The sequence below is a fragment of the Oryza glaberrima genome, chromosome 5, assembly GCF_000147395.1.
Source record: "Oryza glaberrima chromosome 5, OglaRS2, whole genome shotgun sequence".
Lineage (NCBI taxonomy): Eukaryota > Viridiplantae > Streptophyta > Magnoliopsida > Poales > Poaceae > Oryza > Oryza glaberrima.
Window position 1 is genome coordinate 24,070,605 of NC_068330.1, and position 137,106 is coordinate 24,207,710.

Consider the following 137,106-nt stretch of genomic DNA (forward strand, 5'->3'; position numbering starts at 1 on the left):
GATTTGGAATTTTGTTGGGTGATTTTGCAGGTGGCAAACGTCAAAGCTTCTGTCTTCTATCTATTGTGCCTCTTTGTGTTAGGTGGGGAGGTTGTGATACGTTTGTATTTTCTTCTTTTTATACCCCGTGTATTCTTCCATATTATCCTCCAGGGCCACCTACGCTTGCATAAGCTAAGCCTGCCCTGTGTAAGATCGTTTGAGGTAATATATTCAGGTGGGCATTTCACCCCCGGTGACCATTCTTAAAAGAAAAGTGTCTAGACCGAAACAGATATTCATGATTTCATCCGACTTTACTGCCCCTATAACACGTGAGCTCTGGACATTGGTTCCTTAAAACTCTATAGTGAAGCAGCAAACATTCCGACAAGCTTGCTGGTGAGATGCAGAGATGGTACGATGATAATGATACTGTACCAAAGCTGAGCAGAAAACCAGAATTCAAGCAACGGCGAGGAATCAACAAAGGAAAGTTACTTACTCCATATCATATCGTTTTTTTTTAAAAAAAAGTTACTACATCATAAAGTGTTCACTATTAGTACATGGTCAGTTGATCACCTTGTTGTACATTACTATTCAGAAAACATAAACAGTGCCATTAACTTGGCAGATTAGTCAGGCTAGCGTAAAAAACAACACAGAATTCATGGAGATGACAAACGCATATCAATCAGATCTAGAATGCACAAACATAACACAAGAAACCACTCAACCTACATGAGAGGAACACACGAACGCCATAGAATTACCTTACCAATCAACCCTCTCGCGTCCTGCAACTTCTAGTTGTAACCAGAATTGGCGCAGAAGAATCTGAAACGAGACGACCACTCCTCTCCACGTCTCCAACCTCTTCCTACTGAAACCACCAATCAAAGGAAGCAATTAAGAAGAAAAATACATGAACAACCAGGATAAATACAAAGATCTCAGGCGCAATTCCCGCTCCAAAATTCAAAACCGACCGCCCGATCCGCACCTCGCCGCGCGCGCGCGACGGATCAAAACACCGGCGCCGCCTCCGTCGTCTCCTCCTCCTCCCACGGCAGCAGCAAGCTCATGATCGCCAGCATCCTCCACCTCCCCAGGAGGCAGGAGCGAATAAATAATACTAGTACCACGCCTCACCGCACGCGCGCGCGCGCCAACCACCACCGCGCGCGCGTACGTACGTGAGCTCTGTAGCGAGCAGGTAGAGGCCAGCTAGGGTCTACGTACGCGCCGCCCACGCGGGTGGAGCAGTGGATGAGTCGTTGACGCTTGAGAGGGCTTGTCCCCGGAGGCATTAAAGCCGGCGGCGGGAGCGGGTGGTGGGTGAGGGCGGCGAGGTCAGGAGGAGGAGGAGAGGAGAGACGTGTGGAGAAGAAACCGGAGCCGAGGGGGGAAGAAAAGCGGAGTCGAGGCCACGTACGGCGGGGTGGGGGAGGTGGGAGCCGTCGGATCGGCAGCGTACGGCCGGGAGAGAGTGTCTGTGTGGCGGATGGAGACGAGCGGAGGGGGGTGGTGCTAACTTTGTTGCTACTAGGCTTGAAACAAAAGCAACCCTGGGGGTCTCATTTTCACCTAAACAGTACCCCCTAGCACTTGAGATCACCGGCACAAAATTAGTTTGACAATTTGCACAATATCGTGGGTTTAGGAGAAAAGAAATTACACACACAAGTCGTACTCCTAAAATCAATTTGAGAGAGGCAAAGGATCGCACCGCACATGGCGTGTCACCCATAATTCGCGGAGTAATTCTCTTCTGGCTGTTCGTGCAGAAACATGAGCGCGACTAGCTCTAATTGGTTTCTCCGTATCATCCGGTGTTTTTGGCCATCACAACGTATGGTCCCGAGGCGCTCCGCGAGTCGCATGCGGCAGCGGATCGGATAGCGGTTGCCATTCAACTCGAGACAGCGGCGCCCGAGCAGATGCCGATCAGATCACTTCTTCCTTCGCCCCCATCTCATCTGCTCGCCGACCCGACGGCGGCGACGACGGATTCTTGTGGCCTCTGTCTGTCTCGGCAGCCAGCGGCATCATTCGTCCATACCCATCATCGCATTGGGTGGTGTCCCGTTTGTTGCTAGCTTAGCTAGGCTGGAACAGTGACGTGACGACTTGATTAACTCTGGATGTTGGATGTTTGACGCTTGCTGCAATATCGGGCTTTGTTTTGTTGGGCTGTATACATCGTCGTGTGAGGCCTCATTGCGTCTTTACAGACGTTGGGCTCAATGTACGGCCCATGCAGATTGGCTGCTAACGGATTGTGGCTAGAAACTATCTGGATCCCTCGAGGGGATATTCCCTCGTTTACTTAAAAAAAACTATCTAAATGTTTATAAAAAATTCTAAAAAAAATTTAAGAACACTCATACAATATATCTATACAACTCCACAAAATCTCAAGTCCAAAATTATCGAAGAGTGATTCCCTCCAGCGGGGGACTAAGAGCCCCCCCCCCCCCCTTTTTTTTAAGTTCGGCGGGGGACACAGGTGAATTCTTGAGGAGTTTTTAGGATGCGAGTGCGGTGGATTAGTCGGAGACTAGGTCCCTTGGCGAAAGCGAGAACCCAGAGAATTATACAGGTTCGGCCCGCTATGAAGCGTAATACCCTACTCCTGTGTGCATGATGATTCTTTTGTGCTTATAAAGTATCTGAATCTCTGGTCTACAAGCTTCGGTTTTTTCATCCCCCATCCCCGCTAGGTGTGGTCCTCCTTTTATAGTTCAAGGGGATACTACACACGCCGCCCCCCACTTCCTCGGGGAGAGAGCGGATACTGTTTATATTCAGCACATGTCTTGCGCCTTGGTCCGGAGGCGATCCGTACGCCAGCCGTCATGCGGGTCCCATCAAACCTCTCCGGTTGACACGAGGGACAGCCCCCCGTCACTCGGTATTTAATGCTCGGCGACTCCATAGGCACACACACACCGGGTCATTGGACCCGGTCACGTCCCTTTCGGTCAAGCCTACTGCCGACCGGACGGGGGACGTAGGGCTCCTCATTATCCACGATGGGACAGGGCATACCTGCCCCCACGCCGCCTAACAGGAGCTTGAGGCGTGGGTGCGTCTGCCGCTATCCCATCTGTCCATCGCCTGGTCATAGACCGGTCACAGACGGGTTACAGGCGCACCCACTACGCTCCCTACGTCGTATTAAATGCGATGGGAGGTGGCTGCTCAGCTAACCATGAATGTGGTTAGGTGAACGGCGCTCACGCCCCCCAACGCTCCCGTCATGCGGCGCCCGGGTAAGAGCCTCGGGGTGGCTCAACCCCTCGGGCTCAACGCTCTGAGCGTTCCCCCCCCCCCCCCACCGGGGGGGAGGGGGGGATGGCCGCTCCTAACGCATGGACGTGACTCCTTCAGGAGTCTTATGACACGCGTGATACGGGGAGGGCCTTATCTCCTGAGCTTAGTACCCTAGGCCCATATCAACGATAAAACTCAACTCACACGTTCAGATATACAAAAGACAAATTCACCATATTAATAGTAGCGCATTGTTCATATGATAATATCTGAAGTTGTCTTTTTTTTTCTTGATGTGTAGGTAGAATTTTAATTTGATTTTTGGTGGACCAATAGATATCACTATACTCTACATTATAATTTTTTTTCAGAATTTTTCATAATCATTTATATAGAATTTGAAAGAAAAAATGGTACCCGAAGGGACATCCCCTCGAGATTAGAATCCAATCCCGATTGTGGCGAAACCATTGTTCGTTCTATCCATACCGTGTGTCATTCTCTATCAGACGTGATTTTCCTCTGAAGATGTCACACACCTGTTATTTTTTCTCTCGCTGCAAACGTCAGCGTAATAATCATACTTGGTTTATCAAAGAACACGTAAGCACTAACGAACAAATATCCATATCATATCTATTTTAAACTCGAGAAATTTGGAACAAATCAGCTAGGAACACAGGGGCAATCCACCGTGCTTTCGCGCAACAACTACCCGCCACCAACCAACAACCGCCAAATTCAACGGGAATCCGTCACGAAAACGATCGAGAGAGAGAAGGCGCGAAGAAGAAGAACACGGTTCAGAGGTGGGATGGCCGGAGCGCGGCGGTGGCGTTGAAGTAGCGGAGCGTCTCGGCCCAGCGGGCGGCGTCCTTGAGCATGTGGACGGCGATGGTGTCCGGGGCGAAGTCGCGGCGGAAGCAGCTCGGCGGCGAGGCGCCCCGGTAGTTGTACATCCGCGGCGACATGTCGTACCGGTTCTTGGCCTTGCCGGCGAGGTTGAGCCACCGCCCCGTCCACATGTCCTCCGGCCCGACGTGGTCGCGCCGGCTCTCCTCCGCCGTCGCCACCCACTGGACGAGGTCCCACGACAGCGCGTACCCCATCCCGGACATGAACGGCGGGAACGGGTAGAAGTTCTCGCGGTCGCACGGCATCTGGAGTCCGTAGTACGCGTCGCGCCGCGCCGCGCCGCGCAGGGACTCCACCAGCGCCGCCAGCCGGAGGTACGTGTCGTCGTCGGCCTTCATCACGTAGTCGTACCGCGGCGGCGCCGGCGAGCCCGAGCCCGAGCCCGAGCCCGAGCCGTCGCTGGAGTTGAAGGCGCGCGCCACGGTGGAGAAGAAGGTGTACGTCTTGCCGTTGTCCATGTTCTCGGCGCAGTCGAGGACGATGATGTCGCCGTGGCGGATGGCCTCCAGCGACACCAGCACCGCGTCGACGGGGGACGTCACGTTGCAGAAGACGAACCGGACGTCGACGCTGCCGGCGAGGGACGGCTGCTCCCTGGCCTGGAGCGAGTAGATGGTCCGCAGCAGGTTGCGCCGCTCGTACTTGCTCGGCAGCGTCTGGATGCCGATGAGCACCCTCACGTCGTCGTCCGGCGACCGCGCCGCCGTGGTCGCGGCAGCAGCATCACTTGCGCCGCCGCTGACATTCTTGACCGGCGAGGCAGCAACGGCGGCGGTGGCGGCGTCCGTGCCAGGACGGCCGCAGCCGCCGGAGAAGAAAGACTGGATGCGGAACTCGTTGGGGTGGACGACGAAGACGGTGAGCGCGAGGAAGCCGGCGCCGAGGACGAGCAGAAGCAGGTGAGAGGCGGAGACGGGAGAGCCGGCTCCGAGGCCGAGCTGCTTGTACAATGAGGAAGACGACGACATGGCGGCAACAATGATAGAATGAATTGGTGCAAGTTTAGACGAGTTAAGAGAGTTGCTAATACATGGTGATTTCTGAATCTGAAGAAGAATAATTGACCAAGTTCGGGTCGACGACTTCGTCGTGAAACTGGATTGGTCGAGGACGCAGTTTGCGTGAAGGATTGCATAACCATGTGTTTGAGATTAAATAAGTAATTAATCATCGAGAAAAATTCCAATCATAGATTTAATAAGAAACTAAGCATTGAGAAAATTTCAATCATAGATGACGATGAAATTAAAAAATGATAAGGTTAGGCACGATATGACGACGATGGTCACAGTTGAAAACAGAAGGCAGGTGACAGTTGATTATCCAACTGAAGAACACTGTGGTTGATTATGAAATGCAGATAATACGGTCAATGCTTACGCTAGATGACAGCCACACCAGGTGATTCGGTCTGTCGTAGTTATACCACATACTATTTCTTAACTGAAGAGGCTTTTAGGGGCTAAATAAACATCACATATTACAAACGCAATAACATCCAATGTACATGTCCAGGACAAACTAACCTGATGGTGACGGTAAAAACCACAGAATGAAAGATAATAAAAAATAAGGCAAACAAATGGAAGATTTAAGGTATCAGCGGCAGATGAAAAGCTAATTAGCACCATCAAAATCATCAGAAAATAGCAATTGATGAAGCATTATTTACATCTAGGCAATGAGGCTCCGAAAGTTGCATAACTAATATCTTTTCAACTTAGCCAAAAACAAAAAACATGCATAAGGATCCTCTTCCATAGTTCCAGAGTACCGATAAGCTCATTGGCAAATCTAATCATTAATTAATGAAAATGAAGTAGAAAGTACCAGGCAAATGTTATGCCTCAGAACTGTCAAAAACTTGATAGGCATCACGATGTTTAAATTAAGATTCCTAAGCCTTTCAACAAATTCACCACCTAGATTGCATAGCCGCCAAACCCTGAGACCTTCCAAACCCTGATAGTTCCATCAGTGTAGCCAGCGAAGAGGGTGCTGCCATCAGCGCTCCAGCTCAAACTTGTGCAGTACAGCATCTAAGCAAATGTAACGGCAGGTGTCAGTACACATTCTTTTTAAGGAAAATAAATGCGTAATCAAGTTCAGTTAAAGAATTGAATACATATTAATACAAGGTGCACAGTAGAATATAACAGTCTAGGGGGAAACAGCCAAAGTGCACAATAGAACAATTTAAGGACTATTGAGATTTCAAGGAGAATGCACATCCTCTATAACAAATTGCATGTGCTCAATCAAAAGGGGTATGAGAACTGTAACAGAAAAGGTTTCCGTGGTAGAAAATAAACAAAACATAACATTAAGAAAAGTTTGCAAAACTAACACAAAATTCAAGGTGTAAAGATCAACTTTGTCAAAACTGTACCATTCTAGTGAGAAGGTGCGGTCAAATTATAGTTTGAAGTTAAATTGAATTACTTATAGCAGAGACTAATATTGCTACAGCTCTACAAGGATATGCAGAGGTATACCGAAATGCTGGTTTCCAAATAGTTACACAGGCACATGAGGGACCAATCAGCACCATGGTTGATGAAACTAACATGTAAACAAATAAAATGCAGCATTTTATATCTACTTAGTATATAGTAATATAAATACATGTATACAATTCAGTGGAGAAGGGATGAGCATGAACATCAACAGCATCATTGATGAGTACGTATTACTGAGAACAGATCATAAAACTGATTAGATCATTAGATCAACACAGAACAGAGGATTCGGTACCTAGAAATATAAATCAGCGGGACTTATTATGTATATGACCTGCTGATAACATACGTACATGTGATGCTTGACCACATGACCTAACCACATGAACATGATGCTGTGAGTTAAATTGGATAACCTGCTCGCAATGAGCTTAATAAGCATCAAAACTACCCTATCCTACTACAGAGGATCCTGATAAATTGAAGGGCGTAACAATAATAGCACCAGGAATCCAAAATGCAACACGCGAGAACCACGATGGAACGAATCACACAATACATCCTAATCAGACAGAACGACAGAACATGTATCACGCGGTACATCCTATTCAGATTCAGGCAGCAACGAATGCACGATACATGTGACAAGCAAGGCTAACGAGAGAGGCAAAGTGCAAAAGGTATACCTGGCTCTTGAAGGCCTGGACTTCTGGCTTGAGGTCCTGCATGACGAGCTTGGACTCGAGGTCCCAGATCTTGACGGAGTCCTCTGTCGCGGCGCAGAGCCAGTAGCGGTTGGGCGAGAAGCAGAGGGAGTGGATGATGGCGCCGGCGTCGAGCTTGTACAGCATCTTCCCCTCGGTGAGATCCCAGAGCAGGGTGGTTCCGTCCTTCCCACCGGAGGCACACAGGGAGCCGTCTGGGCTCACGGCGACGGCGTTGACGTAGCCGTTGTGGCCCTCGAGCTTGGTGCGCAGCTTGCAGTTCGTGAGGTTCCAGACCTTGACGCTGCGATCCCACGAGCCGGAGACGATGGTGGGGGCCATGGGGTTGGGGGAGAATCTGACGCAGGAGACCCACCCGGTGTGGCCCTCGCCGGCGCCATGGTCGCCGCCGATGGTGTACTTGCACTCGCCGAGGGTGTTCCAGAGCTTGATGGTGTTGTCGCGCGCCGCGGAGACGATCTGGCGGTTGTCGACGGAGAAGGCGACGGAGAGGACGTCCTTGGTGTGGCCGACGAAGCGGCGGGTGGTGCGGCCGGTGGCTAGGTCCCAGAGGCGGAGCTCGCCGTCCCAGGATCCCGAGAGCGCGAACTGGCCGTCGGAGCTGAGGACGACGTCCTGGACGAAGTGGGAGTGGCCGGTGAGGCGGCGGTACGAGACGCCGTACTCCGGCGGGGCCGCCTCGGGATCCGTGGCCACGGCGGAGGACGGGTTGGTGATGTCCCACACCAGCAGCGACTTGTCGCGGGAGGAGGAGACGATGAAGGGCGAGTTGTCGATCGGCGCCGCGATCGCCGTCACCATGTCGTTGTGTCCGCGCAGGACGCCCGCCAGGGTGAGCGACTCCTGGCCCGCCATCGTCGCCGCGGGGGTGGGCAACCGGGGCTCTCGACGGCAGATGGCGGCGGCGGCGGAGGGGAAGGCTAGGGGAGGAGGCGGCGAAGGGGAGAAGCCGAGGAATTTATAGTCGGGAGGAGTGGGGGGGTAGGGTTTATCTGGGCTAGAGATGTGGACGGGATATCCTGACCGTCGGATGGGATCGAACGGCCAAGAGTGTATGTCTTTTTTTTTTCTTTCGTCCACCTGTGAACTCTAAAAAATCGGGTATTTCGTTGAATAAGTTATACTGCGCCCGTTCAATTTAGATATTTTTTTTCAGTAGTTTTATCATAGTTTTATTGTGTTAATGGATTACTAGAATATGTCATATCTAGTTCTAAATTCGTTTTTTCAGGACGAAGGGAGTATTTGTAAAAAATACAGTGTGGATCAAACTATGAAAACATTGAAAACAAGGTGCACCATTCAACTCAGAATTTCAAGTGATGCTGTGTCCGTTCAATTTTTTTTTTTAGGATAGGACTGTTCAATTTGGATGTGAGCTGTGAGAGATAGTGTGAATTGAAATTTGAAAAATACGATGCAGGCTTGCAGTATCTTAATTTTCTTTCCGAAATATCGAAGACTTTGGTGGACCAATGAGTTCTTCTGCTTGGGCTCATTGGGCCGGATTGGTGAAGAGCGCTATGTTTCGCCGTGAAACTTTTTTTTTTTGCGGGGTTCTCACTCTGACCGTCTGACGTCACTCTGGAGCTTCAATTACGATCCGGTGCAACACGTGTGGAATAATACACCTAGATAAACACTGTGAAATCATACTAGCAGTAGAAGCTGCAAGAGAATCCTCGCTTTTGGGATTAGATATACGTAAATAATAATAAATTCCTAAAAGCCATAGAGAGGCCTAATCCACCATTGAATATCTGCACTTGTCAACTTCTCCACTATCCAAACCAGCAAATCACATTGCAAAAGTGATGTCAAAATTCAGAAAGAAAGGCAACCGAAAGATGTCTCAGAATCAACGAGTTTTTTTTTTATTCTTTTAACTCTGCAGTTGTAAGATAGGTTTGCGTTGGTAGAGGGTAATCCTGAGCCTTAGGCAAATGGCAATATAGTATGACTTGATGATGCAAACCTTCCCCTGCAATTGTGGTCAAGTGCCTTCATTCCTTGAGTTTTGCTCGAAAAGAATAACTTTCTTGAGTCAATAAGCATCATTCCGTTTTTGCTGTCAAATTTCTCTAATGCTTTTGGTTCCCTTTCTGCATGAACAACTAAAGCATATCAGAAGCTAAAGCATAATCAGAAAAAAAAGAAGTCTCAGAAGCAAGCAAAGAGGCAATAATAATACAGGCAACTACTCCATCTCTTGCTTCTCTCTATACAATCTCCCAATGTTTCAGTCTTCAGATATCCAAATCCCCCATTGCAAGCCTCCTCTTGTAGCTGCTATTTCCTCCTGGCCTTTCTTGGCCTCTGCATTTGCTCACCTCCTCGAATTGTCGAGGAAGCTCATGCCTTGATTTTTCTCTGTTTTGAACTGCAATTGCAGGTAATGATCGTTTGCTATGCTCAATTGCTCACTTCTTCGTGAAATGGAAAAGAATCATCTTGAGCCGTCAGATAAACATGTTCAGATACACAATTTGCTTTTTTTTTCCTTGCAAATTACATTCATATTTGTATTTGTAAACGATGTGTTCTGATTTGATCTTTATTGTGCTTGGATTTTCTTAACTTTCTCAGGGATGGCGGACCACTTTGCAGTAATGGCCGGCCGGTTGCTAACGGAATCGACTGTTCAGTCTGCCATTGATGAGGCCTCTGCTGCTGCCATGCCTTCTTCAGTGATTGCTTCTGAACATAATGATGTTCAAGATGAGAGGGAGAAGAGTGGTGTTCTTGTAGAATGTAGAATTTGCCAGGAAGAGGATGATCAGACCTACATGGAGACCCCTTGCTCCTGCAGGGGCAGCTTGAAGGTAAAATTCAGTATCAAACTAATTAAATTCCGTTTCTGCAATTCGGGGTATGCCAGATTTAGTTGTTAAACAACTTTATTGGTCAAGGAAATCTATTTAGGCCATCAACGTATTTTGCTTCTGCACAGGATATTGTTAGGCTTATGATAAATTTTGTTCCTGTATTTCAGACCTCTTAATCTGTAGTAGTGCTGCGAAATAAATTTTGTAACAGTGCTATATACATGTTTCTTTCAGTATGCTCATCGCAAATGCATTCAGAGGTGGTGTGATGAGAAGGGAGACACCATATGTGAGATATGCTTACAGGTGAAATTTTCACCGAACACCTAGTACTCATGGCCATCTCAAAACAAGTTGCTCCTACAAAGAAATTAACATATAGTAGCCTGTATTTCTGTGGATACAGCAATACACACCAAACTACACAGCACCTGCAAAGTTGTTTCAACATGGAAGAAACTCAATTTTCTTCAGGTAATTGATGTATCATCACAAAAGAAGCACGATTCTGAGCTTCTGATTAGACATGGATCATCTCAAGCTTTATCATTTGCAGAACTCCTGGTTACATTCAAGCACAGGTCATGCAAAACACAGACCGAAGTGCTGCTGCCTCAACAAGCTACGATCCTGAACTCCCCAACCCAAAAGGTGTAATCTATTGTCGCATAGTTGCTCTAACTGTAAGTGCCTGAAAAAAAAAAAGAATCATCATTTCGTGCCACCACCAAAAATTAACATTCAGAAACACTCAAATTCATCAGCTGATGGTACTCTTGCTACTCCACGATGCAATCTCGGTTTTCCTCGGTGACCACGATGCTTACACCGTCGCAATGATCACTGTAATTCTCTGAATTCTCAGATAATAGCACACATTGATATTACCCTACTACTTTGATGATTGATTATTTGAGCCAAAATCATGCTTCTGAACCAGCTGCTGATGCTTAGAACGGCTGGAATCGTTATACCTGTGTACATCATCTTGCTGTCCTTAACTGAACTGCTTCATCGACGCAACCAGCGGCAGGTTCACCAACCTCATTCTGAATTCTTGATATAAATGTACACAATCTGCAGTTCAATGCTGCTGAACAATCCATGCAGCTTGTTTCACACTGCAATCTAACCGTCAGAAAATGCAATTGCCAGATTTCAGACGCTGCTGCTGCGGTGAACATCAACCAGCAGGCGCCACAGTCACCGCGGCGACAGCATGTCATCAGCATCCAATAAGTTCAGAGATGGAACATGTGTACGTGTATATACAAAGGCATGTCACTTGGATGAGGTTTTGGGCTCAAGATGTGCGATCAAGATACGAAGATATGCAAGACATTGGTGTGATGTGTGAGTAGTTGCTCTTTGTAAATATTGTGAAAAAAAAAGTGCATGCGTAAGCGGCCACTCGCTTCTTATGTAAATCAAGATGAAGTGAGATTACTGTACATAAGAAGAATACAGACAATACACGATGAAAATGGGTACAGCTGATGTACCTGCTTAAGTTGAAAGTAACATGAGATTTTTTTTTAGGGTAAAGAGAGAGCTTTATTAATGCTTAAATAAAGGGTTACACTCCTGATTTAATAAATCTAGAATTCTTGCGGGAGCACACAACCTCCACTCCGCGCAGGACCTAGAACACATTGCTATTTGTGCTAAAACAGGTGCTACCCTATTTGCTTCTCTCTTTATCTTGTGCACTTGCACTTGCTGAAGGCATTGCATCACTCCTTTAATCTCTTCAATCGTCGTCGCCCAGGCCAATTTCAACTGATCATGCCTCATTAAATCTCTAACAATTTCTGCATTGTCCATCTCCAGCACAATGGGCATGTGAATCAAGTCAACCGCCGCTCTGATCCCCTCCAGACATGCTAGCGCCTCTGCCTGGGCAGCTGAACCACATTGATGCAGGGTTCTATGGGCTGCCAGTAGCACCAAACCCCTGCAATCTCTGAATATAAACCCGACACTAGCATCCCCGGTTTCTTCCCTAAACCCTGCATCAACATTCAGCTTAGCGAAGCGCTCCAGCGGTGGACACCATTTGTCAGTCAGTTTGTTGATACTTGTAGATAGAGATATCTGGTTCGGTTCCCTGTACATAGGGCCCTTTCCTTTCTTGTCATCTTCTCGTTGTCGGATTGGCAACAGTTGGCCTTCATAACTAACCAAGAAACTGACTGATTTAGCAATTGATGCACTTCCTTTGCCATGGATCATGTCGTTTCGCAGGTGCCAGACTCTCCAGAGTATCAACAAACATGCTCCTTTTCTGAACTCTGTAGACTATCCAGCAGCACTAATAGCCAGTCCGGCCCTGTATATGCAAAACTCCTTTCAGCCGGCAACACCCAATGTGCTCTCATTGCCTCCCGTAAGCCTCTAGCTAGAGTGCACTCCACCGTAGCATGAAAACCGTTCTCTTCAGTCATCCCGCAAATCGGGCATATGCCACTCTGTTCTATCTCTCTCTTTCTCTTATTTCTCCAAGTGGGCAATCTGTCCTGGGCAAGCTTCCAGGCAAAAATTCTCACTTTTGGTTGAACATTTGTTTGCCATATATTCTTCCAGATCTTCCTTTCACCATTTGTCGCCGTACTAGATGAAGCTTCCACACGAACCTTCCCTGATTGATTCCATGCTAACCTGTAGGCGCTCCTGACAGTGAAAATTCCTGTCTTCTCAAGGTGCCATGCTGGAAAGTCCGTCATCTCCCTTCCAGGTATTTTGATCTTCAGAATTTCAGATGCATCATTTTCCTGGACTATATGTCTGATTAAAGGCTCATTCCACGTTTTGGTTTCCGGCAACATGAGCTCATGTACATACTTGAGACGATTCCAGGCTTTCTTCTGCAGAATCACTGGGTTTTCCCCATGTGCAACCCATTGACTCCTCCAGATTTTAATTTGACGCCCATCTCCTATTCTCCAAATCAAGCCTTTCTTCAGTAACTCTAGTCCATACTCGATGCCCTTCCAAGTCGGTGATGAACCTGAAGGGAAGGCCGTATCAATTAGTGATCCATTTGGATAGTACTTCGCCTTTAGCACCCGAGCACACAAACTATCTGGACTGTCGAGCAGTCTCCATGCCTACCTTGCTAGTAAGGCTTGGTTAAAGCATCTAATGTCTCGGAAACCAAGTCCTCCGAATAGTTTGGGACTCATTAACTTTTCCCATCCAATCCAGTGTACCTTTCGTTCTCCTTTATCATGTCCCCACCAAAAGTTCCTCACCATCTGTTCATACTCCTCGCAAAATCTTTCCGGCATTTTAAACACACCCATTGTGTATGTTGGCAGGGCTTGGGCCACACTTTTTATCAAGGCTTCTTTTCCAGCCGCAGACAGAAACCTTTCACTCCAATCTGTTAGTCGCTTTGCAAATCGTTCTTTTATTGGTTGAAATTGCTCTGCCTTCATTCTCCCTTCCGGCATTGGTAAGCCCAAGTATTTCTCCTCGAAACTGGATCTTTCGACTTGAAGCACAATTTTAATTTCCTCCTGTGCAATCTGTGGACAAAATTCAGAGAACAGAAGGGAGCACTTACTTGGGTTGATTAACTGTACTGTGCTTCTCTCAAATAGATCCAAAGCCTCCTTTATTCTTGTTGCTTGATCAATATTAGCTTTAAAGAAAAGAAAGCTATCATCAGCAAAAAGAAGGTGACTCACACCTGGGGCAGCACGACAGACCTTCAAAGGCTGTATAAGTCCTTCCACCTTTCTTCTCTCTAAAATTTTGGACAAGCCATCCGCAATGAATAGAAACAGATATGGGCTCAGGGGATCCCCTTGCCTTAACCCTCTTGTTGGGCAGAAAGGCTCTGTCATATTACCATTTAGCCGGACACTGTAACGAACAGATGTCACACAGGCCATTATCCACTTCCTCCAAACATCTCCAAAACCCATCCTTTATATCACCCCATTTAAAAAACCCCAGTCTACTCTGTCATATGCTTTTGACAGGTCAAGTTTAAGTGCACAGAAATTCTGATTCTCCCTGGTACACTTATGTATGGCGTGGAAGCATTCGAACGCAATAAGAGCATTATCCGTAATCAACCGCCCCGGTACAAAAGCACTCTGAGATTCAGAGATAATGTCCTGCAATAATGGTCGGAGCCTGCTGACCAAGCATTTTGCGACCACTTTATATATGACATTACATAGACTTATGGGTCTGAAATCCTTCATCTCCTCCGCCGAATTCTTCTTTGGAATCATAACAATGACTGTGTCATTCACTCCTTCCTGCATCTCACCATTCTCGAAGAACTTCTTAACGGCTTCACATACATCCTTTTTCATGACCGCCCAATTCTTCTGAAAAAATCGGGCCGGAAAACAGTCTGATCCTGGCGCCTTGAGAGGACCTATCTGGAACAGAGCATCTCCAATCTCCTCGTCAGTGAATGGACGAGTTAAGTTGTCATTCATTTCTCCTGTGATCTTTGGCTCAAACATATTTAAAAGCTCCGTCGGCCTGATACTCTCATCCTTCGTGTACAGCTCCTGGAAAAAACTGCGAGCAATTTCCCCCATCTCATCAGCCTTTTGGATGAGTAACATGAGATTTTGGATGAGTAACTAAATTTACCATAGGGCGCGAGAGGAGTGTGAGTAAGCGAAGGCGAAGACTGCTTTGACTTTTCACCGGAAGTAGATGACAGTGCGTTGACAGGCCACCTTTGATCAGATTCATCAGGAGGGTCGGAGTTTTGTTCTCCGAACTCCCATCTTTCCGAATTTGACTCACGAAATCACCTTGAAAAATTCTCAAAAGAAGTAAGGATGCGCGGAATATGGCTTTCTATCATCCTACTAAAATTGGACTAAAAATTCGAAGTCAAACACATTCAGAAGATTCAGAAATAAAATAGGAAATTTCACCGTTGCCAATGCTTGCTTAAGTTCAGGTTTGCATTGCTTAACTAGAAACTGGAATTAAAGTTTTGAGGCCAAAGTTTTCAGATAAAAGTTTCCCATACAAAAATTTTTTTAGATTAAAGTTATTCTTTTAAAAGAGGTGTGTTTTGACGGCAACATATCCTATGCACACAGGCCCTCACGTGTACACACGTGCACACCAACTAAAAAATGTCACCAAAAAATCTAGAAAAAATCATACACATACTTTCAATTGTATTACACCTAGGGTTAAAATCTTAACGTCAAATTCATTATATTTTAGCCGTAACAAAAAAAACAAAAAATCTGACAGTTTTAAGGTTGCAATTTTGTTAAAATTTTATCTTTTTTTTATTCTCTATGTAGAATGAATTTGAAGATGCGACTTTGCACGTAGATGTAATACTATTGAAAGTACATGTATGAATTTTCCTAGAATTTTTTATGATAATTTTTAGTTGGTGTACACGGTGTGTACACGCGAGGGCACGTGTTTTGACACCACGGCTGCCGCTAATTAGCTATCCCGGTGCCGCGACGGACAGATGCTCACTCGCTGAGGCGCTGACGCAACGGGCCGTGAAACAGTTTGGCGTCAGTAGTACTAGTACTCCACTTCATAATTCGATCACAAAGCATTTAATTGCAGGTAAATATCTGAGAACGATAAAGGTTAGTAGAAAGCAACGAACTGAATTCAAAATTTCACTCGTTAAATGGATAGTAACATCCGAACGTATACACCAATCATCCGAAATCTATATGTCAAACTATTACACGTTGATCTATGACATGATGCAACAAAGCTCACATCGTTGCACAAAAAATACACTTGAGTTAATCATCGTACTTCTGTGAGTTTTTCATCTGTAACTGACTGCCCGACCATTTCCTTTCCCACACTGTTTGGAGCACTTACCAAGATTTTAATCCGTCCAGAAAAATACACATTCATTGATGAGCCCCTCTGATGAAGTGCAGGGTGAGCAACTGGTAGGCTATTTTTCAGTTCCAGTTCTTTCTTTGCCTGTAAAAAAATTGACAAATAGAACCTAATCACTTCTCTGTGATATGAAATTCCACGTAGTCACGCGGTAACAATGGTACCCTACCAACCTAAAATGTTTTTTCCTAATCATATTTTCTTTAAAGAGCGTAAATGGTGTGAGTACTTTCTGTTCTTCTGCTGGGCCCTCCAGAAGCAAGCCAGCGCCCCAAATGTACAGCTGGCAATCGCAACACCCAGGGCAGCTCCAATTGGGACGCTTGCAGCATTAGAAATCGATGAATCCTCTGAAACTATCTTCTTCTCTTGTTGCTGAAGAGACTCCATGTAGGTCTCCTTGTAGGATGATACAAGCTTCTTTCCATAGTAGTTAACCAAGAATTGATACACTGCATCCTCGTTCCAGTCCACAGCTCCATCGGTGACCTTGCTTGAGCGGTAGCAAGATGGGCAGAGCTGATTTGGAGGCCAGGTAACCTTCGGAAACAAGGGATCACCAGTTCCCATATCCTTTTCTTCTTTCATCAATCTCATATTGACTTTGTTATGTGTGCTCCATAGCCAGAGACTGAGCTCACGAGCAGTTCTGAAGGGGGCTGACACGCTACAGGTAAATGGCTACAGTCAGGCATGTCGTAGATATATTTTTTGAATGATGGTACAACACAAAGTTAGTTTTCCAAACCTTGAACACATTTCATAAAAGTGATAGCGGCATTCCTCACAGATGAAGAAGTTGTGAATAAAATCACATATTGATGTAAAGGTTGACTGGCTCTCTCCATCCCCAATTCGGACGGTTAGTGAATGCATCAAAACCCATAGACCACAGCTGATACAATAAAAAAAGATGTATGTGTGTTATAGTTTATCAACTCCTATGGCCTTTCAGTAAAGGTGCTGTAAAGATATATGTTCGAAGCATTTGCAGAGAGAGAGAGGCGTCACCTAAATCCTCTTGTTTCACTTTTACTGCCACGGCAGAACAGCTGCAACATTGGCACACAGAAATAAGAAGAGAAAATTCAAGGGAATAACTATTGCTAGGTACAGATATTACTTGTGATAAGATCAAGATACGTAAATAAATATGGGCTGTGGGATCTAAAATATGTGGATCACGTGTGTCGACTAAACAATTCTACAGTGGTTAAGGATCCTCTGTCTGCAATGAAACTAGATTAACTCAGTACTAAAGAAGCTACATGCAAATAATGCTGCTGTTGAAGTAAACTATGTCAAAAGATACAAGATGTTGCTTGCTCCTAATGCTATCATTCATATAACGGATTTACTGCAACATTTAATGAGAATATCTCAAAATCAAAATTAAGAATGATTCATATGAAGTTGCATTTTCTAGTTTAGTATAAAAGAATGCCTAATGAAGAATTCATTGCCAACCGCTAGGCCTAGCATTAGACAACATACCCAATATCCACGTGGCACCTCTTTTCCACAGATCCAGTGGTTCTCTTCCGCAACACTTTCCAACAATTTAGAACCCTCTTGTGAACTTAACGACAGATTCGATGACCAGCGATCATCGAAGTTAATAAGTAGCTCAGCAGATCCCCTTCGGCACCTAAAGAATCAACCAAATGCACAAAGAAAGTTATATGCATTTTCTCTACTAGGAATTTAAAGGTTCACTCGTACCTCTTGGATGGGTGATGAGCCACCAAAATTTGTAAAAATCTGATGAGCGAATCACGATTCTTTGGTTTGATCGTCTACAGTTTGCAAGTAACATTATTAGGCCATAGTCAGAAAAAGAAGAGCAAACATCACATCTGCTGTGAAATTTCATCGTTAACTCACCTTGCGCTCCAAAATTATCTGTAACGCTTGAGCTGTTGCTTCCTCAACATCGTAAATTGCTTGAACAATCTAAAACAAAAGATTGAATTAAGTCAACAAACGTTAAAGAAAATTGAAACATAGTGCACATAGCAGTATCTCATGCAAATTGTTTCAAAGAAATATCTGATAATTGAACCTGTTCAGGATCCGAAGCATTCTTTGGAAGCATATTTTCATTCTCGTACTTTTTGTCTTCTAAACTGAAAGAGCTGCAGATACCATAAATAAACAATGCATCAATAAAATACCAACATGCCTATAATGGTCAAACAAACCAAAAAGGTAACAGTCAATAGAGAGAGGCATGAGCATAGTACAGGTAGCTCCTGTTTCCATATCTACTGAACTTTTAGGTAGAGCAGGAAAGACTAGGATAATAACTTGCCTTTTCATCTGATTATTTATCCACTTCAGTAAACGTTCTGCTGTTCTTCCATCATCAATTAACTTTATTTCATTATTCTCTTGCTTGGGATCCCACTTAGCAGAAGCAAATTTTGTTGGTGGACCCCAAAGTAGGAAAGGGTAATGGTCAACTGAGAATCTATTGCAAAGATCGATGTTCACCTGTGCTGTCAAACAATCAAAAGAAATAAAGTATTACTCCATTGAAATTACCAAATTATTGGACATTTTGACAAAACATGGAAGCTAAAATCAGTCAAAATAAGAGGTGCCAAAGCTTCATTGCAATATAGCTTTCAGTTTGGTAATGAAAAACAGATATCAAAGGATTGAAGATATACTCCTGTGGATAATCTCATCATCCAGTTAAGGATTTAACTGGACCATTCCATCAAACCTAATCCCTTTTGTAAGTGCTTTAGTTGTCTACATTTAGGAGACTGACGAAAGTTATCACTCTTCACCAGAGCTACTGTACCTTTGATGCACAATCAACCCTAGCCATCAGTATTAACCCTGGATGTGCAGCGTCCCGACCATTGAATAGTTTTGCAACCTTCTCATAATGAGGCTGGATGTAAGGAAGGAATTTAGCAAGAGTCAATTTGCTGTTCATAAATACACTGTGCACCACTGTTTTTTAAATTAAGTACACAGCTACCACAATAAGCTTCATACCTTGTAGTTTCTGCAAGCTGGACACCTGAGCAAACACGGTACGTATTTCAATTAGCATCAATTCAACAATAAAACAAATGCCATCTAGGCAGCCTCAAAAGAAAAAAAAAAGAATACCGATATGACCAATAGAAGTTCATTCCAATTAAAATTATCTCGAGTAAGTGAAAACTTGAGGCTCTGGAGAAACTATACGCCACTTCATAGTTCATATCTAATGCATATGGACTAACCTATTCTGAATAGTGACGACTTATAATGATTAACCAATGGAATATAATATCAAAATAACTTGACATGGAATATTTGGAAGACCAGAACATGGACATTAGAGTGAAAAGGATAACAAAAGGATGCTAATCATTCATGTCCTTGATTCCCCATAAACAGGTTCATGTGTATTAATCAAATCGTCAAGTTCCATTAAATCATGTGAGGTACAGTATCAATGCTCATATAAGTGTATTATTTTTCCTGTTAACATCCAAAAGAAGCATTTAAATATAACTCAATCTCATGAAGCTAAAATTTCAAAAAGAGATGATCTCTGCAAATTAGAATTAAACGGCATGGCATTTATAGCCCAATGTGGGGAACAGTGGAACTTACATAGAGCAAAAATGACCTTACTTATGCTTTTGAGAAAGTTCCGCACACCCCAAATCACACGAGAAATATCGCATCGAAGCAATACTCTGAGTAAGTGGCAACACTGAGAAACTATATAGTGATAAACTTACAACCCAGTCAATTCCTCTATAATCATTACAGTAAATGCTCCACTGATTTTCCCATAATTAACTGCTGGCCTACATCCGATTTAGTCCTACATATAACAAATTTCCAAGCTTCGGGGCTCATTCATGTCTGCACCTTTCTTCTCGCTCACAACTTCACAGGTCACAGTACTACAACACGGACAACACTCCCCAGGGTCGCATCCTCACATGACATTTCAAGGTAGTACGAGCGAAGCATTTATTGGTTACTCTCATCGAGTTTTGAACAACACGTATCCTTACTCCTTCTCTATTCAATGAAATTGGCAGCTTGCCAATTCGTTCAAAAAAAAAAAAAACAACACGCATCCATCCCACCAATCAGACCTTGCAACACCTACACAACCCTACATGCTTGAAACCCCAAAAATTGTGGATTATATTCGCATTCACTTGCTCACAGACGACGAAACGAGTAAATCATTTCGATTCTATAAACCATACATCGGGGAAGACGACGAAACCCCGCAGTCGCATCTCACGCCATCGGACTACCACGATTCTCATCCACTTATCGATTCTACCAAGTACTACAACTAACGCCTCAGTCACGAATCGGGGGGAAAAAACGAGTCAAAGGCGAGAGTCGAACCAGTGGGCGAAGAACTCGACGACGGCCCAGGGCTCCAGCGAGGCCTTGAGGAAGGCGTCGAAGTTGGTGGCGTTGAGGTCGACGGCGGCGTCGGCGTCGACCTCCCCGGGGCCCTCCCTGCCGCCGAGCGAGCGAGCGGCCGCCCCGCGCGGCGCCGCGGCGAGGGAGGCGGCGGCGAGGACGAGCACCAGGACGACGCGGCGCGCCACCGCCGCCGCAGCCATGGATCGGGCCACCGGATCTCTCTCCCGCCGCCGTGATCCGCTTCGGACACCTGCCCCCCTTCTCGTTGAGTCCTAGTGGTGGGACTAGGCTAGAGGGGGGGTTTAGATTTTTCCTTTTTTTTTCCCTCTCTTTAATAAGAAATTGCTTTTTCGCGCAAATAGCTATGCGATTTCGAGAGGCGCGCTCTGATTGGGCGTGGGGTTATGCTTGTCGTGGAAGCTAACGATGCTAAAGTGAGACTTTCCGTCGCTGACAGGTGGGGTCCATACGGGTTGGAGGGAGGTAGGGCCCACATGCAGTTTCTGTAGTTGGGCTGAGTGGCTGGCTGACCCTAGTATGTGTTGCTGGGTTGGGTGGTATGCTACGTTGTGCTTTTTGAGAGTCAAACAGGGTGAACATAAGAGTTCTTTGGAAATAATACTTCTAGTCTTGTTTTTTTTTCCTTACCTAATTTCGAGTTTAACATTTAGAGCAGGAATCTTGTTTGCTATATCAAAATTTGGTAGGAGCTTTCACTTTAATTATATTTCTTGGAACTTTTTGGAAATATTGGTGGACAAATTTAGAATCAAGACAAATGCGACGATTTGATACATAAGTCAACTGTAGTATGCAGCGTTAACATGTTAGGTTTGCGTGAGTTACAACTTACTTGTCAAATAACTGTTGCAACAGATTATTCAAAATAGCAAATAATTGAAGTCCTTGTTAAAAAAAATGGATTCTACTTGGTTGAAACAAGATTATTCATCATAAAAAACAAAAAGAAATAAATACCATAGTTAATTTTTAGTGACATATACACAAGTACCGACATGTGTTACACAAGTACCAACTACTATCTTTTAAAGTAATATAAATATAGATAATTTTATCGTTAAATCAAAAGAGAATACCACTGCTAGAGAACACAGTCATGTTTTTCGCGGATATTTTACACGGTCTATAGTGCGTATTCAATACTTATCTGTGAAAGGAAAGACATTTGTCCTGCAAGAGAGAACGTCTCTTCAATTATTTTTTTTCTCATCTTAATTGTCTATACTAATATAAAAGATGGCAATGGTGGTCACCACCACCAGGCAACTACCATGCGAGACCCATGAATTGTAAGTTGCTTGTCTCTTAGCCTCCACATGCTATAGATCCTGTCGACATGAAAATATGACAATAGAATATTATGAAATTTTCATCTTTATAAAATGACAGCAAGATTAGCATAATGATAAAATATTAAACAATTAAAAAAAGTCATTGCAACGCACGGACATTATACTAGTTATTGAAAAATTGATAGAGTAGACCAACATGTGATATGCCAACAAGTATAAATTTAACCATGTGCTATAAATTTTCCCATGTTAGGGCCTGCTCACTTTGATCCCATTTTCAACCATACCATTTTTTTTGGTAAATTTATTAAAAAAATGTCTGCGTTTAATTTTTTTGCCAAATTTGGTAAATATATAAGAAATCCTGTCCAAATTTTAGCAAGATGGTTTTTAGCAATATTGCCATTTTGCCGAAATTTGGTAAGGTTTATTTTGGCTATAATCTGAACGGGCCCTTAATTTTCTTAATTTTTTTCCATAGCTTTGAATGGCATGTCAAGAAACAAGTGGCATCACCGATAGAGAAAAAAACCACCTTGGTCTGTCAAGTTGTGTATGGTTAATCACCACTGCAGTCTATGCTGCGTATTCAACTCACATCTATCAAGTTGTGTATGGTTAATTACCACTACAACCTTATGCTGTTCTCCAAGTATTTATTCCCATTTGCTCATATATTTTTGACTTGTGACAATTGGTAAAAATATATGAAAAAATCCCCGCATTGATTCCAGTGAGGTCGTCAACTCACCAATAACATACGCTTTATGTGGTGGACTGGTGGTATATATCTGTTAGTATGAACTTCCTAGAATCAGGCTCTCAGTGCACAGTAAACAAAAGAACTGAACATCCACCAGTAATCTCTCATGATCAATGCATGTTTTTATTGACTCAACCATAGATGTTTCATGTTTGTAGTTAAACCCTCTATGATCTGGCCATATGCACTGGCACTGCAATGCACTTCTAATCCAACAAAATCCTGCCATTTCGTCCGTGTTCTCTGCTTTTATCTTGTATCTCTACCACCAAATCACCAATCCATCTATGACAATATTCAACCAAGTGAAGACATGGTGTACCAGATGCTTGTCACAACGATGCACAAACAAGTGATCTGTCAGATTTTGAATTCATTCTGAAGCATGCATGCATCTTGTGCAGGTTTTTGAAAACTGTTCTGATTACAAATGAAGGTAGGAGTACTATACTATCTTTCCGCTCAAATTCAACGAGCACGCGTGCACGCCAACGAGGCTTCCCCTAATTGGCTGATCTGTCGCACTTCGCGCCACCGATTCATCCATCTCTGAATGACTGAATCTGATCTGTCAGATTGCCTGATGGTTCTTGAGCAACCTCGAAGCTATGCCATTTGGACCAACATAAAAGAGTGATTCATAGAGGCCATCTGGACCATCCCTATATGGCTAGATACCATGGCTTCAGTTTGCTTGCCCAATATCTGGGCTTTTGGCTGCAGAAAAGAAAAGGGATTTTACTAATCATGTCAACTGCTGAACAGTTATAAACAGTAGAAGCAGACTGAACAAGATGGCAACTGCATATATGAACATTCTATGGCATGACGTGAATTCGTAGCCTGCACGTGATGCACAGCGTGCTGAAGATTTTCCTCTCTTGAATAAGACATGTACCAGCGATGAAGCGATCGATCTCATGATATAGCTAAGTTCTTATGCGAGTATTTCAACGGAACGCATGCAAGTATGTACGTGGTCGTTTCAGTCGTCATTGTGAAAATTTCGATCACTGTAAAACCAACATCGATGAACAAGGAAGAACAGCAAAATTCAGACAAACACTGCTCTGAACATGCTTTGTTATTCTCTTCTGTGCCTGCTCTGTCCACGCATCCAGCAGCTTAGTTTCAGAAACTCAGAGACAAAACACAATCCAGACATATCCATAAATCAAAAGAGCACAATTATGGTGGCGATTAGCTGTTCTAATCTAATCGCCATGAAGCCAAGCAAAGGTGGCTTTCCATTCCTGCCGGCGACGGGAACATGCTGCAATTGGACATGTGAGTGCAGCAGAGTCAATCCCCTGACCGGTCTCAGCTTCATCGTGCATGCGGGTATTGCAAATCCTGCACTATAAATCGGCGAAGCCACGCAGCACCCAGCAGAGCAGCGCAGAGCACACACCAGCATCCACTCAGCAATGGCGGGGCCAGCAAGATGGGCTCTCCTCCTCCTCCTCGCCGTTGCCCTCCTGGTGCCCGCTGCGCTCGCCGCCGGCGGCGGCGGCAATGGTGGCGCGTCGGCATCGACTCCGAACAATGGTAACGGTGGGAACAACGGTAACAATGGCAACAACGGCAACAAAGGCAACAGCGGTAACAATGGCAACAATGGTGGTGGGAATGAGAAGCACGAGAAGTCCCCGCCGCCGCCGTACCACGACTCGCCACCGCCGCCACGTGCTTCACCGCCCCCGCCCGTTTACTCGCCGCCGCCACCACCGCCGCGCTCATCGCCTCCACCACCGCCTGTTTACTCGCCGCCGCCACCGGTGTCATCGCCTCCTCCACCCGTACCCTCGCCGCCACCACCGGTGTCATCGCCTCCTCCACCCGTACCATCGCCGCCGCCAACGGTGTCGTCGCCTCCTCCACCAGTATCCTCGCCACCACCACCGGTGTCATCGCCACCTCCACCCGTATCATCGCCGCCACCACCGGTGTCATCGCCTCCTCCACCCGTACACTCGCCGCCCCCACCGGTGTCATCGCCTCCTCCACCGGCCAGCGACGTGGTCTACTGCACGAACACGACGAGGTACCCCACCTGCACCTCGCCGGCGTACTGCCCCAGCAGGTGCCCCAAATCCTGCCACATGGACTGCGCCACCTGCAAGACCGTATGCGGTAAGTGCATATCTGTGCACGTTAACCAGCTAGCTAGTGTTCATGCACGGTTGATTAATGGTTTTGTGTCGTGTCGTACGTGTCGCGTACGTGCGTTGCAGACTGCAACCTGCCGGGCGCGGTGTGCCAGGACCCGCGGTTCATCGGCGGCGACGGCAACACGTTCTACTTCCACGGCCGCCGAGACCGCGACTTCTGCCTGCTCTCCGACGCAAACCTGCACATCAACGGCCACTTCATCGGCAACCACGTCCCGGGCCTCAAGAGGGACCCGACCTGGGTGCAGGCGATCGCCGTGCAGTTCTCCGGCGGCCACCGCCTCTACGTCGGCGCGCGCAGGACGGCCGTGTGGGACGACGACTCCGACCGCCTCGCCGTCGTCTTCGACGGCGAGACCGTGCAGCTGCAGCGCGTCGCGCACGCCAGGTGGGAGTCGGGTTCCGGCCTGTCCGTGACGCGGACCAAGGCGGCCAACGGCGTCCTCGTGGAGCTCGACGGCGTGTTCAAGATCACGGCGAACGTGGTGCCCATCACCAAGGAGGACTCGAGGATCCACAGGTACGGGGTCACCGACGACGACTGCCTGGCGCACCTCGACCTGGCGTTCAAGTTCTACGCCCTCACCGACGACGTCCACGGCGTGCTGGGCCAGACGTACAGGAGCAGCTACGTGAACCGGCTCGACGTGTCGGCGAAGATGCCCGTCATGGGAGGCGAGAAGCAGTTCACCTCGTCGGGTCTTTTCGCCGCTGACTGCGCCGTCGCGCGGTTCGGGCGCGCCGGCGATGCCGGCGCCGTTGCCATTGCCTCCGATGAGCTGGTCGACGTCAAGTGCTCCACCGGCCTCGACGGCGTCGGGGTGGTGTGCAAGAAGTAGAACAATTTGCTCTCTTGCAGCGTTCAAGTTCTCCAGAAATAATTAGTGCCTACGTCCACATCTGCATGATCCAGATGGACCCTGATCATCGATCTGTACTCCATGTGTCAGCATGTAACCGTGTCAAATTATATGTAACTCCTGTTATATATCGCATTATATATTCACAAGTACTATATAAAAGTGCTGTGCATATTCGCATGGGCTAGTTTATCATATACTACTCCATGCTTTATAACCGTTAAGTCCATATTATTTCAAAAAATTTATCCTGAATACTAGGGGACGGTATCCCGTCCACGGCATCGGCACGGGATCATCCACTCCCCTTTCCCATTGTGTCGATCGTTCGCACGCGCAGCATAGACGCGCACATGTTGGCAAAGGTAGAGCAGGACACCGAGTCATAGCTAGAGCCGGGGCTTGCAGCCGCCGTTGCTGCCCCACTGCCTTCAGAGGTGGACGTCGGCAACCAGATGGACGGGAGCTGGGGATCTAGAGCGGCATTGGAGGAGGAAGAGGTGCAGGGGCGGATGGTTGTACCGTGCACGTCGTTGAACCTCCTATTGATGTTGAGCCCAAACCATCCTATGTTGTTGTCGGGTCTAACAGCGAGAACTTGAGCTTGAACTCTTGCACCACTGCACGAGCTACCTACACCTAGCTGCTCGCCCTCTTCTCTCATACATCCCTCCTCCTCTCTCCTAGGCTCGAGCTCGAGGTGGAGCTCTCTTCCAGCGGCGCCACAACCCTTGCGAGTAGCTCCACGATGCGGAGATCTAATTCTATAGATGGTCAAATGTACCGCTCGGCCCAGGCATGACCAGGCATGGCCTGAGATCAATCTAGTAGGCACTGTCCAACCGACACGCCTAGTCGTGTTGTGCCCGCCCACGGGCTACACCAACGGCTAAGGCACGACTCAATAAGACTCGAAACGTGCCGGGTCAGTCCGAAGGCACGGCAACCTCACTATGCTCCACCTTGTAATAAGTCTACTTGCCCTCCCCCTCCCCCCCCCCCCCCCCCCCCGCCCGCCCTATCTCTTTGGGCCATGTCTTATATGGTTCAATCAAGTCTATTTTACATCCCTTATCTCTTTGAGTTGCGCTTATATGGCTGGAATAAGTCTATTTTGCCTTCCTCTTGTTGGACTGGGCCATGCAAGAACAGCACGTCGTGCCAAGGAAGAGGCCCAGGCACGACCCAATAGGCGGGCCATGCTGCGCTTAGGCTGGGCCAAATCTCCGTGCCGTGGGCCGGGCCATCGGGTTGCAGGCTTTTTGGCCAACTATATCTAGTTCCGTGACTTGCTCCGCATGGTGAGGTTGTCCTTGAATGCGGTCCAGCTAGCACCTAGCACCGATAGCTTCGAATGGACTATGATGCTAGCCATATCCCACTCACGGCACTTCTCAAGGAGCTATCCGCATCCTACCGGTGCGTCATCGTCCTGCACACTGTGTGTGTATCTACACTGACATCAGTAAGAAGATCAGAGGTAGGCTACACATCGTCTCCTTATTCTTTCTGCCACGGTTTGTTTTGTCTCAAGCTTTGTCCTCTCTGATATTATGAGTTTCCGAAGAAGGAGGGAGAGAAGGAGGCTTGCCGGTGAAGGGATACACGCTCCTTCGTCGTGCCATCAAGAAGCCTCGCGCTAGTATTGAGGTAACAATTGATATTGATGGGGTACCCAAGTCTCGTCTTGAGTATTGTCCTAGTATCGATAGGTATTGATAGGTACCAACGGGTATTAGTTAGTACCTGTTGGATATCAAGTGGTACTAATAGGGTACAAGTTCTGATATCGATAGGTCTCAAAATCTGCTTGGTATCATCTCACCGGACGCGATCTTGTGGTATAGCGACCTCCCAATTTTTATATGATCTATTGTGATTTACGAAATTGAATTCGTATAATACGATGTAATCGTGTTTGACTTGGAGTGTTCAAACTTACATATTTTTACACCATTTTTTTATGAAAGCCTTGGAATCCTATAATAACATAGATTACACTCGACAGCAGCTTAATGGAGGAGTAGATAGATTAACACACGTCATAGCGTCAAGCCCCCACATGACCGTATATGGGCTGTGCTGATTTAGACAAATCAGCTACCACTAGCTGTATAGTCACGTCTATTTTTTAAACTAGGACCGGATTGACCGGCCCATTCTTAATCTGGATGTCTTGAGCTAATCGAGCTAGCTCCTTCGGTGCTTTGGACCGTCGTACATGGTCGACAAAATCCTGGAGGCTCCGATCCGACGAACCGCCGTCGGCAACCGCCGCCGCCGCTTCGTGCTTCCAATGCATCGCCCTCTTCCGGATCACCGCCGCCTCCGGCCCGCTCATCACGCGGTCGACGCACGCACGGAGCTCGCCGCCTGTCACCGGCGCCGGTAGCCGGACGCCGACCTTGTAGTCCTCCACCAAGAACTTGGCGTTGGCGAACTGGTCGGACCACCACGGGTACCCGACCACCGGCACGCCCGCGGCGAGCGCCTCCATGATGGAGTTCCAGCCGCAGTGCGTCACGAAGCACCCGACGGCGCCGTGGGCGAGCACGCGCCCCTGAGGGCACCACGCCGTGATCTTGCCGGCCTTGTCGCCGCCGGCGCCGCGGCACGCCGCGAGGACGGCCTCCGGCACGAGGTCGCGGCTGTCGTCGCGCACCACCCACAGGAACGGCCTGCCGGTGGCGACGAGCCCCTCCGCCACCGCCGCCGTCTCGTCGCGGCCGATGTTCACGAGGCTGCCGAACGCCACGTACACCACGGAGCGCGGCGGCTGCGCGTCGAGCCACGCCACGCAGCGGTCGTTGTCCTCGGCCCCTAGCGCCGGCGCCGGCGCGTCGTCGTCGCCGCCGCCGTTGTCATGGCCATGCTCCAGGAGAGGGCCGATGGGCGCGAGCTTGACCGTCGTGTGCACGCGGAGCGCGTCGACGGCCGAGCGCTCGAGCTCGTAGAACGAGTTGACGAGCACCCAGGACACCGTCCTCTTGATCGCCCCGACCTGCGCCCGGAGCGTGTCGCCCCACAGGCACTGCGCGTACTCGGGACGAACCATGAAAGGCAGCTCGTCCATGGCCATCACCGGCAAGCCGGGGAGCTCGACCGGCACGTCGGGGTCGGCGGCGGTAGGGAACGCCTCGGGCGACTCGTAGAAGTGGTAGTATATCGACAGCACGGAGCACGGCTGGATCCACAGCATGGCGCACGGGATGCCCATCCCGGCGGCGACGTCGAGCGCCCACGGCACGAAGATGTTGTTCACGACGTACGTCACCGGCCGGCCGGCGTCGGCCTGGCCGTCGATGAACTCGGCGAGCGCCGATGGCCCCACGGCCGTGACGTGCGACAGCATGTCGTTGGGCGACAGCTCGTCGCCGTCGCCGTCGTCGTCGTCGTCGCGCAGGTACTCGAAGCGCAGTCGGCCGAGCCCGACGTCGGCGCACGCGCCGTCCTCCGGCACGTCGCGGAGGCGGCCGGCGGCGGCGGCGAGGCGGACGGTGGTGAAGGTGACGAGGAGGCCCGTGGCGGCGAGGCGGCGGCCGAGGCGGAGGAGCGGGTTGACGTGGCCCTGCATAGGGAAGGACACGAGGAGGACGTGAGGCTCCATGGACGTGCGACTCGTGTCGTGTGTCCCCTCTGAAACCTAAGGTTTGTAGCGTTGTGTTGGAAACACCGCAGGTTTACTTGCTAGTTCAGCTGCTTGTTTGCGTTCGGTCGATATATATATAGGGAAAGAGGCATCTTTGTGTGAATAGCGGCGCACTGTGCCCACACTTGCAACAGTGTTTGAAATACCGGCGTCGTCTAATTATTGGATTTGTTTAATATCTTGCCAATTTATCATATAAAAAATTAAGCCATAATTTAAAATTTTAAGAGTTGCCAGGATAGTTAATTAATTAAAGGGCATGTTTGGGAGAGTTTCTAACACTGCAGCTTCTCCTGCTAGAAATTCCTTCAAACAATATTTTATCCTAGATTTTGAGAATATGTAATTGTAGAGTTTAAAAAAGAATCAAAAACTAGAAGCTGGGAAACCATTTTTTTTAGATTCTCATCAGGTGCTTTTCAGAATCTTAAGCTATCCCAAATACAGCCAAATACTATAAAAACCTGTCGAAACAAATATAGTAATTTTTAAGTTTGAATGTGTACATATTCTTCAAATTCATATGCTTCCGCCCGGCCGGCCGGTCCCTGCTCTGGACGGTTAATAGGCCGGTGGTTGTCTTGCATGCATGCAACACGTTAGTTGCAACACTGCCTCAGTGCCACTGTTCTTGCCGAATTTTCCACGTGAGTGTACTGGATCGGAGCATTGTTTTTCAATAAAACAACAGTATTCCTTTGCGAGAATTATGCGCATTTAATTTATCATATTGTTTGTAGGCTACTCTCTCTCCATTTTAAAATAAAATATAAAATATTTAAGGTTTATCTCCACGTTGAACATTTTCAAGTTTGAATAGATTTATAGAAAAAACCGCAACACAATTTTCAACATAAATTAAACAAAGTTTGTCTTAAATAAAACGTTTTTTAGTTTGATTAAATTTATAAAAAAAACATAAAACCATCTCCTACATATTAAAAAAAACATCCGATACATTAATAATTAACCTGTATCTAGGCCAACTCAAGTTACATCAGTGACATTAATTTCCTGATATACTTTCGACAATCTTATTATCCAAATAATTAGTCTACACAAATGCATGTCGCATTTCTCTATAGTTGATGAGTACGTATCAACTACCCTGTTTTATAAGTCGTTTAATTAGGACAGCGACATGGTCTCCAAAATACAACTTTGACTTCTTATTTTTATAAAAATATTTATTGAAAAGTGATATATGTATATTTTTATAAAATTATTTTTCAAGACAAGTCTATTCATATATTTTTTATATTTTTAAACTCAATACTTAAGAGTTGTCGACGTTTGATGTCACGATTCCGGTATTTGCATAGTATGGGGATCGTTGGTACTAGGGTATATGCGAGACTGAGGTAAAAGAGATGGAGACAGATATTTTTATACAGGTTCGGGCCCCTAAATTGTCAGGTAATAACCGTACATCCTGTTGGCCGAAGCCGGTATTGCTCTTATTCACCATAATCACACCAGTACAATATTTGGGGTAGCCTATCTAACTATTGTCGATATGGCAGTCTGAAGGTCTGACTCGTAGTGGGTAGTCTTCCTCCTCGAGTTCATGCCCGACGATATCAGAGACAGCGCTAAATCCCTACGGCCGGCCTCTGTAGGTACCAGATAGGGCTGATCCAGACATATCTCTGATGTCGATATCCAACGTCTTGTCTTGGCGTATGTTGGCTTGTATGTTGATCTTCTGTTTTGATCTATTGTTCCGTGTCGTCTATGGTGAGTGTTTATTGTCCCCTCTCCTCCTAGGGGGCCTTGTATTTATACCCATAGGTGTCCCCTTGTCCAAGTAGAACTAGGGAAACCAATATGGATACAATCCGAGTAGTTCTTTGTCGTTTCCATGTAGAACGCTGGTTGTCTTTCCTTATCCAGAACTCCTCCTATATCTGCAGGTTGCTTCCGTATAAGACATGGTATGTGGTGGGTCCTGCCGAGATTTAGTCAACTACTATTAGGTATGTGGTATCCATAACCCTGACAAGAGTTATTTATGATTTATATCAATGTTTGACTTAAATATTATCCTAAACAACTTTCTTTACGAGTACGGAGGGAGTATGCAGTTCATGCTGAGTCAGTGGCAGAACTGACGGGAGGCTGGCAGGGGCCATGGCCCCTCCCAATAAAAACAAAATTTTTTATTACCCCCATATATCATAGCAGATTCAGTGAACAAGCAACAGAGCTTCTCACTTTGTGTACATCTTTGGATCCAAGTGATTCATTCAGTTCATTCAACATTGATAAAGTGTGCTCTCTAGCTTCAAAGTTCTATCCTGATGATTTTTTAGAACAAGAGAGAGCCAATTTGAGATGTCAATTACGTCACTATGAACTTGATGTACCCACCAATCCTAAATTTCAAAATTTGACATATATAGCTGATCTTTGTCGTCGACTTTTACAAACTATTCGCTTTTATGTATTACCAATGCATGAAAAAAAAGATAAATTGCTAATTTTTTGAAATGTCAAAAGCCTACTGGCCCCCCTTTGATTTTCTGTCCAGCTCCGCCACTGTGCTGAGCGTGATTATTGACCACGTGGACAACAATAAGTACCTTGCGGATGTCCAATCAATAGCGCGAAAACAAATATTTAAATCATCGTGAATCATTTCTCTTTCTACGCACACTCGCACCAAAAACAATCGGTGCTCTTCGCGAGCACGTAAATGTGTGTTACGTATATGGTAGATTTCTGTTTTATCTTATTTTTATACATGCAGATCGAGGAGAGTTTTCCACGCACATATATAATCGCGAAGTCCTCAGTTCCTAACTATACCTTAAGTTTATTATTCTTTTATGCATGCAGACCAAGGAAAAGAGGTGTTAGCTCTTACTCCCTCCTTCTCAAGATATAATCATTTTTAGATAGTGTTAAGTCAAATCTTTTTAACTTTGACTATTAATAGTAAAACATTTTTAAAAAATCAAATCATGTAAAATTGATGTTACTAGATTTATCATTAAACAAACTATAATAATATGTAAAACATTTTATTAAAAACATATTATTTTTATACATGTTGTTGGTCAAATTAAGTAGCATTTTGAAGACTGTGTTGAAATAAAAAAATGATTATATTTTAGAACGGGGGAGTAGGTAACATAAAACTTATTTTTTCCGATTATATGGAAGATATATATACACACACGGATCATCATCACATATGTACACATATAACATGACTCTTTAACACAAAGCTCCATATACGAAGAATCTAGAGTAAATTGGTGAACCCTACTATGGGCCTGTTTGGGGAGCTTCTAGCTGCTGCAGCTTCTCCCAGAATCAGAAGCTGCCCCAAACAGTCTAGCTTTTGGTCAAAATTATGAGAAGTTGTATATGTAGAATCCAGAAAACAAAATAGAAGCCAGAAGCTGAAAAACCCAGCTTTTTCAGATTCTCGTAAGCTGGCTATCAACTAGCTACTTCTCAGAATTTTAAGCTCCACTAAACATGACCTATATTCTTAATGAAAGGGCACTTGTGTGTATATAATTGTAGGCATCAGGATTCAAATAATAGCATATAGTGTTATGTGTCAATGACTTCACCATTATAACTCTATTGCTTTTTCATATAAAAGAAAACTTTATACACGCTCAATTATATATAGAAAGGATAAATAAACAAGTCAAAGAAAAAAAGAAAATGGGTAAAAGGGAAGAAAATGTATATCTGGTATATCATCTCTGAATAACATGTGGATAGTATAACTTACAGCTAGCTTTGCTGGCCAAATGGCTATATGATAGTTTAGAGATAGAGAGAGAAGAAAAAAAAAGCTTACAAAAATATTTTTCAAAAAGAGAATCATTTGTACAGTTTTTTTAATACAAACTTTAATTTTATGAAACTTGTGTTGGTTAGAGAAAAACCAGTTTAACCTAACGTAGTACTTGATCTAGCCTAAAACGTACTGGAATATTTTTCACAACAGAATCATTCGCATAGTTATTGTGCAAGTTCCACGAATCCAAACTTCAATTTGTATCAGCTGAAAGACATCCCCCATTTAAGATAGTACTACATCCATCTTTTAATAAAGAGATAAATAGTACCGTTAACTCTTCTGACCATTCGTCTTATTAAAAATTAAAGTACATCTGGTAAAAGATTCTTTAATTGTGAAACATATCGTAACGAAAAAACTAATACTTATCTTTTCAGTAGAATAAATGGTCAAACATCATTCAAAAGTAACGGTGTTTGTTTATTACAAGAAGAACAGGAGTACTCCGTGGTAGTTTAGCCTCCACATGTTTGCTGTCGACAGTGAGATCGAGGGCGGCCGGACACCATGCACGAGCTTATCGTTCCATGCAAGGATCGGATCAAACTTGGTGAGGCTGAGGCCTGGGCGAGCCCTCAGAAGTCAGAACCATGCATGCACAGATCAGATCGATCAGCCTCTGTACTCTCTCTGTCCTAAGAAAAACTAATTGTTTAGATTTATAGTACTAAGAGAGATCATATTTTTTTTAGGTTGGCTTTTTTAAAGACGGAGGGAGTACGTACTGATCCTGTTGCCGCATTGAAGCGTACTCATGTGTACCATGTGGCATGCAGTCAGTACTCAGTACGTACTGTGTCTGAATCGAGCCTGTACACATGCTCACCTCTGTGGTTGTCCACTTGGCCATTTCCAATGGCGCATGTGCTGCGGTATTGCTGCCCAATTCAACCCGGACCAAAACTTGAATTTCAAATTTTAACTTTACAGTTGATTTTGTTTCGTTCATCGTGTTTTGTTTTTCATATTGACTTTTAGCATGTGTTTAGTTAGAGGGACGCAATGGTTAGGGTCAAAAAAAAAATTGGCGGACTAATCCAACCATCTTGCTCTCTTTCACTGACATGTAGACTGTATCATGCTACAATTCCTTAAAAAAAAAGGAAGTTTTTGGGTTTTTATGTTTTCGAGACCATTTCATTTCTCATGCCAAACATATAGATGGAATTATCCCATTGAAAAAAAAGAAAGATGAGGCTAACCCATCCCATCTCATCTCTTAGCATGTGGGTTTTGTTTGGAGATGAATTGGAATGGGTCTAAATCCCTTTTTTTTATAGATAGGATGATCCTATTATCCGTTTGGTACGAGGGATTGAGTGGACCTGTTTTTTAGATAGGAGGGTGTAGCTCATGTGTCAGTGAGAAAAAGGAAGTAGATTGGTCTACCATTTTTTGAAGTTTGAAGCTGGCAGATCTTTGAAAAATATTCCTTTTCGAGACGCTCCAACCCAACAATCTCAAAAAATGGTTTGACCCAACCCAACCCAGCTCATCCATTGAACCAAATATATGCTTAATCCTTAAGAATATATACATAAAAGTTTCACCTATAATTTTTTTATGTATCAATAATAATATATGGTTTATAATCAGCAAGTTGTACCGATAATGGCCAAACAGCAAGGTTAGTGCACATTCTAGAGTCTAGATTGCAGATCGAGCTGGGACTCTGGGAGAGGATGACACAAGTGAGTGCAAGTGTGCAACATTGGCCGCACTGCCGAGTCCTGCATGTTTTGGACCAAGGAACCGCGAGGGCGGAGGCACGGCGACAACGCACGGGGACAGCGACACGGGACTCGTCACGGACAGATGGAGCCCGTTCGCCATCTGCGCGCATCTGATCTGCTTCAAAAGTTCCAAAGCATTGGTCGGATGTCCTTTGACTTGTAGTTTCCCGCCAAAGCAGAGCCGTCTTGTCATCTTTGCAGTGATCTTATCTCACGATCAGCTGAAAGCTACTGTCGTCATGCAAAGCTTTGTGTCAATGTGTGGACTGTGGAGCATACCAAATGGCCCAAGGGAGACAAACTGACAAAGCAACTTTCTAATCTCTTAGAGGTGCTAGCGTTTGAAGTATAGCATAGTACTACCTCTATTTCAAAATGTAGTTATCTACTCTCTCCGTCCCAAAATAAGTTATCTACTCCCTCCGTCCGAAAATAAGTGCGGTTTTGCACTATTCACGTTCAACGTTTGACTGTCCGTCTTATTTGAAATTTTTTTATGATTAGTATTTTTATTGCTATTAGATGATAAAACATAAATAGTACTTTATGTGTGACTAATTTTTTCATTAATTTTTCAAATAAGACGGACGGTTAAACGTTGGACACGGATATCCACGGCTGCACTTATTTTAGGACGGAGGTAGTAGTATAAATGATTGGATGCCTTCTAATATTATGAAACCAGACATGCGTCCTGTTCAGATTCGTAGTATAGGTTGTATCCAATCGTATAGTAGGTAGCTACATTTTAAGACGAAGATAGTATGAAACAACCATTAGTTATGTAATGTTATCGTCCACTAGCATCCTAACGCGATTGGCTATAACATAGTAGAGAAGATTGTTATGCCAAGTGTCTTTCCGCACCACCATATATTCTACACACTTTCTTCGTCGAAAAAGAAATAAATTTCAGGCTGTGAATCTGAGCAGTTGTGCTTATATTCGTTATTTACACACAATTTTTTGCTGGAATGGATTTTTTTTTACAATATCCAAGCAAACAGAGTTTGGAAGAGACTTTTATTTCCCCATAAAGATGTCCAACACAATAGCTATACTATCTAACCAGTTCTCTTTCTGAATTTAACAGAGCGCTACAAACTCTCATAATGCCTAGCACAAGAATCGGATTATCCTGTTGAGCTTAAAGAAATACTCCTATTTAGGACAATCCCATTATCTACGTACAGAAAATAAAAACTTCCAAATTAATAATCCATTTCAGAAGAAGCATCTATCAATAAGTTGGGTAACATTATGTGGTGGGCGAGATTCTATGGCGTGGACAGTAGTCGGAGCATCCAATCCCTTAAAAATCGATCGGTTGTCATCTCATCCCGTCAGAGTATCTTCTCCATTCCCAAATCAGACGGATGATTAATTAAACTGACGGGTCCGCGAGCCTCGAGCAGCCGCTATCAACTGTGCAGTTGACGTAACATGTTCCAGTTCCAGTCTTCCAGATAGCTAACGGGGCCGAAAGCCCGAAACGCCCTGGGCCGTCACACCGAGGTGGCCGCTGCACCGGCTGTAACGTGTTAGAATAAGTTCATTTGAGGTTTTTTAACTTGTCAACAAATCCGATTTTCATTCTTCAACCGAAAAACTAGATACAACGGGTCCCTCAACTATTAAAACCGGTGCAGATGAGGTCCCTCGGAGGTTTTCACTGACGTGGCACTTACGTGGCTAATTTAACTCGGTCTTCATCTGACGTAGCATTGACGTGGTACTTACGTGGCAATTCGATCTAGAAAAATAATAAAACCCATGGGACCCACATGTTAGTTTCACACACAAAATAATAAAAAATAGTGGGACCCACGTGAGCCCCACATGTCATCCTCACTACTCTCCTCTTATCTCTGTCCTCTCTCTCTCTAGCCGGTTGAGCGGGACGGGCGGCCGACAGAGCAGGTTGGTGGCAAGAATAGACTGAGCACGTACGCACCCTGCTCCTCTCCCATCAGAGAGATTGAGAGAGAGGATAGAGATAAAGGGGAGAAAGAGGATGACATGTGGGGCCCATATGGGTTCCACTATTTTTTATTATTTTGTGTGTGAAACTGACATGTGGGTCCTATGGGTTTTATTATTTTTCCATATCGAATTGTCACGTAAGCGTCATGTCAATGCCACGTTAGATGAAGACCGATTCAAATTAGCCACGTAGGATTTACGTAAGCCAAAACTGCCATCTAAACCGCCGAGGAATCTCATCTACTCCGATTTTAATAGTTGAGGGACCTGTTGTATTTGGTTTAATTTTTTGGTTAAAGGACGGAAATCAGATTCGTCGACAAAGTTAAGGAACCACCGATGAATTTATTCCTAACGAGTTTCGTTGCAAAGCAGACACGACAACCGCACGTACGGCCCGCGCAAAAATCACGGGCCGAGAGCCTAACAAAACCGCGCGCGACGCGCTCCCCGCAAATCTGCCAGCGCGCGTGCCCCCGGCCCGTTCATCTGCTGCGGATGGAGGCCGCGAAATTGTGCGCACCCTACGCTACGCACGCACGGGATAATCCCCGCGCGTCGTCGGCGTGCGTACTGCTCGTCCGCGACGCGCGTGCAGGCTTCTGACTCGAAACCTGCTGCACGCGGCCCGTGCAGCGATGCGTACCGCATAGGCGCATAGCCACGCAGACCGGCACACGGGCCACGCACGTACCTAGACGAAATCCAACTCGCCCCGTGGCCTGGCCGTGCACGAGCGCGGCTGACTAGCCGCCTACTCCGAGTCGAAACACGGTTCGGCGCAGCGTGAATATTTCGCGACACGTTTTTGCGCCTCAGCGGTAAAACGTAAAAGAGCCAAGGTATGCACGTAGCGTAGCTGCTACGACGACCCCGGATCAGCACGAGGACCATCGCGCGGTTTGCTTGCCGATTTCGTGCTGATTAATGCCGGGGTTTTTTTTGCCTATTTCGTGCGGACAAGAATGCTTTTCTTCGCCTTGTACACGAGACATTCTGTCCGCCGAGAGAAAACCATCTGTCTGCGTTGCTTCAGGTACCTGTTTGATCACCCCTCCTTTGCTTTCATCGATCAATCTTCACCTCCTTGCCCTGTTTTCAGGCGCACTACATTTTTTTTCTACAAAGAAATGCTCATTCATATATCAAATTAGACAGCAAATGGCTTTTATGTTACTCCGTACTGCTGATCGAATTGTCTGAATTTTATAATCGCCTGGTCTAGGTATAGGGTAAACGAAAACGCGGCAGCAGTTCAATAATTACAATAAAAAATAAAAAATATATATAGGACAAAGAAGTTATTTTTACGTTGGAAAGAAAGTCTATGAAATCGACACATCGATGCTTTTCTTCCTAAGGTGAAAAAACAAGACAGTTTCCTACTAGGATGTTATTTGAAGTATTCACACCGTTTTTCGAATGTCCTTTTCGTAGTTCGTACTAAATTTGTAAGCAACGAGCAACGATCGGTAGGTTTCATTTTCTCTTTCCCGACAGTACAATATGCTATCTTCTCGGCCCTATTCGATTATACATTATTGAGCGAACTACTACCGTGAATTATTTATTTTTGAAATAAACTTAATAATAACTAAAATAAAGTGGTCTAAGACTCTAATTAATTTAGTACAATATAGTTTTTTTTATATAAAACTTAGTTTCGTTTCAATAATCATGAATATATATTTTCGTTTCAATAATCATGAATATATATTTTCTTAAAAAAGAACTCTAATCAAAACTGATGTTTGGTTTATAAATTTACATAACAGAGATAGACGAACAGTACTTCTGTAAGAAACATTATTGTGTGTTTTTTTTCTTTTTCTTGCACATGAGAACTATTGCCACACTTTAAAGTGCAATATTGCACTCTTTTCAAATGTTGGGATCAGATTTTAGTAAATCATCATTAAAAATATTTAAAATAGACAGAAATGGTACAAACTCTATCTATCGTACCACTAAAAAATCAAATCAAGATTGAAGAGCAAAAGATAAAAATAAAAAAGAAATCTTTTATTGTGATGCTCAATTATATTCACGGTCCATTCATTTTTCTCAAAAGCTTTTATATAGTGTTCCAATTTGGGATGCATGGAAATAAGCAGTAAAATGGATAACTCGCTTGTGCTTGCACCCAATCATTTTTTTTAAAAAAGACAATCCTGATCTACGTGTTCTTGATTTCTTTACAAAAATTCACTGTACATGTTTCTCTGTTTCATTACATATCTTTTCCAATTCAGATCTCAGAAAAGATAATAGAAACAATATCGCACATAAAAGAGAAAATAAAAAAAAAGGTGAGCTGCTGGATAAGCTGTATAATTTTAGTTTGTCGACATGTAGTTCTCCTCTTGGATGGTCTCCAATGTTGGCCTCCGTGAGCGCGCGCTGCTCAGCCGGTGCTTGTACACGTTCATGTCGGCGGCGACCGCCTCGTCGTCGACCATCTCATCCAGCCGCAGCCTCGGCGCCGCGTCCTCCGCCTGCAGCGGCGTCGGCGGCGGCGCCACGACCGCGGCGGCCACCTTGGCCGAGCGCCGGGCCTCCCTGGTGGCCACGGCGGCGAGGCGCGCCATGTCCGCGGGCGCCAGCGGCGTGCCGAGGCGCTTCATCGGGAACGTGGCGTACACCGCGCCGAGCTCCAGCTCCTCGTCGGCCGACAGCGCGGCGAGGCGGGCGCCCACCCGCGCCGCGCGCGCGTCCGCCAGGAAGTGGCCCGGCGCGTCCATCATCAGCTCCGCCGCCGTCGCCGGCAGCGCCACCTGCCTCACCCCGCCGTCGTCCGGCAGTATCACCCTCGCCCCCTTCCCTCCTGGCACCTTCGCCATCGTGCACGACAAGTAGTTGCCCATGTCAAGAAACCAGCAACGGCAAGGCCACGAGCTCACAAGCAAGCAAGCCAAGAAAACGAAGACGTCGTCGTTGAGCTGCGAGAAGAAGAAGAAGTGGTAGTTTTAGTTGGCTGGATTCGGGTGAAGCCGCGGATTATATAGGAGGCGCGCGGGCTTGGGAACGCGTGTGGGGGAAGGTGACGGTGATGGGAAGCGAGAGGAGAGGAGACCACCGGGAGAGTGGTTTGTTGGGTTGGCGATGGATCGTGTGGCGCGGGTGTGTTCGTCCGTGAGCGCGTGTGTGTGGCGTGGGATGATAGCGCGGGCGGGTGCGGTGAATTGCGCGTGGCGGCGAGAGCTGGCTGAGCCGCGAACGCGGTGGTGGCTTTTGGGTTTTGCCGTGGCTTGGGTTGGAGTCGGAGAAAGTGGTTCCGTTCCATTACCATTCCGAGGTGGCTTTATCCTTCTCCACGCCGCTCGCGAGGGGCGGCTGGGGGGCTGCAGGTAATGTAAGGGGCTAACCCGCGAAATCCACTTATAGACTAAAATAAGCTGTAAATCCGCTTACTTTGATCTATAAGTGAGTTCGTGGCTGACCCACCTACACCCCCTGCACCTATTTGTGCAAGTAAATTGCACATGTATAAACTACGTACACCGAGTGGTGTGGTGCGTATGCAAATCTAGGCGATAACCACTGAGGGATGAAAACGGTCATGGAAATTCCTGATCGACCGAGCTCCTTTTTTATAAGGGGTACCGTTTTTGACCGTATCGTTTTTTTCTATATATAAATTTTGTTTTTCTAATTTCTTTCTGTATCGTATTAATGTCGGCAGTGAGTAGTTTAATTGATAAATATGATCAATTACCATGTCAATTGAGCATCATTTTTTAAGAGATGCTAACGATTCTGATCATTTCCGAATTCCGACCGTTTTCACTCCCAGTCCTTTAAAAATAACAAATTAGTATAGAATGTGATATATTTTATTACTATGAATCTTAACTAAATTAAAATATATATGCATTAGGTTAGTTAATTTTTGAAACGGATTAAGTACCGAACCACTAACCGGTATCATTTGTTAAACATTGTGTCAATATATACTCTTAGTAATGTTTTTAGTTCAGAACGTTCCAATTTTGTTTGGCCGGCACGAGTCCGGTCGTCGACATTTCATCTTTGATTAGTTCCTCTGTTGGACTGGGAGAGTAGGAGTACTCTACCTTCTATCTCTTGTTTTTATTGGAGTTGGAGGTCATTTTCTGTGGACTGCTCTATCATCAAGAGTTCGGCTGGTCAGTCGACATCTCAACGCTGGCCTTTTACTCCACAATTTAAACGTGTGTCCAGACTTCCAGTACTCGCTGCTGCCATTAGCCCATTTACCTACTGCTGCTGCCACTAGTTTACAATCTGTTAGTCGCTAAGATGGAGAGAGTGTTAGGTGATGGATATATGTGTGTGCAGTGGTGGCGCCCAGTGTACTGCTCTATCAACAACAGCTTGGTTGGTGCTTTGAGGTGTCTACTCCGTGTTCAGTGTTCTTAACCATTTCCGGTTAAAGCTAGATGCCCTTTCCTTTGTTACTTTACTGATCTACTAATAGCTAGAGAGAGACAGTGAACACAAGATGTTTTTTTTTTTCTTTTCAACCATGGCCACCTGTCCTCCCAAAGTTGCCTTGCTCAATTAGCGCATATCCAATTAATTAGTGCGTCACTGACACGGGATCATCATCTACCTACCAAGATGAGGTAAAACCCCGTGTAAGTTCGCTGAAACCTACCAAACTATCAACCTGGATAAATAATTAATCGACTGGGTAAAAAAATGAGATCAGTCGATCCAATATGACCAGTTCTACCAAGCAAAGTCTTCACTAATTAAGCGTAAAACTAGTTTATGGCGCCTGGGAGATCCAGAAGAAGCCTGAACCAATGAACTGACAGAGCGGGTCTTCTTGCGAAATAAACAGTACTTAGTTTGATTTGATCATCAGTTTGAGAAAAGGATAAGTGCAGGTTGACCTGGGAAACAGGACGAACTTTTCGTAGTATTAGGCCGAGTTTAGTTCCAAACTTTTTCTTCAAACTTTCAACTTTTCTATCACATCAAAACTTTTCTACACACATAAATTTTTAATTTTTCCATCGCATCGTTCCAATTTCAACCAAGTTTTCAATTTTAACATGAACTAAGCACACCCTTAGCTGACATTGATCCTTTGGCTCAAGAACATCGCCGGCGAAGCTGCCCAGAACCTGCAGGAGTGAAGTGACGGCGATGGCGTGAAAGGAATAATGAATAATTCAGGCTGAGCTAGCACACGCTGTGTGGCCGTGTGGACTGTGGAATCAAACAAATCACGTTCTCGAGCGACGAACCCTAATGTGGTTTTGTGTGGTGTTAGATCACTGCAACCAGATGGCAAACGACCAGTGACTTTTCTATGCATGTTGGCTTTGTGAAAGCTGTTTGATAAAAAAAATATATAGATGCTGCACCGTCATTTGGAACAGAAGTGTGATCTGTTCAGGGATAGTTGACTTGAGGTTAGTCAACGATGTGCCTTTAAATGATGTTTCTGCACTTGGAAATAAGGAATTATTGTGTGGTATCTGCTTGTTTATTAGTATATGCTCCATGTTAGTCACGAACAAAATGTATTGTTTATTTTTTTTGAAATCAGATCAAATATATTGACCCGACTTTTGGAGAAAGCCCAAAACACCAAACAGAGTCTTTTACATCTTAAAGGAAACTAAACTGGTTGGGAATTCTAGCTTACAGATATTCTGCACAGCAAAACATCAGACAGCCATCAACATCAAAACCGCACCCACTGGCTAAAATTGGAACTACATGGATGCTGGTAAATCTCTGATTCTAAGATGATTAAGCTTCTTCAGGATCGCCTCACACCAATCACCCAGCACTGCTTGTTCCTCCTTTCCTAGCAGAATGCCCCATTTCTGTGCAAAAGACAAAGCTTTGTAAACAGTTTGCAGAGGAGAGGAAACCAAATTATTTTCAAACACCCAATCATTCCTAATTATCCAGAGAGCCCAACAGACACACCCTAACAGGAAAATCCAGAGTCTATGTTCTTTCTTTTTATCCCAAACCCTAACCCAATCCTAGAATTGGCAGGATGAAACTGAATATTCAGGGCCTCTTTGATAACACACCAAACAAAAACTGCCAAAGGGCAACAGAAGAGAACATGGCTGGTAGTTTCAACATTACCACACAATTTACAGAATTTATCACCCCCCTTCCAGTTCCTCTTAACTAGTTGTTCAGCACAAGGTAACCTCCCTTTCCCAACCAGAAAAAGGAAATGCTTGATCTTGAGAGGGAGCTTGCATTTCCAAATCTCCCATAAATCTACATCCCTTATACCCCCAAAAGTCAAGATCCTATACATAGATTTAGTAGAAAAAACTTTTTTTCTTATTATGAGGCCAGACAATTTGGTCATCTCCTTCATCCAAACAAAACCCCTGAATGAGTTGCTTCAATTGGGAAAGTTCAGTTTCTCTTTGAGAGTTCAGATTTCTTCTAAATTCTAGATCCCAGTCTCTCCCATTGAACACTTCACTCACAAGAGCCCCTTACTGGTAGCTGATCTCAAAAAGGTCAGGGAACCTAATTTTGAGAGGAATATCACCACACCACACATCTTTCCAGAAAAATACATGATTTCCCTTATGAACATGTTTCTCCACAAGTCTTTCAACCCAAGTCTTGCAATGATGCAGCCCTTTCCAAAATTGAGAGCCTCCCATAGCAGAACTGCTAAAGAAACTAGCATTGTTCAAATACTTCTTTCTGAGAATCTCTATAACATTGAACAATGTATTGTTTATTTGAGCATGAACACAGGAATTTCAGGGAAGTATTTTTTAGAGTGAAATTTCAGGGAAGTTTTAACAGCTAAGCTTGCGTTTATTTCCATCCAAAGGTGCGCAGGGAACTCTTCCCGGCACATAAAACGAAGCAGGGGATTAACACATGATTAATTCAATGTTAGTTAATTTTTTTTAAAAAATAGATTGATATGTTTTTTTAGAATTTTTTTAAAAAATACAGTATTTAACAATTTAAGAAATGTATGCGCAGAAAATGAAAGAGGTTAGCAAAGAGTACTCATTTAAGCCTTTAACTCGAAGACAAATTTTAGCTCAACTTTTGGCCTATACGGAATTTCAGGTTTATAGTATTCTGACTTGCAAACCAATGTCCCGGATCCCTGACCTCTTTTGCAGGAAAATCCAGGTGAATTACGATATGAACAAATTGACAGCTGCTTGTATTATAGCCATAAATTATCTGTCTAGCTTTCTTATTGCTTTCAGACATGAAGTGTGTCATCTGAACGCGATGCAAATATCAGCATCAGTGCATCACCAGGAACTGGCCTGCCTTTCATTTACTTGAAATGATTATTGACTGAACTCCAAGGGAAGTTACCTGGTTGCTTTGTGAAACTCTAGTTCACCGGCCGCATCTTAGCTTTCTTACCACAACGGTAAAAACCTCTTTTCCAAATAACAAACCACATCACCTGCACGGCTGCACCTGCCAGTTCAATTCATTGTCTCAGCCACCTAATGATAACCATCAACATAGCGAAGAAAGGTAATGGTTCACATCATCAGGTGACAAGTGCCAGCAGTAACAAGGTAACTACTTTAACAATGGGATGAAAACGTAAAGTATGGTTATGAATAAGGCCGACTGCTGTCGACCTACACAAGTCTCTGTAACATGAGAAATGCTATCAAAGGTTCAGACTTTCAGCTACACAATGGATGTATCAGCATCCTTGACAGTCAAGCCACTTGTGCGGCAAGATAGACTGCAAGACGCTTCTCTTCAAATGAGTACTCGGTGTCCTCTTGTGAAGTCAGCTCCGGTTCGTCATAAGAGAGTACAGAAACAGCTTTTGCGGTAAGAACAGGCGTCACTGCCATTTGCATATGAGGGCTCACTGTCATCGGAGTCGTAGGAACTGGTGCAAATGTCTTGGGAGTCCTGTTCTCTTCAGTACCACCAGTGGAGATTGGACGCACAGGAGATGAGGATATGTTTCCAGGTGTAATCTGAGAGAAGGGCTTCCGGGGTGTCTCCATCTCAAGAAGACTGCTCGAGTTGGAAGATGGAAATAACTTCCTGATAGGGAGACCAACAGTGTCTAAACCTTTATGACCTGAGTTTATTTTTGAGATCAGAGATAGTCAGATCGTACTACATACTAAGTAAAAATTTAGAAATATTGCTTCAGATATATTTAAGTCGAAGTTACCAGGGGAAGGAGTGTTGATATCTTCCGTTTTCTTGGCTGCACGAATAGTCTTTGAATGAAGTATCTCTGATTTAGGAGGTTGAACTCCAGGTGTGGAGTTTCTGGGTACCTTCTTAGTGCTGTGAGATTTTGAAGAGCTTGGCTTTGATCCATAAAGTGCCTCCTGCTCAGCTTTGCGTTGATCTTGAAGCTTCTTTTGATCCTACAATTACTCAGATTTCAGATCTCACCCACGTTACCACGTAAGAAGATGGTAACAAAAGCACACAAATTAGGATACAGCTAGTACCCTTTGCCTCTTCCTTTCCTGCTCTTTCTCTTGACGAACAACCATGTATTCTTCAAGCATCAATATAAGTCGGACCTGCAAACATTGTACGACACGAGTTTTGGCAATTCTCAAAACTGGCTTTGTAAATAATACATAAAATAAACGGCATGAATAGAGAAATATACGCCATCATATGTGAACTCATTGCCTCTTTCAGTTTCCCAAGCTCTGGTTTTTGTTTCAAGAACATCTACCATTCCTGTCCACAACACAATAGCAGCAAATCAGGAGCAGAAATGATAAGAAATTAAGAATGAAAGCATAACATTGTGTTTAATAATTGATTGTCACCTGGAATCTTGCTAACCAGAACACGCGCTTTTTCAGCCCTCTTAAGCATAATGTGTGCACCTCTCCCAGCATTATACCGGTTGTCATCCTGATCATGTCATGCGGACACCGCAATCAGCAGCAGGTGCGGAAAAAAAATCTTTTCATATAAATTGTTCTGATAGGACAGTACTTTGTTGTAATCTTCCAACCAAGCCTCTTCCTCACGTGCATTTAGCCACTTCTCAACTCGCTCGAGAATGTCCTTCCTGCTAAAAGCTTCCTCTTTCACTGTTGAAATATAAGCCTCAATTTGCTCGAGCAACAAAGAGGGATCAATAGCCCCTGAAATGGAAAGAGTGAAGACATATTTTGGGCAATAAAACATTTTACTAAATAAACAGCATTAACAGCTTAACACACATGACACATCCTCTCAACGGAAAAAGGAGGTAGGAGGATCAATTAACTGAAACTACCTTCAAGAACTTGCACAGAAATCTAAGGGTGTGTTCCCGGATGCCCCTTTTCCCAACTCCTCTCTTTCTCGTTTTCCGCGCGCACGCTTTTCAAACTGCTAAACGGTATGTTTTTTGCAAAAAAAAGGTTCTATATGAAAGTTGCTTAAAAAATCAAATTAATCCATTTTTTTTAAAAAAAATAGCTAATACTTAATTAATCACGCGCTAATGAACCGCTCCATTTTCCGTGCAGAGGGATCCGGTTGGGATCTAGGAAAAGCGAACACACCCAGGGAATCATTCCATAACATATTACCTGCTTCAATGGCCTCAATTGTGAACTGAGTTGCATAACCTTCCTCTCCAACTAAATGTGCCCGTCGTCGATGTTCTTCTAGTTCTGTTTTCTTCTTGAGAACAAGCTCCTTCATTTTGCTTGCTTTGTGCTGTTCAAGCCTTAATACCTCAGCTTCCACCTGGATCAAAGAATATCATGTCCTCTGACTCTAGTATCATTATCTCAGTAGAAAACAGAAAATGACAACCACAAGACTCACGAAAGCAAGTTCTCCAAAAGATCATTAACTCACATAGTTGAGGAACTCAATGGAAAGGGTGTTCTGTTCTGTTAATTCAGCCTCTGAAGCAGCAATATTACATGTTATATTCTGGTATGCCTGCTGCTCTTCAAATGGCGTATCCATTAGATTCCATAGTTCTAGCAAGGTAGATGCAAGATCTTGAAGCTGGCAGAGCTAATACAGTTAGTTGAAAGCAGATATATACCATTTGGACATTCCCTGAATTGAAATAGTAAGATGCAGACCTTCTGCATCCTCTGCATTTTTGTTTCACGAAGTCTCTGAATCGCCAATGCTAGCATCTCAATTGTAGTGTTGCTTATATTCCTTGGCCCTTCAGCTTCATCAAGACTAGGGTGTATTTCAGATATTGTTTTCTTGAAGTCGACACCAAGTACTACACATAAAGAATGTAAAGTCTTCAAATATTCCATAACTTGCTTTACCATCTCACCCTATCAGAATTCAGAAATTTAATAACTGAATCAGAATACATTAGAAAATAGAAATTGAAAAGGAATTCAAATAATACATAGAGCTAAAGGCTTCAAGAAGAACCTTCTCCTTTTCAAGGGACTTCAGCTCCACCCTTAACTCTTCAAGCTTTCTTAATGATAGATCAGATTGATCCACAGACACTTTAAAAGGGTCAAAATTTGCTGGCCTTATCTCAGATGAGATCTTCTTTATCCTTCCTACGACATCAAGAAACTGGTTCCATCTTTCAACCTTCTTCCTCTTCATCTCTTCTAGGTATGGTAATATTGCACCGAGCTCATCCCGTAATCCACATGCTTTCTGATTAGACTGATAAAACAATCAAAAACAAAGAACTAATTACTGCCTTACTGGTAGATCCTATTTCGCTACAGCATACTTCTACCTTTCAAGTTGGATAACTAAATAATACACATTAAATGAGCCCATCTGTGACTGTAATCATATACTACCTCCGTCTCAAGATATAGCAACCAGTACTAGATGGGATATAATCTAGAGGGTTGTGCTCCTTCCGGCTATTGGGTGTGGCAACTCCGTGGCATGCACAACAATATAAGTCATTAGTGCATGATTAATTAAGAATTAATTATTATAAACTCAAAAATTGGGTTTATTTGTTTTTTAGAATAAATTTGTATGCAAAAAGTTTTTGCAAAACACACACTGCTTACCAGTTCGGAAAATATGCTAACGGAAAATGATGAAGTTACCATGCTTGAATACAGGCGAAAGGTAGTATACGAAGAACATATGAATTCATAGCCTAATAATACTTCGATAATATCACAATACAATGGTGGGTAGTGTTTTTGAATCGGAGAAACGGCTAAATTCTGATGCGCCCCAAACCATTATAGTACCATAACACAGTAAATCGTATCAACCATCAAAACATAAGCTCTTAAACGACAGAAAACAGAAGCAAAAGTGACAGACCTGCCTGACGTGGACCGTCGTCTCGCCCATGGCGGAGCAGATGGCGGCGAGTTCAGCTTCAGATTGAGCGATCGCCTGCCGCAGCTGGGCGCGGGAGCGGTTCGCCTGGTCCACCTTCCTCCTGTACACCTCCAGGCACTCCTGCTCGAGCTCCAGCAGCATCCTGTCCCTCGCGGCCTCGGGCTCCCCGATCTCGTCCCAGATGACCTGCAACCACGAGCGATCTGAATCAGCGAGAGACCAACAAAACCTGTCACCGCCATCGCGGCAACAGCAGATCAGTCGACAGCGAGGCGCACCTGGAGCTCGTGCATGAGGGATCCGCATATGGTCTTCATCGGGAGGAGGCGCTCCTTCGGATTGCCGCTCCTCGTGAGGACGATACCACGCAGCCTGCAGGGGAATCAAACGGGGAGAGATTGATCGGCGTCAGAATTAGGGTTGGCACGATCAACCAGCAGTAACGCCTACGGCCTCGAGTTCACTCACCAGTCTCGGTGGCTCGGCTCGACGGAGGGCGATACGGGAGGCCGAAACGAGGGCACCGCTGCGTCGTCCTCGGCGGCGGCGGCGTGGATTTGGCCGGAGACGGCCGCGCGATTTTGGGGGAAATGATGAGGGATTGAAGAGAATTGTTCGAAACAACTTGAAAATGGGAGGGAGAGGGGGAAACGATTTTGGATCACCGGATTTGGGCAGCACAGGCTGATAGATATACTGGGCCGGGCTAGTCACTCTTGGGCCTTTTATTTTGAATTGGGCTGGAGATGGAAAGTTTTACTGATATGGGCCTAGGCTAAACAACTCATAAAGCTGTTGCAGATTATGCTGAGTAGTGAGTAGTGAGAACCAAACTAGAAGTAGAAGTACATAGTGGGGCAGTAAAAAGAGTTAATGAAACAATTAAAAATAATTTATAGGTAAAAATTTTGTATCTGTATTACGGTTTAAAAGCTAAGGTTGAGAAGTTGACTATAATGAAAAATCCTAAAATCAATTTTACAATTAAGCACAATCATTCTGATTGCAAATTCTTCCGCCGGAGAAGCGAATAGCCACAACCAAAGCATGGATATGGAAATAATAAAGAAAGAATTACCAACTAAAAACAAGAACTCAATGATCCTATGCTTCATGGATCTGCATTATAAAGGACACATGCTTTCGAAGTTCCGAGTACTTTTGTGCAGCACAATACAATGTCACTGCGGTTCCTTATTAGGGGTAAAAGGAGAAAAAGAAGACAAAAAAACATCGCTCATCAGAAGATGTCACCCCTGCTTGTAATCACGTCCTGGCTACAGAACGGGCATATAGAAACCAGAATCCAAAAATTTAACTTGTACAGAACTTAACAATGAAGAGATCTTATGAAGCCGACTCCTTGGCGATCTTCTCAGCTTTAGCAATGACTTCCTCAATGCCTCCCACCATGTAGAATGACTGCTCGGGAAGGTCATCATATTTCCCATCCAAAACACCCTGCACATCAGCAGAAACTTTAGCAAAGAGCACACAAGCAAACATGAATATACATTACTAATAAGCATAATGAAGTTCTGTAATATCGCGTGTCTACAACTACAGATCTAGCAAAATGTGTTACTGAACAAAGGATTAAAAAAGTGTAGATGGATTGTACTGTCTGGTAAAACTAGTGTATTCTTGCAGGCACATACTGATTCATCAATTATAACCCCAAAAATTGCAAAATACTGTAACCGTAGTGGTACTGAACTCCAAAAACTACTATGCATATTCAATTCTGACCTGGAAACTGTTGACGCTCTCCTTCAGCTCCACGTACTTCCCAGGAGCACCCGTGAAAACTTCAGCCACATGGAAGGGCTGGCTCAAGAAACGCTGGATCTTCCTTGCGCGAGCGACGGTCAACTTGTCATCTTCACTGAGCTCGTCCATACCCAAAATTGCAATAATATCCTGAAGATTCTTGTAGTTCTGAAGAACCTTTTGGACACCACGAGCAGTGTTGTAGTGATCCTCACCCAACACATGGGGGGAGAGCATTCTGGATGTGGAGTCCAGAGGATCGACAGCAGGGTAAATACCAAGCTCAGAGATCTGCACAGATAGCAAATTCAAGTCATAATGAGGACATTATTAACACGATGTATTAGGTCAGTTGGACAAACCTGTCGTGACAACACAGTAGTAGCATCAAGATGTGCAAAAGTAGTAGCAGGAGCAGGATCCGTCAAGTCATCAGCAGGCACATAAATAGCTTGGACAGATGTAATGGAACCCTTCTTTGTAGTTGTAATTCGCTCTTGAAGTCCTCCAAGATCAGTAGCAAGAGTTGGTTGATATCCCACAGCAGATGGAATACGTCCAAGAAGAGCAGACACCTCAGAGTTCGCCTGACATCAAGATTCAAGATTAATCAAAACCATAACAATGGGACTTAGTAGAAACACCTACGCTACGTATACTACTAGTAATTCTTTTTTATGCAGAGTAGAAATACCAAAAGAAGAGATGTCTTGCATAAATTACCTGAGTGAAACGGAAAATGTTGTCAATGAACAAAAGCACATCTTGTCCTTCGGCATCACGGAAATGTTCCGCAACAGTCAAACCGGTCAACCCAACACGAGCACGAGCACCCGGGGGCTCATTCATTTGCCCGTAGACAAGAGCACACTTGCTTTCACTCTGCAACCAAAATTGATATATAAGTAGCTTGCACATGTGTGCGTCCCACAGAAAATAAGATATCAACTAAAATTACCTGTTTGTCACCTAGCTTGATGACACCACTTTCAATCATTTCCCTGTAAAGATCATTACCTTCACGGGTACGTTCACCAACACCAGCAAACACAGAGAAACCACCTGGCAAACAAATCATCATCAGTCAAATAGAACAAGTGACTGAAATTTGAACAATATCACACATGAGACTATGTATAGATGCATACCATGGGCCTTAGCAACATTGTTGATCAACTCCATAATAAGGACAGTTTTGCCGACTCCTGCACCACCAAAAAGACCGATCTTTCCACCTCTTTGGTAGGGCGCAAGCAGATCCACAACCTATAAAATTAAACCAATGTACAGCAATTAGGACTCTAAATCATGGTTGCAACTATTTACCATTCAAATACTTCAGATAACCACAGGATCAGACAAGGGTGGGACAATTATACCTTAATTCCAGTAACAAGAATTTGCTGTTCTGTGGCTTGCTCAACAAAAGCAGGCGCCTCACGATGGATGGGAAGGAAGTGGTTCGTTGCTACAATAGAAGTCAGCATCAATAACAAAACATAAATAAGAACTGGACACACAAATTCTTAAATAACTATGAATAATGAAGACATGGAACATATAGTAACTTACTTATGTCACCCTTCTCATCAATTGGCTCACCAATAACATTCATGATACGTCCAAGCGTGGCCCTGCCAACAGGAACCTACAAAGAATAACTTCCAAGTCAAAAACATAGTAGAACACATTATATATGATTAGTTTCAACTTCCAAGACAATGCTACAGATACAAGGTTCAGCAACTCTAATTATAATCAGAATTTACACGAATGCATCAGCAGTTCTCTGAATTCAGTAATGCCCATTTTATGCTAAACAATTGGCAAGGGTATTAAATAAACAAAAACTGGAATGGATTCCTAGACTATGACGACAATTTTCATTCAAGCAAACAGTGGAAAAGTTATACCAACCAATGCATGTTAACCTCACAATACGCCAATACGGAAATGCAACACTGGTGAACATAATGAATTCTAATAGACTCTAGATGACCACCACAAACCAAAAGGCAGCACTTTATAGGGAAAAAAAAGTCAATTTCTTCACTAGCACGAACAGACCACCACAAAGCAGCCAACAGTCTACCGATAAAATGAACGAAATGGAAGGGAGATCGCTCGCCACTCAGAACTGTACACCTAGATCAAATCTGACAGCAGTAGATCCACATTTCGTCAGATCTGGTCGGAGACAACACGAAATGAAATGTACGATCGCAAACAAGGATGAGAAGACGGGCGGGGGGGCATTACAGTGATTGGGGAGCCGGTGTTGAGGACGCGCTGACCGCGGACAAGCCCCTCAGTCCCGTCCATAGCGATGGTGCGCACCATGTTCTCGCCAAGGTGCTGCGCCACCTCGAGCACGAGGCGGATGTTGTGGTCGAGCACCTCGAGCGCCGTGAGGATGGGAGGCAACCCCTCGTCAAACCGCACGTCGACGACGGCGCCGATGACCTGGCACACCTGCCCGACGGCGCCGGCGCCGGTGAACTCGTCGGTGATCTTACCTCCACCCGTGGCCTTCCCCGTCGCGGGCGCGGGAGGCGTCGCCTCCTTCGCCGCGGCGGCCGTGGCGTACGCGGCGGCGCGGTTGAAGAGGTACCCCGCTGGCGACGGTCGGTGGAGCGGCCCGCGCGGGCGCGGGGCGGGCGAGGCCCCGCGGAGCCTGGAGGCGGCGCGGACGAGGGAGGAGAGGGCCCGGCGAGTCGCCATGGCCGGGAGATCGCCGGAGACGCGGGGCCTGGATCTAGGGTTAGACTTTTTTTTTTTTTTGGTTGCGGCGGCCTCCGCGAGAAGGGAGGAGGAGAGGAGGGGAGCGGAGTGAGGAGGAGGAGGAGAGTGGGTGCGGTGGGTGGTGGAGATATCGACGTGTGGGGGGATTGGCGGGTGGACCCGGTCTACGGGAGCCCGAGAAGCGTGGAGGAGCGGGGGTTGTGTGGTGCATGGTGGGCTCAGTTCATGGAATGGATTGCAATTTTTTTGGGGATCCATTTGGTAGCTTGATATTGCAGCTGGAAATCTGGAATATGTAATAGTGTTCCTTTTTTTTTCTTCTTTTTTATTTTGGGCTGTCAACTGTCATTTGGCACTTTTTAATGGCATTTGATTTTTGCTATGTTTTGATGGTGACAGAGGATTTCGGTTTTTATTGAGTAGATGATGACAGCAGATGATTATTTTGAACTATTATAAGTTCGAAAGTCGAACTAAAACTTTGCGTAATCTTCGATCAAGCCGTCATGTTTAGCTATTTTCTAGTCCAAATTCGTGGTTAACTTTGGTAACAGCATCTTGTTCGAGGCCTGTAACCTTTTCTTTTTTAGAAAATCGAGGCTCGTCACTCTGTCAGCACACAAACGTTGAAGGAATAAGTTCATTTTAGGTCCCTCTATTTGTCGCCCAGTCTGATTTTCGTCCCTAAACTGCAAAACCGGGTACGACCCGTCCCCAAACTTATGAAAATCGGACGAACAAGGTACCTTGGCGATTTTAAGGGTGGTTTTGGCTGACGTGGCGCCTACGTGTCCATTTTGACTCGGTCTTCATCTGATGTGGTACTGACGTGGCTCTTACGTGGCAATCCGATCCAGAAAAATAATAAAACCCGTGAGACCCACATGTCAGTCTCACATAAAATAATAATAAAAAGATGGGACCCACATGGACCCTACATGTCAGTCCAACTCACCTCTCCTCTTCTTCCTCCTCTTTCCCCATCTCCCCTCTCTTCATCTCTCTCTTTCCAGGCGACGGCGGCCGCTCCTCTCCCTCCCACCTGCGGGTCGCCGCGCGCCGCTCCCCCCTCCCCCCCCCCCCCCCCCGCTAGTCCCAGTGCGCTGCCGCTCCTCTCCCGCCGGCCGCCCCGACGAGCTCGCCTCCTCCCTCGCGGCGATGGACAGCGCATGGCCAACGGCGGGCGACGGTGCACAAGGCGCCTGGGGCGGCGGCGGCCATCTCTCTCTTGCGCACTCTCGCCTAGTCGTCCGCCGCCCTTCTCCCCGATGGCCGCCAGCGGGAGAAGAGGGATCGAAGCCGCACGCCTCTCCCCGTCCCTCGGCTGCCGCGGCCCTCCCGTTCCCTCCCCGGCGCGCCGCCTCTACTTCCTCGCCGCCGCGGCCGGGGACAGCCACACTGATGCCCTCCCCTCGTCGGAGCTCCGCAAGCGCCATGGCGGCTCCACTGCTTCTGGTGGTGGTGGTGGTGAGGACGAGAAGCTCCACTTGCTCCGTCGCCTCCTCGCGCGGCCCGACGTCGCCATCGACGCCTACATCGTCCCCACGTGCCTCGCGCGCGCCATCGCCCGCCGCCGGCCATGCGCTGTCCGTCGTCGCGCCGTTTGCTGCCGCCGTGCTGGACGCCGCCCGGTGAGAGGAGGGAGCAGAGAGATGGGGAGAGCCGGAGAGAGGAGGAATGTCATGCCAGAAATTCCCGAATAGAATTCCAAGCAGAATGTGCATTAAAATCCCCGTCCAGGACCGGCCGGGTACACAAACGACAAAGTTGACATACAGATCCACGTCTTACAAACATTATAAAAGTCTTACAAAAATGCAGCGGAAAACAAAAGATAACTGGAGCTAAGCCTTGACTTGAACTGCAGCGGGAACACCACTCCACAGGCATCCTCGACGGCACGGACAAAGACTACTCCTCGGAGAAACCACCATCGGACACATACTCGTATTCTGGGGTTGGGGAAAATAGAGCAAGACTGAGTACTACCCACTGTACTCAGCAAGTCATACCGGAATAGGGGTATGATGCAGGGAATTATCAAGGAGAGCTAGAGTGGTTCATTTGCATAAAGCGAGCATTTATAAACAGAAGTTGAAAGAAGTAAACAGTTGTAATAATTAATCAATATTGATCACTCACTGTCCAACGCTACACCACGTTGCGACAGGCCCAGCCATATACTATCCAATTTCATTAGACTACACTAGGATGAAACTAATCACGGTGAATCTGGTTGACCGCCCATAACCGCGGGCACGGCTATTCGAATAGTTTTACTCTGATCAGAGGTGTACAACTGTACCCACAAGACACAGCCCCACGACACGTTCCCGTGCGCCGACATGCCACCACGACATACCGGAAAGAGGCCGTGACAGGACCCTTCGCATAACCCCCTCTAGCCAAGCACACCGCACCTCAAGTTTCACCCCCGTCCCCAGCGGGCGACGGGCAGTCCCCTCTCGTGCCTAAGTGAATCCGGAAGCCGCATAGGCCGTCGCAGGGCCCATCCAAACTCCATCACGCCCACCCTTGCCTGGATGCGTCGGCTAAAGAAAAGCTACACTACAAGCCCAGCCGTTGCCAACGCTGGCTTGTGATAAGTACGAGGAATTCTTCCAGGGTTTCCCGCGAACCGGTCCTTAATTGCCATGGGTGCGACTAGCAAAACCATGCACCCACAGCCCACCATGTGATTCATTTTAATTAATCAACACCAAAGCGGTGGTACTAATCCAACATCACCACTAGAACCTGCAGTCTATACTTTAATAGGATTTTTCCCCAATGTGTGCTAGTTGAACTAAGCATGGCTAAGCGATTCCTAGTCCAAAGTCTATTCATGTTATAGCCCAAGCTAACAAAGGAGTATGGTATCAAAATAGCATGGCTGTAACAATAGGTAAACATCCCATAGTAACATTATAAAACAATGCAGTATTTGAAGAAAAACAATAGAGCATTTGCAATATAGGATCAACATATTCAAGTAACAGGCATGACTTGCCTTGCTCTGCTGCTGGAGGAACCTCGGCGACTATCTCGAAGTACACCGGAGCGTCGGAAGACCCGGAATCTAAGCGACATACAAGGCAAACAATGCAAACAGGCTATAAGACTACTGAAACAGAGAACAAAACCATTTTTAATGGATTCTACACATTTTTCTTGATTTACTGAGACTTGAATGGGCTTAAAGAGAGCACGGATGAATTAGTTATGAATTTTAGAAGATTCACTGTGTTTATTACTATAACAAAAGTCCTTAAATCATTTATTGCATAATAAATCCCAGGGCTGACGTCATCAAAGGGGGGGGGGGCGGCGCTGACAGGCGGGCGGCCGGCTCGCGCGGCTTAGCTGGTCCTCGGCCTTCGGCCGGCCCAGCGGGAGGAGGGGGAGAAAAAGAAGAATGGGCCGGCGGCCCATTCAAAGGAAAAAGAGAAAAGACAAGGAAAGAAAAAGGAAAAAAAAAGAAGGAAAAAGGATTTTTCCTGGGATTAAATATTGCTTGTGCTCATTTTTAATTGGTTAAAATTATTTCGAGAGCTCTAAAAATTCCACTAAAAATCTTATTAGCAAATTTCGACATGTAGAACTCAAGAAAAATTCCACATACCAATTCCGATTATTATTTGCATTAATTTATTAAGGTTTACTCTTGCTTTACACTGGTATTTTCTTGAGACCATTTAAAACTCCAATTTAGGCTTGGGAAAGAACTTCGGGGTGTGACAAGGAAGAAGATATTGGATTCGGTCAATGACATATGGGGCCCATGTGGGCCCACCATATTTATTTTGTGTAGCTGGCATGTGGGACCCACCATTTTTAAAATATTTTTTGGGGGCTGACATGTGGGCCCATGATTTTTATTATTTTACCGAGATATAATTGCCACGTCAGCGCCACACCAGCGCTACGTGGGACGGAGACCGAGTCAAAATGGCCAAGTAGGCGCCACGTCAGCCAAAACCGCCGAGGGATCTCGTTTGCCCGGTTTTTGTAAGTTGGGGATGGGTCGTACACGGTTTTGCGGTTCAAGGATGAAAATTAGACTGGGTGACAAATAAAGGGACCTCAGGTGAACTTATTCCAACGTTGAAATTGCTCAGTCATTGGGCCGTCATGAGCGGTGGGAAACGTCATCCTGCACATGCGGCCTGCACTACCAGCCCACTAGTTGTTGGGCCATTTGAGGCTTTGAACGCAGTGTGCTCGGAGAAGGAAAGCTGATTAGCTGAGCCTTTGGTATTATTCAGGCCCACTCGTGTACATTGCCTTCATTGTTACAAGAACAACTTCGAACCCGACCAGAGAGGTCAGTTTTCTGCTATCTGTTAACTAGTTCTATCTGGCATGCATCTGATATATGCTAATGATGCTATGCAGGTAAACTGTAACTCGGATGTTCTCCTTCTTTTGATAACAGGGAACTGTATAACAGAATGCTTGAAACCTGATGTTCAGTAAACCGTCATCCAGCAGCTAATCGAACTGCCGTCAGCTAACGCATTCGGTTTTGCTGCAACCTCATGACTTCACAAGTGGACTTGCATTCTGCAGTTATATCTTCCCAAGAATCTTGGCTAGCAATTGCTGCCCAAGAGCTTTGTTACTTCTTACGGAATACGGACTGCAGCTTGCAAAACGAAAATAAATTATACAGTACTTCAGGCTGACCTACTGTTACATTTCTCATTTTTCACGGAGGGATTATTCAATGTACTGTACTAGTACTAGTATTCTGCTAGGATTTCCAAGATTTGATAATTGGTGACTTTGTTCATTTTGCATAGGAGTATGACTGTATGACAGGACCACATGACGCGATGCACTGTATTTTGAAGTGTACACGGTGACAGCATTCACGCGTTGTAGCTGCATGGCTGCATCAGGTTCAGAGAAAAGCAGGCCGAGGCAATAATGAATGTAAGACGGCTTGTTAGTATTCTTAATCACATGAATCTTTTTTTCAAACTCATTTGAGACTTGACATCCTCCAAAAGCTTATCAGAGTCCTGTTAAACACTAATTACACATTTGATCCCATTATTGAGAAAGGAAGACTACCATCAACCTGGCCCCTCCTAACAAAAAAAATACATCAAGCAGGCCATCTTGTCAAGGTCTCAAGGATAATTATTCAACCATGAAATCAAGAAGATCTCACCACTTGTTGAAGTATGTCATAGGCACCAAGTCCTCTTTTGCTAGCCTCCAATTACCATAACTAGTTACTACTTGTATACTAGCTAGTAACTGAAGACCCCATCACCTCACAACTCAATGATTAAAACTTAGATTACCACTTGTTCTAAAGTGACTGTTTTTTTTTCTTTCAATCACGTTTCAGTTTCATCCATCCTCTGCATGAGTTATATGACCAGAGCGATGATCACAGTGTGAATCGTCACCTCTTTAGAATTATTCTGTCTCTAATGATTGTATCTGATCTTATATATATACACTGAGTGCTATCACAACGACAAGAGCGTAGCATTGACTTGCAGCTGGAAAATGTGACAAAACTGACTATCTCGCGGCCGTTTCAGCAAACAAATGGACTGAATGCTACTCTATTGGCCATGGAAACTTGTGGAAACGAAGCACTGAAACGTAGACTTGGCCTCAGCTGCAAAACTTCAAGGATTGAGACAAACAGAATTGGATGAGCGATCGCGTTGGTGGAATTTTTCTATCTTGGCTGACATCGAAAGCATTTCGGTTCCCCATCAGGCCGTCGCCGACTTTGTTTTTGGGGGCTTGATATGATTAGAATAAGAGAGGAGTTCTATCCAATAGGTTTTTTTATTAGCTAGTAGTATTCAATTAGCTTAGCTGACTCCTTTGCTAGAGGATTACAAAGTCAAAATGTTCAGCTGTAGGAAACACATTTGAGGAGATATGTACAGTAGCAATGTAGCACAATTCTAGAACCAGTTGGTTGGTGACAATGCAAACAATACTACAAGATCGACAAAGCGATTTAATTCTCTCCTAGTACACGAATTAAAATCTTTGGGTATGTTTTACTTTTAAACTTTATCTGTAGTGTATAAGAAAAACGAACTTTAAAAAGGAAGAAAAAACTCACCTAGAAAATGGGGAAAACGCCAAAACGTAACATCTCTGCTGATAAATGCCATTTCTAGCAAGAAAGTATTTTTTTTTCCATTGAGGTGATGTGCCCTTGTTTCTTACATTTTATCAAAATAATTATAATTATTTTAACAACATGGATCAATATATGATATATCATTACACAAACACAAAGGTTAATATTTCAAACTTTTAAAAAATATATAACTATAAATGATAGTACATGTATTATGCATTAGCTAGAGTTTAATTTATTTTTAAAAAACCTTCTCTAGATTGAAATTAAACGGCTATGTATTTGAAGTTATCTATCACTTCCTCCGTCCCAAAATATAAGAAGCTAAAAATGAATGGAATATTTTCTATTATTACGAATTCAGTTATAGGTTTTTATATTTTAGGACGGATGAAGTACATAATAATCTATATTATTATTAAATTATCTTAAAATTATTTGGAAGGCGTACAAAAGATGATGACCATTACCTCCATGGCTCCATCTACAGTAAACAACTCCCGTTTCTAACGTGTGAGTTGTGACCAATAATTCCCCTTGTCAGAAATGTTCCTTTCAGCGATTGCCACCAGCCGCCTGCAGGTACCAAGATTGTCAAATCACCTTTCAGTCCCCGCGCGGCAACGACACTAGTACAACAGCGCAAGTATAGCCGGCCAGCTAGGCTTGCACAGTTGTACTACATTGCCGCCCGCCTCGATCGTCAACCTGCAGACGCACACGCGCACTAGCCCGTGTCGCCGGCGCTCGCAGGGCCCCCCGGAGACGACATGCCATCGCCTCGATCGCTAAAGCCGTCGTCCACCTCCCCGGCCGTCGCTGTCCTCTCCTCCCCCTGCGCGAGCAAATCGATCGAAATCACGGTGGCTCATGCGATTCTCTCGTGTGTGTGAACGGCGCCAACCGTGGCAGATACCCTCTGCCGAGCGGAAAAGGGTGTCAAAATGCGGTCGCATTTTCTGCATTTCCAAGCGACCCATCCAAACAAGGACTCGCATGGAGTAGCTAGTTCTAGCCCCAAAAAAAAAAGGGGCGTGATGTTAGTTATAGTTAGTGGAGGGCTTTTGACTTGCAGCGTCCGGCCGCCGGTGTACGGAGGAGAACAAGGGAACAGCCTAGCGAGCTATCTGCTCCTACCTACATCGTCGTCTCGTCAAGGTTTTGTTTGTTCGCTGGTCGATGGATTGGAACATTCGCGAGACCCTTCTTTGGCATGCGTTGAAATTGTTCTCTCGAAATGGACCGAATAATTGTTGAGTTGCGGTACGGATCATCATCCTTTTTAGGGTTCCACTATATATATATATATCTCTTGTAAGCCGCCGTGCGGCGATGTAACCTCACCTCAGATATAGTGAAGATATTTTGCTGACTGGCGTCCGTGGTTTTTCTGGGAGAGTTTTCCACGTTAAATCTCGTGTCTTTTGTGATTAATCTATTGTTTTTTATCGTTTGTTCGTCTATCGTTTCCTAACAATAATGTTCCTCGATAAAGGACCGAATTGGAGTACTAGCAATGAAATGTATGCACATCTGAGTACGAGAACTAATTAAACAAGCAGAATCAGAGGCCAGGCTTTAAGCAAATTAAACTCTGCAGCGTACAAACACAGTTAATTAAGTCCATCGTCTCGTGATCTCGTATGATCAGAAGAATAACACGTGACGGCGACGCTGCTGGGCAGAACACAGACGATACATGGTACTTATCCTCATCTTAAGCGCCTTGATCTTTAATTTATATGTGTTAACACTGATTATTTTTTGAAAAAAAAAAGGCGGATTTGTGGAATATTCAGCGGCCGGTATCGACAAGCGCAAGCGATAGATGGGTCAAGTGGGGGTTTTTTTTTTGGGTACAAATATGTGAACGATTGATTGGGAAAGATCAACCGCCATTGATACTGTCGCTACGTGGAAATCTCAAATCTATAAGCCTAGTTCGTATGTCTATCTGCCTGCCTAACTCGACCATACTTGCATTTCTTTCACGACTAGTTATAGCTCGAAATTGATCTTCTACAGATATGGTTGGTCTGGCATGTAATGGATGAAATTTGCCGCTACCTGTTGGTGCGTGGGTCTTGTGTTCCCAAGAAGATGGCTAGTTTTGGCGTTTTATTAGGTTGGCTCTTATCTAGTGTGAGATCGGACGGTGAACAATAGCGGGAAACAATGTTTAATTTAGCTGAAAGTGCGCCGGGGGGTTTGGGCGGGGGGGGGGGGGGGGGGGGGGGGGCGCAAATAGAACGGCTGACGTGGCGCGCTAAATCATCAGCGATCCTACGGCATTTAGAAAGATAAATATTCTATCTGTTCTAAAATATAAGTATTTTTAATATAGTGTCAAGTCAACCATTTTTAACTTTGACTATTAATAGCAAAACAAATAAAAAGATCAATCATGTAAAATTGATGTTGCTAGATTTATTATTAGACAAACTATCATAATATGCAACTCTTTTTATTTAAAACATCTTATTTTTATACTTATTATTGGTCAAAGTATCATATCGAATATTATGTCAAATTCAAAAAATGCTTATATTTTGGGATGGGGGAGTAAGTGATTGACCTACAATTTTTTGATGAACTTTTATGTATATGTATTATTAACCTATAATCCTTTAAAATATAGTAGTGGTGGTGATGGTTCTGCCACCATCCTATCTCCAACTTATTCTTTAGGAGAAAAAGAACATGTGGGGCTAAAGAGCCACATGTTTACCACCCTCCTCAACTCTCTAATATTTACTTCTCCATCTCAAAATGTTGTAACTTAAGATAAGATTTTGCCCTAGGACACATCCTGTTATGAGAAGAAAAAAGATAGTGTAGACTGTAGAGCCAAAAGGTCCACATGCCATAGCAAAAATATATAGCAACTAAGAGATAGTACATTAAAAATGATGATAATAATAATAGGTTAATGATAGTATACTGGTGTTTTAAAAGCTAATAATGCTGAAAAATGGACTCGAACATAAGTTAGTGACGCATGCCTCAAAATGAAAAGGAAAAAAAAAACAGCAGGAACAACATGTCGACATGTTCACAAGCGGTACCAAGAGTCAAGACAGAAAAGGCAGATGCTGAACAAAGCATCCAAGTTTATCCCCAAAAAAAAACTGTATACTGTACTAGTAATGAATAGAAGACCTATGACATGTACAGTCAATGCATGATGCATCAGGATATCCAATAACCGAGACCAAAAGTTACACAGAAAATTGAGAAGTTTGGTTCACGCCAAAATTAAAAGTTTGGTTGAAATTGGAACGATGTGATGGAAAAGTTAAAAGTTTAAAGAAAAAGTTTGGAACTAAACAAGGCCTATAGAAATAGCAAAAATGTTTCACGGGATGCTAAAACAAATTAGGCCCTGTTTAGTTCACACCAAACTTTCCCCAAACTCTAAACTTTCCATCACATCACATCACATCCAAAACTTTCCTACTCAAATAAACTCCCAACTTTTTTTCTAATCTACCAACTTTTCCCAAACTTCTCCCCATCTCAGAAACTAAACACAGCCTAAAAAAAAAACTGAGTTTGTTAGCGGTACAAAAAGCTCAGATCTTCAGCTTTTGAAGTCACTACTCTGGATTGTACTAGCATCCATGATCAGTCCATGAATATATATTTTCTGAAGGTAGGTCCCTAACTCAACGTTACCCTAATACGGCTACAGAGCGACGTATCCGTATCTAATACAGCAACGGATACGGATACATATCAGGTACGTTTCGATACGTATTCCGTACGTATCCCACATATTCGCGATTTCAAAAAAACAAAATAAATCGAGATACGCCAGCGATACGGCCGCAACATGCCTCCGTCTTCGCTCGCATCAAGGATGCGCCGCCTCATACGCTCCCATCCTGATGGCTGTCTCTCGTGCGTGCCCGGCGATGCCACCAGAGACGCCGGCTGCAGCAGCGCGCTTGGTTGCCGTGCGCGGGCCACAACGTCCTCTCCGCGAGACGGAAGAGCTGCCGCGGCTGGGCGGCGGCGCACCTCCTTCGCCACCAACCTTGGAGGCCACAACCGTTGCCGGGCATAGCAGAGGCCGGTGGCAGGCTGGCCGCTGGCAACATCAAAGCAGGGAGCTTTTTCTTTGTTTGCTTGAGTGCCTGGCCGGGTAAATCCATGCTCTTTGAACGTTTCTTGCTTGGATCTGTTATGCCTTTCTTGTTTTTCTTAGGATAAAGTACCATCGTTTTTGTTAGATACAAGTGCTAGTGCATCTAGCAATTCTAGTGGTTACTGGTTAGTGCGGCTGCTAATGTTGATGCAAAGTCATCAAGAGTTATATGATTGAACTATTAATATGTGGTTTTTGGGATCTTAATCGCTTGTTAATTTGAATTGCTTATAGAAAAGAAAATTACAAAATATTGATATGGAATCGGCTACACTAATAATAGTATTATATCGCTTTTTCTTTATAAAAGCTCCTTCTTTTTTGTATTTTTAATATATATTAATGTAATTTCCTTAATTTTTTGTGTGTTTTTAATATATATATAGACGTATCCCCATATCCTTGTTTTTTTTTGGAAAATGTCGTATCCGGAAATTGTCGTATCCCCGTATCGACGTATCGTGTATCCGTATCTCCGTGTCTGAGTAACGTAGGATCCCTTTTCCCCGACAGCTTTAAGAGCTTGGGTGATAGTATGCTCTGCAAGATGCTGCTTACCTTTTGTTCTTGCAATAATCCTCGGGCTAGTTTTTATTACTAGTACCAGCTCAGAAAGAGACAACAGCAGCGAGCGCACACACACGGACATGGACATGGCATGGGCGGATGGTCTCTCTCCGACTTTGTTTCCAAGGGCCCTGCTGCACTTGCACCCTGCACTGCACTTGCTTGCGGTTGCCGGCAATCGACGTGTGTCTGTACTTGCCGTCGTGGAATCGTCCGATTTCACGACCAACTCAGCATCAGCGATGACATGAACAGTCTGTGTGCATGTGTGATGGATTGAGATCAGGGTGCACTTCGATATTGCAAATGCACACTAAAGAACTGCAATCAATCTGAGCCTTTCATATTTTAATCTAATGGTACATGTTCGCTGCTACGATATATATAAATTACTATTATTACTTGATATAGTGAAATGGAGCTACAATAATGCATTGATTTTGGCCTGCTTTCTCAAATCTCAACACGTGGTGTTACACTAACAGCTGCACCATTCGTGTGTGATATATGATCATAGTAAAGGTTACTGATTTTGCTTTCTAGTGCATTAAAACATTTGAAGTCTTGATTGTGAAGCTATGGATGTTTAAGTTGACACCTCTGTCATCGATGTAGGTGAAATTAATTATTTGGAATACACTCGTGATCTTGACCGTTATAAGTATTTCTAAGGACGTTTTCAAGACAGTTAGACATCGCGAGGAGTTAACAATGTTTGCAATCTGCGTCCGTACTGGTCCAACCGAATGCCGGTTGCTGATACATGTGCATATGCTTATCCGTTTGGTGAGCAATAATTCTTCAGTTAGAGCAACAAACCAAAGCAGAGTCTGAAGACACTGTTACTATGTCTTGACACTTATCTGAGCTAGCAAGTGAGCAGCTTTTAATTCTGAAAGGAGCAAGCTATCCAGTTAGGACACTGCATCCATGCATTTCGTTCTTGCTGTCACATGGTCCATTTCTCATGTCAAATCAAAGAGATACCTCAACGAACTGATAACGCAGAAGTCCACGGCTCTGAAGGCACTATTCGATCAATGCATGTTTGTCTATTTGTCCTTGACGAATGCATTTTGCCACCTACCTTTGATGCCGAGATGTGCCGCTTTGAGTCAATGTCAAGGTACTAACAAAATCACAACCCTCCATATGTAAATGAGCTACAATGACCTACTCATCGTAACTGCTTTGTAAAATGCAAAACATAAGTTACTGCTATGCGTATGAAGGAAACACGAACGAGGTACAAATATATGTTAAACATGGACTAAAACTTAATGGAACTAGCTATATTTATCATACCACATTTTTCAAAATATATTATCAAATCGTTTTTACACAATAAATTACCTATATTTACTACGTAATTGCACTGTTTTTTTTATAATTACGTTTTTTTAGAACTACACAATACAATGCAGACACTCACAACATACGCACGCATACTCACCCGTATGAACGCACGCACATAAACCCTACCCCTATGAGTATCTTTGAAGACTGGGCCGGTAAATCTTGGAGATTGACGAAGTCACCACAGACGCCTCGTTGTTGATGGGTAATACACGCTATGTAAAGAGAACTATGGTTAAAAGTAACAATCGCATAGGGGAAGAGTGATTAAGAACAAGTAAAAAAAATGTGGTGTCATATTTTTAACCAAAACTGAAACTTGATCCCTCGCAAGACAATGTCAAGCAACGAAATTAAAGATTTGCTTGACAAACCAGATAGATGTACACCTTGGAAGTGAATCCTCTGCCATTACCGTTGTGTAGTAGATGCCGCTTATAACCTAGGTTGAATTATATAGGATTTTTCAACTCAATTGTCTTAAAGACCAAAATGAAAAAATGCAACGTTATAAGGGGACCTTGCCTGTTGTTTTCTCCACAAATGGTTTATTTGTAAAATAAGTTATTTTGGGGTTTGTTTTCAAATGTAAATAAAAGTTTGTTTTTTATAAAAAAAAATCCATATTCATCTACTTTCCAAATAAAACTACAGTGGAGGATTGCACTGGCTTTTTCCCATCCTTTGGCCTTGTTCTACTTGGCTTTTGCCGGATTTTCTCATGCCGACCACGAAGACCTGGAAAATGTGTGGATCCCTGGCGTACACTAAGCTAGTAAAATCCAACAAGGTAAGTACTGTTAACATGTTATTACTGATGGTTTTAATTTGCCTAGACATTGACAAACCCACAATGAGCAAAGTTAGAGAGACTTTTTTTTTGGAGTAATTAGTTAGAGAGACTTTTAACTAGAGGTCTCCTCGGTCTCCTCTGATCATATGTATAGAGCCCATCACGAGCATGACAATTGTCAAGGAAGCTTCTTCGAAACCGATCCTCCCTCCATTTCCAGGGTCAACTAGGCTCGTCCTTGTCGTGCACTTGAAGTCTTCAATCACTTTACAAAGAGACACTATCCATGCCCCAAGTGAGACTACCCAAATAAACAATGACATCCAATGACCATGTGATCCACGGCCCATAGGCCCCCTAGGCCATACGATCAGGATCAACTTGCCACCGGGCAAAATCAAAAACAAAATGAGAGGGAAAAAAAAATACTCCTACGTGTAACGTGACAGAAAACCGTCCACACGCCTCTCCTCCCCATTGGCCCTCGAAAACCGGAACGGGTCAAGTCCATGACACTGTGCGTGCGCGCCGCACGAGAACTGGTCCATGTCTCGCACACGTTGTTCTTCTGAACCTCTTGTGCCTCACCTAACATTTCGTCTCGTCAGATTTGTCACTGTGACACTGTACATGCGAAGTGACTTCGGCTCGGCGAGAGGGAGACAGACAGGGGCGTATCGTTTTCGGGACGCGCTAACTTGTCCGGTGTACCGGAGAGCCAAGCCAACGGATGGATCGCGTACGAACTGACAAGCGTAATCGCTGGAGAAATTTGGATCAGTGCAGATACATCTATGGATTAATTTACATGTAACAATCGATCACTCATAATACACGAGAAAACGCCAGCTAGAGAATGGGCCACTCGAAGAAGAGAAAAAAATGAAAAAAAAGAGAGAGAGAGCAAGAATTATGCTAGTAGCAAGTGGCGACGCATCGATCAATCGATCGATCGCCGTTGCGTTCGCAAGAATTCAATGGAGGTTTTAGTGTGTCCTCCTATGTCAGGGTGTTGCAGAGACCCTGTGGCTTGGCGTAGGCGTGGTCGGAGGCCGCCCACATCTCCGCCATGTTCGGGAAGTAGCACGCCGAGAGCTCCAAGGTGGCCTTGCTGTCCGGCGCCGCGCCGGTGAAGCCGCTGAACAGCTCGGCGTAAGGGAACAGCGGCTCGCCGGCCGTGAGCTCGCCGAGGAACACGTCGTCGAGGGACAAGGCGTCGGACGCCCAGCCGCCGTCGCCGTCCGCCGTGACGGTGGCCGGTGGTGGCACGGGCGCGAGGTCGGTCGGGGATGCCGCCGCCGCCGCCGCGGGTGGTGCGTCGAAGCGGATGAACTGCTGCTGCGGCGGCGTCGTCGGTGGCGGGTACATGGTGGTGGTGGTGGTGGCGGCGGCGGCGAAGCAGGCGTCGCCGCTCGAGCTGGTGACGGACGAGGAGGCCGGCGAGAGCACCGGCGCCATCGCTGACGACGTGCATTGGCTCGGCGCCGAGGCGGCGGCGCGCGGCTGCACGGCGCCCATGGCTTTCTTCTTGAGCTTGGTGTTCCAGTAGTTCTTGACGTCGTTGTCAGTCCGGCCGGGGAGCTTCGACGCGATGATGGACCACCTGGCAACGCACGCAAACAGAGTCAGTTCAAGAACTCAGAACAGGATCAGTGAAAGAAAAAAGAAATATTCATCTCCGGCTTAAATCATCACCTGCTTCCAATCGAGTTGTAGAGCGAGCAGATGATGTGGTCCTCCTGCTCGGTGTAGCCGCCGTGCTTGATGTCCGGCCTCAGGTAGTTCAGCCACCGGAGCCTGCAGCTCTTGCCGCAGCGGTTGAGCCCTGAATCACACAAGAGAACACGCAGACATCAGAATTCACATACAAACATGGCGTTTCATCACCGGCTAGCATCGACGACGACGAGCAGTGCACTAATACCGACCTGCTTTCTGCGGGAGCGCGATCCAGTTGCCGCCGATGCCGTGGCTCTGGACGTAGCTCCGCAGCTGCTCGTCCTCCTCCGGCGACCACGGCCCCCGCTTCACGCTCGCCTTGTCGCAGCACGGCGCGCGCCCCATTTTTTTTGCACAATCCTCCTCGCCACCCGCGGCCTCCCTCGCAGTCGCAGCAACCAACCAAGCGATCGATCGATCGATCTCGAGCAGAAGACGATATGCGCGTCACCGGCTCGTGTCTACTCCAAGCACAGGGACGGCAGCGACCGAGACCGACCGATGCAATGCAACCCGCGACGGGTTGATTTATAGCGGCCTTACGCGACGGGGAGAGAGAGGGATGGATTGCCTTTCGCGGTTGGGCCCCAGCCGCCAGAGCGGCACGGCGTTGCATTCTCTCGTCTTGCGAGAGGGAGTTTGTAGTACAATTTTGCGCTATAGTCAGTGTTTGTTCCCTTCAAACTTTAAAAAATTCCGTCACATCAAATATTTGAATTTAAACTTTAAAAAATTCCATCACATCAAATATTTAAATACATATATGAAGCATTAAATATGGAAAAAAATCAATTGCACAGTTTGCATGTAAATTGCGAAACGAATCTTTTGAGCCTAATTACGCCATGATTTGACAATGTGATGCTACAGTAAACATTTGCTAATGACGGATTAATTAAACTTAATAAATTTACCTCACAGTTTACATGTGACATCTGTAATTTATTTTGTTATTAGTCTACCTTTAATACTTTAAATATATTATGTATGTCTATACTTTTAAAAAATTTTGTCACACGAACCAACTAAACGTGGCCATATTAACATCCTGCCTGCATTATTCCTCCTCCCCTGCCGTCGAGCCGTCCCTATCGTGTGTGCTAGCTCTCCATTTTGTCGTCTCGCGTGTGTGCGAGTGTTATATTAGCCCTTTCATTTATTTATCCTAGTACTATTTGTTTTAGGATAGCAGCAATTTTGCCTTTGACCAGACGAGTTAGCCATGCTTTCACACACGAAGAAGCCTCAACGTGTATTGATGATCCTGGGCAGGGTCAATCCCTTTGTGTTCACTGCATATCATTGTTTCCCTTTGGCGTTAAGTACGTGGAAAAGGAGGTGTCATGCATCGGAGCACTTCTCTCCGTGTTTCGATTCTCTCAAAAGTGTGCGTCCAAACGCTAGCCGAAGGAGAAAAGCTGAGCCGGCCCGGCCGGAATCGGCGAACTCATCGTCGTCAATAGAAAAATGGAAGCAAAGTTTTTGCCAGAATATAATGGGAAAGCCTACCAGCCATCAACAAGTTGCTGCTTGGCTCATTGGCTGCATTGGCAGTTGTCAGGTTTGTCAAACTCTTGACATATTTGTTTCTGCTCGACGCCTTTTCCATATTATTCTGACATGCTAAAGAGGGGCACATTAGTTTTTATTTTTTTTTGGGTGATGCTTTCGGTTTCGTCCTATGTACGGGTTGTGTGGTCCAAGCTTAGAGTCGAGAAGTGTATGCAATTATGCAAGCATGAATCATCATGAGACACAAAGAGTGATTAAACAAACTAACAAATTATAGGAGTTCTAAATTCGAATGCTTTTGATTAGTGTGTCTGGGACAGCCTTAGTTTTGCGGTTACGCGAGCCCCATGTTTTTGACATCACCATCACATGGTAGTATGGCAAAACACACTAAACTACTCGTAGGGCTACTCTTTTTTTAGTCTCTCCTGATAAGTCCCATCTTTTTCTTTAACTTCTCTAATGACAAGTCATGATCAGTCATAATTCAAGACGAGAGGAAATTCCTCGATTGATATGGAGTGTTTGTCGCATCCCTTATATGCCACCCAGTGACGTCGAGATAAATCTCCAAATATTAAGTGAAAAATAATCATACTGGGTAGTGTCATACTGTCATCATGTCCTCGTGGGATGAACTAATGAGCTAATGATCAGTGCAACAAGGAAATGCAAATTATATCTATAAAAAAAGCAGCAAGCAAGGAATGCAAACTATCTATACTCCTTATAAAAGTTATAAGGGAGAACTCTTTTTTCGAAGAAAAAGGACATGTAGTGTTACACGCTGCACATATCGACCACTCCCATGAGAAAGAAAAAAAAGGGAGAGTGTGAGACTAAAAAAATCCACAAGTCAGGAACAAATATCTACATCAATTGAATTAAAAGATTATAATAATAGATTAATGATATTTTCTTTAGTTAATTAAAATCGTGTTGCAACATATGGGCATTCTGGTAGTTTCTCAAAAAAAAGGAATGCAAACTACGGCCCACATGGAAAGCTCAAAATGCACGCAAATTGGTCCAAACCGGCCCAATCCAGTGGCATCGAGAGAAGGAAAAAGTACACCGAAGGCCGCTCAACTTGTCATTGAGTTACAAAATCGTCCTCCAACCGCAAAACCGGATACAACGCATCCTCCAACTTATAAAACCAGGGTAAACTAGGTCCCTCGGTGGTTTTGACCCCGATTTTTTCCAACGTAGCAGCTGACTCAGCGTGGGACCCACATGTCAGGATGCCACGTCATCTCTCTCTTTCCCCTCTTCTCTCTCAGCTTTCACCTCGTCTGGGTGGGCAGGCCGGCCGACGGGTTGGGGAGGAAGCCGACGGGGCGAGGTGGGAGAGGAGGAGGTTCGGCGGCCGGTGGGCAGGCGGGTCCGCGGTGGCAGCCAGGCGACAGGCGGAGCGGAGGCGGCCTCCCCACGCCATGGACGACGACGGCGATGGCGGCCTTGCTATCCCCATCCCGCTCCCCGTCGGCGCCATCCGCCTCCGCTCTCTCCTTTCCCCGCTCTTGTCCTCTCTCTGCCCTCTAAATGGTCGATGTCGATAGCCGCCTGCCGGTGCGGCCTGACCTCCTGCGCCCCTGCCGCCGCAGCCCCTTCCTCTCCCGCAGCGTGCCTGCCCACCGCCGGCCGGCCGCTCCGGCCCGCGTCGTTGCCCGCTTCGCCCACCATTTGCCCGGTCCTCCGGCAGGCCGGTGCGGCTGCCGCATCGCCGGTCATCGCCGGTCGTTTCCGCGTGGCGGTGGGCGACGACGCGCGGTGCCTGTCGCTCCGGTGCCCGGACCCGTCCTGCTCGGTCGCCGGCGAAACAAACAACAAAACTCTCGCATATCAAATTTGGCACGAGCTCTCGCATAGCCGCTGAAAATTTACAAGCACAAAGATACTATCCGGCAATCCAGGCCATAGATGACGACGATTAATTTATGAGCAGATTAAGAACCAATTAAACAGTACACGAAGAAACGGGGAGAGAATTCGAAGAACGATGAAAGCGAACAAGTCCCCAGACCATGCAGCTAGCTGGGCAAGGGCGCCGGCAGCTGGAACGGCTCCGGCAGCCGGACTTCGCCTCCTGCTGCGATCGACCGGCTGCAGCCGAAGCAGCTCCAGCAAGCCATCACCCCAACCCCTTCCCTTCCTTCCCAACCCGCCGGCCGACCTGCCCACCCAGACGAGGAGAAACCTGAGAGAGAAGAGGCGACGGGCGGAGCGGCGGCCTCGCCGTCGCGTGCCTCCACGCTCGCCCACGCCGTCGCCTTCGGCCTTCCCTCCCGCGTGGCAGCCGCCGCCGCCGCCTCCTCTCCGCCACGACGCTCGCATCCGCCGCCATCGCCTCTCCGCCGCAGCCGCCGCCTCCGCCCTCTCCGCCACGACACTCGCACGCCTGCTGCCGCCTCTCCGCCACAACGCTGGCCCGCTGCCTTCCCCTTCTCTCGTGTCTCAGCCGCCACGTTGCCGCCGCCGCATCGCGCGCCGGCCGTCGGACCTCTCACCCTGGCAACCCCCTCCCCACCGCCGGCCAGCCTGCTGATGACGTTGCATCCTAACAAGTCGAGACGAAAGGAGGGGACAGGAAAGGAAGGGAGAGGCTGGCCGACGTGGCATCCTGACATGTGGGGCCCACGTGGGTCCCATGCTGAGTCAGCCGCCACGTCAGCTAAAACTGGAGTTAAAACTACAAGAGACCTAGTATGTACTGGTTTTATAAGTTGGGGGATGCGTTGTATCCGGTTTTGTGGTTGGGGGACGATTTTGTAACTCGATGACAAGTTGAGGGACCTTCGGTGTACTTTTTCCTCGAGAGAATTTTGCAACCCAAGGAAATTCAAATTCAGGCCCATATAGAAAGCCCAAATGCAACCCAAGTTCATCCAAATCGGCCCATTCCAATCTAACCGGGCCGGTTGGTGCGGCCCACATGACGGGATCGCCACCGGCCGGCCAGGCTGTAGCCTCTCTGACCTTCGGCTCGTCATCTCCCCCTTTCACCGTGCGCTGCTTGGGTTTGCTCGGGCGGAGAAAGGAAGGGCAGCGTCGCGGTTGCTTGCTTCCTCCCGAATCCTCGCCTCGATCTCGCTCGCGGGCGGGCGGAGGGATCGTGATCGGGATCGGGATCGGGGGCGCGCGAAGATGAGCGTGATCGACATCCTCACGCGGGTGGACTCCATCTGCAAGAAGTACGACAAGTACGACGTCGAGAGGCTCAACGGCGCCAACGTCGCCGGCGAGGACCCCTTCGCCCGCCTCTACGGCTCCGTCGACGCCGACATCAACGAATGCGTCGAGGTCTGGATGCGAATTCCCTTCCTCCTCTCTGTCTCCGCGTCCGATTTGGTGGTTGGTTGGTTGGTTCCTCCCCTCGATCTGAATCTGGGGGGCACTTTGTTTCAGAAAGCGGAGGCGGCGAAGCAGGAGAAGAACCGCGCCACGGTGGTCGCGCTCAACGCGGAGATCCGGCGAACCAAGGCCAAGCTCGTCGAGGAGGACCTGCCCAAGCTGCAGCGCCTCGCGCTGAAGAAGGTTACTGATCTATACACTCCCCCTTCTTAGTTTGGGTGAATCATGCTAGATCTGCGGATACTGTGGCCCGAGGACTCGGTCTCTCCTTGTTTTAGTGTAGTACTCGTAGTAGCTTCCACCTTACCGCGGATGGTGGATGTCTAAATTTAGGATGACTGTAAGGAGGCTCTCGTCGTTGAGGAAGTGATTTGCATGGGCCATTTGATGTTGACGGAATGGAATTTAGGATTGGTGGACTATGTTTGATTTTTTGGGGGGAAATTTGGGGTTTCGACTGTCTGGGACTAGACTTTTCTAAATTTTACTATGAACGAGTCAAGACTTTTCATTGGATTGCTAGAATGAACACTAATCGGGTGAAACTGGGGTCTAGATAGTCTCAGAGAGGAACTCACCACATAGTCGTGTGGTTACACATTGTATTCTGTAATTGGCGTCAAATATGCTGTGCACAATCCATATGAGGTCTCTTCATCGTTTCAGTAGCCTGTGTTTATTAAAGAATAGATTTATTTATTTTAATTAGGCTATTGGGTAAAGGTGATGCAGTTGATGTTAAGCCTTCCAATATTTTCTGTTGACCCAGAACTTAATGTACTCTACATTTTAACTTGACATTTCCATAGTGTTAACTTTGTAATATTGTTGTTCCCTTGCTAAAGATTTCTGTCCATGCCACCTGCATGTTTGCACTAGGCAATGTGATGTCCTTGACACTCTTTCTTCATACATGCCTGTGTTGGTTATACTATATTTTTAAAACATGCTTTTATATTATTCAATTATATGATATCTATAAATTGTACATAACAGTTTTTCACCTAGAATTTTGAAGAATTGGTTTTCAATATTTTGTTGCAACTTGCAACAGGTCAAAGGGCTCACAAAAGAGGAACTTGCGACCCGTAGTGATCTGGTTGCTGCCTTACCCGATAGAATACAATCAATACCAGATGGTAGTTCAAGTGCAAAGAAAAATGGGACTTGGGGCGCCTCAGGATCCCGTACTGGTGGAGCCATTAAGTTTGACACTTCTGGTTAGTAAGCATCATTCAACATATCACATGTGTGTTCTGTATATTGATATACAAAATATGCATATTTTTTTTCTTTAAAGATGTGTCCAACTTCTACTTCCCCTACGCATCGGTTGTTCTAGATTGCAGTAAGCTGTACATTTTGCATTTGTCGGTCATTTTATAAGTATCCTGCATGTGTATGAGGTCGCGTTTCCAATTTATGAAGGAATCCTAATATTAGGTTCATGCTTCCATATGCACATGTGGTTTTTTACGAAGTCATTTTTGGTACCGCACCATCATCAATGTCACGTGCCAACTTCTACTTTTTAGTACACTATGTTAGTGTATATTTTGATTAGGTAACTCTTGTTTCTATATCAGTATGACAGTGTTGAAATATACAACCATCAGATTGACAGAGTTTTGATCAACCATGCGTGCCGTCATGCCTAAAGTTGTTTGAGCAATGGTTTTCTGTTTCTTTTCTCATCATTTCGGGCATGCTCCTGTTGGATGCTCTTGTTGGTCCTCTTGAAGGAGTCATGAGCTGACTGATTAACCATGCGTGCAGTCATGCCTAAAGTTGTTTGAGCAATGGTTTTTCTGTTTCTTTTCTCATCATTTCGGGCATGATCCTGTTAGATGCTCTTGTTGGTCCTCTTGAAGGAGCCATGAGCTGACCTACTTTCCCGCTTGCCACATACAGATGGCAACTTTGATGATGAGTACTTTAAGGGGACAGAAGAATCAAATCAGTTTCGTCGGGAATACGAGATGCGCAAAATGAAACAGGTAATATATTAATTCCCCGAACACGCTTTTCTTTCTTTTCATTTTCGGCTACTGCTGGAAGTGGGATTTCTTATGTAAGGTGACCTGTGTATGGCATTGAAATTCTGCAGGATGAAGGTTTGGATATTATCGGTGAAGGGCTGGAAACTCTGAAAAACATGGCATCTGATATGAATGAGGTTGGTTGCTGTGCTTCATCTTGAGTTATACAATACTATACGATGCAATGGTTATATGAAACATAGTTACCATGCTCAATTTTTGTGATCATCAGGAACTGGATAGGCAAGTTCCCTTGATGGATGAAATGGACGAGAAGGTTGGTTCTCCAATAGCCATGGATTCCTCTTCTGCAATTGTGCAATATCCAGCAATTCTTAGTTTATTTATCTCTTATTTATATGGTGTACTGATGAATGTAGGTGGATAGAGCCAACACAGATTTGAAGAATACCAACGTCAGACTAAAAGAGACCGTTCTTCAGGTAACACCTAGCACTAACTTCCCTTGGCATGCTTGGTTGATTGCTTGAGTTAAATACTTATTCGCTTCTCCTCGTGAACTGTTATCAGCTGAGATCTAGTCGCAACTTCTGCATTGATATCGTCCTGCTCTGTGTTATTCTTGGTATTGCGGCTTATCTTTACAAGTAAGTGTTTTTGTTTCCAGACAAGCTTCAATACCGAAGTAAACAATCTTCTCGACATTCTCTCTTTACACGACATAAGACCATTCCCACATTCTTAATTATATTTCTTGCATATTTTCTTTGTCATACTAGTGAGGTAGCTTGTTACTATAGTTGTTAGACCATTTGCTAATATTTCTCCACGCTTTCGTGTTGCAGTGTTCTAAAAAAGTGAGACCGGACTGTGCCATGGATCTATTTTCCACGTCTTCCGGTGATGGATGGATGAGTTTCGACGTGTCCACGAGCTGTTCCCTTTATTTTTATCTCATCTGTGTAATAGTAGTATGGTGTTCTTCCGGGACTTGCGAACATCCTTGTTGAAAGTTGAAACAGTGAGCATTGTGCGTGCGAAAACCTGACGTCTTCTGTACATCTGCGAGTTTAATTCTTAGCAAGAGCGTGTCAAACATTCTGTTATGAACTATGTAAACCTTCTCATGTATATTCATTGCATCAGTTCTTTGGTTGTGCCATCACGTTTTGTGTTTTGAAGTGTTACTATAACACACATAGAAAAAACTTCTCTTCATGGAATTCATTCATAAGAGGATAGAAATCGAACCAAAATCAAAGGCAGTTAATTCACCAAAATTTACCAAACTTGTTTTATTACTCTCCAAAATTCATGTGAAATCTCTCCAATTCTAGTATGCGTTTGATCCTACTGTTACAATCGCGGGAGCGAGGGAGGCGCTGGATTTACCAAACCGTTTGGGATGGCCCTACTGTTATAATCACGGGAGCGAGGGAGGTGCTGGGTTTACCAAACCGTTTGGGGTGGAATCGTCAGACCGAGGGAGGTTTGGTTAACCGTTTTTTTGGGGGGGGGGGGGGGGGGGGTGTTATAGTTTGATGGTTACCAGCTTACCACAAGTGATATCATAATTTTAAAAACTGATAAGATTATCGCATGAAATAACTACAGAATAGTACGGTTTTGGTTTTGTAAACCCTGGGAGGCGTACTAAAATTGGGGAATCTCGTGAAGTCTCTCCCCCCTCTCAGTTTTCCCGTTCGTCTCCAAACCTGCGAGAGGCGGCTCCCTCCCGCCATCCCCATTTGGCTTCCCGCCCCAATTCCCGCCGCCGCATAAACCCTCCACAAAAGGGCTCCTCCGCCCTCGCCTCTCCCTCCCCATCTCGCCTCGCCGCTCTCCAACCCATCGCCGCGGCCGCGCGCGATTCCTCGCCTCCGCGGCGAGCCTCTCCTCTCTTCCTCCGCCCGGCGGCGTTGGCGTTGGCGGCGGCGGCGGCGGCGATGAGCGCGGTGAACATAACCAACGTGGCGGTGCTGGACAACCCCACCGCCTTCCTCAACCCCTTCCAGTTCGAGATCTCCTACGAGTGCCTCATCCCCCTCGACGACGGTAAGGCCTGCCTCCCCTTACCTCCTCCTCCTCCTCCTGGTTCCGTTGGCGCGTGGCGGCGTGCTAGGGTTTCGTGTGGTTGGGGGTGTTCGTTGGGTGCCGTCTCGATTCGGCGATGCTGAGCTTTGGGCCGTGTTGGTTTCGTTGTCGTTAGCATGTAAAGTCCGGAAGTTGGGGAGTGATGCATGACTCTACCATGGGTTCCATTTTTTCCACCACAACCAGATAAATTTTGTGATGTGGATGGTAATATATCATGTTGATTTCATTCATGGTGAATGATAGCGTTTTGTGTAATTGGCAGGCTAATAGCGAATGCTGCACACACTCTAGCATGTTTCTTATGCATTGGCCAGCTTGACAAATCAGAGGAATCACTTGTTTCTTTTTTGTTCGAAAGAAGAAGAATGTGGGATAATAACTAGGAACTTAGTATGAAATTAAGAGATAATCAAAATATTTTTGCCTGGCATTTAATCATAGGCGAAACTAAGGAATTACTTGTTTCTTTTTTCTTAGAAAGAAGAAGAATATGTGATACTAACTAGGAACTCAGCATCAAATTGAGAAAGAAGTAAAATATTTCTGCCGAGCATTTAATCATAGTCTTGTCTCTTTTTCCACTGAGAGAAGAATTATATGGGATACTAACTAGGAACTTAGTATCAAATTAAGAAAGAAGTAAAATATTTCTGCTGAGCATTTAATCATAGGCAAAATGGTGAGCACCGAGAGCAGGGCTCGAACGCAGGTCACATGGATATAAGGCAAGATCTTTGCCATTGAGCTATGTGCCAGTTCTCAAGGAACCACTTGTTTCATTTATCATCTTTTGATTCATGACCAAATTAGTCGATGGGTTGATGAAAGACTAATATTTCTCATAGAAGGCACCTTGCTAGTTGCTTGGCCACAGCTTGCAGAAGTGCGCCGAGACAGAAGTTGATGCTCTTTGTTTTGTTAGCTTCTCCTTTGCCTTAGTTAGGGATCAGTTCAAGTTGCAAAATTAATTGTCACGGAGTTCTCTAGTATTGGTATTATGTTGGATATGTTCTTTGTTCCTCATGGCAGTATGTTATGATATCGAATCTAGCCTACCAGTTTATAGATTGATCTTGTTAGTGTCTGTTGTCAGGATGTTTGGTGCTACCCCTTTTCAATATGCGGTAATAGACTAGTAGTGTAGCTGACACACTTTATGCAGATGTCACAGACAAATTTATGCCCATCAATTGAATGCGCAGTAAAACAACGAAATGGGAATTTTTTTAAGAAGAAAGACCCAAGTTTCTCAGATTGATTCCATGGTTTCAGAAAAGAGGTTATCCTACATATGTGTAGGATGAATGATCCCTTCAGACAATTGGTTTTTGATTGGTTACAAACCTTGTAATTTCAGTTCCCATGTTTGTTTGTAAATATTTATAAATATTTTCCTAATAAAGAAAAAACTACTGGGCAAGGCCTGGTAGCTGACTGTGAATTTATACTTTTCCTCTATTGTTTTTGTTGAGGGCTTAGTCAATTGCAGAAAAAAAAAATGATGTTTTGCCTGTCACAACTGGAGTTTTCGTCCCAAGATGTCAGATTCCCTCTCCTATCTTCATCGATTCTGGTAGATTGTTCTACTGTATTAACTATCCTTCTGCAAGACATCATCTAGTGTCCTGGTGTGTCTGAGATTCTACAACATTCGATTGAGATCATTCTGTCTTGATTGTGTGTTATTGGTGTTGATCATTATCAAGGGACCTTGAAGTGTTCAGAGATGTTTTTCTTTTGTGCAATGATAGACAGGAAATGTGCTGCTTTTCTTCTCTAGCCTCTACTCTATTGGTTCTGGTTTGTTGATAATTGCACAAAGTAACATGCGTGTTGGACAGTGGCAAGATATGCTATATGTGCTTTTAATTTGCTTATTTCATTTCTTGAGGATATGTGATGATAAAAAGGTTTGTTGATTTACCTTTTAGATCTGGAGTGGAAGCTTATATATGTTGGATCTGCTGAAGATGAAAATTATGACCAACAATTAGAGAGTGTGCTTGTTGGCCCTGTCAATGTTGGGACCTACCGTTTTGTACTCCAGGTAAATTTGGTTTTGCTATACTAAAATACTAATATTTTGATTCCAATATCTTTATAGTGCACAATGGATCCAGAAACCCTACCACACTTTCGTTCCTTGTTTATTTTTTCTGCTTCAATTAAGCCTTAAACTCAGATTACAGAATTATTAAATTTTGCATCTCAAAATTGATGTGCCATTACCATTTTAGGCTGACCCACCGGATCCCTCAAAGATCCGTGAAGAAGACATAATCGGCGTCACTGTGCTGCTATTGACATGTTCCTACATGGGACAGGAGTTCATGAGAGTAGGTTACTATGTGAACAATGATTATGACGATGAGCAACTGAGGGAGGAACCCCCGGCAAAGCTTCTAATAGACAGGGTGCAGAGGAACATTCTGGCTGACAAGCCCCGAGTCACCAAGTTCCCAATCAACTTCCATCCTGAACCCAGTACGAGCGCAGGGCAGCAGCAGCAGGAGCCACAGACAGCTTCGCCGGAAAACCACACAGGCGGTGAAGGAAGTAAGCCCGCTGCTGATCAATGATCAGAGTGGGGATGCTAACATTTTGATGCCCGTGCCTTTTAGGATATCTTGTGATGCTGTGAGAGTGGTGATTATGCTTCTTCATTCTCCTAGGTTTGTCATTGGTGTCTCGTCTTTTGGAAGGCAAATTGTTCCCTAGTTCCTGGTGGTTGCTGAAAACTGTATGTTCTCTTGAAATCTGCCAATCTGGATAAGAGTACTTGCGCAAGTTCTGTTTCATCAAATGCTGGATGCTTCTTTTGTCTAGACTATAGGGTGCTGCAGCCAAGAGAACCCATTATTAGTCATGGGTCCTGTGTTTGTGGTCTAGATTACTGTAACTAACCGGAATCCTTTTGCGCACTTCTGCAAGTTAAATGGTATGATCCGTAAGCGGGATGCTTGTTCAGCCTCAATTTTCATGATTTGGCTTGCGAAATGAGATAGTTCTGAATGTCTGATGCAGTGTAACAGCTGATGTATTGTGGTGTCTGAAATCAGATGCTACATTAGTATATCCTGTGTATTTGGTGTATCTACTTGTGCCGGTGGTCTTTGAATCGAGTGTCTGTTTAGTTCCTAGCAACTGCAGCTTCTCACAAAAGCTTCAGTTTCCCTAAACAGTCCATATTATTACCTAGTAGATTCTAAAAATCTATGGTCGTAGAATTTAAAAAGTAAACTAGAAACCATATTTTGAAAAAGCCTAGCTTCTCTAAATCTCAGATTCTTAGAATTTTAAGTTCTCATAAACAAGTCTAAGCTGTGTGGCACCAGCATTCAAAGTCTCACACCATGGTCTCTTTGTCTGGAGAAGCGAAAAAAGTTCGGTGTTTTGCCCGCCTGCGCCGCTACCTTATCCGGTTATCGCTATAAATAAACCATCTGAAGCATGAGGCGATTCTGACGCTGCGTTGGTTTGGATCGGCACGCCTGCTCGGACGCGGTAGCAATGCCGATCACGCTGCCGCAGTGAGTCAGCGCGCGCACTCGCATGCCGTCTTTTCGGCAAACCGACGTCTTGGCGACAGCGACCATCGGCTGCAGGCTGTTTCCTCAAGAATTCCTGATGGCACCGCCGGTGGATGCAGGCTTCTGCATTGCCGCATCAGACATTCAGATCTGCCAAATTTGTCACATAGGTTTTCAGTTTTCTATAGATCTTTGAACTTCAAATTGCGTGTGCTGTAACTCACAGTAGAACCCTGCAAAAAACATTGCCATATGCATATAGTCGACGCCGAACTACTACTACTTGAGTTCTCTCTGTCCTCACATATAAAAATCGACAGCATCTTCAGCTGGTTCCATGAAGAAGACGACGCATAATGTGTTGCATAATTGCAAGAAGCCATGAGCAGGCACTGTACAAATCCCAGTGTGTTACAGGTTGGAAAGCTTTGGCCTGTAGTCTGTAGCAGAGCCCCTAGTTTTCCTCTCCCGGGCCAAGACATCCACTGCACACAGATCAACAAGCGATGTGACGGTGAAGTGATAACAGGAGGCCGGAAAAGGCAAGAACTTTTGATTAACTGACGGAAGTGCCAATCCAAAAGAGGACCCGGCAAACATCTCTGCCAATATCGCCTGTACTTGTTCACTGATCCACTGTAGCTGTTCTATTCGATTCGATTCAGATTTTATTATAAACTCCTCCATGATTCGTGATGCATATCATTGCGTGGGGTATTTTCCGTGCTACTCTGTCTGTCTCAGTGCAGAGTATTTGGTTTAGCTGTCAGAGGATCATCATAGTGTGTTAAGCTTCGGTTGTTAACGTGGGTACTCTGGTGCCGGGACAGAACGACCACCATGTCAGCTGGGTGGGGTGGGTACATACTAGCACATAGAGACTGAATCAGTTTGATCTTTTCTAGTAGCCTGTTTATAATTATCTTGGCAAGAATGCAATATACTATGAAGAGATGTATGCTAGGAAAACACCACCAGGGTAGGGTGGTAGAGTTCTTTTTTTCTTTTGAAGGAAAGGTGAAAACTTTGACATTTTCAATGGTAAACAATGTATCCGTCGTTAGCGATGTGTCCGTAATAACTTCATTAATCTCAAAGATGTGCTAGATGTAGGATATGTGTATGTACGTTTATAAAAAATATATGTGCGCTTGTACTGTGTTTCTAAAAAATAAAAAGCCTCAACAAGATTCGCTCACCAATGCTAACATGCCTTTCTTGAATTGGAGGATTTTCATAGTATTTATAGAGGATTCAATTTCTTGGGATTTTTATTCCTATGGTATACTTCGGATTGAAACAATGGAACTTTGAATATCCTATGAATTTGGTTGTTTCAATTCCAAAGAAAAATAAGTATGAGCTCAAACTCTTGTATGCATTATATTCCTTTCTCTATCTAGTCTCTCCCCTATCCAAACAAATTTCCTGAAAAGTTTATATTCCTATGTTTGATTCGTATTCTCGTGACCTAAAATTCTGCGGACAAGAGCATAGCATTCTATTAGTATGTCTTTTCTTTTTCTCTGTTTTATAAATTTTACTCTCTTTATTTATGTTTTATAAACCTTACTCTCTTCGTTTCAGATTATAAGTTGTTTTGACTTTGGTTACAATCAAACTGCTTTAAATTTATCTAAGTTTGTAGAAAAAAGTAGTAACATTTTCAACCCAACACAAATAAACTATGAAAATGTATTTAATTATAGATTTAATAAAATTAATCTGGTGTTATAAATATTATTATATTGTTTATACAAACTTAATTAAATTTAAAGTAATTTAATTTAGACTAAAGTAAAAATAATTTATAATGTAAAACAGAGCGAGTATTTCAAAGCATTCCTAAAATATTCACAGTGTAGTTGTTTTATTTAGCCAGTATTTTTTTTTTTGGGGGGTTGGGGGGGGGGGGGGGGGGGGAATGCTCACTCGTATAAAACTTTGCATTCTACTTTTAACCCGCAGTATAAAACTAGGACGCCACATTTGACCCTTTGACATAACAACCTTCCCATAACTCCTGTTTTAACCCGCCGCTGATCGCGAGAGTCCTTTCCCATTAAAACCCCCCCGCCCACCAGCGCCGAGACACACAGACACCAAAGCCGTCTCGGAGAAGAAGAGAGAGAGAGAGAGAGAGAGAGAGAGAGAGAGAGAGCTCGGTCGGTGGAGGCGACGACGACGACGCGCGCACTGCGGCCGCCATGGAGGAGAGAATACCTCTGCTCTCGAAACGATTCCCGGCGGACGGCACCGCCGGAGTGGGAGGAGGGAGGGAGGAGGAGGGCGGAGATAGGTGGTGGAGCGGGCTGGCGCGGGAGGCAGGGAAGGTGGGGTCCATGGCGCTGCCCATGGCCGCGATGAGCGTGGCGCAGAACGCCGTGCAGGTGGCGTCCAACATGATGGTGGGGCACCTCCCCGGCGTCCTCCCGCTCTCCGCCTCCGCCATCGCCACCTCCCTCGCCAGCGTCTCCGGCTTCAGCCTCCTCGTACGTCGTCATCGCATATCCTGATTTCCCCACTCGTTCACGCGTCCTCGATTTGCTTATATCCATATTTGTTGCCTGCGTGATTTGGTCTCATTGGATTAACTGTTTAGCACTTTAGCCAGAGAGGCACGTTTCACGGTTTCAGATATTGTTCAATGTGGCGTTCAAATTTAGCAGTAGGAGGACAGGCAAAAAGTTTAGCCGTACAAGCGGCTGGTTAGTTTGGAAGGGGGATTTTGATTGGAACAGTGCCTAAAATTTTTGCTGGAATACTGTTTGAACATTTGGCGTGTTCCAAACATTCTGAAATAAATCATGGATATAGCATAGTAAGTAGCAGATTTTTTTTTTTGGGGTATACAAGTAGCAGTTTGCAAACCTACAAAATTTAAAATCAACGTTCTCCTAAATATAGAGATAAATAACAAGTTACACTACTAGTCTACTACTCCACGCTGAATGCTTTTCTAGGATGAATTTTAAATTGCCTGCACAGATGGTGAGCTGGTCAATTGTCACGATTTCAACTAGCTTTCAGAATCTGCGAAGTGTGTACAGCCTAGAGGACTACTTAGATACTCTGGCGAAATATTCTGTAGGATTTTTTTTTTTTTACTTTTCTCTTCAGTTGTACACGGATTGCCTTTTTAGTTTGTGATCTTAATTTTTGAAACCACCCATAATTTGAATTTTGAACTTGTAAAACAGGTTGGAATGGCAAGTGGATTAGAAACTCTATGCGGTCAAGCTTATGGGGCAAAACAGTATGACAAGTTAGGAGTGCAAACCTACAGAGCAATAGTCACACTAACAGTAGTCACAATTCCCATCTCACTTCTATGGGTATTCATAGGCAAACTCTTGACCCTAATAGGTCAGGACCCCGTGATCTCACATGAAGCTGGAAGATACATAGTGTGGTTGATTCCAGGACTCTTCGCATACGCGGTCTGCCAGCCTCTCACAAAATTTCTGCAGTCTCAGAGTCTAATATTTCCCATGCTCTGGTCCTCCATTGCAACTCTGCTCCTGCACATCCCTCTGTCTTGGCTGTTGGTGTTCAAGACCAGCATGGGATTTACTGGAGCTGCTTTAGCAATTAGCATATCTTACTGGTTGAATACATTCATGCTCGCTGCATACATCAGATTCTCATGTTCTTGTAAGGTGACTCGCTCGCCTCCTACAATCGAGGCATTCAGAGGAGTCGGTTTGTTTCTGCGAATAGCACTACCATCTGCACTAATGTTATGGTAATTACAGTAGCTTCAGAATCTCCTTGTTTTATATGTAAGTATTTCTTATTTCCTGTTAAAAAATTCCCACTTATTGGATTAATGGATTTTCTTCTATTATTTTGTAGTTTTGAATGGTGGTCATTTGAGATCCTTGTTCTCCTGTCAGGACTTCTACCCAACCCAGAGCTTGAAAGTTCAGTTCTTTCCATATGGTAAGAAAATAAGTCCTCAATGTCGCACTTAACAATATATTCTCTTATAGCTGCACCTTTTGTTATTTTATAAGCACTCCATTTATGCAGCTTGACGACTACCTCTTTGATGTATACTATACCATATGGTCTTGGAGGCGCTGCAAGGTAGAAGCCAAACCACTACTGTGAATGATTATTTTTTCTCAGAGAATAATCATGTGTTAACAGCCTTGTGAATTTTGTTTTAATGAACAGCACTCGAGTAGCAAATGAGTTAGGCGCTGGGAATCCTGAAGGAGCTCGATTAGCTGTTCATCTTGTAATGTCTATTGCTGGGACAGAGGCAGTTCTTGTTACTGGGATGCTGTTTGCAGCACAGCGCATCTTGGGCTATGCTTACAGCAGTGATGAGGAGGTTGTCACATATTTCACCTCAATGGTTCCTTTTGTGTGCATCTCAGTTGCTGCTGATAGCCTACAAGGAGTTTTATCAGGTTACATTTCCTAACATTTGATTTATCTGTTAATTATTCATTCCCTTCAAAAGAATGGAAAAAATGGAGTATTCAGCTATGCCTGAAGTTTTCGGAAATTTGATCTAACTGGCCTTGCCTCTCTCTTATTTCATTTTTTTTATATAACTGGTTCTTATAGTTTTGGGGCCATTACATTTACACCATTCAGTATCTTTAGCCTGTTAGCCCAACGGTATCTTTTACCCCTTAGTTTGATTGCTTAATTCAATGTGTGCGCTTTTGTCAAATCTCTACCAAGACCTCAGGTAGCAAGTTAATTTCAGTCACTCCGGTATCGTAAAGACATACCAGGTAACTTGCCGCTTCTTGTTTTTCCTTTGTTCAACGAAACTAATGCTATTTTGTGTTGTGGAGGCCGACATTGTTACTCGGGGAGTTACCTGTTTGTTCCTTCAAACATGTGCTCTTACGTGAACATGGATATGGTGGTGTTTACAATCAACACGCATCTATCAGCGATGTCGTCTTAAGTGTGGACTCCACTTCACTAAGTATGCAATTACACCTTTCCCCTGGCTAGTGGTAGACTGGTAGTGTGGCACTGGTGTTTGCTTCACAGGTCTATTTCACTGTTTGTGCTTCTGAGTAGTTGTGGACATGCCAAAAACAATGAACTGAACTTGCGAAAACACACATCTCATTCAGCTCCAGCACGGAAACATACTATTGTTTCTCCTCTCTAGAAGATTATATCAAGATAGATGCACCACACGTCATTGCTTAACACTGACAGATATTACTTGTTATCAGGTATTGCTCGGGGTTGCGGATGGCAGCACCTGGGAGCCTATGTAAACCTCGGTTCATTCTACCTGGTTGGCATTCCGGTAGCCCTACTTCTTGGCTTTGGTTTCAAGATGGAAGGCAAAGGGCTTTGGCTGGGCATCGCCTGTGGTTCCGTATTACAATTCTTGCTTCTCGCCGTCATTGCATTCTTCAGCAACTGGCAAAAGATGGTTTGTTTCTTTATCTGAAACTCCAAGCCTTCTCCCCAACATCATCAAATCTTGATCACTCGAAAACTGAATCATGTTTCTCCCGCCTACTGACCTGATGCTGCTTCTGCAGGCCGAGAAAGCGAGGGAGAGAATTTTCGGCGAGACACCGTCAGAGAAGCAACATTTGGTGCTTGATGCGACGAATTCGGTCTGATTCTGCATCCTGATCCGTTGACGCGAACTGAAGCGGATGATCGGATCATGTGGAGGAGACTGGCTCCTCTGGATGTGTAGGGAATCTGCTGAAGAAGTAAAGCAGTGTGCATAGTTGTACTGTTGCATTTGTTGGATCCGGGAGAATGTATCAAGAACTCTATGTGAAATGTATGATGGCGATATGTATGTACGAGATCGAGGTTCCGAATACTTCCAGCCTATAGAAGTATAGATAAATTTTCCACTCTTCGTGGACAGAAAGAATAAAAGGCTAATCTTCTCTCGGAAAATGAGGCTAACCTCTTCTGAATGACTTATCATAACTTCGCCAAATACCAAAAAAGGCTTTTTTTTACATCATACAGCGTAATTACATATTTACATGTAATTGATGCATGATCAGGCATTCCAAGGATCACACTCCTTTTGGCAAATTATCTTGATGTTTATTACCATTAGCAGACTATTGCTTTGGAGATATTTAACCATTTGCCACATTTAGATGTGGCAATTAACTTTTTGCTATTGGACCCACATGTCAGACACATGTGGATCCACATGCCATTGAGATAGGGGTGGCAAATAGTTATTTGCTAAATCTAAAAGTGGTAAATAGTTATAAGCCCCGTTGCTTTGTCCCCAGTAACAAGATTAAATCATCTGTAAGTTAAATTAATCGAAGAGGAAACTTTCGTTTCACCTTGAAATGCATGTGCCCTCTCAGACCATGGCGTCTTTGCTAGTTCCTCGGTCTCCTTCAGGGCTTGTTCGATTAATCCCCAAGATAGTTTCTTTGCCTTCTTCATGACTTAGGTCTGGTTTAGTTCCAAACTTTTTCTTTAAACTTTTAACTTTTCCATCACATCAAAATTTATCTACACACAAACTTTCAACTTTTTCATCACATCGGTCCAATTTTAATCAAACATCTAATTTTGGAGTGAACTAAACACACCCTTGTTCGGTTAATCCCCAGGAGGGAGGGTGATACTGATGATCAAGTCAGTAGACTGCTATCTGCTTGGAGCAGCAAACTTCTTCAGGAATTCGCCTCTTCATGCATTCTGCAGCCCATTGTGAAAGTGAAAGCCACACGGCAGCTGCCACTCTTAGCCGACCTGGCGTGACAATTTCCTCTCTTTGCTTTTGGCTCATGGCTAGAGTTCACTACACAAAAGACATTAGACACTCCTACTACCCCCCCACAAAAAAAAAAAAAAAGACACTCCTACTACCCACACCCTTTTTATTTAGACATTACACACTCCTACTACCCACACCCTTTTTATTTGAGAAATTTGAGGATTCAGCATACAGCCCTACAGGGATCAGTCATTGTCATTTTAGGGGTTCCTGAATTCCATACTTGAAAATATAGTCCACAACATTCATCAGTTCACTATATGGTAGTTTCAAAAAAGAAACACATAAATGGATTATCTATGTCCATATGACCCATATCATACCGTCATGTGAGGTCATTTCACAAATGCAGAGGATAAAAACTTGAACGCCACAGCGTGCATCTAGCTCAGTAGCTACAGTAACATTACAAAAATGAGATACATATACAGCCGGTGAAGCCAACCAAAAAAGATAGTACTCCAGGCTCAAGGTCACACTCCAGCTCTGCACCCTGTTGATCTCATTTTTCAACAGAAATTATTCCATGTTTCTTGTTAGTGACAGAGAATTCATCGACCGAACAAGAAACACATGATGGCACCATCGGATTGGCCAGTGTGTTGTAAGATCATTGGGCTTTCAAAATGCCAATTGACAGGATATTAACACTGGCACCCCAATCCGCATCAACCATCAAACCATGAGAAAGCACAGTTAAAAACTGTGAACAGAACCTGCACTCGGCAAAGACAGCAGATTCAAAACTTGCACACGTGCACTAAAATTACACGAAGAATGCAGCACAAGGTTAACTTCCAAGTAGTGCATAGAAGTATATGCCAGCAAAAACAAAAAATCAGTCTGGCAACTTCCCGATAAAATTCCCTAATGCATTTACTGACAAGTGACAACTGACCCAAGAGGTTATATTAACTCAATTTCCTAAACGCCTCTTCGGCATGACATAATAACAACTTCACAGCTTTACAAAATAGCTATTTTCAAACCCAATGCTTCTCCTGCATGACAGATTCGCAATTTCAAAAGTTTACAAGACCACTTTCACATCCTAATTCGTACTAACTCCGTCCCAAAATATAGGGGATTTTGCGCATGTAACTATCAGGGATTTTGCCCAAAATATATTTTGGGACAAAGGTACTACAGTACATCATACTTGCATGTAACTGATGCACATTTACAGCATTCTGAGGACATTTCACAAAGTAAATCTCCGATTATTACTATACATCATCGATTTATCCACAGTAACCATGTCAATTATTCGTGCATTTAAGTTGAATCTAAAATCGAAGAGGAAATCTGCATCTAACCTTGAAAATTGAAATGAGGATGCTGATCAGTCCATGACGACCTTGGCACCAACAGCCTTCATCTTATCGATGATTGTCCGAGCCTCCTCCTTCGAGACACCACCCTTGATCACAGCGGGTGCCTTCTCCACTAGCTCCTTCGCCTCCTTCAGACCCAGGTCGGTGAATGACCGGATCTCCTTGATCACCTTGATCTTGCTCGCCGCATCGAACGCCTCCAAGCGCAGCTCGAACACCGTCTTCTCAGCCGCCGCCGCCCCACCGGCCTTCTCCCCGGCGGCGCCCGCGGCACCCGCGCCGCCGCCGCCGCCGAGGCCCGCGGCGGAGTTGAGGATGGCGATGGGGGGAGCGGGGACGTCGAGGCGGCGGAGGAGGAGGGCGGAGAGAGCGGCGGACTCGGCGAGGGTGAGGGAGGAGACGTCCTCGACGAGGCGCCAGACGCGGTCGGAGGGCGGTGGGCGGGACGGGGCGGTGGGGTCGAAGGTGGAGGCGTCGTAGTCGGTGGGGAGCTTGCGGACGTCGATGAGCTCCTCCGCGGCGGCGGCGGAGAAGGAGGCCCAGGAGAGGCTGCCGTGGCGGAGGAGGCGGAGGCGGTGGCCGGAGCGGAGGAGCGAGGCGGCCATGGCAGCGACCGGCGAGGCTAGGGTTCTCTGGTGTCAGTGTGTTCGACGCGGTGCGGGAGCTGAGGTTTTGGACTGAAGAGGCCTCGTTTTTAGAAATTTCAGATCTGGAGAAGCCCACTTTGGCCCAGAAAGGGCCCATTTATATATCTTTTGATGGGCTGGGCGGTTACTCTGCAAGCTAAAAAAAACTGAATGCCATTTTGGTGTACAAATTATTTCACTCTTGTCTTCTCAAAGTAAAAAGTTGGCGAATAATAGTTTGAGATAAAACTGAAGATAACATTGTGCTGGAAGTGAAAATAATAATAATAATGTATTAATAAACGTTTGGATCGTGCTACACTGATAGGAAGATGAACAATGCTCATTGTCGGATCAATCACGACAGTTGCAAATCCCTGGGGAAAGAATCAACATATCAGTCATCGATTTGACAAAAATATCATCGCAGCTCATTCTGGATTAAAGTGTAAACACTACTACAGCAGTGGCACCAACATTTGTGCTGTGTCATGACTCAGCAATCAGTCGGAAAAAATCATGTATCAGCTGCTATCCCTCTGAATGAACACCTTGTTGATTGAACACACCTCATATCTGAACCACTAAATCCATCTGCCTATCGATTTCAAACAGACTCCACGAGCAGTGCCAACCAAATTTGGATAGACAGATACGACATCAAACGGCTGAGATCACGATCCAAATGCTAAACCACTGGCTGATCCATCCAAATCCGCTAAAAACCTTCAAATAATTGTCATCATCCTCAGAAAAAAATAAGACACGGTGGGACAATCGGGGTTCCAAGGAATCTTCTTCCACTGTAGCATCGATAGCACCCACCTCGTGGTCCATTTCCAGCCGCGATTTGGTCCCGATCGATCACGCTGTCGACCGGTGAGAGCGTGCAATGGATCTCCGAACCAACCAACCATATGCAAATCAGGTTCCTTGCTTGCATTATCAGCTCATCGCCACAATTCCAATTCCATTTCATGCATAAGGTACGCGTGGTCCAATTAATCCCCGATTCATGCGCTGTATGCAAATCACATCTAAGGGCATTCCCAACCCAATAACTAGGATGGTGTCTATAACATTAAATAAGTTGCCACCTAGAAAAAAAATGATGTGGCAAGTGAATAAATGAGGAAAGAGAATGAAACCATGTCTTGCATGAGACATGATTTCTACACAACATCCAAGACATCATGTGAGATAATAGTGGTGTTTGCATTAGAAGAGTAGTGTCTATTACTAGTTTTTTTTGATGATGTGGAGTTTATGGAAACCATGTCTAGGGTTATGGGTTGGTACTGCCCTAAGTCTGGTTTCTTTACGATTTTGCAGCTCGGGGCCCGAGGAGAGGATTGCCAGGTTTGACCTTTGGGAAGCTTAACAATGGTAGATGCTGATGAGATATGGCTAATCATCTCGATCTGTTTAGTAATCTAGGGTTGGTTTATTGCTGGATGGCACTTTGGTACAGGAGGAGAAGAAGAATCTTTTGGAAGCATCGGATGCCAAAGCATAGAGGAATATACTGCTGCGAGATTTTTATTACAGTACTACATGTGTTGCCGAAGGATTGGGATTGGAGCCATTTTGTGACGTGTTCGTGTTTGGTGTGGTTTATCACATCTGTCTGCTTGATCTACTCTCTTTATAAACATTAGTGTGGAGATTATGGATACCCCATATCTGCATGACAGTTATAAACTTAGTCGGATATATGGTACCAAATATAGATAGAATATCTTTATGAGAACTCGGGTTAGTTTCTAACTTGTATGTCAAGGAAATACCCGAGATTTTAGTCGGTTATGATTGTATTTTATCTGAGATTCCATATTCTGTTAAGATATGGACTGTACTTTGTAAAGCGGACTCCTTCCCCTTATAGGAGGGTCCGTGTGCCTCTCGGGGCACGATTCTTTTTCCCAGTTTATACAATCAATAATACACTCGGCGGAATCATCCCCGGACAGGAGTAAGGTATTACTTCTTGAATAAGAAGGCCTGAACCTATATAAAATTCCTTGTCTCCAAACCCATCAACTTTCCTAGCTTGATAGCCACCCCCTTTTATTATTGCCGAAATCTTGTTTCGACAGTTGGCGCGCCAGGTAGGGGTAGCGTCAAGTTTTGGCCGACTAAGTGCGATGGGTTCCGTCTCCGGCATCGACGACTTTGCCTTCCCTCCCGGGCAGGCGTTTCGGTTCGGCAGCCTCAACTTCATCACCAACGACTTCGGCAAGATTTCTCTCCTTGACTCGGATTCAAACCAGTCGGAGAGAGACCAGGTCCCCGCGCCGTTCGGTATTCCGAACTCGGCCGAGGCCTACTCCAAGATCATCTCCCCCGAGTTCACTTCAAACCACTCGGACGAGATCCAATCTACTCCTCCGCGACCAGATCAAGACGACGGGCCCTATCCCTCAATCCTGATGAGACTTCCTGATGATTTGGCCGCTGTCTTCACAGCCAAGACATCTCCCACTCGAAGATCTAGGCGAGCTCCGGCTTCGGCCCCGATCCAATCTAGATCCAGAGACTCCAACCTCTTGGGACAGTCTCGACGGAAGAGTTGGATGGCTACCTTAGCTCCCCTGGCGTCAGTTCTCGACCAACCGAGGTCCTTGACTGCGACGACTTCGGCTACCACTACAACCACGGCGACTTCGACGACAGCTATGAGGATAACTACACGCCTCTCTTTTTCGGCGTATTCATGGCTGACAATGAAACGGAGGAACAGCGCCGAGCCCGAGAAGCGGAGGAAGAACGACAACGACAAGAGCGAGAACGACTACAGCGTGAGCAACAAGATCGCGAGCGAGTTGCAAAGGAGGCTGAAGATCGATGGCAGCGCGCCTTGGAATCTGGGCGACGAGCGAGAGATCTCATCGGGCAACAAGACGTCGATGGAACAGCGGTTTTTCGCACCCCCCAGCAGAACGCGGTTGCAGCAATCACTCTCCTCGACACCCTCCTCAAGGAAGACGCACTCAATCAAGCTGATCATGTTGTCAACATCTTGAACCAGACGAAGACCATGATCGCTGCCTCGGTTCCAGCCAACTCCGCAAGTGCCCACACCCCGACTGGCAGCCGAGTCCCTCGTCTTCGATCTCAAGACTATCACCAGCCAAGCCTCAGCATTGCCGGCGCCGGATCCAGTCGCAGGAGCAGGGAACATGATGAACGATCTGTTCATTCGCCTCCTGAACGATATAGGGAGCGCCGAGTCGAACGACCACACTCCCCACATCGAAGGCGCCCCGTCGATCTTCGTGACACCGTCAACCAGCGCCGCGCGGCAAGAGGCTATCATTCACCAGACCGCTACGACGACAACATGGACGGAGTTGCTGCCTTCACAAATGATCTGCGTCGAGTGAATTGGCCAGCCGGCTTTAAGCCGACTGGAATCGAGAAGTATGACGGCACCACCAACCCGAAATCCTGGCTCACCGTCTACGGTCTTGCAATTCGCGCAGTAGGAGGAGACAGCAAAGCTATGGCAAACTATCTGCCCGTCGCCTTGGCGGACTCTGCCCGGTCCTGGCTTCACGGGCTACCCCGCGACACAATCGGATCATGGGCAGAACTACGCGACCACTTCATCGCCAACTTCCAGGGCACCTTTGAACGCCCCGGTATACAGTTTGATCTCTACAACGTCGTTCAGAAGCCTGGAGAATCCCTTCGAGATTACATTTGACGCTTTTCCGAGAAACGCAACAAGATCTCCGACATCACCGACGACGTCATCATCGCTGCCTTTACCAAAGGCATTCGCCACGACGACCTAGTCGGCAAGTTCGGATGCAAACCTCCCAGGACGGTCAAGCAGATGTTTGAAAAAGCCAACGAGTATGCCAAAGCCGAAGATGCTATTACCGCGTCCAAGCAGTCGGGCACCACTTGGAAGCCAAAGAAGGACACGCCGACTGCAGGAGGGAGTGGAAGTAACAACCACAAGGATCGCAAGCGTAAGCCCGAAGAACTTGTGGCAACAACCTCTACATCTTCCCGACAACGTTCCCGCATCAACACCTTCGACAAAATAATGAACTCCCAATGTCCGCATCATCCTAACTCCAACCACGTGGCCAAAGACTGCTTCATCTACAAGCAATTTGCGGAGCAATATGCCAAGACCGCACGTAAGCATTCAGACGGAGATCAAGGCACATCAAAGAAGAAAGACGATGAAGACGATGCCCTAACTGGTTTTCAAGACCATCGCAAGGAACTCAATCACATCTTCGGCGGACCATTGGCTTATGAATCTAAGAGGAAGCAGAAGCTAACCGAACGGGAGATCAATACGGTTCAACCTAACACGCCCCAATATCTTCGGTGGTCAGAGATAGCGATCAAGTTCGACCGCTCGAATCATCCCGACCGAGTGGTCCACCCGGGGCGGTACCCCCTGGTATTAGACCCAGTGGTTCGCAATGTCAAGCTCCGAAGAACTCTCATCGATGGCGGCAGCGCACTCAACATCCTTTTCGCTAAGACCCTGGACGATATGCAGATCCCTCGCACGGAATTAAAGCCGAGTAATGCACCCTTCCACGGTGTCATCCTAGGATTATCAGCTACACCACTCGGCCAGATCACTCTTCCGGTTACCTTCGGCACTCGGGAGAATTTTCGCACAGAAAACGTTTGTTTCGAAGTTGCTGATTTCGAGACAGCGTACCATGCTATACTCGGACGACCAGCTCTAGCCAAATTCATGGCCGTCCCACACTACACCTACATGATGATGAAGATGCCTGGCCCTCGAGGAGTCATATCACTACGGAGTGACATCAAGCAGGCCGTCACATGTGACAAAGAAAGTTGCGAGATGGCCCAAACCCGCGAGATCACACTCGCTCGAGAAGAGATCCGGTTGGCTGCGACCACGGCAAGCGAGGGGGAAGTGCCTGCAACCAAGCTGTCGAAAACCGAAGAAAGCGATGCTAAGACAAAAAAGATTCCCTTAGATCCCTCTGATCCTAATAAGACTGCTGTAATAGACGCTGAGTTAGATTGTAAATAGGAAAGCGCGCTCATCACCTTTCTTCAAAATAATAAAGATATCTTTGCATGGAAACCATCGGATATGCCGGGTATTCCTAGAGAGGTGATTGAGCACTCTTTACATGTTAAGGAAGACGCCAAACTCATCAAACAACGACTCCGCCGTTTTGCACAGGACAGGAAGGACGCGATCAAGGAGGAATTAACCAAGCTGTTAGCAGCGGGCTTCATTAAAGAAGTCCTTCATCCCGACTGGCTGGCTAACCCAGTCCTGGTTAGGAAAAAGACGGGGCAATGGCGCATGTGTGTCGATTACACCGACCTCAACAAGTCTTGTCCCAAATATCCTTTTGGGTTACCTCGCATTGACCAGGTGGTTGACTCAACAGCCGGCTGCGAGTTACTCAGTTTCTTGGATTGCTACTCGGGATATCATCAGATCCGACTAAAAGAATCCGACTGCTTGAAGACCTCCTTTATCACGCCCTTTGGGGCCTACTGCTACATCACCATGCCCTTCGGATTGAAGAACGCAGGAGCAACATATCAACGCATGATTCAAAGATGTTTCTCAACTCAGATCGGCCACAATGTTGAAGCTTATGTTGATGATGTAGTCGTCAAGAACAAGCAGAAGGATGACCTGATCGCGGACTTAGAAGAAACTTTTGCAAGCATTCGTGCTTTCAAGATGAAACTAAACCCTGAAAAGTGCATCTTCGGAGTACCGTCAGGGAAGTTGCTCGGATTTATGGTATCTCAAAGAGGCATACAGGCCAACCCGGAGAAAATCAACGCCATCCTCAACATGAAACCGCCAAGCTCCCAAAAAGACGTCCAAAAGCTGACCGGTTGCATGGCGGCGCTCAGCCGGTTCGTCTCACGACTCGGCGAGTGGGAGATGCCCTTTTTCAAGCTGCTGAAGAAAACTGACAGTTTCCAGTGGGGACCCGAAGCACAAAAAGCCTTTGAAGACTTCAAGAAACTTCTCACTACTCCACCAGTTTTGGCCTCGCCACATCCACAAGAGCCGCTACTGTTATATGTGTCAGCGACCTCCCAGGTTGTGAGCACGGTTCTGGTTGTCGAGCGTGAGGAGGAAGGCCATATTCAAAAAGTCCAACGACCAATTTATTTCGTTAGCGAGGTTTTGGCCGACTCCAAGACAAGATATCCTCAGGTTCAAAAGTTATTATATGGTGTCTTAATTACCGTCAGGAAATTATCTCACTACTTTCAAAGTCACTCGGTCACGGTGGTCACATCGTTTCCACTCGGGAATATACTTCATAACCGGGAAGCAAACGGATGGATTGCAAAGTGGGCCTTGGAATTGATGTCTTTGGACATATCGTTCAAGCCACAAACTTCGATCAAGTCACAAGCTTTAGCTGATTTCCTCGCCGAGTGGACCGAGTGCCAAGAAGACATGCCGGAGGAAAAGATGGAATATTGGACTATGCATTTTGATGGATCGAAGAGGCTTACAGACACTGGAGCTGGGGTTGTTTTAATCTCCCCGACTGGGGAAAGACTGAGCTACATATTGTGGATACATTTTGCTGCGTCCCATAACGTGGCGGAATACGAGGCGCTACTCCACGGATTAAGGATTGCCATCTCTCTGGGCATTCGCTAATTAATCATTCGTGGAGACCCTCAGTTGGTTGTTAATCAAGTCATGAAAGAGTGGTCCTGTCTAGATGATAATATGACCGCTTATCGACAAGAGGTACGCAAGTTGGAAGATAAATTCGATGGACTCGAGCTCACCCATGTCCTCCGACATAACAATGAGGCAGCCGACAGACTGGCCAATTTTGGCTCAAAACGGGAAGCAGCCCCTTCTGATGTGTTCGTTGAGCATCTTTATGAACCAACCGTGCCTAGAAAAGAAGCAATTGAAGCCACGGATACTTAAGGCGTAAGCATGATTGAAGCCGACTGGAGAGAACCTCTCATATGATTTTTGACCAAACAAGAACTCCCTCAAGACAAAAATGAAGCCGAGCGGATTTCCAGGCGCAGCAGACTTTACATTATTCATGAGACTGAGATGTACAAGAAAAGTCCATCAGGAATACTGCAGCGCTGTGTGTCTTTGGAGGAAGGGAGACAATTGTTGAAGGATATACATTCTAGTATTTGTGGTAATCATGCTGCTGCACGGACCATTGTCGGCAAAGCTTACCGGCAAGGTTTTTTCTGGCCTACAGCTGTGTCTGATGCCGACAAGATTGTGCGGACATGCGAAGGTTGTCAATTTTTCGCTAGACAAATTCATCTGCTAGCCCAAGAGTTGCAAACCATCCCGTTGTCCTAGCCGTTTGCGGTCTGGGGGCTTGACATGGTCGGCCCGTTTAAAAGGGCAGTCGGTGGTTACACGCATCTCTTTGTGGCTATCGACAAATTCTCCAAGTGGATTGAAGCCAAACCGGTCGTTACAATCACTGCAGACAAAGCTAGAGATTTCTTCATCAATATTGTACATCGGTTTGGGGTACCGAATCGTATCATTACTGATAACGGCACTCAATTTACCGGCGGGGTATTTAAAGACTTTTGTGAAGACTTCGGCATTAAAATTTGTTATGCCTCCGAGGCACACCGCATGAGTAACGGCCAAGTCGAGCGCGCTAATTGCATGATACTTCAAGGGATCAAAGCACGAGTTTTTGACCGACTGCGTCCCTATGCTGGCAAGTGGGCAGAACAGCTGCCGTCCATACTTTGGTCTTTGCGCACCACTCCCAGTCGGGCTACTGGCCAGACGCCGTTCTTCTTGGTTTACGGTGCAAAAGCAATGCTGCCGAGTGAGGTAGAATTTGAATCGCTACGATTTTGGAACTTCAACGAGGAACGCTATGAAGAGGGCCGAGTTGATGACATCAACCGGCTAGAAGAAGCCCGTGAAGCAGCTTTAATTCAGTCGACTCGGTATTTACAAGGGTTGCGCCGTTACCACAATCGCAACGTTCAATCACGAGCTTTCTTAGTCGGAGAACTGGTTTTGAGGAAAATTCAAACTACACGGGATCGGCACAAGTTATCTCCTTTATGGGAAGGGCCATTCATAATCTCTGAAATCACCCGGCCAGGTTCCTATCGACTAAAGCGTGAAGACGGTACACCTATCGACAATTCTTGGAATATTGAACACCTTCGTTGATTTTATGCTTAGGCATTTCGTTTATATCTTTCCTCTTTGACTGCTAACTTCAAGTTTTTCTTTGAAGTTTTCAGTCGGGGGGCTATCATGATAATAATGGAGTGTGATTTTTATCAATTCAATTTGCTTACTTGATTTATCATTGCCCTGCTTGGTCTTTCGACTTAGTCAATGAGGACTGAAGGTTTTTGATAGCTTTTGCGGGTTTTAGGCTCAATAAGGCGTGACAAAGGCTTTTAAGAAATCAGAAGCTAAGTATGGAACACCAAGCATAGCATAAATTCATCAGTATTGTACAAATTGTGCCTCCATCATCATTAATCATCAAAATCATTGGTACATCAATCAGTATCAGTTTTCTCATCATCGGAGTTATTAGATCCAGTCGGCCGGAGGTCGTTGTCCTGGAATCTCTCAACTACATCAACGGCTATCTTGTCGGCGGCTTTCTGCGCATCGTTGATGAGGTCAAGGGCGGCTTCTTCGCTTGTCCCGTCTGCAAATCCATCAATGGCGTCAATGTCAATTCTTGGGTAAAGGGATTTGGTCATCGCCAACGCCAGACTTGCTCCCATGCTTCCAGCTTCTTTGATGCTCTTGAAGTAAGTATCCGGAGCGACTCTCAGCTTGTCGAAGATTTCGACAGCATCAAGTGTACTCTGACCGGCGTTATTGAAGAACATGGCTTGGATAAGTGGAGTAGCGGCATTGGCGACTTTATCCCTGGCCCCTTCAAGCCTGTTGATCTTGTCAACTAAGACATCAAACTGTGCATGGGATTTGATCTTGTGGTCTACATCAACAGATTCACGTTAATAAGCCAGCATATGGAAGATAATGGCTTTGAGGTATTGATTGTTGGTACCTTCAACCTCCTTTAAAGCCGAGTCCCTCTGTCTTGCCAGTTCTGCCTTATCATTTTCCAGAGTCTGAATCTGTTTCTCCAGTTGAGATATCTTGGCAGCTTGCACTATATTGACTCTGGTTAATCAAGATCACAAAGATAACAGCACAAGTTAGTTGGGCAGGGTTTGTGCGTACCTTTTGATGAGCCACTCAGTTCAAAATTAGATTCCTGGAGCTCAGCGATCCGATCCCTCAGATCATGTTCATTCTTCCTGGCAAGTTCTTTTGTCTCGTGCAGCTGATTCCTGATGGCTTCGAGGGTTCCCAGATGAGGGACTAACCTTTCTAAGGTTGCCGTTTTAGCTTCGTTCCTAAGATGAATCCTCTGCAAGAAAGTTTAATTAGCGCTTGGACTAAATGGCAAACGAGATGGTTGAGATCAGGCGCCAAAGAGCTTACATTTACAATGCGGGTGGCTTGGCTGAGTGCCTTTTTCAGTAGGCATAACTCTTCGTCCTCTTTTTGCTTATTTATCACGATTCCTTGAGGCTGCATGTTGTCATCCCACCACTTGACCAGAATGGGAGGGCGCGAATCCTCAGCCGCTCGTATCCGGAGGATTTCTTCTTCATCACCAATCATTGGCCCTAGTTTATCCATGAATAAGGATGAAGCAATCAAATAAAGTCTGTTGGATCGAAATGATTTCAGATAGCGTGTTTACCTGTGATGATTCCCGGTTGGGGACGAGTGGATTCTTGTGTTTTCACAGGAGATCTGGTTTCTGAGTCATTGCCAGCGTCCTTTCCGAGAGGACTGTTTGTTTGAGCTTCAACCTTGGGAATCTTTTGGCTTGGCCCTGTATCCGACTGGTTTCCAGTCGGGGGTTCCTGGTTAGCACCAACTTCAGTTTCGGTCGACTGGTTCCCAGTCGGAGGCTCGTTGCTGGGTTCTACATTGTTGGTTGCCGGTTGTTCGTCACTCGGAAGATCCTCTGCAGTTGGCCCGGTTTCTTTTGAGGGGCTTGCGTCCATGTTAGTCGGATCAGAGTCCTTTCCAGAAGGATCTATGTCAGATGGTCTCCTACAAGTTTTGCCATCAGAGTTATTTTCACGATGGAGAATATTAATACACGGAGGATTGTTAAATGATTTGTACCTGGAAGATTTTCTGATTTTTGGTACAGGACGACTGGAGGTTTTCTTCTTCGGATTAGTTGGCTTCGGAGGTCTTCCGGCCGCACCTTTATCTCTAAGCTTTCCGGTATCATCGCCTTCGTCGTCACTCAGAGCCAGCTTCCTCTTGCGAGAATCTGACTGGCTGACTGGATCAGAAACGTTTGGTTGGGTTTCAGATCGAATTCTTGGCCCTCCACTTCCTTGACCAGTTTGGCGGCGAGGTGATTGGTGCTGGGCGATTGGAGGATCTGACTTCATCAAAGCGAATTCCTGGGCGGAATATCTGTCATTGTTAATGGATTCAACAAAAAGACAAGACCATATTTTGTGAAGTGTTTGAATACATACTGGTGGAGGAGGATTGAATGCGTTGAACGGCACGACTGGCAGCAAGTGTGAATAGCTGACAACGATAGCGTTTGAAAAGATCTTATACATCCTTTCCTTCATGACCTTGAAGTCAAGAGAATCCGGATCTTCACGGTTTGGGTCGTGTTTGCCGTCGAATTCGAAGGCTGTGCGAGATATTTCTTTGATTGGAGCTAACCGACACTTGATAAAGTGTCGGGTGATCTGTTCTCCTTGGAGGCCTTGTTTTTTTAGCTTTATCATCCTCTCCATCAGTTCCACTGCTTGTGCAGCCTCATCTCCCATTGGCAGTGAGTTCCAAGCATCCAGGTAAACTGGAGGAAGACAGGAGTACTCGGGGAGAGCAGGCTCAGGGTTCTGAACATAAAACCAATTTGCGTGCCAGCCTTTGTTTGAGGTTTTGAAGGGCATAGAGAAGTATTTTTGGCTTAAGGTTCCCATGAGTTGGAAACCAGCCCCCCCAACAACGCATGGTTTGCTCTTGTTTGGCTGGGGCTTGAGGAAGAAGATGCGCCGGAACAAGGCGAAATGAGGCCTAATGCCCAGAAAGGCTTCGCAGGCATGAACAAAATTGGCGATGTGAACTATGGAGTTCGGGTTCAGATGATGCAGGCTGATTCCGTAGAAGCTGAGAATTCCCCAAAAAATCTTGAGGTTGGAAGGGAGAAACCGCCATAGAAGAAATGAGCAAATACCACGATTTCGTGTGTGTCGGGGGTCGGGAATGCTTCGCCAAATGCCGGTCGCCACCCGATGATCTCCTTCGCTGGGAGAACGCCGTGCGCCACCATCTCCTTCAGATTATCTTCTGTCACATCTGAGGGCGCTCACTGACTCTCGAAGCTTTCTCTTTCTTCCGCCATGAATGTGATCTGGATGGTTTAATTTGGTCTGGGATATGGCTGGAAAGGGATGAGGAATCGGAGCGGTGGATGCGGGAGGTGATTTCGTGAAGTTTTTGAGGCTGGATTGAAGCGAATTGTTGAACCCTAGTTTGGCCGGCGCAGTTTTGTACTGTAGCAGGAAATGGGGAAAATGGCGAGAGTTTCGGCGGGGAAGATGAGACGACGCTTGGACTTCGGTGTTTTTAGGGTATCGGGAGTACTAATGGGCCTGGGCCTGTACAGTACTTCAGCCCAATATTACAATCAGCGTGGCCCGTTGTGATCTCTAGGGACTTAGGCACTTTTTGCTTTGGCAGTTTGTGCTCACAATGATGTGGCCCGATGCTGATAAAATCTTTTTTAACGCGATTCAATAATTCTTTGGAATTATTATGATGCACATAAAAAGGTGCCCGAGAGAAAGGTGTTATGCCATTTTTGTAAGCTTTATTAGGCTGCAAAAGCTGTTTGGATTGATTTGAGATGACTTGGTTTATTAATAGTCCTTCTCTTCGCATATTATATGCTTAATTTGGTTATGGTGAGAGTCATAGCTTAGGCTATTGGGCTCACTGATACCATGATTTTTATCATATTTGGTGGATCATTTTAAGAGTTTCTCACTCGGATTCCTGTCAAATATACCTATTTTTGGACCTTTTGGGTGTTTATCACTCGGCCCTTTTTGTATTTTTTATCCTTGATATGTTCAAATTGAGAAGCAGTCGGCTGGGTATTTTATTGAGTTCCATGCATGCTTTGTTATAAACCACTCGGTTCTTGACTATATGTTTAGTTTTTCAACTAACCACATAGTCGGGGGTTACACCTAATTAGGTGCATCTATTCGATGCACCATGTTTTATTTTTCGCCCTTCACAGTCTTTTAGCACTCGGCAAGCTGGAACAAGTTGAATTGAAGCACTCGGATTACTGTTTTTTGTTTTGAGAAGGCTATTTTGTCAACTGCGAAGGTCTCGGGGGCTACTGTGGAGATTATGGATACCCCATATCTGCATGACAGTTATAAACTTAGTCGGATATATGGTACCAAATATAGATAGAATATTTTTATGAGAACTCAGGTTAGTTTCTAACTTGTATGTCAAGGAAATACCCGAGATCTTAGTCGGTTATGATTGTATTTTATCTGAGATTCCATATTCTGTTAAGATATGGACTGTACTTTGTAAAGCGGACTCCTTCCCCTATATAAGGAGGGTCCGTGTGCCTCTCGGGGCACGATTCTTTTTCCCAGTTTATACAATCAATAATACACTCGGCGGAATCATCCCCGGACAGGAGTAGGGTATTACTTCTTGAATAAGAAGGTCTGAACCTGTATAAAATTCCTTGTCTCCAAACCCATCCACTTTCCTAGCTTGATAGCCACCCCCTTTTATTATTGCCGAAATCTTATTTCGACAATTAGCAATTTCAGCATTTAGAATCTATTCATAAATATAAGTATTTCTAAGTGCAAATCAAGTTTCTATTCATAAACCAAGGACGGGAAGGAGTAGCGATGTAGTAGTAGAGTCGTGAAAACAATATCCTGTGTTTGAGAGGAGGGAAAAGCAGTAGATTAAGGTACTGTTTGATTCAGTTTAGATATTATAATCTAGATTATTAGGAGTAAGCTGAAACAAATAAGTAGATTATTATGCTAGATTACTATAATCTATAATCTCCTCTAGAGGAGCTTTTTCTAGATTATTGAGTGGCTAAAGATCCACTACCATTAAATGTCTCTAATAATGCAGAGAAACAAATAACTCGTAGATTATTTTATATCAGCTTATTATAATCCAGCTTAGAGTAATCTGACTTAATAATCTAGATTACAACAATCTTAAGCTGAAACAAACAGGATCTAAAAATATTTAGGTGAGCAATTATTGTTGATTAATTGAGAGTATAGTCATTTTAAATTTAAAAACAGGTTAATGTATTTCTTTTAAAAAATAACTTATCTATATTTTAAAAACACAACATTTAACAACTAAGGAAACATGCGCGTGGAAAACAGTCGCTTTCCGTTATTCTCTCATTCTAACGAACGCACGAACACTCTCAGTAATAGTGAGATCAATGAATCGTATATGTGCATCTTTCGTGTGCGCGCACCCAAAAAAAAAAAAAAAAAAGAACTCTGTACCACGTACAGTCAACTTGCATATCGCGAACAGGGAACTCGCCCCGTAAGGTGAGTCCGTTCAGTGTACCCTCGCCGCCGTATCAGCAGCAGCAGCACATCGTCCTCCTCGTCCATTCGTCCGTCCTGTTACGCTGATTTCCGCTGCGAGCGCCGGTGATGAGGTGACGACGGTGTGACACCATTTGACTCAAACAGCCTCTCCTCGGGCCTCGTGCCGGTCAAATGGCACGGCGGCTCCAAGCCGGACATGCCGCCCCGCCCGCCCCCGCCACCCGTGACCGTCGCCTGCGTCGCGCGGGCTTGGGCGCGATGCCCAAGCCAACACGTGCCGATCGGGACAGGGGCCGCACCTACGGCCCGGATCGCTCCGGACGCGGATCGTACAGCCAGCGCCGCGGTTGTCGCCACCACCGTGTCCTCCTCTCCTTATCTGCTAGTACTACGACTACCCGCGGCTAACCGAGAAAACGAACAAGCGGAATCGAACAAATTGAGCTCACCGTCGTCATAGTAGCTTTTACCTAACGCTTACTCTATTTCTTTTTCTTCTTTAACAAGGACCCCATGGCAATTGCAGTGTAGGTAGACTGGTGCCGTCATTTATCCCTGCCCATGTATCTAGACCGGATCGTTTCTACAAACAAATGGTGTGCTAGATACGGTCGAAAATGATCAAAAAAAAAAAACAGAGATACGGTCGAAACCTGCTTAAATTCGGCAACTGTTTGCTAAAAAATCTGTTCGGCATGCCGTATGAGTATTTGGTGCATCTTGGGCGATTTTTTTTCAAAAAATGTAAATGAAACTCACGTGACATGCACCATCGGAGATACGCAAGGAGTTTACATATTTTTTGTATGCATTAATTCGGTTATCTAATATATTTTCTACAAATTTCCTTCTTCCAATTTTAGTGCTCCCTCAAACCGTTCAGTTCATCGAGTTTAATGAGATATCTGAAATTTATCTTCTCACTAGGGCTTATATTTAAACCCAAAACAAGATCAATTTAACTTATAAATTTTTGGGAGTGTTTGGCAGGCCGGCTGCCACAGCTGCGGCTGCGCACAATAAGGGTGGCACTATGAGGGTGGCACTGTTCGTGCTGGCTACGCCGCAGCCGCAAAAATAACAGCCAAATAGGCCCTTTATATTCAATATAAACATTTAAAGGATATGAAGCTTTGCTAAACAGAGCAATTATAAGCCGCCATAATGCAGAAGCTACCACACCAAGACATCCGTGTGTCACCAGCCACGTGACACGGCGATGAATGGGATTTTGGATACAAGACGCAAAAATACAACAAAGGTAGTTGGAACTCGGCGACGAAATCCACCGTACCCCGGGTTTTGCCAGCCCAGGAACCCCCGCCCGGGACCCTCTGCCAGCCAGCCCCGTTACAGGTGCGGTGGCCACCCGCCCACACGACGGACCAGCCCAACAACGCCGCGCCGCCTGCGCCTCCTCTCGGTCTCGCGGACTCGGTGGCGCCGCGGCCGCTGCGGCGTTGGGCGGCGCGCGCGCCCCCGAAGGCCGAAGCGTTACGTGGAGGCCGCACGCACGCCGACCCCCCCCCCCCCCCTCCCCTCGTCTCCGTCGTCGTCATCATCCATTCTCCTCTCCCCTGGTTTTAAAGAAGACGAGACCGCCACTTCTTCGTCTCATCCAACCCAAGTACCCAACCCGCGTCGTCATCGTCGTCTTCCTACTTCCTCCTCCTCCCCACCCCACGCACGCGCGTGCGGCGCCGATCGCGGCCGACGCCGAGATTTCCGCGTGCGCGTGGAGATAGGGCACACCCGTTCTCTCTCTCCCTCTCTCGGGCTCTGAAGTAATCCTTCGCTTCTGCTTCTTTCTTCTTCTGCATGTCCTGTCTGTCCCCCTCGTCTCGTCTCGTCTCGTTTCTTGCTTTCGCCTCTCCTGACCTGACCGCGACAATCCGTGGTGGTTATATCGCGCAGGCGCTTCGCTTGGTTTGGCGTGTTGTTTGGCTGCCGCGGCAGTTTTCTCCTGTCACATCTCGCAGAGGGTTCTGGAAGTGGGAACATGGAGGCGAAGCAGAGGACGAGGCATCGCGACGGAGAGGAGAGGAGGCTCGTAGCGGCGGCGGATGGCGGCGCCGAGGAGTACGACCCATGGACGGCGTGGCTCTACAAGCCGCACACCATCTCGGTGCTCCTCGTCGGTGCTTGCCTTCTAATGTAAGTGCTCTTCCACGATTAAATTTCACAAATGTTTTATTTTTTTTTCTCGCTTTGCTGCCTCTGCCTGTGACTTAAGGGCTAAGGCTGTAAATTTCTTGGTGGGAGAACTGAAAAAAAAGGCCTTGTTGTGTTGGGGCAAAGTACAATTCAACAGATGCCAGGGCTTCTGCCTATCAGGTGCATCAACATTGTCAGAGTTGAAAGCAGGGCATGTAGTACTCATTGTGATTTTTTTACTTTCTCTGAAAGAAAAAGGTGAAATTTTTGGGTCGGGAAATTTAGTGATTTTGTGCCAGCAAGTTGAGGTTTCTGAATGATTGAACGAACATGAAAGCATGGCAGTCTGGTTCAGCAAGGCTAGCAAACAACCGAGCGTACGAGTGGCTGAGGAGAATCGGAATCATGTTCAAGACTCGTGCGAAAGCTTCCCTAGAACAATCATTTTTTCCCATATCATTTTTAGCAGGTGCAAATTACATGGGAAGTACATTCCTCTCGTCCTTTTTTTTTTTAACTGTAGAAACGGCTCACCAAGAACTTTATTGTTGTTATTGCTTCATGAAAGGATTAAGCATATAACTTAGTGTCTGAAACAACCATTAGCTAGGCTAGGCTGTTGAGTGGTTGGTTGTGAACTTGCTGGGGCGTTCTCCTTTTCACTTTCTCGTGGTGCTGTCTGATTTCATGTTCAATCATGTTCCCGTTTCAGTTGGGCAAGTGGAGCGCTTGATCCAGAGGGTGCTTCTTATCACAGTAGTGCGACATCTATTAAGAGGTAATGACCGAAAACCTTTTTTTTTACTTTACTGGAAAGTGATGCAATCATCTAAGGGAACTCTGGTTACTTCTCTACTTTGATTGTGTCTTTTGGACTTGAGCTGTTCTCCTCTCACCACTGCACAATGATTGGGAGAGAGTGACACTGACTCATATTTTCTCACTGACACTCTCCAGGGGTGTCTGGGCTATGATTGCAGTCTTCCTTGCTTACTGCACTCTCCAAGCACCTTCAACGTGAGTTAGCCCCCCTCTTCTTATATGTATTTCAAACATTGGAACTATGTTAGTGCAGTGGCTGTCGTTGTCAGGCATTTTGCTTTAAGTAGGGAAATTGAAGGTTTTCTGCTTCAAAGAGGTGACCCACGTGTTACTGTATGAGTGAGACCATATAGTGGCCAATTCTCTTGAAAGTGTAGGGCTTATTATTCGTCAGGTTGTTTTTAATGGTGACACAAAAATTACCTTGAGGGACCCAATACCAATGCCATTCTCATGCTGTTTTTGTACTTGCTACTTTTGTCTTCTTTATCTCCTTGGGTTCATAACAATTTGAGAACCTGTAAATCTACTGTGCATCTCTAATATTTTTGCATGATGATGATTCAATGTTCTGGCAATATTGTCACAGGATACTTATTAGGCCCCATCCTGCTGTCTGGCGCCTGGTGCACGGACTGGCTGTCGTTTACCTTGTCGCTCTAGCCTTTCTTCTTTTCCAGGTTAGTTGTTACTATTGAAAAATTCATACATCGATAAAGTAGGACAAAAAATGCCCTTTCAATAATATCCCATGCACGCAAAATGTTAGAAAATGGCGGGAGATGTCTATTATTCATAGGGTTATTTTGGGAAGTTCTTACAGGAGCGTGAAGCGGCAAGTATTTGTGAAAGAAAAAACTTGAGATCCAAGCAAATGCAAATTTTCTTGTCAAAAAAAAAAAGTTGGAAGTCTTGTATCCAAACTATTTGATTATCAAAATTCAGTATAAATGGCATTTTTTCAAGACTCTTGAGCGAGGGGCCTCAACTACGTAGAGATATGCTACATCTTGGATATCTTGTACTGTAATAATTCTTATTTCTTTCTCGTTTTCCAGAACCGCGATGATGCTCGCCAGTTCATGAAACACCTTTACCCTGATCTTGGAGTTGGTAATATCTTTACATCGAAAGGATTTACACTGGAAATTAAATATTGTAGAAGAAATGGTGCTGACAAACATTTCTGTACACTAATGCAGAATTGCCGGAGAGATCTTATGGAGCTGACTGCCGTCTGTATGTTCCGGAAAACCCTAAAAACAAGTTCATAAATATTTATGTATGATTTTTCATTTGAACCTTCCTATTTCATGAAGATGCTCTGGTTTTTGTTATTATTGTAGTTATTATCATTGTTATTACCCCATCATATTTGACGGTTTGATATACATATAGGAGACATTATTTGACGAATTTGTGGTTGCCCATATTTTGGGTTGGTGGGGTAAAGCTGTAATGATACGAAACCAGCTTCTTCTTTGGGTCCTCTCGATTGGTTTCGAGCTAATGGAGGTTAGATATGGTTACTCAACCTTTTGTTATCTTTTACTTGTTATCTCTAACAAGGTATTGTGCTTATTATGACCTTTTGCAGCTTACATTCAGACATATGTTGCCAAACTTTAATGAGTGCTGGTGGGATAGTATTATCTTGGATATCTTGATCTGCAACTGGTTTGGTAGGACAATCAGAGACAGCTGACTTTCATGTTGTATACATTCAGTGACATTGATGATACATTTTTTACATCTAAAGTTATTAGTAAAACAAAGTTAGGCAGATTAAAATAATATAGTGTTTTTGGGTTTGCATATTTTATACAGTTTGTTTGGATCTAACTCTTATCAACTGAACATGATAATATAGAAAATGAATAGCGATGTGATGTATCTGAGAGTTTTAAGAAGAAAACTTAGACCTGATGCACATGCATACTGCTGACATTAAACACTTACTGTTTATGAAGTAATATAATTTATCTTCTTCTATCAGTTCATGGGTTGAAAGCAATCTTTCTATTTCAGTAACCAGTTATTGAAAGAGTACCTGCATATGCACGTTAGGGTCAAAAGTGACAAGTAAATGTGAATGGAGGAAGAACAAATCTGCCATATAAGCCTCACTCTTAGCAGTAGGCTATGGAGTGTTTTATGTGTTCAGCTTCATCTAAATATTTTGGCTGAAATGCTAATATTCTTATTCAGGTATATGGGCGGGGATGCACACAGTCCGTTACTTTGACGGTAAAACATATGAGTGGGTTGGACTGAGCCGACAGCCAAGCATCATGGGCAAGGTATGTTACCAAACAAACAAATTGTTTCTTATTTGCAAATAGGTTAGTACCTTTTTTTAGGACTGTTCTTTTAATCTTCATTCATCATGGCCCTTAGGCCTAGATTTTTTTTTTTGTACCTGCTGAATTTTCCTGGGCTATTGTGCTTTTTGTAAGAATTTCCTCATCGATTCTTTCTTGAGTTACGACTTACAAGAGCCTCTTGCTACTGCTAAGTCCATGGGAGCATTCTATAACAATGCAGTCGCTGAGCAAAAGTAAATCACTTTGACTTCTTGTCTGTAGTACGCCAAACAACATGTGAGGTTTTCCCAGTGGGACTGTATTGATTTCTGTTGCTCTGTCCAAACTCTAAACTGTCAATTGCCATTATTGATACCTGACTTCATAATTTATTTTGTTGTATACCATTCTGGCATTCAGTGTGTTTTATCTGATTGGACTATATGCACATTTGTGCAGTTACATTCTGCTTCAGACTGCATACTATAGTTAGGTTGAACCCATTTACAGTTTACCGACCTTCCTTTACTTGCATATGCAGGTGAAAAGATCACTGAGCCAGTTCACCCCTGCACAATGGGACAAGGATCAATGGTACCCTTTCATGGGGCCGTTGCGGTTCGTACAAGTGTTGTTCCTGTGCGTTGTTTTCATGACAGTGGAGCTCAACACATTTTTTCTTAAATTTTGCCTCTGGATTCCTCCAAGGAATCCTTTGGTTGTGTACAGATTAATCCTATGGTGGTTGATTGCTATTCCAACCATCCGTGAGTACAACTCCTACTTGCAAGACAGGTTATCCCAATTTCCCTGCACGCCCAATAGCATTGCACATTTTTTACAATTTTACTTAATGGCTTGCTAATATATATTTTTTCATGGTCACACCAGCAAACCGGTGAAGAAGGTTGGGGCTTTTTGCTGGCTCTCTCTAGCTATATGCATTGTAGAGCTTCTTATATGTATGAAGTTTGGACATGGTGAGTTACTCTCTTCTGACATCATCATCACTTGTGAAATAATTGATCTGATTTGAAAAATTACCTTATGGTCGCTTGATTTTCTCGTGATATATACTACTCCCTCCGGTTCTATAATAATTAACGTTTTGGACAAAGTTAAGGTCAAACTTTTATAACTTTGACCATCAATAACTTTAAAAATATTTAGTTTAAAGAAACTAGAACAACATATATAGATTTGTCTTTCAAAACACTATAATAAAAGTAAACATGCATTTATTTATTGTATATATTATAATAGAAAAATAAGATCAAAGGTATATTTTGTAGACCGTGTCATTGTCTAAAACATCAATTAAAATGAAACCGGAGGTAGTAGTATATATTTGGAACATTAAATGTTAAGAGTGCCTAACTTTTTTTGTAATCTGGATAGGGCTGTTTCATGATCCCATGCCTACTTGGTTGATCATCTTTTGGAGTTCGGTGGGGGTAGCACTAGTGGTTTTCTTGCTTGCATGGTCTTGGAGGAATCACCTGAAATATCAGAGAAAGCGGCTATAATGGATTAATTTTTCGGAAGATTTTCGACTCTGGACCCCCTTCAAACTTGTTTCTTCTTCTTCTTGATAGGATGTACATATGTGATGGGTGATGATGTAACTTAAATGTGATGGGTAATTATGTAACTTTAAATCCTAGGATAAAGCAATTTTCAGCTACATTTCACATTATGTTTTACAATAGCCAATTGTTGCCTCGCAAGAGGGATGGCTAATTTCAGATTAATAAGTGAAATATTACCATGACGTGATTTTGCTCCTGTGATTTTTATCGACTCTTTCCGTTTCATATCAATAAGTTATTTAACTTTTTTCAAGTTAAAACACAAGTTTAACTACATTATTTATAAAGAAATATAGCAATATTTTTAACACAAAACAAACATATTATAAAAATATATTAAATATTAGCTTTAATAAAAAAGTTATAGATATTATTCAATATTTGAATATGCTTGGTTATTTTTCAAGTAAAAGCCGGAATTTATATTTCATTATAAAAAATCTAAAACATACAAAAGCGGGGTTGCTACCTGATCTTTCCCTGTTTTACCTTTTTTCCATTGGTTTCTTTTCCTTGGTCGAATCTAAAGTAGTGAAAAAACTAAAGTTTTTCACCACCACAATGCGCCACGTCACCAGAAAAACATGGACCGTCCGATTCTTCGTTCCGTGGTTAGCAACCGTCCGATCTCAATAGATAAAATATCATCTTGATCCTTTAAGAAGTTGCTTTTTTAAAAATAGGCCCTTCCACGTCCCTGCCCTATTGGGGAAAGAATAATTTCCTTTCGTTCTACTCGCGTCCGGAGAGGCGGATAGTCGGAGACACCGCGCGTCCCCCTCGCCGCCGCGTCCTCCTCAAGTCTCCGGTGCCATCTCTCCGTGCCTCCTCCCATCGTTGCTGCCACCGCGTCTCCTCCCAATCCCCTCCGTCTCCTCCCCATTCACAGATTGCGGCACACCACTAGGTATAAAGAGATCACAGCATCACCGGTCAGCCCATCCCAAATCCGGCCAGCGCTAACCCCTCGTCGCCAACCATCACAAAGAGGCGCCCTGGTTCCACGCGGCGGCGGCGGCGGTGAAAGCCATGAAACTCAAATGGAACCATTGAGGTCAGTGCCATGTAGACTCACAGCAGTGGCGGCGGCTGCCCATGGAGCTCGATGGGGTCGTAGTAGTGGTCCGTGTAGATGCGGCTGTGGCCCATGTAGAGCATGCTCCGGCGACCCCATAGATGCTTAGGCCTTCTAGCTGTGCGCCACCACATCCTTATTCTTCTCTCTGCAGAGGCCATGTCAGGATTGCTCCAAGCATGCATGCCAGGATCTTCGCTATGCTTTGGCCGATGCACACAAGGTGCTCGATGAAAAGTTTACTTGAGATTGGTCTGCTATTTGATCAGTCCGTGGGAACTCCCCAGCTAGCTAGCTAGCTAGCTTAAACTTGCGATTAATTTAACTCAAGCAATGAAGCGAATAAGCGATGCATTCATCCGTCAGTTGATGATGGCTTTTGGTATGTAGCTTTTGAACTTAACGTGCTCTGGTTTTATGGCTGTGTTTAGTTCAACGCTAAAATTGAAAGTAAAAATTAGAACGATGTGATGGAAAAGTTGAAAGTTTGTGTGTGTAAAAAAGTTCGATATGACGGAAAAGTTGGAAGTTTAAAGAAAAAGTTGGAATCTAAACAAGACCTATATTAGATTTTTGTTCTCTTCTGTTGGTGTGTCCTAACATTATTGTCTTCCCTCATTAACTAAATAATTAATACTGGAGTATCATTTTAAATAAGAGAATAGTGATGAACACTTATCAATTATGGTCTAGAAGGAGAAGGCACTGAAATTTTCTGTAACTGATATACATCTTCAAGGAAGAAGCACCAACCTTTTCTACGATTGACAAAGCGCATGATTGTTTGTCACATGATAAAGTAACTCACAGAATGCCAATTTACCTATTTTACTACATTGTCAGATTCCATATGCGCATGTACAGCATCACAATGATTCATTTGATGCTCATATTCGGTTTTAGAAATATTGGTAAATTTTCTTTTAGAATAACTCCTATGACTCTAATTGGTCTTTATATTTCACATATTTCATTTTGCTGCTGAAAGCTAGATTGAATTGAAGAGCTGCAAATACAGAAATCCGTATGGATATACATCGGATTTGTTTACTCTTTTATCATACTCCAAACCCAACCTAATTCATTTTTGTTAACTCTGCGAAGTGCACATGGTAGGATAACTTAGGTTCATACACTTTTGAAGTCAGAAATATTTTGTACATCACTTTGTTAGATTTTACTACTCTCTGTCAGTATATGAGTCAGTTCCTCTCATCACCAAGCAGAGAGGATTTATAGGTATTGTTTCCAATTTCGTACTGATAACAGTACTTGCGATTATTACTTAAATAGGCGAGAGAGATACTTCCAACCTATGCAGCGGTGGTTCTAACAATTATTTATTATTTAGTTCTACGGTATTGTCAATTTTCAAATTTAAAGTAGAATTTCATACCATATATTTTAACTCATGTATACAAGGTTTTCATACGGGTATTTAATGTCGCGCAACGTGCGACTAAGTGGCTAGTCCAGCTGTGACGGGGAATCACGGTCGTATTCCAGCACGAATCTTAACTTCAATCGAACGGCCCACATCGACGCAATGTCAGGAGGGCCAACCGGCCAAGCCCAACTTCCCCCAAAAGCCCTAACGAAATAAACCCTTCCGCCCCCGCCGCCGCCGCCGCCGCCTCGCCGCGGCTCGCATCCCTCTTCCTCTCCCTCTCTTCTTCGCCGGCGCGACGCGACGAGGCGGTAGCTGCCTGCCATGCCGAGGAGAGGTGGAGCGGCGAAGAAGCCGGCGGGCGGCGGCGAGCTGTCCCGCTTCCTGCAGTCGCACCTCCAGACCATCAACGACACCTTCCAGGTTTGGCACCCGAGTCTCTCTATCCCGATGGGGTCATAGCACGGCTCTAAGCCTCCAATCCCACGGTAACTCACGGCGCGGCGGCGTGCTTGTTTACTTTGGGTTCTCAGATGATGGCGGAGGCGGCTCCCGGCGGCTTGGAGCGGACGGAGTGGTCTGAGGTCGTCAAGCTCGGCGAGCAAGTCTCCAGGCAGGCCACTGTTGGTAGGTCTAAGAACGAACGATTTCTCTCCCCACGTTTCGTGCGCTCAGTTGATCGGACTATACACCTACTTAATTTAGCGTCGGTAGGTTTAGATTGTTTAATTTCAGCGGAAAGAATCGCTTGGATAGAAAAAACTGTTGGGGAAATCAAGGTGTTAGTTTATTATTCCGCCCAATTAAGCTTGGCAAGGAATTAATGTAGCAGCATTAGGTTATAGTTCAGCTGCTGTATATCATCATATAGCAGGGAAATGTTATTTGCATTGGCCATTTGTTTCTTTCTAGTGGTTAGGGTAGCAAATGCAATATCCAACCAATGTGGTGTCGCGATATACTGATACCGTTTCTGTGATGATGTAACCTTAGCTTTGTCACTGTTCGCTGATGTCTGTTTTTCAATACAGCTGGAATGGTCTGGAGTGGTGATTTGCCTGATGTAGAAACACTCAAGGAGAACATCGTCGCATATTTCAACATCCTGCAGGGTTTCCTTTTGGGTTGCCACGGCAGCACAGTTGGCGCAGGACCCACACTTCACAAATCCATCTGTAGCTCTGCAAAGAATGTTGTTGACTCCAGCTTCTCATTGTTCAATCAAGCTGTTTCTGCTTATGGTAAGTAAAAACCTTTCTCAAGGATCTTCTTTTGTCTGAAGCTCCCATTTGTCTTCCTAACTATTAGGAGTAGATAACTAAATAGTCATTCAGAATTAACTAATGTATGCGGACAACCCTCATAACTAAATTTGATGATCTAATTTCCTTACGACTAAAGTGAGAAGGACAAATTTACCATTTTCTGCTTTTTATTTTCCTTATGGTGGTCACGATGTAATGCATAAGTGGATAAGCAGTAAGAAACCTGAATAGTAATGCAGTATGCAAGAGGATGTTACTAGCATTCACAGCTTTTTTGTGACGTGCAGAATCACGCAGTCCTGACCGGAAAACAACTATACATCAGGTGACAGGAACTGTATGGGAAGCATGTCTTGCTCTCAACAAGGTACCAACAACCAACTGTGTTGCCATAGGACGAGCCATGACTCAGATAGGTGTGTATCTGAAGGATATTCTCCGAGAGATGAAAGAACTACCAATTGGTGATTCTAATGGCACTGCTGAAAAATCTTCTAATGGAGCTGTGGACACCACAAGTTGTTCTGATAGAGATGGATCGTCAAGTGACCTTGAGTTAGATGAGGACTTCACTGAAGAGGAGGTTGCTGTTGCCAAATTGGTTGTCACTGTGGCTTCCGATGCGCTTGTTGTGGTGAAAGAAACAATTCGTTTCATTACTTGTTTGCTTAAGATCTCAGGTAACCGAAGTGGAGCTAATGAGGAAAAAGTTGAGACAATGGAACAATTGTTGAGCTGTTGCAGACAGGCTGCTGACCAGATTAACGACCTCGGGGCGTCTGTGTACCCACCACAAGACTTATCTGAGATGAAATCCTCAGTGAAAAGATTGTATGGTGGCGCCAATGCAATGCGGAGGGAAATCGGGAGCCTTGGTGGCTCACCTGAGGGTGCCTTTGTAGCCCTTGAAAGATTTGAGAAGTCCCTGGGAGCTCTAGAAGTGGAGATAGCTGATGATGTAGCAAACGAGATGGAAAATCTTACCATTAGCTCGTCCTGATTGCTGGAACTTGAAAGATTTGCCATACCTATATGATAATATGTCCTCTTGTTCGAGCTATAAGCTTTTGTTGTTCAACTAAAACGATGAATATGTATAATCCTTTCCAGTGTGAGATCAAATGCTTATTGCTTAGCCTGCTTTGCTGTTCCTTTCTTTTTGCATCTGGGTGAAGGCAATGTCTTTGTCAAATGCCACAAGACTGACGACATTTCACTCCATTCATTATAAAACTGACGATATTGACAAGTTCTTTTATCATACGCCACAAGGCTGTCACACTATTCTATTTATTCTGCTCAGGTATTCCCACTGTTCTGTTTGATTAAACGTAACATCGAATATATTTTTAATAATATATTTATTTTGTGCTGATAATGTTACACATTCCCTTTCATTCATGTTAGATTTGAGGCAAGAGTTCATCAACACATTTCCTATTATCTTGCACAAATACGATAACCTCACCAATTGGCAAAATGGATGCAAAATTGTAACCAGGAAAAGGAAAAGATGCAAAATTGCAACCAGGAAAAGAAAAAGATTTAAGTTTGAATTGTTGGCGCCCTTCCAGAAAGGAGGGACACCTCAAAAAATTAGCGTATGCTGCTATATGTGGAGCGCACACGGTATTCTTTAGTAAAAGGCGAAAGAATAGTTCGCTTTGTGCTCACCACGCAGCTGCGTGATTTTCACCCATTCCATAGCACTCCCTCTTTATAGCAGCTCTCACCTCGTCATCCGCCACAACTCCCCGAGGTGGTACTAATCCCTCGCACCCCACCACTACCTCTCCCGGCTCCCGCCGCTTCAGGCCCATCCGGACTTTGGCCCAAGCCGCATCGTATCCGTTGGGCAAACTCACTCGGCCCGTGCAAGCATATCATCCCCGAACGGTTCGTGGCCACGCGACGCGAGTGAGGAGGTGGCCAGCCAGCCGCGCGCGGCGCGCGTGCCGCCGTTTTTCCGACGAAACGCGCGTGGCGCGTTCGGCGCGGCGTGCGGTGGGGGGTGACCACCCACCGACCAGCGAAAAACGGTGGTGATCGCTCGCTGTGGCGCCGCACGCCTGCACGCACCGGCTGGCCACCAGCCACGTCCACGTACCGAAGAGAAGAAGGCAGAAGCCGCCGCGCCGGCCCGGCCCGGCCGCTAGCCACCAGCCATCGCGCTCGGGCGCGTGCGCGTGCGCGCGCGCGCGGGGCCCTGGACGCCGCACGCGCCGCTGGCGTGTCGCGCGGCGGGGCGGCAGCGTGTCGGGGTCGCGGGTTGAGTACCCAATGATTGCGCGTATTATACTTGGCGCTTCCCCAATCCTCGCGTAGGCTGTGGCTGTGGCTGCCTTTTCCTTCGCCGGTGCGCCGTCGATTAATCCGACGTTGATCGATACATTCCATTTCCCCATATTCCCACCACTATCACTTTGCTTGTAGGAGAATGGAATGGAGCAAATTAAGGTTTCTTTTTCCAAGGCAAAAAAGAAAAGCGATCGAGACGAGCTTGTGCATGCCAGCGTGTTACGTGCCCATGACGTATGTCGTCGAGAGTGGTGGACGCTGGACAGGAGCATGCAGCAAGCTGCCCATGCACGCTACGCTGACACGACCAATTTTGTTCAAAACCGATCGGAATTCGGCGCCGGTTAATTTGAAATTGAGCTCGAGAATGTTCACGTTCTCGATTAGGCTGACACGCAATGAGGCCGTGATGATAAAGTTGGTGGGCTGGGCGGAGCCGATCTTGGGCGTGGCAGACAAGTATGATGAGCCCTTTCGATGGCTAGATTTTGCCGATCATGAGAAGCACATTTTATCTGCTCCGTTCTGCGTTCGACGTTGTATCCTGTCTGGTACTACACAACTGTGCTTGCTCTTGTTCGATTTGTCTCAAAATTCATACTACTGCTTGCACTGTAAAGTGATCGCCTACCGTTGATCAGATTGACGCGAGTGAAGAACACGTCGACACGCCAGAGTACTACTGGCAGTGGCGAGCACTGGCAAGCCGGCTTCCTAAGAGAGAATCTATCAATTTTGACCGCTGGATGAAGCTTTTTGTCGTTGATGGGGACGTCTCCTTCGCCATACGCGATACCGGAAGCTTTGCAAATTGGAGTTACTACCACCAAGAGCTTGGAGCTACATACAGATATGACAAGAAAACAGATTACATGCATGCTAATGTGACAGTAATACTGCTCCCACGGCAAATGCCAGCATCAGGATGCATTTGATCTGCTTAATAATTTGCTAGTAAGGTAATCGCTGGTAGTGATTTCAAATTTTCAATATCATCTGCTGAAAGGTAATTAAGATAAGAGTATGAATTACGTATGAATTATCATTGTGCGCTTACGAGATTATACACAGGTAAAGTTGCTTTGTAGATAGGCGTGATAGACAGATCAAGCAGCGCCATACTGGCAATGCTGACGTGGCGCATGCGTGCTCGTATTACTTTCTTTTACGCAGGGGAATTGAACAAGTCCAGCCAACCTATGCCCGTCTTTCTTTCCTTCCATGCTGCTTAACACATGCTGACATTGTGATATATGCCCATGCTGCCATGAAGCCCTGCTGGCCTGCTGTGCTGATGGCTGAATCCTCCATACTCTGTTTAGCTGGTAACTCGTTCCTGCTTACTCCTGTGTTATTCACAGGTGATTTGGCAGGTGGCACTTGGCCAATCTTATTATTCTCAAACCGACAGTTTTGCCCAATGATGACTGAACCACGTACGCGGCACTTACAAAAGCTGAGATAAATCAAACAAATACTAAGGGAAAATCTAGAACCTTCTTAAATCTGAACTAACACAGAGAAAAACCCGAGCCTTATAAATATGAATAACTATCTTACTCTTCTTCGGTCGTTCCAATACCTTACTAGTGAGAAACACTTAGGAGTCTTCCGGCTAGCTCTATAGGGTGATGGGCTAGACGACCTGGATTTGAAACATCACCCCTTCTAATTATTTGATGTTAGATCATTCCCTAATATTCGTGTCTTCTCCAATACCCAACTAGCTCGATGATATGATTATCTACTAAATATCTGTATGTATTTGCCATCTTACTCCTTCACAGGTTTATTAATTTGGTCACTAACAGAAAATAAAAGGATGAGAAAAAATAGCATTAGAAAAAGAGAAATATTATGTCTTTTTCTTCAAAAATACAACATGTTTCACTACATTATTATAATATACTGATTACATTGAAAGCTAAAATCACATTAGGGGGTTCTTTGAAAATAACGCTCTTGTAGCAAATTCAACTTATTTTACTAAAGTATATGTATATGCAATTGACTAATGGACATATAAGATAAATACATGACGGGTCATATAGTAGGGGCGCTGATTTTCTATAATATTCCCTGCAATGATATGTCTTCCTACAATGAAACGTTGTAAACAAAAAAAAAAAAGGAAAAATGAACGTAAGAATTTTTACAATTCTTTCGGAAATGAGTTGTTTATGAATGAAATCGAGATATTTCAACGAAATCGAATGGGGCCCTGGTTTGGTGAAGCAGCTATACTAGATTGCTTTCCTGTGTTTCAGGACTGCACTCTTATTCATTCCTGTCTTGTGCTGTATCTAGCTAGGGCCAATTAATAGAGTATTTTTCTTGAGGTAATTAGTGGATTATATGGATTCATTTACTGTTCAACTAGGGGTAGTACATGCCCATTGTTTCATTGAGACATGCACAGAGGCACCATTCGAGAGGCGTTTTCCCTCCAATGCATTACATGAAAGTCATCAACAATCCATAAACAATCATCTGCTTCTCTTCTTATCATGGGGAGAATCCTATTCTAAACCAACATGGCACTTTTTTGCATCAAACATTAACAAAGCAAAGGAAGGCTATAAAGTAATCCAATATACATACACCGGTAAGAAACACCAGGGACCGTTTCTCTGAGCGGCTAAACGCGCATGTTACCTCTACTTTGCATGCTACTCCAGCATGCAGTAGAAAAAGGGGGAAAAGGATAGTGAAAGAAGAAAAGGAGTGAAGCTTCCATGCCTAGGTGAGCTGATAAGTGACATGCACATGGAAGGAGTTGTTAAGTCCAGGCCTAAGCATGCTTTAACAAACCCTAATCCCCCACTAATAAGATAGATTAACGCTGCTACCATTGACAAGCCAATGAGTTATCCTTAATTAAGCGATCACTGTCTGCACAAAAGGTGCATCATGGATTACTTATTGTTAGCTCCATGCATGCAGCTAGCGAGCTACGCAAGTTAGTTATGCTGCTGAGAGGAGTTCACGTTCACCATCCTGTTAGGGTATTAGGGTGAGTGATCCACCCACTCACCATAAACAAATTTACACATAAAAATTTACAGAAGTAAATCAGAAGCAACAGTCACACTTGCAATTTACCTTTTATTAAGTCAAAAAAGCAAAAAGGGCATGTTCTTATAAACGTTATCATCACTTTTGAACTACAAACCTGCCAACTTTACAAATACTCTGAATGTAAGTCGATTGAACGAGTTACATATGTCAAATTTGGTTAGCTCTATTTCTAGTGAAGAACAACTGAACAAGTTCAGAAGACAATGCATAAGTAGTTTGATGACACCGAAGCATCTGTATCTGTTCCTGCTACTGCTAGTACTCCATATTTTAGTCGAATTCTTTGACCAGTTTGATAATCATAGTGTCTTTTCTGCGTGCCATAATTTGCTTTCCTCATTCATCAATCATTCTGATCGTGCACCTCCCTCTCATGGACAGGAAAGTATATTTTCCTTCATCACAAGAAAAGCAAAGCAGAGAGGAGAGAGGAGGAGGCAGCTCGACAGTGCAGTCAAACAGAAAGCCCATTCGATCCCTTTCTCCACTGTCCTCCTCTCCAATGTAAGGTCCATTTCTCCCTGCTCCAAAATACAAATGTACACATGCTTGCTGCTGCATGGTCCAGAAGGTTTGCACACATTTATAAACATTATTGGTCCAGTTTAATTTACTGCTAATTCACTTGTTTATCAGCCCCAACATGCCTCGGAAGCCGTGCAAGTGCGTTTTGCAGTCCCCCACAAACATGCCTCCCATTCTCTGTCCCCATAAGGCCACAACCATTGTTAAAACCATCAACTTTCTCCACCTCTTCAGTCTTCATCCTTTATATATAAGCAAACAACTCTTTCTTCTTCTACTCCTCATCACTGTCCCTCTCCTGCTTGCTTCTTTCTGCTCCAGCTAAGCTCTTCCTCTCTGGAAGAACAGCTTTGCAATCTTGCTATCTCTCATAAGCTCAAATGGAGCTCAGTGGTAGCTGTAGAAGTATTGGTTGGCCAATGTGTGGAGGAGATACAGGTGAGGAGCCTGAAGGGAAGCCTCACAGATAGGCTTGGGAGAGTGTCCGTTTGGCTCCCACTGCTGGCTAAGCTCTCTGCTTGCTCCATGAGCTGAGCATGAGGAGGAGGAAGATGCAGATGGTGTGAGCTTGTGGGGAATTGAGGCTTCATGGTCCGAGATATATATATCTCTCTCTAGGTATCTCAAATTAGTAGCTACTTACTAATTAGTCTTCCTAGTTAGATTGTTTCTTTTCCTTTTCTTTAGTTTCTTCTTCTTCTTCTTCCTTGTTTTTCCTTTTTTGGTTTCTTGAGAAGCTCTAAGATGAGGGGCTTCTTGGCTAGAGGCTTGGGGTTCTACCTGGTTTCAGATCTTGATGCCTTCATGGTCTTCTAAGTAATGCAATAAACACTAGTGTTGGAGGTAGCCTCAAGCTTGGAATGAATCGAGTTACAATTCATTGTAATGCATCTATAATCTCTGTGTTTTTGCATATGTTATCTGCTGCTGCAACTTAACACTCCAGTGTGCTTTTATGCTGCTCTTGATGACGTGGTACGAGTAATATACAATCATGTGGTAATTTGATTGATTTATTTATTTTTTGCAAGAAGACCATACCAAATATCTTTCAGAAAAACAAAATTCGTCTGCAGAAATGCAGAAGCATGTGGATAACGCTCTACACTTGCGGACAAAAGTGATAGTATTAGTTTTAATCCTTCAAACAATTCTAATGAAAATCTATGCTAACAGGTGTACAGCATTAGGCTGAAAAATGCAGTTGTACAGCATCAAATGCAGCGAAGTGCAGGTTTTGTAGTCGGGACAAAAGCTGTGAAGTCTTTCTGGTCGCCACCAGTTTTAGGTTGCTAATCCCAGAGGGAGTAAAGTATTCAACGTGACAGAGCAATTGAGAGCGAGAGAAAGTACACCAGAGAGAGCTTAAAAATTTGTTACTCCTACAGTTTGGTCACAGTACAGCAAGGCGTCAGAACCGTTAAAGTTCTCTGAAGTCTGAAGCGCCCCAACGGTGAAGTGAGTGGAGTACATGCAATCTCTGCATCATCATCAAATGCGTGCAACGCAATCCATCTCTGCACCCAAAACGCACCGATGCTTCGGTAGATCACGCACACTGCCGTTACACTGTTACGCGAGAGCCTTGTGTAGGAGCAGCAAACTAGACTGGCAACATAGAGGCAGATTCAGAGAGTCAGTACTGGTACTACGAGTAGGAGTAGCTTAGGCTAGGCAGGGGCGCTGGGAGGCAAAGGCAAACGCAGCGTGGGAGTAGAGTAGAGAGGGCTGTGGAGTGGCGTGCCGTTGTCCTGGCTTGCCTCAATGCCTCCCCTCCGAGCTCTGGCTGTTAAAATGGTGCAGGGAATATTCAGCGGCTGCTGCGCAGGCAGTGGTCGTCGAATGCATGCACTGCAGCGCCCTGTGCTGTGTTGTGCTCTCGTATGGCCCCCTGACTCCTGCATCCATCCTCTCTCCTCTAGCTCTAGCCCTCCTGCCCTACGCTGCCTGCCTGCCTGCCTGCCGCTTTCGCTTTTGCCTTTAGCTGCTGTGACACCACTCCGCCTCTCTCGCCCGCCCGGTTTTGCTGGTGGTGGTGGAGCGGTGGATGCGAGCGAGCGAGCGCAACAACAGCGAGCCAGCCAAGCTAGCCACTGATCTCGTTATCCTCGTCCTGTTGCTATCTTGTGTGGCGTTTTGGACGATTCTGGATACGGGGTTTTCACCCCCTCCGAAACCAAGGGGGCCGTGGCCGTGGAATTGTCATTTGTGTCAATCACGGCGCTTTCCTTGGCAGCCATTGTTGTACGGAATTTCTATTTAAATCCTTCATAGTAGGTAGGATTAGGAATTTTTTTACATCGAGATTTCGGTGTGTATCGGCGATTGTTTCCGTTTTGTGTTGTTCGGAAACAAATCGAATTGATGCTACCCCGTTTTAAAATATACTACCGTTTCATGTTTTAAGACTTTCTAGCATTGTTCACATTTATATAGATGTTAATGAATCCAGACGCACATATATATTTAGATTCATCGATATATATATATATATATATATGTAAATGTGGGTAATGTTAAAAAGTCTTATAATATGAAACGTTATAATATGAAACGGAGGAAGTAACAATTATTCTAATTTGTTTCAGTATATAATAATTTGTTTACATCTTTATTCGATTCTGGTTTTGTTTTGTTTTAAAAAAACGGTAGCCCCGATTTGACCATTTTTCCGACAGTGTCTTCGTCCCGACAGGGCTGGCATTCCGCAGACAACCCGGCGCGACGACGAGGCGATCGAATCGATGGATCGTGCGGTGACAAGCGTTCGTCCGTGGGGTTGGATTTTAGCGTTTCCCTTTGTCGAGTTTCCATGGATGCGTGCGTGATCTTGACATGTTGATCGACGCCGCGGGCTGCCAAAGCCAAAGCTGGTGTGTAGATGTGCCGATCGATGAGGAAACCCATAGCATATGGCATGGACGGCGGATCGACGGATGGATTGACGTTTGACACCACTAACTCACGGAGCGACGGGTAGTACAGTACAGTAGGGGCCGCCTCCTCCTCCCCGATTCTTCTTCGTGATCCGTGCACAGTGCACGATGCCCTGCACGACGCTACGCGACGATGCCCTCAAGACACGCATCGCTCTGAACACGTCTCATGTAGCTGCGTGGCACTGTGCATACATACGACTACGTCTTACCATATGGAAACGAATCAACGATCGACTTCGCTGTGCGTGAGGTGGCATCAATAGTACTTGTAGTAGTGCTGCATGCGATGCATGACAGAGGCGCATCAGGGAGAGACGTGCAGGGTGTAGCGTAGTGTATGCACTGTACATGCGACAAGGAGTAGCAGTACATCGCCAAAAACCTGCGATCAGAAAGGACGCTAGTATCACAATTTTGATGTCGTTCGTACCGGCTCTCAAATTTGAACGTACGCTGATGCCCTGACGGAGAATATCAGAAATTGTATGCAGCAATAGTAGAAAATTTGCATTCACTTCCTGTAGAAAAAAAGTATTTCCTTTCATGTTACTTATCATCTCATGGATCGTCCTTTCAGTAATACACTACTCCTTGAAAAAAACATCTCGGCGTACCAAACATTTAAACTTAAAATTTTGATATCTCGAGTTATTAAGTAACAAGAGGTATTAAGTTTTACTGCATAATAAAATATGTGGTATCTCTCTTGGTATTTTTTCAAAGAAGGTGGAATTAACACTGATAGTACAGTACAAAGACATGAAGTATGATGCACTCCATGCATGCCCGCCCGGAGTTGCTGGCAGTGTACTCTAATTAATCCCATCTCTTTTCCCCGATGGTCCAAGATCAACAAAGACACGCTCTGTGCAATGGGCCAGCCTCTCGTGGGGACAAAGTGCAAAGTAGCTGAAGACAGTTTGATATAGATTCTTCAGTTCAGTCCCGGGTGTGCACGGCAGTAGTACTAGATATCCTAGTAGTAGTAGAAAGATCATGCGTGCTTGCATGCATGGGTGCAGATCAGATCAGAGCAAGGCCAAATTAACACCCAACACACGCAGGGGGAGTCAATGGTTTTCCTGAGCACCAGGGCAAAGCCATTAAGAGGAACAGGAGCGAAACCGCAGCTGAGTTGCAACAAATGCGTAGCAGCAGCAGCAGATCGTGCATGGGCATGCAACGCGGCCTCCGGCCTCGGCATCTCGGGTCTCAGTTGAGCTAGCAGACGAGCAGCAGCTGGCCGCTATAGCTCACGGAAACGAAGGCTTTTACGTTATTACAGAAGTTTGCAGGAACATGAAGGGGATAGTAGCTTTGACTTGGCAGACCGTGGAGTACCCATGCAGTTGTGCACAAGGCTCTTGTACATGCCACGAGCACGTGAATTGTTACGAGAAGGAAATGTGTTTTGGGGTTCCATTATAATGCGTGATGAGGACAAGGCATTGATGGGTGGTGGCGCTGCGTAAAGCGGGTGCCGTACCCTGCTGCGAGCAACGAGTAAAAAAAAAGAGGCAGAGGCAGAGGCAGGCAGCAAGGATGGGACGCCGGAGTCAGTAGTGGCAGGCGGACAAGACGTGAGATCCGGGAGATGCTGCTGCCGCTGCCTCCGCGCTCACAGTCACAGTAGTGGTGTGCCGCGCGACGGGACGGGACGTGACACCGCGCGCGCTGCGCCGTTGCGCGCGGCGGCGGCGGCGTCGCCTCCGTAGCGATACGCGCGCGCGTGCGTGCGTGCGGCTGCGCCGTGCCACCCGCGCAGAATTGATGGGTGGGTCGGCGGCTGCGGCTCACCCCGTCGGGGCGTAGAGTATTGGGCATGCGACCGCGACCGGCACGCGCGCTCGCGTTTCGGCGGGGTGCGTGATGCGTCAGCGTGCAGTTACGAGTTTGCCTACCGCTGCGGCGCACGTACCGCGCGCGTGGCTCGCTTCATGGGAGTGGGACTCGCCGTGAGACCGCGAGTTCGTGTCGATGCATACGGCCTCTTCTCTTCACAATGCGCGTGAGAGACGCACGCGGAAATGCGGGAGTAGTAGTTTGTTTGATGCAACTTTGCAGCTCTTCGTCAGTGAACGTACATGAAGTTTAATTTTGAAATTAGTTCCAACCAAGTCGTTGTAGTATAGTGGTGAGTATTCCCGCCTGTCACGCGGGTGACCCGGGTTCGATCCCCGGCAACGGCGTAATTTTTTTTCCCCAGTTGCTTTGCTTCAATTGCCATTGTCTGCCCTTCTTTTTTCCCACTTGATTTACTTCAATTGCCATTATCTGCCAATATCGGATTTTCCCCCCCTTTTTTTGGTTTACTTCAATTGCTAATATGAGCTGATTTGCTTCAATTGCCATTATCTGCCAATATCGATTTTTTTTCTTTTTTTGGTTTACTTCAATTGCTAATATGAGTTGATTTGCTTCAATTGCCATTATCTGCCAATATTGGATTTTTTTTTTCTCTTTTTTTGGTTCGCTTCAATTGCCAATATGGAACGCTGATTTTTTTTTTTTGGTTCGCTTCAATTGCCAATATGGAACGATGAATGCTTGTTTTCTGATTTGCTTCAATGACCAAATTATGGAATGCTGAATGTCCGTTCAGTTTAGCAAAGAACTCATCAGGCATATACAGTCTACTAGCTACGATCATCCACCTGAATGCCTGCACACACAGCAGTGGTCAATGCAACAAAGACGACATTTTCTTGTCTTTTCATTACAACATTTTATACTCCTGCTGCTGCTCTAGATTCAATTCTGACATTTATTTTGCCAGGCAAAAGGGACGCATAACACCAACACGCACGTAAAAGAACAACAGCCCACGCGCGGTTCGCATTCTCGTCCATCTGAGACAATCAAACGATCTTTTTAAATAATACATTTTCTCAGTCTCAGACACCAACGGCGACGCAGAAACAATTTCTTCTATACCTGGTATTCCAAAAAAAGAAAAAAAAAGTTCTATGCGACTATGCCTAAGCAATCTAGATATGACACTATTACCAAAATAAATAAAAGAAGAAAAAAATGCATTATCTACATGGACCAGGCAACAGTCAGCAAAAGCTGAGCGAATTGTAAGTCTACCTCCTGAGAGAACAAAGCATGGAACTTTGGCACAAAACCAATGCACCATCTCCTGCTCACGCCATTACATACTCCTTCCAAGTGGATCTCCATGTTGCCATGCAAACTGTAGGGAAGTGTCGTCGTCGCCACCGTATTTGCCATCGAAAAGCTCAATGTCATCAGCTATACGGCCTGACCGAGCTGTGCAGCGCAAATCCATGCCTCCGGGAGGCAGCCTGAGCGGCTGGAGCTCAACAGTGGCCTCGACGCCTTTCAGAATCCTGGCGAGCTTCAGGCGCATCATTGGAGTAGAGCGGTTGCCACAAGGTAGAATGGACAGCGCATTGACTCTGGACCAATCGTGCCGATATATACTAGGATGCTCTACTACTCCTTGGATCAGCTCACGGTAACTGTCAATGCCATTACCTGTTCTCTTCATCTTCAGGTTGAACTCGAGCAAGATTTCAGGATTGGTATGAATGGCTCTCCGAGGGCTCAATGTTGGCAGCCGCAAAACACCCTGCAGAGTAAAGCAATATGGCCACATAGAGATTTCATTATTTCCGCTTAGAGAAGAAGTCCTGGAAAGAAATGTGGAAGAGATGGAGTGCATACATGTCGTGATACGACGGTGAAAGGGTGGCCTATTTCTCTGTTGAAAATGTAATTGCGCCGTCCATCACGTAAGTCCCTAATCGCGACGAATCCGGATATGTCGAGTTTGCAGGAATGAAGAGAATCAGCTACAATGATCTCGAGGGTGTAAACTTGCAAGATGCTGCTGGGTGCACAAGTACACCACTCCAAACAAACAAGTCTAGGATGCAGATTCCTCTTAGGTTGCAACTTTGCTGGATTCAAAGAATTACTTAATTAGCCTGGATTATGATATGCAACATATGAAAAATACAAATCAGGCCAAAGCAAACAATAACCAGTACTCAGACCTTTGTCTTACAGAAAAGAATGTATGATTTGGAGAAAAAGTCTGACACAAGTGAATCTGTCTAGTTATTTGAATTGCAAAGTTGGCTCCTTAGCGAAGCCCCAAGCGGTAACCAAATTCCTCAAGTGACATAACACATGGCCTGATGGTTAAGGAAAAGTGCCCTTTTCATTTTTTGAGTGTTATAATATGTGTTCTTTTCCCCCTCTATAACACTACATCAAGGTTGGCACACTGATAACTATTGCTTGCAATGAACACAAAAGAAAGCCGCCTATTCATATGGTAAACTTGCTACTACTGCTGATTAACATGTGTAGCCTTTCTACCTATATTATAAGGATTGGTAGGAGTTTTCTATGTGACCACAATCCATTTTGCTATATAGAGTATGGTGATTAAGTCCATACCAATATATACTGTATTAGTCCTACTGATCAGTGATCACCACTTTTCTACCCAAGATAACAAGAAATCAGTATATATGTGTAAATAGTAGTGCTCATGGAGAAGCAGTTCAGATTGATATAAGATGTGCACTTACATTCACATTTGTCGGACAAGGTCCAGTAGTATAATAACACCGCATATGGCTCATCCGTTGGGAGCTCTGCTTTTGTAGTGCTCCTGCTGCCTGGGTTACACATGAAATAATTCGAACCCCTCCTTGGTTCCTGCACTGGTTGTATGATTGGCTCCATGACCAGCTTAAGCTGCTCCTTGCGCCACTCTTCCCTCTTCTGAATTTCCTCCTCAGTTGGAAACTTGGGTACATATGGCTCTGAAACCTTCGCCCAATCAGATTCCTCAGGAGATTCAAACAACAAGCTGTACTCGCCTTTTCCTTCCCCTCCCCCTGATAGTGTCCCAGGTAGAGATAACGCATTAAGCCTCAACTCCTCGTTTTCTTGCTGCTTCTGCTGATACAGAAGTCCCTGATCTTCCTCTGCTTCTAATGCAAAGATGGCACTGAGTCCAAAATCATGTTCTTGCCAGTCTATCCTTGCGGCATTTAGCCGGCAAAGCTTCCTATTGAGCTGAAGAAGCAAACATGAACATGATATTGGGTTGTTATCATCAACCTTCCATTCTAGAACTTGGTGTGTCCAGTTATCTGCTGAGGTGAAGGATGGGAATGCACAGCTGTTGTCATCATCTCCGCAATGGATGCTCACCGTGATTCCACTCCACCCAGTAAGAACAACGCCGTCGTTGAGCCATATTGCTAGATTGTCCACTAGGAACTTGAAACTCAAAATCTGATCCACCTGCGGTGACATCGACACCATTGCCACAGGTCTCAATGCGACTGTCTTGCCTCTTTGTTCTGTGAAGCCATCCATCTTTGGGTCCAAATAGCCTTCCAGAAATCCCACTGCTTGAAGCTCCATCGTCGTCAATGGCAGAACGAACCTGCCATAGCAGGCAAGCCTCCAGCGCATGTCGCGAGGGCATTCTTGTTCCACGAAGCTGCAGCCAACTTCCCCATTGGTGCCCACTGATAGTTCAAACCTTCGGTGCATCGCTTCATCAGGCGATTCCCACTTCATGTCCCCATGGCCTAGAGGAATGCAGGCAAGAGGCTTCATCTCCAGCTCCTCCCTTTCCCTGTCCAACTCTTCTTGCATCCTCCTCTCCTGCTCCTGCTTCTCGTGAAGTATCATCTCTTCTTGCTCCTCTTGCTCATGCATCTGGTAGAGATTCCTGGCCAGATCCTCCAATGCGACCGTGATGTTGATGAATTCATGGCCGACCCTAGCATACAGCTTCTCCTCCGTCCATTTGGAGGGGATACGGAACCATCGCTCGGAGAAGGCGATGGTGACTGTTGAGCCGTCGGGTGGCAGGACGAACAGCTTGTCATGGAGGCGCACCGCGAGTCTTGCGATCCACATGTTGGTAGTGAGGGCAAGGCGGTCGCATCCGGCGCCGGGAAGCCGCCTGATGACGGCGACCACCCTCACCGGCGGGGAGCCCGCCGCCGCGACGGCCGCGACCATCTCGGCCTTGCGGGACAGCCCGGACTGCGATGTGCTGAGGCGGAAGCAGGAGAGGGCGCCCACCTGGCCGCCGTCATCTTCCAGCTCTAGGCAACACCCGTCGGCGGCGAGGCGGGCGAGGCGGAGGGGGAACCCGCCCTCTCGCTCGGCGCAGAAGCGACGGGTCTCCCTGTGCGACCACAATGCCTGCCCTCTCTTGGCGGAGAGCTTGATCCTGAAAAGCCGATGGCAATGGCGCGGCGGCGCGGCGTCCCTCTCCTTGCCGTAGATTGGTCTAGCGTACTGCCACTCGTGGAGCACCGGGTCGCCCCCCTCGAACATGTCGAACGGGGCGAACAGCTGATCCAATAGACGCAGATGAATCTCCTCCTCTTCCTCCTTTTGATGAGCCGCTTTCTCTTCCAGAAAGATGGGGATGAACAAGCCTCCATGGCTTGTCGCACGCGTGTCTGCTACTACCATTGAATCCGTCTCCGTCGCCGCCGCCGACACGATCATATGGAATTGTTTTTCAGAATCTAAAGCAAAATTAGCCGCCGCCGCCGCGGCTGCGATCTTGACACACTGTCGTTTGCGTCGCCGCCGCAAACCCTAGAGGCCTAGCCGCGCTTTCGGTCAGTAAATTGGTCACCACGGATCTCTGTATTGTTGGTCAGGTTCGCTCCGATTCGGAAGAAGTCTTCAAAGTTTTAGACCTCTTCCTCCTCTTGATCAGCCGCTTCGTCTTTGAGGCCAATGGAGGTGGCGGAGAAGCTCTCATGGGTTGGCACGCGCGGGCGGACTATCATCTTCTCCATCGCGCCGGCCGCCGCAATGCCGGCGCTGGGGACGACGCCGCGTCGAACCCTAGCCGCTTGCCGCGCGCGGAATCTCCGGCGGATTTCGGAGGGAGTTTGTATCGATTCACGTAATCGATCGGAGTCTGGACTCTGGACTAGAAGCTGATCATCCTGTTCACTGGAACGGTTCGAGTGTCTCGTTCTCTCTCGGGCCTGGTTTAGAGCATGCCCAACAGATTACTTATTCTATTCCCTAACCTTTAATTAAAGAAATTTTAACCAAAATTCTCATCCAACATATTCCCTAACCAACATCTCAATAATCCAGGTTCCCATATCCGTATATGTCGTTACTCATTTGCAGGGAACCATTTTTTCTTCCCAATCGCGGTCGTCGCTGCCTCGCGCGCGTAGGGGGAAAATTGTTCCCGCGCTCCTTTTCTCGCCTTCCTCGCCAGTCGCCAGCAACAAAATTCCTCTTCCTCCCAGGCGTCGACAGCGGCTTTCCAGGCGGCGAAGCAACGGCCAACCCCTTCCTCGCAGGCGTCGTCGACTGAGTTCCACGCGGAGATGCAGCGGTCGTCCCCTTCCTCTCGGTCGCAGGGGTCGGCGTCGGTATTGCTCCAGGCAGCGATGCAGCGGCCATGCCCTTCCTCTCAGGCGCAGGCGCCGGCGTTGCTCCAAGCGGCGATGCAGCCGCCGTCCTCTTCCTCGCAGGCGGCGGCGTCGGCGTTGTTCCAGGGGGTGCCCGCATGTCGACCACTGCCTCCTCGATTTGGGGTCGACGGCCCTCTGCGCCCCGCACCGCCGCCTCGCCGTCGTCTCAGTCTGCCTCATCCTCAACCTCCCTACTCCGGTGTGTAGGCGACAGAGTCCATGGAGGGACATGCTCCATGGAAGACACTGAATCCCCTCTCACACAAAGCTCCTGGCGTCGATTTCTCCACAGCTTATTCTGTGAGTGATGAAGAATTCCTCCATAGGAGCAATTTCGGTGAATCATGTTTAGATTAATTTTCAGAGTGTTGCAGCCTGATCTGATGTCCATTCTGTGACTGACTTCCCCGGCTTGAAATTCAGGAATTGCTACGGGTTCTCTTTGGTGTTCCGTTTTTTAACAAATCGCAACAGTCAGGACACTGGTTGACTGGCTGGTGATGATGGCGCTAGGTCACGGCGGCGCAGGTCCGGGGAGGAAGAAGTCGATCGGCGCTGGTGCGGGAGGGAGAAGACGTGCACAAGTACCGAACTGGGCCCCACCTTGCTTACGTGGCAAACTAACAAATGATAGGGAATTGATTTTTGGGCATCTCTTGGAGGAGGGGGTCATTGTTGGGCCCAATTTTTATTTTGGTATTCCTAATTCAGATTTTTTGGGAATCAAATATTGGGTGATTATTGGGCATGCTCTTAGTTCTCAAATTTTTCTTCAAACTTTTAACTTTTTCATCACATCAAAATTTTTCTACACACATAAACTTTCAATTTTTTTTCTTTAAACTTTCAATTTTAGTTAAACTTTCAATTTTAGCGTGGAACTAAACACAGCCTCGGATGTACTCCATTGGAAGAATTCTCTAGTTACTCCTCCTAAAATATAAGTATTGTTTTAAATTTGATATACTCTTCGAGATGCTACTTTGAACAATAACATTTATCTTTGAGATCTGAACCTCAAACCACGCTCATCTCTCACGGTTGACCTCGTCGAGCAGCTAGTCGCCCTGTGGGAAGCGGTCCGGAATATGCACTTAGACACTGGAGAACCGGATCAGATTGCCTGGAAGTTCACAAGCAACGAGCGCTACACGGCCTCCTCGGCCTACCATGCGCAATGTTGTGGGGCGCCGAGCACAAACTTCAACTCCTTGATTTGGAAAGCCTGGGCACCGGGGAAATGCAAATTTCATGCTTGGCTTATCATCCAGAATAGAGTCTGGACATCAGGTCGCTTGCGATTAGGGGGTGGCAAAATAACGGTTGTTGCTCTTTTTACTGCCGCGAGGCTAAGACGGCACCGCACCTCGTTGCCACTTGTAGATATACCAAGATGATTTGGCACCTTGTCTCTGCATGGGTGGGCTATCAACAGCTGGAGCCGACTGAATGGGAGGAAACCCAGTCTGTCAAACAATAGTGGGAGAGCCTCGCAAACACTCCTAGTGTCCCAAGAAGGGGGCTTCGATCGCTCATCCTATTAGTCGTCTGGGAAATCTGGAAAGAGAGAAATCGGCGGATCTTTGATCACAAAGAGGTGGCAACGAGTTTTCTGCTAACGAGAATCAAAGAGGAGGTTAGCCTTTGGACTTTAGCAGGGGCCAAACGGTTGCGTGAGTTAATCCCGCATTCTATATAGTGTACATCTATAGTGCTTCTCTTTTTCCCTTTGTCCCTTGGGGTTGTATTTTCTCATGTTCAATTCAATGAAAAGACACTCTAGTGTTGTTTTCCGTTAAAAAAATAACATTTATAAAAGTAAGGTGTTTATATAAAAAAAAGTTGCATATATTATGATAGTTTGTTTAAATCTAGTAACACCAATTTTATATGATTGATCTTTTTAATTTTTTTACTATCAACAGTCAAAATTAAAAATGTTAAACCTGTCACTATTCTAAAAATGCTTATATTTTGGAGCGGAGAAAGTATTATGTGCGGCCAGCAGCCAAGGACAAAGACAAAGCATGTTGCAATTCGTGAGTAAAGGGAAAGGAGCAAATAATGTTAGATTCAGAGCTCTATCCATGATCTGCAAAAAAATATATCAAAATCGTCCATATAAATCAACAAATTGATAGCCTTGCTAGGTGGGAAAAGAAGGGATAGCCCTGTAATATGAAGCTCTGAACTTGATCTTGACTTCTTGCTCCTGTAGATTTAGCTTAAACAAACCAAAAATCATGCACTGGACTACTGGAGTAAAAAGGTACTACTAGTAGCCACCATAATTATCGGCGAAAGGGATGTTTAGGTTTTCAGCTTAGCTCAGAAAATTATGAATATCCCGAAACGAAGATGTAACTGAAATCAGGAGCTAAAACTGATTTGTTTTCCCTAGCTGATGAAAGATTTGGTTTCATCCATTGAGATCCGGAGCTATTTTTTTTTTCAGGCTAGCATGTCTTCCTTTCTCAAGCCATCATGGAAACCACCTCACTGGTCACTGCAAAGCCAGCAGGGAGCCAACTCTTCTAGCTTAAGGTATTGTACAACTCTATATTGTACTCCCGATATTGAACAGTGCAAAATGTTGAGCTCAGTGAATACCCAATTTTATGCACATATATACATATACTGATATTGAACAGTGCAAAATGTTGAGCTCAGTGCTTCACTTGTTTTTTTTTTTTTTTTGGCAATATTGCTGTGTATGAAATCTGTGTTCAATTTTGCTGTGGTCCATTTTGGCAATAATACACATACTCAAGGCATTATAACCTCAAGGAATTCATGGAGCAACTGCCATCTGAACTGCACATGTATCAGTTTTAATAAACAAGAATGAATTTCTCAGGCAAAAAGAAAACATTCAGTTCACTGTGTTAGTATAATCCTTGTTCTAGTTAGTTATTTGGTTTCCTTAGGCAGTAAGCTATAGGCTGCAGCTGTTACTCGGTTGTTAGACAGCTGCTATTAGTGGTAGTAGTCAATTTTGATTTTACCTCTAGCTGGAACATAGCAGCAGCAGTATTGTCGGTTCAGCAACCGACCTATCCATGTACTATAAATATAGCTATTGTGCTAACATAAGTAAGCTTTTCAGCTCATTTTCATTTTCAGTTTCAGCTAGACTATTGAGTGTAGTTCAGAAGTGATCCTACCAACAATTGGTATCAGAGCCAGGTTAAAGAAGTGTGAGAGAGAGATGGAGGGAGTACCAGCTGCTGGAGCCAATGCTTCCAGGTCGCCACAACACCGAGGCCGCCGTCACTCGTTATCGCCAACACCACGGCGAGGACGAGGTCGAGGCGCTGCTGTTCGAGAGGTTGTTGTGCAGCGGACTGTCAGGGAGGTTGGCGGTGCTGCTGCTTTCCCCACCCTCACGCGAACCAACTACACCGAGTGGTCGCTGCTGATGAAGGTGATGCTGCAAGCCCGTGGCCTTTGGGACGCGGTGGAGCATGGTGAATGCGATGAGCAAGAGGATAGGATGGCAATGGAGGCCATCCTACGCGCTGTCCCCAGCGAGATGATCTCGCTGCTCGCCACCAAGGACTCCGCGAAGGACGCATGGGATGCCATCAAAGTGATGCGCGTCGGCGTGGACCGCGTGAGGAAGGCGAAGGCGCAACAGCTGCACCGGGAGTATGAATCCATCTCGTTCCATGATGGTGAATCGATCGACGACTTCGCCCTACGGCTCACAAGCCTAGTGTCTCAGCTTGGGACATTAGGAGAACGAATCGAGGAGCAGAACGTCATCGAGAAGTTCTTGCGCGTCGTCCCAGAGCGATTTTCCCAAATCTCTGTGTCGATTGAGACCCTGTTGGATCTCTCGACACTCACCATCGAGGACGTCACTGGGCGTCTCAATGTGGCGGAGGAACGGCGACCAGCTCCAACGTCGACGACTACTCCAGCCGGAGGCCAGCTTCTCCTCACGGAGGAGCAGTGGCTCGCACGGCAGAAGGAGCGACAAAAAGGGGAGGGATCCTCCAAGCAGTCGCAAGGTGGAGCTCGTCAGCGACCTCGCTCCCATCGCAAGAAAAGAGGTTTTGGTGGCGGCGTAGGAGGCGAGAAAGGGAACACCAATCGGGACACGGCACCAAACAGATGCCACAATTGTGGCCGTCTTGGCCATTGGGCCAAGGACTGTCGCCAGCCCAAGAAAGAAGCCGCTCACCTAGCCCAAGGTGATGACGATGACGACGTCCTGCTGCTTTCGCGGGCATGCGAGCTTGAAGATGACGATGCCACTTTGTTGATGGCCCACGCTTGCAAGCTCAATGATGGCCCCATCATCGCGCCATCTCCTGTCTCCCTCGTTGAACCGCGAGTGCAGGTGAGCCTGGGAGCCACGGACGCTGAGGACAAGGAGGAGGCGTGGTACCTTGACACAGGAGCCACCAACCACATAACGGGCCGTGGTGACGTCTTTGCTGAGCTCGATCGAAGCGTCACCGGCACCGTCAAATTTGGAGACAGCTCCATCGTAGACATCAAGGGTACCGGTAACGTCATCTTCACCGGCAAGAATGGCGAGCACAAGGTTCTCAGTGGCGTCTACTACATTCCGCGCCTCAAGAGCTCAATCATCAGCATCGGTCAGCTTGATGAAAGCGGGACGCGTGTGCTGGTCGAGGACGGCATCATGCGTATCTGGGACCGCCACCGCCGTCTCCTTGCCAAGATCAAGCGGGGACGAAACCATCTATACGTCCTCCGCCTCGAGGTTGCTAGGCCGATTTGCTTGGCTACGCGACACGATGATGTTGCCTGGCGCTGGCACGAGCGCTTCGGGCACATCTACTTCGGCTCGCTAGAGAAGATGGGCCGACAAGAGCTCGTGCGTGGCTTGCCTCGACTAGAGCATGTCAAGCAGCTTTGCGACACGTGTGTCATCACCAAGCATCGGCGTGCTGCCTTTCCAAAGGCAGCCAAGTACCGCGCTCAGGAGCCACTAGATCTCGTCCATGGCGACATCTATGGCCCTATCACGCCGGCAACGCCAGGTGGCCGGCGTTACTTCTTGCTGCTGGTCGACGATGCCACACGATACATGTGGGTGGCGCTCCTAGCAGCCAAGAGCAATGCACCTGACGCCATCAAGAAAATTCAGATGGCAGCCGAGACTCACTGTGGGCGCAAGTTGTGTGTATTTCGCACGGACAACGGCGACGAGTTCACGTCGCTTGAGTTCGCCACCTACTGCACTGATGAGGGTATCCAACGTCATTTCTCCGCGCCCTACGCCCCACAACAAAATGGCGTGGTCGAGCGGCGGAATCAGACAGTGGTGTCCATGGCGCGCGCCCTTCTCAAACAGAGGGGAATGCCTGAGGAGTTTTGGGGGGAGGCTGTCAGCACGGCTGTCTTCCTCCTCGATCGTGCACCAACCAAAAGCCTCACTAGCAAGACGTCGTATGAAGCTTGGCACGGCAAGAAGCCGATGGTCAGCTTCCTACGTACCTTCGGGTGCCTGGCGTTCATGAAGGAGCTAAACGATGTGCGCAAGCTCGACGACCGCAGCACACCCGGCGTCTTCATTGGCTATGAAGAAGGGGTGAAGGCATATCGTGTCCTGGATCCAAGGACACGGCGTGTACGTCTCGCCCGTGATGTCATCTTTGACGAGAGCCGCGGGTGGGACTGGATGGCAGCAAGCGGCACAGATGCTCGACCGAGCAGCGATTTCGCCATCGAGTACCATGTTGAGAAGACCACTGGGCATCCTATCCCTAGTGTGGGGGGAGGCGTGGTGACCCCATCAGCATCCCCAACGCCACTACAAGAGACTTCACCAGCAACCCCTGCCACACCAGCACCAAGTCCTAGCGTTGCCCCAACAGAGTTCGTGTCACCTCCCTCACACGACGAGGAGAGGATCGACGCGGCGCACTCCAACACCCCTGTCCGCTACCGCACAGTCGACAACTTGATCGGGGAGAATGCCCCGGCACCAGGGATTGCACAACGGGAACTCGAGGAGGCGTCTTTGCTCCTCGCTGGACCTGGTGAGCCATGCTCGTTTGCAGAGGCGGAGGGTGATGATGCATGGCGAGCAGCCATGCGTGAAGAGATGGACGCGGTGAATCGCAATGGGACTTGGGAGCTTGTTGATCTCCCACATGGCCATCGCCCAATTGGACTCAAATGGGTCTATAAATTGAAGAAGAACGAGGCCGGAAAGGTGGTCAAGCACAAAGCTCGTCTCATTGCCAGGGGATTTGTCCAGCAACCTGGGATTGATTTTGACGAGGTGTTTGCGCCCGTCGCGCGCATGGAGTCAATTCGTCTCCTGCTTGCGGTCGCCGCCCAAAAAGGGTGGCATGTCCATCACATGGACGTGAAGTCTGCCTTTCTCAATGGAGATTTGGTAGAGGAGGTGTATGTGAAGCAACCTCCTGGTTTTGTCGTCGCCAGAGAAGAAGACAAGGTCCTCCGCCTGCACAAGGCTCTTTATGGCCTGCGGCAGGCGCCAAGAGCCTGGAATGCGAAGCTTGATCGTACTCTGAAGGAGCTCGGTTTCGACCAAAGCAAGCATGAGCACGCCATGTACCGACGAAACAATGGTGGCTCTGCTCTACTCGTCGGGGTCTATGTAGATGACCTTGTGATCACCGGGCCATCGACAAGAGCAATTGAACAATTCAAGGAAGAAATGAAGGCAAAGTTTCAGATGAGTGATCTTGGCTTGCTCTCTTTCTACCTTGGAATTGAGGTGAAGCAAGGAGATGATGGAATCTCCCTGAACCAGGGGCGCTATGCTCAGCGCATTGTGGAGTCGGCTGGCCTCAAGGACTGCAATCCTTGCGCCACTCCAATGGAAGAAAGGCTCAAGCTGAGCCGTGATAGCACGGCACCTCCCGTTGATGCAACAAAATATCGACGGCTGGTTGGTAGCCTTCGCTATCTTGTGCACACACGGCCAGACCTAGCATTTGCTGTTGGGTTCGTGAGTCGCTTCATGGAGCGGCCAACTGAAGAGCACATGGTGGCCGTGAAGCGCATTCTACGCTATGTCGCTGGCACGATGGAGTACGGACTTCATTACAAAAGGGAGAAAGAGGAGCAGAGGCTGATTGGTTACAGCGACAGCGACCTCGCCGGTGACATTGATACAAGGAGAAGCACAAGTGGCATGTTGTTTTTCCTTGGTTCAAGCTTGGTGAGTTGGCAATCCATCAAGCAGAGAGTGGTGGCTTTATCTTCCTGTGAAGCAGAATATGTTGCAGCCACCAATGCTGCCACACAAGGAATCTGGTTGGCTCGATTGCTCGGCGAACTTCTTGGGAAGCAACCTAAAGCGATCGAGCTAAAGGTGGACAACAAGTCTGCCTTAGCGCTGGCAAAGAACCCTGTCTTCCATGAGCGCAGCAAGCATATTGATTTGCGCTATCACTTCATCAGAAGCTGCTTGGAGGAAGGAAGCATCAGCGCCAGCTTCATCACCACCATGGACCAGCTCGCTGACATTCTAACGAAGGCATTGGGGCGAGTTCGATTCCATGAGCTTGTTGCAAGGATTGGAGTGGTCAAGATTAGTTCAGAATAGAAGAACAAGGATTAAGGGGAGATTGTTAGTATAATCCTTGTTCTAGTTAGTTATTTGGTTTCCTTAGGCAGTAAGCTATAGGCTGCAGCTGTTACTTGGTTGTCAGACAGCTGCTATTAGTGGTAGTAGTCAATTTTGATTTTACCTCTAGCTGGAACATAGCAGCAGCAGTATTGTCGGTTCAGCAACCGACCTATCCATGTACTATAAATATAGCTATTGTGCTAACATAAGTAAGCTTTTCAGCTCATTTTCAGTTTCAGTTTCAGCTAGACTATTGAGTGTAGTTCCGAAGTGATCCTACCAACACACTGTTGTGTGAGTTCTGGCATGCAAAGCATGTTTTGACAGCATGTCCTGATAGAAAAAAGAACACTGAATTCTGCACGATTCTTCACTGGCTCTTGTTCCATATATGCCGATTTGCAATTTGCAACCAACAATACAGACAGACTACAGACAAAATATATGATTTCTTCCAATTATTCCAATTGACATTACAGACACAATTCCAATTTGTCATACTTACACAACACAAATTTGTCA

General features: G+C 45.5%; 18 protein-coding genes, 2 non-coding genes and 1 pseudogene across 31 annotated transcripts in view; 8 read left to right on the top strand and 13 right to left on the bottom strand.

Moving 5' to 3' along the window:
• The window catches only part of LOC127774949 (uncharacterized), a 5,249-nt gene extending 3,863 nt beyond the window's left edge, over positions 1-1,386 (bottom strand). The window contains exons 1-2 of one of the 3 annotated variants that reach the window (XM_052301241.1): positions 986-1,386; positions 761-865 (exon numbers count right to left, since the gene is read on the bottom strand). The gene's annotated coding sequence lies outside the window, so the exon portion shown is untranslated. Of the gene's footprint in view, positions 1-755; positions 866-971 lie in introns of all 3 variants that reach the window. The other 2 variants (XM_052301240.1, XM_052301242.1) reach the window with 2 other exon arrangements.
• Positions 1,387-3,869: 2,483 nt separating this feature from the next.
• On the bottom strand, positions 3,870-5,645 carry LOC127773905 (beta-1,3-galactosyltransferase pvg3-like). Its single transcript, XM_052300138.1, has one exon. The coding sequence runs from the start codon at positions 5,139-5,141 to the stop codon at positions 4,062-4,064; it is 1,080 nt and encodes a 359-aa protein (XP_052156098.1). The 5' UTR covers positions 5,142-5,645; the 3' UTR covers positions 3,870-4,061.
• A 224-nt stretch (positions 5,646-5,869) lies between these two features.
• Positions 5,870-8,297, bottom strand: LOC127773906 (guanine nucleotide-binding protein subunit beta-like protein B). Its single transcript, XM_052300139.1, has 2 exons — positions 7,319-8,297; positions 5,870-6,212 (listed from the first exon to the last, which is right to left on the bottom strand). Exons 1-2 carry the CDS (start codon positions 8,210-8,212, stop codon positions 6,096-6,098), a joined length of 1,011 nt encoding a protein of 336 aa, XP_052156099.1. The 5' UTR covers positions 8,213-8,297; the 3' UTR covers positions 5,870-6,095.
• A 1,316-nt stretch (positions 8,298-9,613) lies between these two features.
• On the top strand, positions 9,614-11,750 carry LOC127774652 (uncharacterized). Its single transcript, XM_052300931.1, has 8 exons — positions 9,614-9,749; positions 9,944-10,179; positions 10,417-10,488; positions 10,589-10,656; positions 10,739-10,865; positions 10,947-11,027; positions 11,123-11,215; positions 11,338-11,750. Exons 2-8 carry the CDS (start codon positions 9,946-9,948, stop codon positions 11,419-11,421), a joined length of 759 nt encoding a protein of 252 aa, XP_052156891.1. The 5' UTR covers positions 9,614-9,749; positions 9,944-9,945; the 3' UTR covers positions 11,422-11,750.
• A 4,052-nt stretch (positions 11,751-15,802) lies between these two features.
• Positions 15,803-20,772, bottom strand: LOC127774366 (sulfhydryl oxidase 1). 2 transcript variants are annotated; one of them, XM_052300593.1, is made up of 12 exons: positions 20,434-20,772; positions 19,063-19,087; positions 18,863-18,955; positions 18,365-18,546; positions 18,116-18,188; positions 17,938-18,006; positions 17,776-17,849; positions 17,548-17,701; positions 17,065-17,105; positions 16,802-16,948; positions 16,227-16,720; positions 15,803-16,137 (listed from the first exon to the last, which is right to left on the bottom strand). In XM_052300593.1, exons 1-11 carry the CDS (start codon positions 20,655-20,657, stop codon positions 16,246-16,248), a joined length of 1,557 nt encoding a protein of 518 aa, XP_052156553.1. In that variant the 5' UTR covers positions 20,658-20,772; the 3' UTR covers positions 15,803-16,137; positions 16,227-16,245. The 2 variants fall into 2 exon arrangements, with proteins under 2 accessions (XP_052156553.1, XP_052156555.1); XM_052300595.1 differs by having other exon boundaries at positions 16,283-16,720; positions 20,434-20,770.
• Positions 20,773-23,939: 3,167 nt separating this feature from the next.
• LOC127774449 (uncharacterized) lies at positions 23,940-25,763 on the top strand. Its single transcript, XM_052300701.1, has 2 exons — positions 23,940-24,666; positions 24,768-25,763. The coding sequence occupies exons 1-2, from the start codon at positions 23,961-23,963 to the stop codon at positions 25,541-25,543; spliced, it is 1,482 nt and encodes a 493-aa protein (XP_052156661.1). The 5' UTR covers positions 23,940-23,960; the 3' UTR covers positions 25,544-25,763.
• Positions 25,764-27,466: 1,703 nt separating this feature from the next.
• Positions 27,467-29,232, bottom strand: LOC127774560 (gallate 1-beta-glucosyltransferase 84A23-like). The gene has a single exon (XM_052300819.1). It carries the CDS (start codon positions 29,169-29,171, stop codon positions 27,696-27,698), a length of 1,476 nt encoding a protein of 491 aa, XP_052156779.1. The 5' UTR covers positions 29,172-29,232; the 3' UTR covers positions 27,467-27,695.
• Positions 29,233-38,584: 9,352 nt separating this feature from the next.
• LOC127774430 (uncharacterized) lies at positions 38,585-40,083 on the bottom strand. The gene has a single exon (XM_052300673.1). The coding sequence runs from the start codon at positions 39,614-39,616 to the stop codon at positions 39,089-39,091; it is 528 nt and encodes a 175-aa protein (XP_052156633.1). The 5' UTR covers positions 39,617-40,083; the 3' UTR covers positions 38,585-39,088.
• A 4,158-nt stretch (positions 40,084-44,241) lies between these two features.
• On the bottom strand, positions 44,242-48,701 carry LOC127773690 (65-kDa microtubule-associated protein 3-like). 2 transcript variants are annotated; one of them, XM_052299827.1, is made up of 13 exons: positions 48,480-48,701; positions 48,290-48,383; positions 47,991-48,197; positions 47,112-47,360; positions 46,799-47,008; positions 46,563-46,718; positions 46,289-46,448; positions 45,705-45,856; positions 45,533-45,620; positions 45,367-45,440; positions 45,200-45,274; positions 44,911-45,112; positions 44,242-44,814 (listed from the first exon to the last, which is right to left on the bottom strand). In XM_052299827.1, the coding sequence occupies exons 2-13, from the start codon at positions 48,326-48,328 to the stop codon at positions 44,438-44,440; spliced, it is 1,989 nt and encodes a 662-aa protein (XP_052155787.1). In that variant the 5' UTR covers positions 48,329-48,383; positions 48,480-48,701; the 3' UTR covers positions 44,242-44,437. The 2 variants fall into 2 exon arrangements, with proteins under 2 accessions (XP_052155787.1, XP_052155786.1); XM_052299826.1 differs by having other exon boundaries at positions 47,112-47,351; positions 48,480-48,588.
• A 392-nt stretch (positions 48,702-49,093) lies between these two features.
• Positions 49,094-52,613, bottom strand: LOC127773692 (ATP synthase subunit beta, mitochondrial). The gene is made up of 9 exons (XM_052299828.1): positions 52,041-52,613; positions 51,354-51,429; positions 51,161-51,249; positions 50,930-51,047; positions 50,740-50,843; positions 50,505-50,663; positions 50,144-50,368; positions 49,761-50,072; positions 49,094-49,472 (listed from the first exon to the last, which is right to left on the bottom strand). The coding sequence occupies exons 1-9, from the start codon at positions 52,500-52,502 to the stop codon at positions 49,359-49,361; spliced, it is 1,659 nt and encodes a 552-aa protein (XP_052155788.1). The 5' UTR covers positions 52,503-52,613; the 3' UTR covers positions 49,094-49,358.
• Positions 52,614-66,268: 13,655 nt separating this feature from the next.
• LOC127772967 (transcription factor RAX1-like) lies at positions 66,269-67,741 on the bottom strand. Its single transcript, XM_052298968.1, has 3 exons — positions 67,436-67,741; positions 67,203-67,332; positions 66,269-67,110 (listed from the first exon to the last, which is right to left on the bottom strand). The coding sequence occupies exons 1-3, from the start codon at positions 67,569-67,571 to the stop codon at positions 66,507-66,509; spliced, it is 870 nt and encodes a 289-aa protein (XP_052154928.1). The 5' UTR covers positions 67,572-67,741; the 3' UTR covers positions 66,269-66,506.
• A 4,007-nt stretch (positions 67,742-71,748) lies between these two features.
• On the top strand, positions 71,749-75,254 carry LOC127773866 (syntaxin-71). Its single transcript, XM_052300078.1, has 9 exons — positions 71,749-72,041; positions 72,147-72,275; positions 73,147-73,312; positions 74,004-74,089; positions 74,200-74,268; positions 74,364-74,408; positions 74,512-74,574; positions 74,663-74,739; positions 74,938-75,254. Exons 1-9 carry the CDS (start codon positions 71,886-71,888, stop codon positions 74,951-74,953), a joined length of 807 nt encoding a protein of 268 aa, XP_052156038.1. The 5' UTR covers positions 71,749-71,885; the 3' UTR covers positions 74,954-75,254.
• Positions 75,255-75,776: 522 nt separating this feature from the next.
• LOC127773867 (probable histone chaperone ASF1A) lies at positions 75,777-79,205 on the top strand. Its single transcript, XM_052300079.1, has 3 exons — positions 75,777-76,147; positions 78,121-78,236; positions 78,427-79,205. The coding sequence occupies exons 1-3, from the start codon at positions 76,039-76,041 to the stop codon at positions 78,766-78,768; spliced, it is 567 nt and encodes a 188-aa protein (XP_052156039.1). The 5' UTR covers positions 75,777-76,038; the 3' UTR covers positions 78,769-79,205.
• Positions 79,206-81,806: 2,601 nt separating this feature from the next.
• Positions 81,807-85,526, top strand: LOC127774718 (protein DETOXIFICATION 14-like). 2 transcript variants are annotated; one of them, XM_052301000.1, is made up of 7 exons: positions 81,809-82,211; positions 82,920-83,464; positions 83,575-83,661; positions 83,752-83,808; positions 83,899-84,137; positions 84,930-85,135; positions 85,248-85,526. In XM_052301000.1, the coding sequence occupies exons 1-7, from the start codon at positions 81,927-81,929 to the stop codon at positions 85,329-85,331; spliced, it is 1,503 nt and encodes a 500-aa protein (XP_052156960.1). In that variant the 5' UTR covers positions 81,809-81,926; the 3' UTR covers positions 85,332-85,526. The 2 variants fall into 2 exon arrangements, 1 of the variants encoding a protein (XP_052156960.1); XR_008017809.1 differs by lacking the exon at positions 85,248-85,526 and having other exon boundaries at positions 81,807-82,211; positions 83,899-84,670; positions 84,930-85,078.
• Positions 85,527-86,617: 1,091 nt separating this feature from the next.
• On the bottom strand, positions 86,618-88,473 carry LOC127773019 (uncharacterized). The gene is made up of 2 exons (XM_052299030.1): positions 87,793-88,473; positions 86,618-87,192 (listed from the first exon to the last, which is right to left on the bottom strand). The coding sequence occupies exon 1, from the start codon at positions 88,413-88,415 to the stop codon at positions 87,819-87,821; it is 597 nt and encodes a 198-aa protein (XP_052154990.1). The 5' UTR covers positions 88,416-88,473; the 3' UTR covers positions 86,618-87,192; positions 87,793-87,818.
• Positions 88,474-103,648: 15,175 nt separating this feature from the next.
• LOC127772534 (CDP-diacylglycerol--serine O-phosphatidyltransferase 2) lies at positions 103,649-109,160 on the top strand. The gene is made up of 13 exons (XM_052298467.1): positions 103,649-103,894; positions 104,025-104,264; positions 104,977-105,042; positions 105,222-105,281; positions 105,676-105,766; positions 106,145-106,199; positions 106,289-106,368; positions 106,485-106,601; positions 106,684-106,768; positions 107,295-107,386; positions 107,931-108,184; positions 108,281-108,369; positions 108,788-109,160. The coding sequence occupies exons 2-13, from the start codon at positions 104,110-104,112 to the stop codon at positions 108,913-108,915; spliced, it is 1,272 nt and encodes a 423-aa protein (XP_052154427.1). The 5' UTR covers positions 103,649-103,894; positions 104,025-104,109; the 3' UTR covers positions 108,916-109,160.
• Positions 109,161-111,590: 2,430 nt separating this feature from the next.
• On the top strand, positions 111,591-113,840 carry LOC127775130 (uncharacterized). The gene is made up of 4 exons (XM_052301443.1): positions 111,591-111,863; positions 111,974-112,067; positions 112,472-112,681; positions 112,993-113,840. The coding sequence occupies exons 1-4, from the start codon at positions 111,765-111,767 to the stop codon at positions 113,703-113,705; spliced, it is 1,116 nt and encodes a 371-aa protein (XP_052157403.1). The 5' UTR covers positions 111,591-111,764; the 3' UTR covers positions 113,706-113,840.
• A 429-nt stretch (positions 113,841-114,269) lies between these two features.
• Positions 114,270-114,388, bottom strand: LOC127775247 (U5 spliceosomal RNA). The gene has a single exon (XR_008017922.1). It is a non-coding gene; the product is annotated as a U5 spliceosomal RNA (small nuclear RNA).
• Positions 114,389-123,662: 9,274 nt separating this feature from the next.
• On the top strand, positions 123,663-123,734 carry TRNAD-GUC (transfer RNA aspartic acid (anticodon GUC)). The gene has a single exon. It is a non-coding gene; the product is annotated as a tRNA-Asp (tRNA).
• Positions 123,735-124,113: 379 nt separating this feature from the next.
• Positions 124,114-128,575, bottom strand: LOC127773137 (uncharacterized; annotated as a pseudogene).
• An 8,454-nt stretch (positions 128,576-137,029) lies between these two features.
• Positions 137,030-137,106, bottom strand: part of LOC127774918 (uncharacterized) — a 6,576-nt gene continuing 6,499 nt past the window's right edge. For all 7 annotated transcript variants that reach the window (XR_008017837.1, XR_008017838.1, XR_008017834.1 and 4 more), the window contains one exon: positions 137,030-137,106. This exon is cut by the window's right edge. The gene's annotated coding sequence lies outside the window, so the exon portion shown is untranslated.

Excerpts from the sequence above, each read along its gene's own strand:
- LOC127774652 (XM_052300931.1), top strand. The coding sequence starts at position 9,946 with ATGGCGGACCACTTTGCAGTAATGGCCGGCCGGTTGCTAACGGAATCG. Across the intron at positions 10,180-10,416 it reads CCTGCAGGGGCAGCTTGAAG|TATGCTCATCGCAAATGCAT; the intron begins GTAAAATTCAGT and ends TGTTTCTTTCAG. Across the intron at positions 10,489-10,588 it reads TATGTGAGATATGCTTACAG|CAATACACACCAAACTACAC; the intron begins GTGAAATTTTCA and ends CTGTGGATACAG.
- LOC127773867 (XM_052300079.1), top strand. The coding sequence starts at position 76,039 with ATGAGCGCGGTGAACATAACCAACGTGGCGGTGCTGGACAACCCCACC. Across the intron at positions 76,148-78,120 it reads CCTCATCCCCCTCGACGACG|ATCTGGAGTGGAAGCTTATA; the intron begins GTAAGGCCTGCC and ends TTTACCTTTTAG. Across the intron at positions 78,237-78,426 it reads CCTACCGTTTTGTACTCCAG|GCTGACCCACCGGATCCCTC; the intron begins GTAAATTTGGTT and ends TTACCATTTTAG.
- LOC127772534 (XM_052298467.1), top strand. The coding sequence starts at position 104,110 with ATGGAGGCGAAGCAGAGGACGAGGCATCGCGACGGAGAGGAGAGGAGG. Across the intron at positions 106,369-106,484 it reads ACAAGTTCATAAATATTTAT|GAGACATTATTTGACGAATT; the intron begins GTATGATTTTTC and ends ATATACATATAG. Across the intron at positions 106,769-107,294 it reads CTTGATCTGCAACTGGTTTG|GTATATGGGCGGGGATGCAC; the intron begins GTAGGACAATCA and ends ATTCTTATTCAG.
- LOC127773866 (XM_052300078.1), top strand. The coding sequence starts at position 71,886 with ATGAGCGTGATCGACATCCTCACGCGGGTGGACTCCATCTGCAAGAAG. Across the intron at positions 72,042-72,146 it reads ACATCAACGAATGCGTCGAG|AAAGCGGAGGCGGCGAAGCA; the intron begins GTCTGGATGCGA and ends ACTTTGTTTCAG. Across the intron at positions 72,276-73,146 it reads AGCGCCTCGCGCTGAAGAAG|GTCAAAGGGCTCACAAAAGA; the intron begins GTTACTGATCTA and ends AACTTGCAACAG.
- LOC127772967 (XM_052298968.1), bottom strand. The coding sequence starts at position 67,571 with ATGGGGCGCGCGCCGTGCTGCGACAAGGCGAGCGTGAAGCGGGGGCCG. Across the intron at positions 67,333-67,435 it reads CGCGCTCCCGCAGAAAGCAG|GGCTCAACCGCTGCGGCAAG; the intron begins GTCGGTATTAGT and ends TGTGTGATTCAG. Across the intron at positions 67,111-67,202 it reads TACAACTCGATTGGAAGCAG|GTGGTCCATCATCGCGTCGA; the intron begins GTGATGATTTAA and ends GTGCGTTGCCAG.
- LOC127774430 (XM_052300673.1), bottom strand. The coding sequence starts at position 39,616 with ATGGGCAACTACTTGTCGTGCACGATGGCGAAGGTGCCAGGAGGGAAG.
- LOC127773906 (XM_052300139.1), bottom strand. The coding sequence starts at position 8,212 with ATGGCGGGCCAGGAGTCGCTCACCCTGGCGGGCGTCCTGCGCGGACAC. Across the intron at positions 6,213-7,318 it reads TCCAGGCCTTCAAGAGCCAG|ATGCTGTACTGCACAAGTTT; the intron begins GTATACCTTTTG and ends ACATTTGCTTAG.
- LOC127773690 (XM_052299827.1), bottom strand. The coding sequence starts at position 48,328 with ATGAAGACCATATGCGGATCCCTCATGCACGAGCTCCAG. Across the intron at positions 45,441-45,532 it reads TCTGGTTAGCAAGATTCCAG|GAATGGTAGATGTTCTTGAA; the intron begins GTGACAATCAAT and ends TGTTGTGGACAG. Across the intron at positions 45,113-45,199 it reads AGGAAAGGAAGAGGCAAAGG|GATCAAAAGAAGCTTCAAGA; the intron begins GTACTAGCTGTA and ends GAGTAATTGTAG.
- LOC127775130 (XM_052301443.1), top strand. The coding sequence starts at position 111,765 with ATGCCGAGGAGAGGTGGAGCGGCGAAGAAGCCGGCGGGCGGCGGCGAG. Across the intron at positions 111,864-111,973 it reads CCATCAACGACACCTTCCAG|ATGATGGCGGAGGCGGCTCC; the intron begins GTTTGGCACCCG and ends TTGGGTTCTCAG. Across the intron at positions 112,682-112,992 it reads TCAAGCTGTTTCTGCTTATG|AATCACGCAGTCCTGACCGG; the intron begins GTAAGTAAAAAC and ends TGTGACGTGCAG.
- LOC127774449 (XM_052300701.1), top strand. The coding sequence starts at position 23,961 with ATGGCGGGGCCAGCAAGATGGGCTCTCCTCCTCCTCCTCGCCGTTGCC. Across the intron at positions 24,667-24,767 it reads CACCTGCAAGACCGTATGCG|ACTGCAACCTGCCGGGCGCG; the intron begins GTAAGTGCATAT and ends CGTGCGTTGCAG.
- LOC127773019 (XM_052299030.1), bottom strand. The coding sequence starts at position 88,415 with ATGGCCGCCTCGCTCCTCCGCTCCGGCCACCGCCTCCGCCTCCTCCGC.
- LOC127773692 (XM_052299828.1), bottom strand. The coding sequence starts at position 52,502 with ATGGCGACTCGCCGGGCCCTCTCCTCCCTCGTCCGCGCCGCCTCCAGG. Across the intron at positions 50,369-50,504 it reads ACATTTTCCGTTTCACTCAG|GCGAACTCTGAGGTGTCTGC; the intron begins GTAATTTATGCA and ends TCTTGATGTCAG. Across the intron at positions 50,073-50,143 it reads CTACTGTGTTGTCACGACAG|ATCTCTGAGCTTGGTATTTA; the intron begins GTTTGTCCAACT and ends CTATCTGTGCAG.
- LOC127774366 (XM_052300593.1), bottom strand. The coding sequence starts at position 20,657 with ATGGCTGCGGCGGCGGTGGCGCGCCGCGTCGTCCTGGTGCTCGTCCTC. Across the intron at positions 18,956-19,062 it reads CAGCTTGCAGAAACTACAAG|CCTCATTATGAGAAGGTTGC; the intron begins GTATGAAGCTTA and ends CCTTACATCCAG. Across the intron at positions 17,850-17,937 it reads AGATAATTTTGGAGCGCAAG|ACGATCAAACCAAAGAATCG; the intron begins GTGAGTTAACGA and ends TGCAAACTGTAG.
- LOC127773905 (XM_052300138.1), bottom strand. The coding sequence starts at position 5,141 with ATGTCGTCGTCTTCCTCATTGTACAAGCAGCTCGGCCTCGGAGCCGGC.
- LOC127774560 (XM_052300819.1), bottom strand. The coding sequence starts at position 29,171 with ATGGAGCCTCACGTCCTCCTCGTGTCCTTCCCTATGCAGGGCCACGTC.
- LOC127774718 (XM_052301000.1), top strand. The coding sequence starts at position 81,927 with ATGGAGGAGAGAATACCTCTGCTCTCGAAACGATTCCCGGCGGACGGC. Across the intron at positions 83,465-83,574 it reads CCATCTGCACTAATGTTATG|TTTTGAATGGTGGTCATTTG; the intron begins GTAATTACAGTA and ends ATTATTTTGTAG. Across the intron at positions 83,662-83,751 it reads AGTTCAGTTCTTTCCATATG|CTTGACGACTACCTCTTTGA; the intron begins GTAAGAAAATAA and ends CCATTTATGCAG.